The following is a 144,179-nucleotide window of genomic DNA, read 5'->3' on the forward strand; positions in this document are numbered from 1 at the left end:
GCTACCCTTTACCATCCTATTTAATTCTGAAACTTGTCACCCTCCACTTCCAGCATTTTGGATCGCCCAAACCCTGCTTAACTTCTAAAATTTCCCAAAGCATTTCTCACCTTCTCACATATTATGTCATTTAGATGTTCTAACTTAAGAATTTAGGGTCTAAAGAAACGTGGACTCTTAACTGTTTTAAATAGATTACCCTACTTTTATCCCTCCCTGTGTTAGTTGGCTAGGGTGGCCATAGCAAAATAATAGAGACTGTGTGGCTTAAACAACAGAAATTTGTTTTCTGGCAGTTCTGGTGGCTAAAAGTCCAAGATCAAGGTATTGTCAGGGTTGGCTTCTCCTGAGGCCTCTCTCCGTGGCTTGCAGATGGCTGCTTTCTTGCTGTGTCCTCATGTGACTTCCTCTGTGCACATCCAACCCTGGTCTCTATGTGTCCTTTTCTAAGAGCTCATAACACACACTATGTGTATACTTTGTCACATAACTTTGTTGTGTTCTCCCACTCTGTCTCTGGCCTGGGCCATGAGATTTGCTTTGGGCAATGGAATGTTAGCAATTATGACACAAAAAGAGGCTTGAAAAGCACATATATGTTGGAATTAGTCCACCCTTGCTCATCTACCATGGCCATGAGAACATGCCTAAACCTGTTGAAGAATGAGTAAGACATGGAACAGAGCTGTGTTTCCCCAGTTGTACCGAGTCAGCTAAGACCAGTCCCAGCCAACTGAACACCAGCCATGTGACAAAGCCCAACCAAGATGGCTGGAATGACCAAGTGAGACCACAATTGACTGCAGACACATGATTGGCCAAAACTATTCCACACCATCTGAACCCTGCAAACTTGAGGTGCTCTGATATCGTAGTTGTTATGTGTTATTGGGGCAACGAAAAACTGATGCAACTGTTTTGTTCATCGATGTATCCAAAGTAGTAAGAATGACGCCGGTATAAGTGATCAATAAATATTTCTTTTTTTTTTAAAATACTCACCTAAGCACAATTTTTTTTTTCATTGCTTTTAGGTAGAGAGAACATGAGAGAGAAAAACATCAATGTGAGAGAGAAATATCAGTTGGTTGCTTCCCGCACACACCTGGGTATACATGCCAGGACCAGGGATTATGCACATGTGGAGTGGGGATTGAACCCAAAACCTAGGTATGTGCCCCGGCCGGGAGTCAAACACACAACCTTTTAGTTATGGGACAATGCTCCAACTGAGCCACACTTGCCAGGGCTCAATACATACTTCTTAAAGAAATAAATATAAACAAGTCCTTGTCCTCAGAGAGTCTCTCTTTTCAAGATCCATTATCCATCTCTCAGGAGGATGGCTTTCTCAGGCTTAAGATGCTTGCATTTCTAAGTGGTTTCAGGAGCTACCATCTAACACATGGTTCATTACAATCTAGTGGTCTTCTACTCTTTGAGGGGTTCACATTTCTTAAGAAAATTCCCTAAAACAGGAGCAGAAGTGTGCTAAGCCGATAAGGAAAGTGGTGGGGGGACATCTTTGGGGCCTTCCTGAGGTATCTCGTGTTTCGTTAGATACAGGTGACCACCAACCCTCCCATAAGAGGGGCTCGTCCTGTGCTGGCCTCATGACTTGGGCCTACAGCTCTATGAAAACTGAATGGAGGTTATACAGGAGAACCTAACAGGGAGACTGAGAGTAATTTAAGTAAAAGTGAATGTCAGGAGACTACTCTTGGAGCTCATGTGATGCCAAACATCACTTTTCCATGCTGTTCTCTAATTCTGGACAAATCTCCTTCTCCCCACCCAACCTCACCTAGTTCACCTCTATTCTTTCTTCTAGTATAAACATCACCTTCACTGAATGGTGGCTGGGAAGACGAGGGGGAACCTTTTCATGTGCCTCCCAACCTTACTCCAAATCTTCTTATATATACTCATAATAGCTCATGCTTTCCTCTTCAGCATTTTCCACAGGGTGTGGTTACAAATGTGTGTGATTAATGCTGAGGGTATGACTATGTAGATCAGTGTTATAATCTTAGAATCTAGGATAATGCTCCCAGTACACATTAACATACAATAAATATTTGTTAAAATTGGGGTAATGACTTAATTTTGTTCATTGTGCTCCCTTCATTTAGTAATAGATATCACAGATAGAAATCACAAATGAAATTAAATACTGCTGAAATAAAACATCTAAAAATGTCTGGTCATTACCAAAGAATTCCTGAGCTTCCTTACTTAAGAAAAGTTTTCAAGAAACACTTTTTTGTAAATTAAATTGACAAATTGTTTCAAAGAAAACATTCTGAAAATCTATATTTCTGTTCTGAAACACGAAGTTCTAAATTAATGTGCCATTAAGGCTGTGCCAGCTTTCTCGATTGAATAAAATTTCAATAACATCCAATTACCATTATCAATCAGCCCTTGGTAACCCTGTCATGCCATTTATAGCATCAAGCCATGAGCCGAAATCTAGAATAAAAGGATTTAGAAGCAAAGTATATCTATAGATGTCGAGGTCATGCTTAGATTCTGAGAAGGAGAATGAATATATTCCAGCATCTCAAAGCTATCTGCCTTGCTACATTGGATGCAACAATGAACAAAACAGTTGTATCAGTTTTTCATTGCCAGGATAACACATAACAAGTACAAAATTAGAATATCATATTTCTATTCATCAACAGAAGACAAATTATGAAAATGCCATTTCATGAACTTCGAGAGGCCTCCTACACAAGCTTGGCAGGTGTGATTCTGATGGGGAATTCAATGCAGGGGGAACAGCATTTGGGACCACCCTGTCACAGAGCAGTAACTGGAGAAAGTGAGTGTAGCTGGAGGCCACTGAGCCTGAACTGAGGCTGTCTCAGCCTCCATTGAGTGGTCCACAGGGCCCACATCATGCCCAGCTGGGAAGACCACATTAAATGTACAATGAGAAACTAGTACATATTTGCTGAGCTATCACCCTGGCTGTCATATGGAGGATGGACTGGAAGGCAGAGTAAGTGAAGCTCCTGCAATGGTCCAGCAATACCTAACAAAGGTTGGAGGAGAGAGCCTGACCACAGCTATCTGCTGTTCCCTTTTCCCGGGGAAAAAAATGGAAACTCTCTTGAAATTAGCAAAAGCTTAAAGGTAACAACAGACAAGACTTGCGGAGACTTTTGCTTGGAGCTCTAAATGCCTAGCAATGAAGGCCTGTCAAGGAACTGTACCCCATTAAAAGAACTTGTGAACAGAAGCAAAACACTACTGCCTGCCATTACCTTGGCAATATCACTGTTAATAGATACTTGCTGAATGAAGGAATAGCTGAATCAAGGGTTACAATGAGAGACTTTAAGGAACACGTTGGAAGTAGCAGAGGAAGCCATTATCTTTTCTAAACCTCTACTTACATGACTTGCAGAATCCAACAATTTTTTTTTCATTTTTAAGCATTTGTACAGATGCACAATCTATATGCTGAGACATCAATTAAAATAAACTGTAAAAGATGCCTACTCTGCAAAGCATGTTTGCCTCTGGCACATGTTCCATTTCAACACTGGCACAACCAAAATAACTAATGTGGTTGCACAGTTCTAGGATCAGCAACTTATTCTCCCTCCATTTCTAAATCCCAAGGCAAACAGCTTTAAGATGTTACAATGAAGAGAGCTAAAAAGAAATTGCCAGTTCTTTTGTTGTCTCATTCAGTCTGGAGTATTCTATTTAATCATATATTCCTCTAGGAGAAATCAACTATTTGAAGAAAAATACATTTCTGGTATCTGAAAGCTGTCTTTCAATAAGGAGCAAAGATCAAAGAGGATGCATTTTCTAATCTTTGAACATTAACAATGTCCCTTGTACTGCAAAATGGAATTACTGAGGGCTGTTATGGAGACCCCTGTAGTTTTAAGCATATCAATGGACTGTCTTAACACCGCATATGAAATTAATTGTACCATATTTACTATCCCTCAAATAAATTGGAAAGAACAAGGTATTTGGCACTTGAATATTTATTTTAAACATTTCACCAAGTACATGAAGCTTTATAATATGTCTGAAATATTTAACACAGGTAAGCTATCTTACCTGAACTCAGCATTTCCCCCCAATGTTTGTGAATTTTGTTATAAGAAAATTGGACAGTTTTATCACCAAGAAATACTTGTTAACCAGCATCTGGCAAAGGAGACACGATGGATGACTGCTGGATCAGCATGTGGCCGGCCAAGGAAATGAAAGGACACTCACAGTAAGTGGTTGTGATCTGTTGGTCAGTGTCTTGTTCGGGATGTCAGATTTATTTTATAAAAATTCAAAGGAAAAGGTTCATAACACACAAGGGTGAAATATATAACTTCTGTTTTATGATTTGCAAAGAATAGGCAACTCACTGACTGGTGAACTTATTCCCTGTATTTGAAAGAGAGCACTTGGTCACCCAAAGAGAGACTTCTTATTTTTATTATCGCTCTTTCATTCCAAGGGGATTCTGGTGTCTGGTTCATCTTTCCCTGTTTCTAATGTGCCCTATACTTCTGCCTCTAATCACAGGACTCTTTGACCAAAAACACATTTACAGAAGGTTGAGACAGAAGCTTAACATGTTCTGTGTAAGGGAACTGTGTCATCAACATTTTCCACAATTCAGCCATGCCCTTTGTTCTTGGACATGATAGAAAATCTGTTTTCACTCTCAAGTGCAAAGTCAGCATGAGTTAGGCCAGATGGCTGTTGACCTCAGGTGATGGAGAATGGGAAGGATTCCCAACTGTTCTCATTACTCTGGGCAGTGACCTCCTTTGGAGCAAGAGCCTCAAGAAGCTGACACCTAGAAGACTTACTTTCTCCTTGAACACTAGACACTTTACTGATCATGTTTACTGATGGTCATATGTCAATGCCTTGTGCTAGTGTGTGTGAGCATGTGTGAGTGTGTGTATGTGTGTGTGTGGCTCTTTGTTCACTGTGGGCAAGCTGATGGTGTTATAAATGTCTTAATCAGTAAGATATTAGAAAAAATTCCCCACCTTGTTAGCTCTTGCATAACACAAAAAATACATCATAATAGATGTTCTGTGTGTGTACGTGTTTGAATAAATGGATAAATATAAGTGAATGCTAGTCACCACACCTTACATTATCCATAAGCTATTTTCAGAAAAGGTATATACAGAAACATAAAACATTATAAGCACTATCCCAATTTGTTTCCCAATAGTGACAATGAGATAGTTTTTGTTCTTATCTTTTTTTTTCCAGATGAAGAATTTAGTATCATGTAACTAGCAAGTGGGAGAAATAGGACTAGATTAAGCCTATCCATCCAACTCTGATGCTCAAATGTTTAACGGCAATGTTCAACTGCTATTCCTTTGTTACCATGGGGAGATAACTAACAAGGGTGGAAATTATATCCTCAAATACACGGGATATTTTACCTGTAAATTTTCTTTCACAGCCCATGCCTGTTCATTCTTCATTTAGTTATATACTTTAAAACAATAAGTGGCTATATGTGAGATATAATATATCACTATACTTGCCACAAATTTGAGAGCACTGATGAATGCTTGCCAGTGATTGTATACATGTATTTATTTTTCTCTTCTGTTTTTATCAGGCTGCCTTTTAGATCTGATCTGATCTGACATCTCCCCCCAGGACATCTGAGTGTGCAGAGTTATCAGTTCTCTGTCGATTTCCTATTGACTAGCCAAGGAAAAACTGGCATCTTGCTGAGATGGCTCTCTAGCTCTCTGTACTGCATATATTAAATGAACAAGACCAAAATAATTAGGTCACTGGAGCAAGTGTGTCCATTTATTGGGCCACAGCTGAAAGGATATCTAAAATGTGTCCTTCATTATGGAATGTATCTGAATCCAGTGTTACGTCACATATCGGTTGAAATCACAGGCAGAACGGCATTTTTCAGTCTCACAGCCCTACACTTAAAACTTCTTAACAAAAGTGCATTCGCACACAAGATAGCAGTAAGTAGCGTTTTGTCGCTATGTTGATCTTAAAACTAGCCCCTTTCTTTACAACTTATGCCATGATTCTGTCACCTGGCTCAGCACAAGGAACCATCCCTCAGGATGTGGAACAGAGTGAGGTCAACCTCCATTATGAAGACAGAGGAAATCACGAGGCCATGTCTCAGAGGGACTGAGGGACTGGGGGAGTGACCTACGGCTGTTGCTCCTCATCACTCAGAATTGAAGTGCGGTGTGCCTATGGGCACACTTGCACAGCTCTCACAGGAAATGCATAGAAAGCCCCTAGCCGAAATGCATAGAAAGGTCCAGTTTACTCTCGGCCTCATCTTTACCCGCTTTATAGCAGGACTCTGCATAAAGCTAAGAACTCTTCATACTGTGTGTCTCCTTTCCCCCGGCATATCGCTTATCCATTCTAAGTATGTTGGCTATCATGTAACCAGTTTAAAAGAAGGATATATTTTGCTACACATTCAGAAGAGAACCATTATGTATCTTCAAAGCCTTAGATTTTTAATCTTAAGGAATAGTGTAATTGGGCAGAAGGTTATTTACTAGATACTTTTGAAAAGACTAAATAATAGCTTTTTACCATATCCTACATTAAGCAGCATCAAAATGATGCATGAAAATGGTATTTGACATTGACTTAGTAACTATCTGTGTGGTTATAGGATTTTAATGTGTCTGCCTATATTCTAGACTCCATTCACAAAATTGTTTGATCTACTCAGGGATATTTTTACTTGACTATATATTTGCTATTTGGCACAAACCTCATCATTTCATAATCATCATTTTAAACTAACACAATTGATATGAAAGCATGTTAGATTTGAAGGAAATTAGCCAATCAGTAATCTGAGATATTAAAAAAAAAAACCTAACAACAATTTTTCAAGTATTCCTCTTGTGTTAAGAAAACTCACTTCACAATTCACCAATTTCACATTCTTATTCCTAAAAATGTTTAAAGATGGTGCTTTTTCTCTCTGAATTAAAATAGTTGTTTGCAATGAGAGCTTGCTGGAAAGAAAAATGTCCTCTGCCTTCTGGCTTTAGTCCATTAAAAAATAATAGATTCCAAGGGTCAACTCTTATACATTAGTTTTAGCTACTTGGAATGTTAAGAAGTTCGAGGCTCTGCCCAGGCTCCCGGGAAGAAGTGTTGTTACCAATTAGCGATGTCTGCCTTGGGAGCATAAGTCAGGAGTAAGGACCCAGATGCAATATATGTATCGGCTGTGCTTTAAGGCTTTTCTTAAATATCATAAATTTTACTGAATTGAACTATATAAAGATAGTTGCACAAGTAAGATTAAATTATTTGTACTGATTGAATATTGCATTTCGAAGATATTTAAATTTCATTTCTGCTATATGGTACCAAATGTAAGACATGACAGAAATCTCATCAGTTTAATAATAAAAGCCTTTGTATTGCATTTTCCAGGGTCCAAAGCACTTTTTGTAGGCCTGATCTCATATGTGCTCCAACAAACCTGTGGAGTAGGTATTATATTTTCCTTATTTCTTTAATAAGGTTGGACTAAGGCAAAAAGAGTTGCATTAACTTTTCCAAAATTATCCCCGCAATGAAAGTGCTCACCTCACAGAAGTGGCCTAGTGAGGTTGTTGAGAATATCTAAAAATATTCTGAATGAGATATATTCTCTAACCCTGAGGGACCTGAAATCAGCCTGAGAGGGTGCTCTCTGGACCACCCAGGACACAGTCAGTACGTGACTGCTCGCCAGACGGTCCAGCCACATCAAACTACTTGTGGTTCCATAAAAATTACCTCATAATTTTTTCCATCTGTTTCTTAGCTCTGAAATGTCTCCTTGCCCATTTTTATCATCTAGTTAGTTCCTATGTCTCTTTCCAGACATCTCAGGCTCAGGCATTAGTTCCTTCTGAATGCCTTACTTGTTCCTTCCCAGAACTGGAATTAGGTACCATTTTCAATGCATCACTTAGCTAGGAAATATTCTACCACAGCCTCACACAAGAAAGCTTTCACAGAATTCGAAGTGCTCTTCTGGGCCATATGGGATTACCGTGCTTTAAAGCACAGAAAGGGTTACCTGATTCACTCTTTTCTACCTGAAAATTCCCCTTTTCCAGCTCTGTGTGGCAAGTGGAACACAGAAGGATCTAGCTCCTGGGGACCAGCCAGGAAAACTTTCTTCCACTCTATGGAGTGGGCTGGGATTTTAGACACAAACTCTTTTCTCTTTCTTTTCTTCACTCCTTCTCTACTTCCAGAGACTGGCTTCAAAATTCAGAATATTTTTTTTAACAGTCCCCACCTTCTAAGTCAATTTGAATGAAAACTTTGTTAAATTATTAAATACATACAAGCCATGAAAAGTTACATCAATACTTATTCTGCTGCTATTTTTGTAGGGGTGTTTTCTCTAGGAAGAACTGTTGACATGGAAGGAAGTGGGTATTCTGGATTGCTTGGCTATAATAGCATCTAGTAACAATAGATTTCCTCCATTGAAAGACTCCTTACGCAGACTTCTATTATTGTATTTAAAAATTAATTCAAACAAAGTAGGCCTTGCAGCTCAAAACCTACTAAATCTTTTTTCTTCAGTATTATGTTTTTAGTCTTTCAGTTATTCCTTTTGATTCAATCGATTACTTGACTTGATAACTTCCTACATGCTATCATATCAAAGTTCTTGAACCGAAAAGCACCAGGATACTTCCCTGGCGGCTTTGAGGCAGTGAGATGCTAATCACATGTTTATTGGGAGGGTCACTGTGGACAGCTGCTATTAGCTACTGCCACGCATTTTGTTTCACTGCTGTTATCACGATGTGTAATAAAACACGACACTCATATCAGAGCCGAAGGGCCGAGATGCCGAGTCTGTCTCATCACTCCTTCCTGTCTTTCTATTACACTTCCTCAAACTTCATCTGTCTTTGCAAATATAATATATTTATATATACCACCCTAGCTAGGATTCACTACGCCTTTACTTGCTTGTTTGCGTATTATTTTCAAATGACTAGAAAAGCAAGGAAGTTTAATATTATGAGGGTTCCAAGACAGAGAATGTTTAAGTGTCTGTGCTAATACACGGCAAAAGTAGTCTCTATAGGTGACTGAAAAATAATGAACTTTTGAGTAAAGAATATAAAACTGGAAATATCTGCTTAATGGAAAGGTGCTGCAGCATAGTGATGAGAAACACGTTTTGGAAGTTGCTGCAAAATTGTATCCATTTAGGCTTCAGTCCAACATAGAATTGTAGACAGATACCAAGTTAAATTATTAAAAAAAAGTATTGCAAACCAAAGGTAGGATTACTATAATAAAAAGTAAGTATACATTTACCCATAGGGAATACAGAGCATGTGTTACCTTGTTTTTAAATGAAGACATCAAAATACTTGAAATGGGCCGCCTGCTGGGACCGAAATAATTCTGAATTTCAAAACAAGTTCTATGAAACTGAAGATAAAATTCTCTCTAGGAATGGTAAAATATTTACACTAGAACCAAACTGAAAGTACAGAGACTCAATGTTTCAATATTAGAAAAGTAGAAGTGTACATTTTATTTCACAAAATTATATAAATATGAATATGTTTTAAAATAGCTTGCATCAAGATAACCAGTGAAATAAAGGCACAATTAAATACTTCCCAAGTGAAGACTACAGAATCCCAAAGGAAACAAATCAGACCACAGTAGGAAAATCAATAGAACCAAATTAACTATTAGTTTTTCAGTTTTTGAAACAACACTGATATATTTTAAGTTAATTGTATAGAAATGACCTCTGCGGCTAACCTCAAGACGAGCACTTGTATGAATAAGAATTTATTGAGGAAATCCTTAGCCAAACTAAAAATGCATTGCCTCAAGAACAGAGCCTAACATATTACAAATTTTACTTAAGTTGCACCTAAATAATACAAATATAAGAGTTCTATAAAACTTTTGCCTCAAAGAAAAGGGGCTAGCTAGCTGTGCTAGTATGTAATCCGATGTATGAGCAAAGGTGCTTTTTTGATTCACAAAGAGAAATTTTCCTTAGGGAAAGTGTAAGTAGTAAGGTTCCTTTGTTGTGTCTACATAGTTACTTTACTAATTTTTACTTTCATAAAAAGGACAAGTGGCTGAATTCATGTATCCAATGTAAAAAAATCAATAGATTAGGGATTTTTTTAAATTTTCTCAATTAATTTTGTTATTTCCTGAGATGATCTCAGAATTCTCATTCTACCCATTATCCTCTATACCTAGATCAAATTATTTCACACATATTATATCCCTGGAATCTTATCTAAGTACTTAGCTGACTAATTAAACTTCACCTTCCCCCAAACATTTTCACAAGCAGCACAGATTTTCTTTGCTGTGGTCGCTCTTTTTTAGATAAATCTCCATTGCTTGCTATCATTGATCACTACAATACAACGGTGTGGACACTAACAAGCAGCCCCCGAGCACACATCTACCGACAGTGTGAGAAGAGAGCCATGAAAACGTCTGGGTATTGCAGGAAAAATATAGTACTTTAGTTCAATTTTATTTATATTGATTCAATGGTTATTTTTTCCAAGGTCTATTTTGTGCAAGTAACTTTGATTACTTTTTTACTTTAAATAATTTTTTAAATGTGTCCTCGAAAGTACACAAAATGGATAGATAATCTTAACTCTCACTATTAAAAGTCAGAGTTAAGGGGCCGCTCCTGTCCTTTGCTGAGGGGCTTATCATGGCCTCCACGGCCCGACAAACATTTCTTTGCAGGAGCATCAGGGCTCCTTATCTGGCTTATATGTCTGTGAGGTCCAGTGCAGTTGGGGCTCAGGAAATGTCATGGGCTGGAATAACCTACATATATGGGCCATGATATTGCAGATTAGGATGGAAAATAAAGTCCTAGAGCTTGCCCCCGACTTCTTCCATCTGCCCTTTTGAGCCTGTACGTTCAGAACTTGGTCTGGAGAGGAGGGATGGGTGGGTAAATGAGAAGGGGCATTTACAGGACATCTCTCTCTGCCTCTCAGACTGAATCCCGAAGCAGCTGTTCAATGCTCTTTCATGCTGATTATCTCTCTGAACCCCTTAATCCTCCCACCATCTCCATGAGGCAGGCTGTACTATTATCCTCGGTGTACAAATGGGTAAAGGTGGAGAAAATGAATCATCTGTCCCTGAAAAGCTGTGCTTATCTCCTCATGGGCTGCATTAAGGCTACCTGGTATTTGGTGTAATCTCGGGGTGAGCCAACCAGTGTGTCCAGGAGGAAGAAGAAATAGGAAAAGTACATTCATGTTTTCCTGAAATGAAAGACCTGCAGAGTCCACAGTTATCTCTGTCCCTCGTAAGTGTATAACCTTGACTAAGTCTCAAGGCACCTCTCTAACCTTAGACAGAGGGATAGAATGTGAACTCCCACCGATTTTCCTTCTGACATTTTTCTAAATCCTTTCTACAAAGGAAATAGTGTATTCCTTTTCTAAACCTCCAAGTAATTAAGTAGGGATTTGATAAACTCAGCCCGGTCAGTATCAGTCTCTCCAAAGAGCCCATCTCAATGTCTGTGATTGGTTAATGCCATTGCCATCATTCGGTCACTCAGCAAATGTTTCCTACACTGGCACTTCGGACATTTATTTTCTATTAGCTGAAATAACTAATAAATATGATATAATAAGGACTTTCAGATGCTTTGCAGAGTGAGGAAGGGTTGGTAGAGAGAGGAGCATGTGTACAAAGCTGTGGGTAAGTTGCTGGATGCTATCATGACTTGAGGAACATTAATAGAACCCAGAGAGAAAGTGAAAGTAGTGAGGAAGACAGGAGCTCTGATGTAAAATACAAATTTTATCCTAAGGGTAGTGGGGAGCCATTGAGGGATTTAAAAACAGGGATACATTTGCTAACAGTCACTCTGACAGCATTGTGGGTGAGGATGGGTCGGACAGGGGAGGCCCCACCACTAAGAAGCAACTGCCACAACTGTGACAGAATTAGGAACTTACAGACCCCACCATGGCATGTGAAAGTTACTTGTAAAAAGGTAATTTCTCTGTTTCTTTTAGGACCATACAAACCAGTGTGGGTAAATGAGTAATGCATTTGAGTCATATCTGATTCTACTTCACGTCCTATCTTTTCTTCGGTCAATGCTGGTTCAAAGTTAGAATGTGTTCTGGCTTCTCAACCTCCTTGTATCCAATTCTAACAGTATGTATATGTGCTATGAGAAGAAATATATACTTCCTTTAAAAATTATGTATAACTAAAGAAAAATATCACCAATGTATATGAAGACAGAAATCTGATGGGAAGGTCATCATATACCTTGTGCACGCTCATCCAGATATTGCACATTTATTTGCACTACTATTGCACATTGAAAAATATGTAGTGATTAGCTATATTTCCAGCACAGTTTGCTGTGAAAGAAAATGTGTTTTAACCTGTAAGAAAGCCAGGCACTTGGAAAGGTACCTTGTTTCTTATTCTCTAGGTTAAGTTTAGCATTTATAAATAGAAATATAGATTTTATACATGGTCTGATTTTTTTAAACTCAAGTTTATTAAGGCAACAGCTAATCTACATTTTTCATATTAGCAATTAAGATTCAGCGAGATTAAGTAATTTGCTAAGGATAGCACTGTAAGGAAATCTGTGGAAAATCTAACTCTACAGTCCATATACTTTTTTTCACAGCAAACACATTATTTGCAAAAAGCTTTATATTTTACAAAATGCTTCCATTTACATTTTCTTCTTTGAATCATTTTATAGATGTGAAAACTGAGTACAGTAGCCATGAAGCTATTGTATTACTTCTAGGAATAAGACTAAGAAGTGCTCCACACGGCACTTAAACCCCATCTTCAGAAGAGAGATTTTTGCATCTTTTCCTCGATATCTGGTCCTCTGGGATATAGTTCATAGAAAATAGAACTGGAAAATTACATCATAATTGTCTTTCTCTACAAATACCATATGATTTCATTCATATGTGGAATCTAATGAACAAACTGAACTAACAAGCAAAAGAAAGACAGACTTAGAGAGAGAGCAGGCTGACAGCTCTGGGGAGGGTGGGGTTAGGGGTTGGCATGATCAAGCAAGAAGGAAAAATGACTTAGGGACGTGGACGACAATGTGGTGATTGAGAAGACAGGGGAGTGTAAGGGTGATAAATGGTAATGGAAAAAATGTTTTTAAAGTAAAAAAAACAACAACAATGAAAGAAAATTACATGAAAGTGTGCTGAGAGAAAGAGAAGGACAGAGAGCTCAGGCATTCTGACTTTTCTCCCTGTGTGATTCATTCTTGAGATTTGCCCCGTACATGAAATCTTCCTTCTGGAGTAGTCAACAGAGAGCCCTCTCGTATTAAATGCTACAGAAGAATGAGGGTTGAAATATTGAATAACGATAGAAAATTTTAGAAGAGGCACTTGATATTTGTGTTTTATATAAACAACAAGAGCTCCATGAATTTATGAGAATTCCTACACATAGACACAGACACATACATCATGCATATTATATTATTCCTACCAAAAATCCTAAATGGTGAAAAGAACCAAGATGTTGATAAATTCTATAAGTTAACTATTTATATCTGTAAACATAAACTATACAACACTAAGAAACAAAAGTCTTAGTCTTCCTGGGTTTTTTTAATCCTCAATGATAAAATAAATTTAATTATCTGTGTGATGATTTTGAATAGCTAATATTCTAGTGGGCCTTAATGGGAGATGAATACTAAGTTGAAATTATATTGTAAAACAAACACAAAAAATGTAGCAACATTAAATGTATCCCCATAACAAAGTATCTACAATATTAAAAATTTTAAAAAGCTACATGAGTTTTAGTGCTGACTGTGACACTTCTGAATTTTTTGCCTTAGGCTAGCCTTCTCATGCTCCTTTCTGAGGAATGAGAATTCCTCAGAAAACCAAAAATTGAACTGCCTTTTGATCTTGTGATTCCATTGCTGGGATTATACCCTAAGAACTCTGAATCACCAATTCAAAAGAACCTATGCACCCCAATGTTCATAGCAGCACAACTTACACTAGCCAAGTGCTGGAAACAGCCTAAGTGCCCATCAGTAAATGAGAGGATCAAAAACTGTGGTACATTTACACAATGGAATTCTACTCAGCAGAGAGAAAGAAGGAGCTCCTACCTTTCATAACAGCATGGATGGAAGTGGAGAGCATCATGTTAAATGAAATAAGCCAGATGTGAAAGACAGATACTATATGATCAGACCTATAAGTGGAAACTAATCAACAAAACAAACAAGCAAGCAAAATAGAACCAGAGACATGGAAATAAAGAACGAACTGACAGTAACCAGAGTGGGTGGGGGAGGGGATAACTGGGAAAGAAGGGGAAGGGTCATCAAGGAACATGTATAAAGGACCCATGGACAAAGCAATGGAGGGTGGGGAAGGATTGAATGTAGGAGGTGGGTGTAGGGTAGGGGTGAGCAATGGGAGGAAAATGGGGACAACTGTAACTAAACAACAATAAAAAATAAAAAACAAAAAAACAGGAAAAAAGAAAGTAGATGGTAATTTCTCCCCAGTCTACCTCATGAGTTGTTTTAGTAAGTGATATGATTTATCTAAAAAGTGTTTTGAAAATTATGGAATGCCCCAGTATGATATGTTGCTATTATGGCTATCATTTATTTATTTAGAATGAACTATTCTGCACAATATGATCTAACACATAAAAGTTTGATTTTTAAAAAGGATAAAAATTGCCAAGTATTTTTATCCGCTGATAATGGCCATGAGCCAAGGGGTAGGTATATTAATCCAATAGCAGTGATAACCCAGTTGAAAAAAAAAGAACCTCTTGTTTTTGATACTTATATATGGAGATAACATTTATGTCGCAAAGATAGCGCCCCACGATTTATAGTTCCTTAATCTTCTCAGTTCTAAAGACTTTCAACGCTACTCCATTTCAGCAACCTACTGAAATATTATGTTACAAATGCATTGGTTTCTGAGATCTTCATTTCCAAAAGCTCCTTCTTTTACATAACCTCCCTTCATCAAGTCCCCATGTTTTTCATCCCTACCCACCTGCTTTCTTAATCTAACCAAGGCCTCCAGTTCCTTGACCCTTTGTTTTCTAGTCAGTCAGCTTCTTGCTTCACTGTTAAGAAATAAACCCATGATCTATATCTAAAATAACTCACCATGATTTTTATTTTGCTCACTTTTCTCCCTAGCTCAATGATCCAGCAACTTTGCATTGTTGAATGAAAACAGTGATCCTGATCTGTAGCTACAGGTAAACTGCACTACACCTACACAGCGGCTGTACTACACAGGTTGATGTCACAAATAAATTATGTTGACCTAAGTGGTGCCAGAAATCTGAATTTGTATGTGAAATGATCTGGCTTTTACACATTGGCAGAGAATTCACAATTTGTTAAAAACACTTTGAACTACAGAAACATGTCTCCAGCCAGTTTGTAATTCTAATTTTAAAGCAACCAGAACAAGTATAACTAAAATGAATGTACTGAAGAGCCAAGAAACTAGAAAACAAGTACTTGAGGGTCAAGAACTGAAATAGTTCACAAGCAAAGAGAAGAATGAGGAAGAGGTCAAGAGAAGGGAGGGTTACAAATGAGGGCTGGTCAGCAGTGTCATATGGCGTGGACAGGTCAAGCAGGACAAGACTGAAATTAGACAATTGGCAATTAGGGGGTCATTGGTGACTTCGGTGAAAACACTCTCAGAGTGTTAGGGCAGAAGCCAGATCATAATGGGCCAAGAATGAGCAGGATGAAAAGAAAGAGGAGAAAGAAAGAGAGAGAGATCAAGTATAGATTACTTTTTGCAGACATTTAACTATGACGTTATGGAGACAAATAACATTGTACATCAAGAGAGTAAGACAATACAAAGAAAACTGCTTTCATAACATTTTTATTGAAATATAACATACAGGGAAACGTATGCAAAGCATAAATATTATAAATTCTCCCAAAGCAAACACCCCTGTGACCACCAAAGTTTAGGCACAAAACATTAAAACAAAACCAGCTGCACAGAATTCTTCCTCATTCCCCCTCAATCATGCCCTCTTTGTCACCCAAAGTCACCGTATCCTGACCTCCACAACTTCAGATTAGTGCTGTCTTTTATTAATTTTGTGTCATGGAATCAGAGTACATAACCTTAGATGTTCACTCATACATTCAAAAGTAACCTTAATAAAATTCATCCATGTTACTGAATATATCTGGTGTTTATTTATATTCATTGCTGTATAGTGTGGATAAATTACAGTGTGTTTGACACTAATTTCTAGTTTGGACAATTGTAAGTAATGCTACTATAAATACTTTGTATATTAACATTTTGTATATGGTTTTATGCATATGTGCATGTTGAATATACACCTTATTGGAATTATTGGGTCATAAAGTATGCATATGTTCAAATTTAAAAATGTCATTCTATTTTTCAAAGTAATTGTACTATTTATATTTGCATTTTCACCTTTAACACACAATTTCTATTGCTCCCTATTCTTACAAAACTTAGTAGTGTCTTTTTAATGTTGGCTACTTGGTGTTCGGTTGCACCTCATTATGACTAATTCATATTTCCTTGATAAAGAGTGGAGTTTCATCACTTTGGTATGTTTGTTGGCCATTTGGATATCCTCTCCTTTTTGAAATGTCTGCTCAAGTCTGTCCATTTTTTTCTAGTTAGTGATCTGTACTGTTTATTGTTGAATTTAATAATTCTTTATATATTCTATACAAGAACCTCTTTTTAGTTGTATGTTCTCACCCTAAACAATTATTTTCACTCTCTTATTGATGGTTTTTGATGACCAGAAGATCTTGATTTTACACTAAAACCTATGAATATTTTATCTTTAAGTTAGTTCTTTCCTGTAGCTGCATAGTAAGTTTTGATTTCTAGTAGAACGCAGTCTTTTCTTTGTCAATGTGCCTTACCTAGTTTTGGCCTTTGCACTTTGTGAGTTTTAAAACTAGGCTGTCAGCATGTACACTCACGTGCACACAGACACATGCAAGTAACACTTTCTGTCATTTTGGTAAGGATTTAATAGATTTTACAGACCAACTTGAGAAGTCATCTTTCTTTAAGGTTTTCCAATTTATAAACATTATATATATATATATATATATATATATATATATACATATATATACATACATATATATATTCATCTCTTTAAGTGTCCTTTACTTTTGTTCAATGAATTTTTATACTTTCTGTGGGGAACTCTGATATGGTTTGTTAGATTTATTCTTAGGAATTTGATGTATTTTTCTCAGAGAAAAACACACTTAATATATGAAGTTTTTCTTTTTTATTTATTTATCTTTATTATTGTTCAAGTACAGTTGTCTCCATTTTCCACCCACAACACCTCCATGCCCCACGGTCAAACCTACCCCCTTTGGCTTTGTCCATGTGTCCTTTATACATGTTCCTTGACGGCCCTTCCCCTATTTTCCCCCATTATCCCTCTCCCTCCTCCCCTCTGGTTACTGTCAGTTTGTGGAGCAAGACAGTGCGTAGCAGAGGAATTTGATATATTTTGATGCTTCTGTAAATTGTATAATTTTTCAAATAGTATTTTCTAATTATTTTTTAATTAAAACCTTTCTAAAGTCGCATAGTTTAATAATTTTATCTACACATTAAAAAATTTTATATTCAAACAATCAGGTTGTTTCAGAGTAATGAGAGTTTTAGGTCTTTGATTCTAGCCCTTATTCTAGTATGTCTTTTCTGGCTTTTTCAAACTTAAACCTCCATACAATGTTGAAAAAAAGAGTGACTACGGTCATTCTTCCTTTGGTTCTAATCTCACAAGGAAAACTTTGAACATTTCACCTTAATTATGCTTACATTATTTTTTTTCTTTTTAAAGATTTTATTTACTTGTTTTCAGAGAAAGAGAGGGAGAGAAACATCAGTGTGTGGTTGCCTCTCACATACCTCCTACTGGAGACCTGGCCCACAACCCAGGCATGTGCCTTGACTGGGTATCGAACCAGTGACCCTTTGTTTCACAGGCCAGCACTCAGTCTACTGAGCCTCACCAGCCAGGGCTATGTTATTAATTTTTAATCTTTCTTCTTCACAATGAATCAATGTAAGGTTTTGGCTACATCCCATGTGCTTTGATATAAAATAATTCAAAATACTTTTTAAACTTTCACTGTATTTTCTCTTTTAACATATTAGTAATATAGTTTTTAAAATTTCCAAACTTTAGGAATTTTCTGGTTATCTTACTGAGAAATAACTAGAGAGTATATTAAGTATCATCTCAATTATGTAAAACATGTCAATTTCACTTTATGTTGCAACATATAGGTAGTTTTTGTAAAAGTTTTATGCACATTTGGAAAAAGATCGATTCTCCAGTTTTGGGATGGAATATTCTGTATATGTCATTATATCAACTTTTTAAATCATATTATTTAAATCTATACACATACTAACATTTTGTATGACTATCCATCAGTTATAGGACAAAAGTATATTAAAATCTTCCTCCATGATTATAAATGTGTTTCTTTTTTTAGTTCTGTTAATTTTTGGTTTATGTAACTTGAAGCTACAATAACTTGAAGTTACATGTTAATTTAGAATTACTATAAATTTCCAATGAATTAAATATTTTATTATAAAAGTTCATAAGACATTACACTATCAATAGCTAATTATATAGTTCACATAATTATAATTTTATCCTTTATTCCTTCTTGGAATTCCAAATATTCATCTTAGATTATGTTGTTTTTACCTAAAGAACTTTCTTTGGATTGCATATTCTGGTGAAAAATTCTCTAAGGTTTTCTTCATCTGAAAAGGTTTTTACATCACCTCTTTTTTATGCATCACCTGTAGAATTTGATGCTGGCAATCACTGTGTTTCAGTATACTGAGGGTAGCATTACTTTGTCTTTTAGTTTTCATTTTCTGTCTTAAGAAACTGTCGGTCTTATTATGACTCCTTTCAAAGTAGTGCATCTTTTCGTCAATGGATATTTTTAAAATTTATCTTTGTATTTGATTATGAGCAATTGTTTTCTTCTGCACGTAGTTGTGATTATTTTGTGTGTGTTGATCCAGTTAGAGTCAATACTAGAGTTCACAGGGCTTCTCAAAACTCTAGCATATTTCTTTCCTCAGCTTTAGAAAGTTCTCAGTCATTATCTTTTAAATATTGCCTCTCATTTGAAATTCCACTTACACAAATGTAAGTCATTTTCACTCTATGTCTGCATGTTTGCTCTGTATTCCCCATGTTTATCTCTTGCTGTCCTATTGTGGCTATTTTCTTTTGTCCTGTCTTTTAATTCAGTAATTCCCTTTTCAGCTATGTCTCTTCTGCTGTCATTCCTAAGTACTGAATCCTTAATTTTGATTAAGGAATGTTTCAGTTTGAAAATGTCAATTTGTTTTCTATTTATTATTTTCAGTTACATATAAAACTTAGAAACTTGTTTTCATTTGTATGATCACATTAGGTATAATGAGCTTAAAGTCATTGTCTAATAATTCAATCATCAGAATCATCTGTGGGCCTTTTTCTGTTAATTTTTCATTCTAATTTTTTAATCAACTTTGTCTGTTTCTTCCCTTTCTTGATTATTTTTGTTTGAGTGCTGACCACCACATGTAAAAATAATAGAGATGATTTAAAACCTCACCTTATTTTATCATCTGTCAGTGTAGATTTACCTTTATTTCTAGCACATGGTCACATGGACATTAGCAGTCTCAGATCATCTTAATATAATCAGGGTCTGAGATGATCCAGAACTGAGTCTCGGTCACTGTACGAGCAGATCTATGTCTACCTCACCCTCAGTCCTAAGAAATCGACCATGGGCTTTCAGCCTAAAGCCAGGGTGGTACTGCAAGGGTCCAAGTAAAAGAGGATGGTAGTTTTGACATGAGAGGTAACAGGAACTTGTTAATAATTGTCAGATTTGAAATATATTTTGGAGATTGAGATAAAGGATTTTCTGGTAGTTTAGAGATGGGATGAGGTGAAGAATTATTCCTAAGTTTGTGACATGAGCAATTAAATGTCATGTATTGAGATAAATGAGAATAATAAAAGACGTTATTTGGTGGATGAATATCAAGAATTTTACTTTCACATGGAGAGCACAGAGTCTTTTCTTCTCCAAACTACCTCTGGAGCACATGTCTGGAGCACCATTCAGGTGGTGGCTGCAGGCTTGGCAACTGCCCATAGTCATTTGAAGTTTGAAAGTCTGAGAACTCCCCCAGAAGCCACAGAATTGTCTTCTCCCCTTAAAATGTCTGCTAATTCAATTAAGTTTGTTCACAAATAGAAGAAACATGCTATTTTGTATACCTAGTATGTACCAGGTCACAACTCTAAGAAGCATGCCATATGTTATTTTACTATTATTTGCCATGTATTAGTCTCATGATAATTATAATCATTTCATTTTAAGGGGTGGATAAACAACAAAGGCACAGAGAGTTAAAGTATCTCGTCCAAAGTCACACAGAAAATCAATGAGGAAAGCATATTTGCAGCTAGGTCTTTGGGCCTCCTTTCCAGTTCATTACACTAGCTTTAATATTCCATAAGCCAAAGAAAATACAAAAGTAAGCCTGAAAAAGAGGTCAGTAAGGAATATGCAAAACAGTTTATTTTGTATTCAGCAAACTCTAAGAGAGTCTGTTCTTCATATTGCTTTGCATTTTTCTGTTTAGAATCATCTTGGAGATATTAGTGATCTGAACCTAAGCCAATGTGTTTATTTTAAATGACAGATCTCTAGACCTTAGTGCCTTCTTTCTCCCCCGGCCGATGGTGGGCACTCTTAGATTCACTTTAGGACCAAGTACAGTCCTGGGAACAGGATAGCACTAAGAGAATATTTGTGGATGGATATTAAAATCAAAACCAATCTTTAGTGTGGCTTTAAAGGCCTTTCCTTCCCCAGCTGTCATCCATGTCCTTGACCTTCTCAGCTACTCTATCCCAGCCCTTCTCTTACATGGAAGAAAAAGAATTTTATTTTCAACATATTCAGTTATTTACCATGAAATACACTGGGACAACAACATGTCTTTATCCTCACATCCAATACAGAACATAACTTTCCACAATCCAGTCATGAGAGAACCATCTTCATCTTGGATGTGTAGGGCCCTCCTTGCCCTAATGGTCCCTGAGACTGGGGTTGTGCACCACGGACATAACCTGATGCATTTATTGCTCCCTGAGAAGACTATGCACTCCTGTCTTCTCAAAGTGCCTTCTGCTGGATTAGTTGTTACACTATAGCTACTAGAGAAAGGAGAGAAATACAGTCAAGACTAAGAATAAGAAGGAGAAAGACTGTGACATAGATTTTAGCCTATAGATGTTCAAAACAGACAACAGAAGTTGAAGAAGTGCCAAGCTGGAGATCCAAGCACCATCTGCCATGGATTCGTTAAGCCCTGGAAATGAATCCGACTTAGAGGCACCATCTCAAAGAGCATCAAAGCGTGATGAATGACTGCAAATTTGAATTGACAGAACTGTGAGGTCATTTTGTGTTTTTATTTTTTTTTATAAGCAGAAATCCACAGGGTCTTGTCCATTTAAAAAGGTTATATGTACTATCCCATTGTAGAGAATTACCTGAATAGACTTTCCCCTGCCTTTAGGGACTGAGAGAAATGCATTGACCAAGCGTAGGTGTTACATGTTGAGTACATTTCTCACCCACGATTAGTTCAGACAACTGAGGGTTCAAAATACAAAGAGTTTACTTTTCCAAAGAATTTAGAATATTTACACTTTTTAAGAAAAAAATCCTGCTAAAGTCCCACTTTAAGTACTGATTCTAAATGTAAAGATATTTTTTAGTATTTCAGTTTACATCGACAACTTTAATGAAATAAAGGATTTTAAAATAGTAATGACTTTCTTCATTACTATTATGCTCCATTTTTCAAAAAATGTGGAGTAGACATAAGAACGTAACGTATCTATAGGAGAGTATGGTAAAATGGAGACTTAGGAATAATAGAAAAATATTATAATCGCGATGAAGTTAATGAGCAAACTTGCTTGTCAATTCACTCAAATTATAAAATGGCCCTTTTACAACATACAGTCATGTTTTCCATATTCAAATCAGAAAATTTAAAATTACATTGGAAAAAATGTTATACATTAGAATAGTATGCTCTTTGCAACAATACAGGACAACCCCCCAGAGCTGAACTTCCCAGTGCTGCCTCTCCCCTGCCCACTTTTCAGAATAGCAGAACTGAGCTCAGTTTTCATTACACAAGGTCAAATCATGTTTTCCGTTTTGTTGTCTTTTGCTTGTTTGTTGTTATTGTATTGCTTTAAAAATTTGAAGTTATACACTTATTCAATGACTGTATTAAATGAGACTTCATAGGATCATGGAAGAATTGGGATTTTAGGGGCTGGGTAACAAAAAATAAACTAGGCCGCTCTTCAAATTGGATCAAGTTTGGGAAAATCTGAATATCATTGATACTTGATCGCTTACGTGTGACCGGTTTGAATTGTGCATTGAGCCTCTGTAGGCATTCATCTGGGCCATAGAATAACCATTTGATGGTTTCTTTTTTTTTTTTATTGTTATTCAATTACAGTTGTATGCCTTTTCTCCCCATCCCTCCACCCCACCCCAGCTGAACCCACCTCCCTCCCCCCTCTCCACCCTCCCCCTTGGTTTTGTCCATGTGTCCTTTATAGTAGTTCCTGTAATCCCCTCTACCCACTGTCCCCGCCCCCACCCCCCACCCCCGCCCTGGCTATTGTTAGATTGTTCTTAACTTCAATGACTCTGGTTATATTTTGTTTGCTTTTTCCTTCTATTGGATCTCACATTTGATGGTTTCTTGAAAAGCAAATGAAACTCTCCACTTTACCAACCTCTCCAATTTAAGGAGAAAGGCAACAAAGGGTGGCACAGGGACAATAAATATTTTCATAAACAATTTCTATGTGTCCAAAGTAAGAAGAAAAACAATAGATGATGACTTGCTGGGGAAAAAACTCACTGGAGCAGAAAGCAGACAAACAAATATTTGTGCTTTTCATGATAAGTATATGTGAAATATAAATACATAACTAATATTTAAAAAAGAAAATTACATGAGCAATTAGGTCTGGAAATCTTTAACTATCATGACCAATTTGGAAAAAAAAAAGTGTCTGTAAGACAGGAACTTTAATGAATGTGGTTCGGATTATATTTTATTTAAATCTATTACAACCAAATCTATTATTGAAAATCTTAAGTCATGGATGAACAGCTCCTGCTACTTGCATATTTTACGACTGTATCTTTTTAAAAGTTGAATAAAAAAGGGGAAATATTAACAATTAATTTTTCTTTTTAAATAAAATTTATAAAGATCATAGTTATTCCATCCTGAAGATCATATTATTGGAAGGTTATAAGGTAGTTTTTAATTATTTGTTTCATCAGATTCTATATGCTAGTGAGAACATTTTAGAACAAAAGATAATTTGACATAAGGCAATATTATCAATAGAATAAAATGATGACTTTTGCTAAAGACACCTGGAATGAAAGGGTAAAGAAGTTACATGAGATGAAATGAATTTTACCCACGATGTAACCTTCAATCTGAATCTTCTCTGGATGTTTCGATGATAAAGGGTAAAAGTATTAGATTATTATTACATAAATTTAATTAAAAGAGAGAGTAAGATCAAAAGACTAACAATCAAATTTCTATCATATGCTATAGATATTGTATACTTTAACTTCCAGATTTTTAAATGGGCTACTTTCCCCCTGCAATATACTTGGAACAATTGCTTTCTCATTCCATTGGTCGAAAGCCAAAAGAAAATTTTGTTGTACCCTGGCTGGTATGGTTCAGTGGGTTGGAGCATCATCCTGTAAACTGAAAAATCACAGGTTCGATTACTGGTGAGAACACATGACTAGGTTACCAGTTCGGTCCCAGGTCAGTGTGTATAGGAGAGGCAACCCATCAATGTTTCTTTCTCATACTGAAGTTTCTCTCATTCTCTTTCTCCTACCCCTCCCTTCTCTCTAAAATCAATAAGCATGTCCTTGGGTAAGGACAATAAAATATTTTTGCAATAACTTGTTTTCATTTTTCTTAGAATACATGCAAATCTGGGGGACAAAAATCAATATTTTATACCTAAAGTATAAAAAAAGATAGCAGATTTCATGTCTCTGTACACATGTGCACGAAGGCATGCATGCACACACACAGTTATGCACATTCGCACACATTCACCCACCCTTGGCTTGGTGCAAACATGGCCGACAGCCCTAGTCTTTTCACTGCAGGAGCTTCCAAGGCAACACAGAACTTAAACTTCCCTCACAGTGGCACAGAATACACAATTGTTACTCTATAAATTTTATATTGTGTTTACTATGGTTATTCAGTGCACGTTTAGGGTTGTTTACAACACCTAGAATACTTAAAGTAAGTAATAGAAAAAACCAAATAGAAAAAAAAACCTCAACTTTTTCCTGTCAATATACTAGCCTACAGTTTTCCAATAGAAATATAATGCAAACTACACATGCAACTTTACAATTTTTAGTAATTATATTGCAAAAAAAGCCCTAAAACTAAAAAAGAGAAAATGGGGAAAATGCATTATAATATATTTTACTTAATCAAAGATAACAATTTTTTTATTTCAACATACAGTCAATAGAAATATTATTGAGATAATTATGCTTTTTTTTCCTATTGAGTCTTCAAACTTGAGTGTGTGTACTAGCCTTACACGCTAGCTCACTTTGGACCAGTTCCATTTAAAATGCTTAGTAGCCACATGAGATGTGGTTGTATGAGGACTATTGCTGATTCCCAATCTCTCTCCCAACCCTCTGACTCCTACTTCCCAACTATGTTTAATATACCATAACATATGTTACTATTTTTGTCCTCCTCTAAGCTCATAGCTTCACCGCTTAGATTCCTTATTTTTGTCAGTAGTCTTATTATCCTTACTCCTATCATTGTTCAAATTAGAAATATGAAGGGCATGCCCTACGTTTCCTTTCTTTCACTTATCTTCAACTGAGTAAGGTCCAAATCACCCTGAGTTTGCACCCTATGTTAGTTTCCACACTGTCTCAACTTTATTCAAAGGCTTCAACATGTGCCCAGATAATTAAGGACTCCTAACTCATCTCTACCATCCGTCAGTCCCTACGACTTCAAACCTCTCAACACTGAAGGGAAGCTGGTCTCCTGAGCACGTGCAATTAATTAACTTCTAAAAAATTAAAATTAAATTACATTACTCGTTTAAATAAAGATGTCACGCAAATTCTTTGGTTATATTTTTTATTAAAAGAAAACACTTGTTGCATTTTCTCTATGTACTATTTGTGAGAGATCTAGTGGCAAACCAGACACGTCGTCATCCTGTTCTCAAGGAGCTAACAGCGTAGTGCCCTATGAGATGCCCAGTAGGAAAAGAAGAATGCTTTTAAAAATATGAACCCACACCACATGGCCAGTATTCCCTGAGCAAGTAAACACCTGAGTAGGTAAATAGCAATTTTTAAAAAATTATTTTTAGTGATCTAAGGCTTTCAAAAATAGTTTCATCAGAATCATTGGAAGGCTAGTCAAGCTTTTTCCCCCCTTTATACAACTAATGAACGTTCTAATTTAATCACTGTATAAAGTGATGTTTTCTATATAAACCTTTCAAGGGAAGAGAAATGGTTCTCACTGTAAACAAGAGTGTCAATACCATTTTCTGATTGTATTTTATCTATGAATTATAATAGTATTGATCTGTAGTCTCTGTCACTTTATTTGTTTCAGTTTCCTCATTTCTGCTTAATTCTAATTCCCATACATTATATTGTTTGTGGCTTGTTTTCATTCCTGTAGAAACCTACCAAAAATTACCTTTGGGTTATGAGAAATAAGACAACTTTTAAGGGACATATTCTTCTCTATAAAATCCATATGAATCATACTACAAAGTTGGATTATTGTTAAGACCCTGAGTTGTGAAGTTTTGAGTTTCTACATTGGATCTGTGGGATCTGGCTGTAGTGCAGGAAAGAAAGAGTGTGGAGGATTGTGCAGAAAGTTTTATGAGCCAGGCCAGAAAACAAGGAACATCACTTCTGCCAAATACTTCATTGGCCTGAATGCAGTCACGTGGTCTGGGAAATATAGTCTTCCTGGGATGCCAAGAATGGGTTTTTGCATTAAAAGAAAACTACATTACTCCTGTGTATGCAAGTGAATATTTTTATTCTCAATTTATATATGAATATAGGACATACTAAGTAGCTCATCCAAGGTCTCATAGCCAACAAAAGAGAGACAATTCAAATTTAAGCAGTCTGGTTCTAACCCGTTTCATCTTCCTACACATTGTTTCAGGTTAATTTTTTCTTTCTTGGACCTTACCAAAATAAGAGGTTGTCCTATCTTACATCCTTGCCCTTTGAAGTAATTTATTTGATTGATGAATTTGAAAGACACACCCAAGCGTGCTTGAGTCAGTCCTGATCTACTTAGAGCAGCCCATCTTCAGAATGTTTTTCTTTATCTTCCTGCTGTACATGGCATGCCCGCCTCACCGGGGATGCTTACAGTTCCTCCGGAGGCTAGCGTTGAGAACTGGAGGTTTGTTAGGGTGTGAAGACTAGAAGGACTTGGCCAGGGACCCAAACCACTTTTCCAAGAAATTTTTGCTAATACAGCTGATGTCTTTATATCTCTTCATAGCAATCCTTTCTCTCTAGTGGTTCCAAACTTCAGAAGAAAAAGAATGGAATATAGCTGGTTTTATAGTAATTTACTATTTTATTTATTTTTCTAGAATAGTAGTTTATTAGTATGCAAAAGAAAAAATTCAATGTATGCTTAAGTTGAATAACTTCCTCCCAGAAGGAAATGCAGCCTTTGGAAAGTTTAAAACAATCAAAAATAACTCTCTCTCTGTATATATATATATATACACACACACACACACATATACACATATACACACACATCCTATATGTACATATACATATGTATACCCTATATATGTGTGTATAGAGAGAGAGATTCTATGTAGATAGATAGATTTTATAGGTCTATATAGATCTCTCTCTGTATATAGATTTTATATATATATAAAATATAATACTTGACAATTATATTTTTAACCATGCTATGTAATTTTGATTATAACCAGTAATAGAGCAGTACCTTGAAATGGGTGGTTAGAATCATAAATGATCCCAAGAATAGCTTTGTCTTTCTTCCGAACACACAGAATCTTAACACCTTAGGACACCCTGGTGACTAATGCAGACACACACAGAGAGGAAGAAACTGAAACTCAGAGAGACCAGACTAGGCAAAATGTTTGTGATGAAAGGAGAATGAGGACAATAGCCTCCTGGGACTTGGTCCAGTTTTTATTTAATCTTTGAGAGCAAATGCTTTCTTTATTATGACTAATTTAATTCACTGTAGTAAAGGAAAATATCCCAATATATCCTCAATAGCAAAGGGTTAATATTTCACTTCAGTTAATCCATGAAGTGAAAATAAGTACATTAATGAGGACTGGATTTTAAATTATTTTTTAATGAATATTTTTCCACAGTGGAAAGCAAATATGAAGACAGCTCAAGTGACATGCTCTAAGTCATAATTTAAATGCAAAGCCAAGCTAGAAAATAAGCTAAAAGTCTCTCTTTACCACTTGTAAGTACAACATAATAAAATGTATTATAATAGTATTCTAGTTGTGTATCACAAAACCATAACACACCATAGTTATTACATGAAAAATAGAGTAACTAATATTTTGCCTAGTAAAACTATAGTAAATTAGTTCCAGTAATAACAACACCATAATAATCATACTGAAAAATAGCTGAAAGTTATAAACTGAATATTTACTATGCTATTATAATAATTATAGTTCTACCATAGATTTCTTTTATATGAAAGCTAAATTTACTCTAGTAATTGCATTCTCTTTTCTTTTCCGCATAATTATAAAAATATAAAAGTGTAAATTTCTATTTGAAGTATGAATGCTTTCAATTTGGTATTTTTTGCCATTATTAAATGACTGGGAAGAGTATTTGGAGAAGAAAAACATAAAATTTTGACAAGAGCAGATATATCTACCTGTGTAAGACCGGTGGCTAGTTTGTAAGATGTCAAAATCAAAAGGTGAGTTATTGTCAAAATTTTAGCATAAATGTAGAAAACAGAATAATCTGAAATAGCTGATCTTAATTGAAAGGAAGCTCTTTAACCTATTTTATGTCATCTCCAAGAAAAGTCTCCCCATCTTTTCTCAAGTGGTAACATAGACCAAGTCACCTGGACTCAGCCTGCTGTTCCAGTCCTCAGACAAGGTAAAGGCTCATCAGGAATTTTAACAAAAAATGACCTAATAGGACTTATTGATGTGCATCAGGGAACTCAATCCACCCTTGACTGGCAAGGAGCCTAGGAAGAAGTCAAAACAGTTTTTGGCCATGGCTGATCTAAATCATTTGATATGAACATTTATGATGAATATTCGGGTCAAAAAAATTTAACAAAAGAAACTTCAGCTTCCATAGAAAGTAAAACACCTCCTCCTCTGTCATTGACTTCTATCTGTGCTTCACCTGGAGTTAGGGTGCTGTGACAGAGACTGGGTAGGTGTTCACCAAATTTGTTTTCGTTTCCCAGACACGGAGTTCGACTATCTTTCCCAGCCTCTTTTTAATTAGGTGGGGGCCACATGAATCTGCTCCAGTCAAGGGAGCATTTGCCATTTCCAGGGTCGCCCTCCCGGGAGCCATCCCATGTGCCGTCCCCCGTGTGCCGTCCCTCCCACAGTTAGTAAAGATGGTAGCACCACAAGATGAAAAGAGCCCAAGTTCCTGTGTCTGCTGCTCATCAGAGGACTTCCGGATCATTTGGGCTGTAACATAGGCAAGGAGTTTATCTGCATTGTCTTAAGCCATTGATAATTGGGTTTTTGTCTTCATTGTTGCTACAACACTTAATCTTCCCTGACATAGGAATCTCAAGTTCCAGTGGCCTCTCTACATATTCTGCTTTAACACTATTTGTAGAAGCAGTAAAAGAAAGCAACTTGATGGTAGTTCTATTCTTGTTTTTTTTGTTTTGTTTTGTTTTGGTTTTTTGAGAATCTCTCTGCTCTTTTCCATAGTGGCTGTACCAATTTCTAATCCTACCAATGGTGTATGAGGGGCCCTTTATCTCCACATTTCTTGTCTTTTTTTTTTTTTGATGATAGCCATTCTAGAAGGTATGAGGTGATATTTCATTGTGGTTTTGATTTGCATCTCTCTAATAATATGTAATGTTGACTATCTTTTCATGTGTCTGTTGGCTATCTGCCATCTGCATGTCTTCTTTGGAAAAACCTCTATTCATCTCCTCTGCACATTTGTAAATTGCATTGTTTTGTTGTTGCATTCTTTATATATTTTGGATATTAATCCCTTATCAGATGTATGTTTGGCAAATATCTTTTTTCATTTGGTCTGTTGCCTTTTCATTAGATGACGATTTTCTTTGCTGTGCAGAAGCTTTTTAGTTTGATATAGTCCCATTTATTTATTTTGGGTTTTGTTTCCCTTTGTTGGAGTCAAATCCACAAAAACATCACTAAGACCTATGTCCAGGAGCTTCGCACCTATGTTTTCCTGTATGCATTGTATGGTTTTAGGTCTTACATTCAAATCTTTAATCCCTTTTATTTTTTGTGTGTATGGTATAAGATAGTCCAGCTTCATCCTTTTGCATGTGACTGTCCAATTTTTGCAATAGTATTTATTGAAGGGACTTTCTATTCTCTATGGTATGTTGTTGGCTCCTGTGTCATAAATTAGTTGTCCATATATGTGTGGACTTATTTCGAGATATTCAGTCATGTTCCCCTGGTCTGTGTGTCTGTCTTTCTGACAAAAATTATACTATTTAATTATTATAATCAAATCAGGGGGTAGGATACCTCCAGTTTCATTCTCTTTTCTCGGGATTGCTTTGACTAATTAGAGCCTTTGGTGGTTCCATACAAATTTTAGGATTTCTTTGTTCTATTTAAATAAAAAATGCCATTGATATTTTGATCCAGTTATTCCATTTCTGGACATTTATCTGAAGAATACCAGACCACTAATTTGAAATGATAATGTTCATAGCAGCATTATTTACAATAGCCAGGACATGGAAACAACCTAAGTGTCCCATGACAGATGAAGGGACAAAGAAAATGTGACATGTATGTAATGGGATACTACTCAGCCATAAAAAGATGAAATCTTGCCATTTGCACCAACATGAATAGGACATTGAAGGTATTAAGTGAAATAAATCAGATAGAGAAAGACAAATACTGTGAAATACTATGAGTGAAAATCATTTCATTCATATATGGAATATAAAGATAAAAAACAAAACAAGAACAAAAACAAACTCATAGATGCAGACAACCGATGGGTGATTATCAGAGTGAAGGGGGGGGAAGGGCAAAGTGGATAAAGAGTAAATGGTATAGCAATTCATGGAAACTAGAGTTTCGGTGGTGAGCACACTAGTATATACAGATGTTAACTTACAATGTTGTACAACTGTAACTTATATAATGTTATAAACCAATGAAAACTCAATTTAAAAAATGAAATATGCGTAAAGTATGGACAATAAAAAAGAAAGCAATTTTATGTTACTTCTTACTCTTTTCTTCAATCTGTTCCTCTCTTCCTTCTTCCCTCCCTTGCCTCCTTCCTTCTTAGCCTCCTTCTTTTCTTTCTTCTTCTCTTCTAAGAAAGATGGGTAGGTAGAGTGCTGTAATTCTCTCTTACCCCTTATTTCCTTGTTTTTCTTTTCTTTCACCTCTCAGTACCATCATTACTTGTGTTCTGAATTATATTTAGAATAACACTGTGAACTCCAAAGTGTAATGTTTTGACTGTAACCTCCTAAGAACCTCTGCTGAATATCTATACAAATCTAGCAACAGAGATTTAAGCAATAAAAGGTTTGCGTGAAAACTGTCTAAATAGCTTAAGGATGTATTGCAACAATGAAATTCCTGTTACTTAACATTACTTAAAGTAAGGCAGAAAAACACCAGTGATTTTCATTTTGAGCTCTGCAATTCCTAAGGCAGAAGAAGAGTTATGTTTCATTATGTTTATAGTTTTCTTCCATGATTTCCTGCCTATTGCTTGTTCTCGGAACGTGCACTGTACTATCTTCTTCAACCCAGGTTTTGTTTTGGGGTTTCTTTTGCACACACTTGTGTTTTTGCACCATCTTGTTCACTTCTTGTGAGAGAATTCACACATCTAGCTACTGAACTCCAAAATAACTAGCTATTTTGTATGAATTGTTTCAGCATATTCCCCAAATTGAAATGGGTCAGCTCACAGTCTTCACATTGGCTTTGCTTTCCTAAGTGGAATTCACCTTCCTATACCCCATACAGCCTATTACAGGGTATTATCCAGAAGATGCAAATACCTATCAGGGTCTTTCTGTCTTTGGTAAATTTCCCTCTCAGCTGAAGATTTGAGAGTAGGAAAAGCAGTAAATCCTCAAGTGCAATATGTTTATGTATGAGACAGGGCTTATTCTTCTTTAATTGCCTGGAAGGGAACATATCTTTTAATAGAATTTGTCAAAAGCAAGTTTGCTTTAAATAAACTTTGGATTTTATTTTTTTCCACATTGCTAACATGAGAGGACCTGGTTGATCTGTTTGTCAGGTAGCATGGGGGCCCTTTGCCGCTGTTGTTCTGCTGGTTTGAGTTGGAGAGGTGGGAGCAGCACTGCTGAGATGGGGTGTCTGCCCTGGTTCTATGTTCTCCCCTCTTGAGCCTATGGCAAACATTCAGAGTGATCCTGGAATGGCCCCGGAAAGTGATACCTCGACGCAGGGTTAAATGCTGTTGCTATCAACTGATCAGATTAAATCTTGAATGAAAACCTGCTTCCTTATTATGGCATTGTTGAACCTGGGTTTTAAGATCAGAAAGGCTGATGTTCAAATCTCTGCCACTAACTTGTGGTTAAATAAGAGGACATGTTGGGTCTGCTCCTTACCGTTGGAAGGGTAACAATGGGCGTCTAGAAGTGAGCCTAGAACACAGTCTGCGACTGGTATCTTTCTCCTTGTTTTTCACAGCCCCCTTGCAGGGAGGAATGTGACAGCAGAGGGTAAGGTCGTGCCTGGGCCAGGCACCTGCCATCTCATGAATCCAGAGCCCTGACGACTTCCCCTTTATCAAAATATGCCTGGATTTGCTTACTTCTTTAATAGGCAGTAATGTAGAAGAGTTTTTCCATTGAAATGCTGACTTTCACCACCCCTTAAAGAGAGAAACTGTCGGCACCATCGGTTGAAGGCTGGTTACATTGATATCCACGGAGATTATACCTGTCTTTCCAACAATAGCAGCCACTTCCCTTACGGGCACTTCTCTTGACACAGCGAAAGCACGAACACGCACAACTTCAGCTATGGGCACGCTATGGGTGTCAATTACCAAAAACAATGCCTTACACATGGTCAGGTATGACATACATGTTAGTTCACTTGTCTTTCTAGGTGCATCTATTGTTTATTGATGATTGCTCTCTCTGGGTATTTCTATTGCTTATTGCTCTTCCAACAATTTCATACTTTATCAAAGGGGCTGGGGTGTGAGGGGTGGGTGTTTCATCCAAACAGAATTCAAATGAACTCCAGGTAAGGTGGAGAATTAAAATGTTAGGTACTGTTACATTTAAGAATGGAGATCTAGGATCACCAGGAATGGGTATATTAGGGAGCTCTTTTCTCAATATTTTTTCTTAATTGTGTAAATGTAAGGGGTAAATAGATACCCCTGGTATTGAGGGAATAAAGAAACAAGAATGTTCAAGAATTTTGTTTTTAGATTTCTATACCAAAAAACCACCCGCCCCATCCCCAGGTCCCTAATAGAGAGCTGGGGTCTATGACCAATTTGCAACAGATACTCAGGAGTCTTCAGAAAGAAGATCCACTGGGGCGAACGCAGATCCAATAGTGAGAAAGAGCAATATTGCTCCTAAAATTAAATTATCTGGAGGAAAGGAAGAATCTGGGCTAATGTCCTGCTCTATCTATAAGGGATTAAGCATTGATTAGAGAGAGTTTTGCATGTTTCTCTGTCACTGTACATGCCAGATTCTGGAAGCTTCTACTGACCCAGCCTCGCTGACATGGTTGTTGGAGCCCGGGAGTGTGAGGTGGAGAGAGCTGGAATGTGGGCAGGCAGTAACGTGGCAGAGCAGACCAGGGGCTTTCAGATGTTGTAGTCTGTAAGAGTGACCTGGTGGCAGCTGCAGGCAATGGCAGTGCTGAGATTCCAGGTCCTCCTTGGACCAGGGTTCAAAGCAGGACTAGTTCTGCTTCAGAAGGTGTGAGCCCACAGAGGCTCTTGAGCCACTGATGAGAGGGGACTTCAAGGCAAACATCTACACATTCATTGCTTATGTGATAATTTCTTTGATCAAGTGATCCATTTAACAAATTATCATAGACGTTTATCAACTAAACTTGTGAAGCAAGACACTGGATACACTTACACATACAATGTCATCTATTTCCCTCCATTTTCTGCTCTATAACACAGAAAACAGAAGAAGTTAATACATGCTTCCATAAATAATGAACATCTCGTTTACCATAGTCACTAAAAAAAGAAGTTAAAGAAACCACTCTAAACTCAAATGTGTAAATGAGAATTCAGAACTATGTACATAAGGACCTCCAAAATTTATCACTACAGGTAGCGAGGATTCTATATTCATAATACTACAAATAATTAGATCCAACCCAAAGTTGTTAGCACTAACTCTATACAAGGCACTGCATATGAGACCTTAACTTTGAGAGGTGGTAAAGAATTAGGAAAAACATTGATTCAGGAGCCCAACCGCCTGGTTCCAATGGCGGCTCTACCCCTTTCTCACTTTGTGCCCTGGCTTCTCTGGTCCTTGATGTCCTCAGTAGGAAGTTAGGGTGATAACAGTACCCATCTTAAAGATATGATATAAACATTGAATGACTATATATTGTAATTTAAAGCTCTTAAAATGGTGCCTAACACACCATAATAATAATGATTATTGTCATAGTTACTAGTAATAAGGGCAGTAGTATTATGTTCACTTGACTTGAATAAGAAAGTAACACTAGCCATTTCACAGATAAAACGAATTATAAACTGAAAAGAGTATTAAAAAAGAGAGGAAAAACATCAAAATGGGATATATAACTGAAATTACAAAAATACTAATTTGAGGCAATTGGGAGGAGAAATTTATCAAGCAGTGTGTTACACATTTACTCAGCATGCAAAATAAATTCTTGGATCAATACACCAAGGAATAACTTTGTAAAGCAGAAGCCTAGGATTCATGATGTTTCTCTTGGAGTCCCCTCCCAGTGTGATTATGCCTTTTTTGGTGTTCAGCTATGAAATATCCACCGACTAACACATTCTTTCCTCCTCTGTAGCCACAGGGGTGGGGGATGCAGGAAGTTAGCTTACAGCCACCAGTTGTTAATTACTGAGCAAGATGATAATTAGCAATAACTACCTCACTTCACAGAAATTAAATATAGTACGGTTTGCTATTTCGATTGTATTAAAGAAGCGTGGCCTCTGGTCTGAGCGCAAGCAGGAACTCGTCACAAACATCGTGGAAAAGCTGGAAGGAGTGGTGATTTCTCTGCGGCTTTTGGCATTAACATCCTCTTTGGTCTCATCCTCCTCCATACAATGACTTCAGTCAAAAGTTACAATGAAAAAGAAGGAGAAATGTAAAGATACAATTTTTGTCATATCGTATAAGGGGAAAGCAAAGAGGACAATTACATTTTTATAAGATAGAGAGGCACGTTTTTTAGGACAAAGATTATGTTTATGCTGTGTCGGCACTAAGGGTGCAGTCTGTAAGGGTGTTACTGTACTGTTCAGTTGTTGTTGTTTTTATAAGTATTGTCAAACAACAACTTTGGCAATTGTTTTCTCTCTAGTGCTCTATTTATTTTATTTTATTTTTTGGTTTATGAGAAAAGGAATTCAACTGTCTGAACAATTGCTGGCTCAAAATCTAGATTCCTCACCTGATTTTTTTTTTTACTTTTGTTTTTTGATACCATCTCAAAAGCAAATAGTCAGCATGGCCCAATTGAGAAGAAGCCAAACTGTGACGTATGATCCTACCGCATTCCGATTACTGGGATTAGTTAATAAATCATTCTTTTCTGGCTTGCTCGGACTCCCTAAAATTGGGCCCGTTTTTCTTTCCTTATTTTTCAATTGGCTGTTCATTTTAAATTTTTACTTTGTGCGGGGAGGGTAGGTAGTGGTTTTCAGATAAACTTTCAATGACACAAAGGAGAAGCTGCAGTTTGCAGTCTGGAAAAGCTAGTGCTTCAAATTAGCAACCGCATCCACCATCAGCAGCTATGATCGGAAACACACTCCTGCCAAGACCAATGGCACCACGAAGGGAGGGGAGAAGCAAAGGCGCGCATGAAGGAAACCGAACCCTCCCGCGGCAGGGAAAGGAGGGTCCTGATGGTGTGGAGGAAAATGAACTTAGTACATCATTATTTGTCAAAATGGGAAATGATGCTTCTTCATAGAAACGCAAGTGCCAACAGGATTGGGGGACTTTACAGAATCATTCTGTGACTTCGTGATTTTATACAGGGTCTTCTACTGGGAACTCATTGTAGGGAGTCATCGTATTCTGGGATGTATACCGGGACAAATGACTTAAAGCTACTGTTCGAAAATATGCCACTTTTCTTTTGCCCGTTAAACAATGTTTTAGTTCAGATTAGGACATGCATTGAAGAAAATGTAGAGCTTACAGAATAAAATAAAGAAACCAAACAATTTCCCAATCCAGAGTTAACCTTTCATCTTGCCATGTATATGTGTGTGCATAATAATACAATAATGCAGAAAAACATGCTGATTGCTTTTAAAACTATATTTTAATATAGAAGTAATAGATGCTTATTACAGGAAATTCAGAAAATGTGGGGGAAATTTCAAAAAAGAAAAATCACTCAGAATTCTACTACCCATACATTTGGATAACTTAGTCCCAATTATTTGTTTTCTTTATACATATAAATGTGCTCACATTCTACATCCTATTTTAACCTACTCTTTCTATTCAACAACATATTGTTTAGCTAATATATTATAGGATAGTTGAGTTACACAAATGGCTATTTGCCACCACTTTTTAAATAATAAATTTCTTTTTCGATTGGGAATGTGTGTGATTGGGAGTGCTGTGTGATGGGATTGCTAGTCTGCCACAGAGAACCCTGAGAACCAGTACGGTGTTTGCATCCAGCTCAGCATCAACAACATCAGCCTGTCTTGCTGCCACTGACTGAACTGTTGACAATCAAATTTACTGAAAGAATCCTGACAAAATAGCAGCAGCTTTCAGCTGGACTAGCCAACTTTGGCCCAAACAGGAAGGACTGTATTAGGCCCTCTCTCCTCTCCAGCAGTACTTCTGTTTAAGAAATTACTGAAGAGAATAACACAGGGACACTTGGCATTTTATAATCAAACACTATATTACAAATGTCCCCATGCAAGCTTACACTATTGTTTGGAATTAATTGCGACTTACAGTAACTGTAAAAATAGCTTTCTGCTCCCAAGTTCTGTTAATGGAAAAAAATAAATAGATATAAGACAGTGTGACTTTTATAAGACAGCAGAGGAAATCACAAGCAAAAAATAAATAAATAAAAAGCAGAAATCCTTAATTTTCCTTTTTCATCTCCATTTGTGAAAGAGTAAGACTAACAGCAGGAAACTATGTTAAGAATGTTTTCCTAAATAAGACACTGCAATCCTCACATATATCAGAAGTTGGCCACTCTTGCAGAAAAACTGACTTTTCTAAAGCATCTAGATGGTCAGGGTATCAAACTTAACTGCTTATTTAATCAAGTTTATCAAAACAATTTTAATTTTAACTGTATCATTCAACTGGTCATTTGCGATGATTAGATACAGCCTGAAAGAAAGAGGATGTGTGCATGATCATGTAAGTGTATAGAGCATAATTTGTACATTTTCTTGCATTTTTTCATTATATCAGACAATATTTTTAATCAAGTAAACCAAACATATTAACTATATCTGACAATATTATCAAATGGTCATAGGTGGTTGATTCGGTAAATTCCCAGGGGTAAGGATTACTGTGTGCAAAGGTGGGTATGTGCTGTACATGGATGGTATTATTGCTTTTCCATTTTAAGTGCACATACATCTTCATGTTTGAAAAAATGCTGATCCATCTATAATGCTGCAAAGTGTCATCTCTCCTTTCCAAAACCTGATGAACAGACACAGCCTGGGCTCTTCTCCATAGAAGTCCTGCTGAACAATATCGCTACTAGTGACCATTCGACTAAACCAAACAGCCAGTCAATAAGTTTAGGGAAAAAATCAGACGCCTTTTCTTTGATCAAAATCACTGGTAAATTCAGTCAAAATAATTGAACTAGGATCCTCAAATAGACAACACTCGAAAAGTCTTCAGAGGCTTTACAGGACAGAGACATTTTTATTTTAAAGTCATGATATGCAGTGTAAGAGAAAATGTAAAAGTATCCTCACAGAAATAGTCCTCAACTAAAAATACACAGCAGAGATGTAGCCATGTGGAAGTGTTTCTCTCTTTCCAACCCCCAAGGGTTTGGAGAAGAAAGCTCAGAATAATCGGTGTGCACGCTGCAGTGTGGGAGAGCAGCCCTTCGGGAGAACTGCGTGGCTAAGTCAGGATATGTCCGGCTCAGTGATTGCTCCCTTCTTCTCTCAGAGAAATAGAATTCTTGAGCTAGAAAGAGAATAAAGAAAGCTAGATATATTTCTGTGTGGGGCTCAAATGCTAATTATGCTTTGTTCTTTTTAAATTTTTAAATGATTTTTGGTTTTCCATACAGTTGACATATACTATCATATTAGTTTCAGGTGTACACCCCAGTGATTAGACATCATGTAACTTACTAGGGATCATCCTGATAAATCTCGCACCCTTCTGACTCCATACACAGTTATGGCAACATTGCTGACTGTATTCCCTAGGCTGTACTTTACATTCCCATGACTACTCTGTAACCACCGATTTGTGCTTCTTAATCCCTCCACCATTTTCACCCATCCTCCCAACCCCTCTCCCACCTGGAAATCGTCAAAATGCTCTCTGTATCTATGAGTGTTTCTTTTCTGCTTGTTCATTTTTATTGTTTTTTAGATCTAATTCTTAACAGACATGTATTTGTTGCCATTTTACTGTTCATAATTTTTATGGTTTTTTTTCTTCTTCTTAAAGAAGACCCTTCACACTACTGTAAATGGAGCATGGGCTTTGTAATGACATAAGCTGGGTTTTAAGTCCCGCATATCAGCTGTGTGACCTTGGATTAGCAAATGCATTTCCCCTTTCGTCTTTGTAAAACAGAGATAGCAATACCTGCCTACCTCTTAGGGCAGATAAAAGCGGTTAGTGACCCACTGAAGGGGAATAAAGAATAGTACCAAGCACCTGCTAGACAGTCAACAAATGCTGGGTTTGCCCCTTTCTTTTTAAATACTCTTCTGTATGTACTGACACCTGGGTGTCTGCAAATAATATGCATATAATATAGTTTAGGATTTGGGCATTCTTAATTTTTAGTTTTATCAGAGAAGTTCAAAATGTTCGCCTAGCTTATTTCTGTTTTCCTTATAATTTTCCCTGTGATTATTTTACTTCATAGCATTTATCACTACTTGATACATACTTGGTTGTTTGCTTTCTACTTTCTCACATGAGTATTTCCACCTACAAGATGGCAGGAGCTTTGCTCAAGGCTGAATGTCTAGCAACAAAAAACATTCCTATTACAAAATGGACACTATATATTTGTTGAAATAAAGAATCTGTTTTATTTAAAGCTTTTTTCTAGCATTTCCTTTCTTAAACAGTAGGCAACAACACACCCAGCTCTTTGTAAATAAATATGTACATGAATAGATAGAATCATAATATATACTTCTACAGCTCCATATAAGATTAATAGTGCCCTGAATATAATCATCATTTAATCACTATGTGTTAAATACATTAAAGAGCTTCTTATTCAACCAACATGTATGCATGAGTACATCTTCCAATGACAGAAATAAACTTTCTTACATTTTTATAGAAAAATCTGTGCTTATTGTAGAGATAAAATACCAGAATCATATTTTGCCTAGTAACATAGATTCATAATTTACTATAACAAGTACTGTAGGAGTCTTGTAAAAAACAATAACCTGAGATTAATTTGTCATTCATACATGTACAAGTCCACAAATATAATGTCATAAATGTTTAGGTGTGTTATGTGTGCATATGTGAATGTGCCTGTCAAGTACATCTTGGCTGTCTATTTGTTGAATAATTCATTAATATATTCACATATGTGTATATAAAACAAGGTATAAAAATGTTTAGACATTGTGGAATGATACCATAAATGTTGGGATAAATGGTATATGCCAAATGTCATTGAACTGAATTATGAAGAAAAAAGAACACTGAAATTTGATTAAAATCAAAGATAAAATATGTGAAATGAACTTAAAAGACGAAAGGCTATATATCATGTTTACCACCCCACCAATACATTTTTTTTTCATAGATGAGAGAGAGAAATGAGAAAGTTTTATGTGGAATAGTAGACAAGGAATAGTGGAAATCCGGTGGAAAGGAATGCTTGTAGAGAGAACATGGCCGCCCTCCCTCCCCCACACCCTCAGCACTTCCGCTCTGCCAGGCTGGGGCTGGAATCTTTTGTAGAGACCACTACAGTATTAGAAAGTAACACAATCACAAAGGACAGAAGAAAGGCTTGCTCTACACTGCGAGACTCTGAAAGGGCCCCCTGGGAGGAATACTGCGGCAGCACTAAGTCAGAAGAAAAGACCTACCCAGCTAAACTGTCATGTCTAAGAGAAGCTCTGAAGCTGGCTGGGAAAAACATTTCTCCCCCCAAAGGCTTTCATTTACTTCATTTTTTAAAGTTCGTACAAGAGATAATGCGGCACATTTGTGTAATTTCATCCTGAGGCTCGACTCTTGACTACAGACTCTCAGATCTCACACGTGCATTCTCATCCCATCGGCTCTGGGGAAAGAGGTTTCTCGTGTGAAATGCGTTTCAGAGGTTATCCTGAGCATTGGTGGAGGAGGCAATATTGATAGATAATCCAGACCTATGTCGGCCTGAGTGTGCACGCACATACACACACACGCTGGGAGCCTTCTCTCCTCCTTCATTTCGTGGGTTACGGTATTCTCATATAGCTCCAGTCCCATATCACCTTATTCTAGCCCCTTCATTCCCCCCAAGAATAGTCTGGGATCTTCCAAATTGGTGCCATACTTTCTCAGTAAGGAAACAAGAAAAATCCAATAAGATAATAGTTAACATCCTGTAACACGGCCTCTCCCATGGTCCCCTCATACTCTCTCTCTCTCTCTCTCTCTCTCTCTCTCTCTCTCTCTGTCTCACACACACACCCACACACACCCACACACACATTGGATACACAATTATATGCCCCAACTTACAGTGGAACTCTGGCTGTGTCATGGGCCTTTGTTGGTGAGAAGGCCCAGTATATGTGAAATCTAGAAGCTGAAAGAAAAGAAAAAGAAAAGGTAGGTATTCAAAAGAGCTTGAAGGAATTATTGCCTTTTCCTGGATCAGAGGTAAGGAGAGCATTCACTTACGTGGCTCCCTACCCCCATAACAGGGCTGTGAAAAGTATCCTTAAAATGGGGAGATAGGAGAGGGGAAAGAAACGGTTAAAGAAAAATGGACAGCCATGAAAAGATTTACAATTTACTTTGGAAATAAATCAGAAAAGGGAGGCTGCATCCGCCCTTTGCTCTGAAGGCTCTGGGATCCCACACTGAATAACGTGCCTCAGCCCATTTCGATCTGCACCAAAATTAACAACCAGTCAGCCACTTTTTGAAATATTATCTTTGTTAGCTTTACCACTAACAAAAATACACTTCCAATTTTTCACATGCACACACTACATCTATTAAAGCAATCTGGGAAATTAGTTTGAGATAAACTGTACAGCAATTTTATTCATAGCTTCCCTGTATCTCACACTGTTAATCTGCATCACAGCTCACTAAATAGTGCCTAATGTTTATTGCATTTAACTGAATGTATACGATTCTGAGGGTACGCCAGGGACCGATTATCATAATTATACATGTTTCTATGGAAACCCACAAGTCTATCAGTTTTGATTCATTATATTGTTATACCTTCTAGCACTTTCTAATTATTAGGTGCCCATAAAAAGTCTCAGTCTTGCTGTTACTATAGAAATGAGCTATAGACAGGCCTCAATTGTTAACCCTTAAAGGACCAAAACATATAGACTCAGACAGCTGGTAGACACTCATGTAACTGAAATAGGTAATAATTTCATCTATTACTTAAATTCATAATTAAATTGTGGTTATTAATTTTTGAAAATCTTTTAGTTGAGAAGCTCATGAATGATTATCTCAGATTTTATAACATTGTCCTGACTTTGAGGTTCCCTCTCCCTGATGTATCCCCTCAGGTACGATAAAAAATTCACAAACACCAACACAACCCTGACTCGGGAGCACCAAGTGAAAACTAGAAGTCTTTCAGGACCGATGCCTTAGTTTATAGATAAAGACACCTTTGCTGGTGTAAACATAGAATTGTATGTTAAGTGATAAAACAGATTAAATCAGAATATCATAGTGAAAACAGAAATGCACTGAGAGTCTTTAAATCAAGCATCTAAAATTGCTTCTCAGCAATATGGCCATTTAGGTATAATTTAATATTGTTACTTAGATTGCAATTTGTAATTTAATATTTTCATTTTACTTTTTCTCCAATGTTCACTAACAGAATCCTGTGAAAATTGAAAGGGACTGAGCAGTTTCATTGTCTCTCTAACCCTCCTGCTATTATAGTTTTCAATTAGAAGTGCCTTTTAATTTAGATCAGGAAAGCTCTCCTGAAGTGACAGCTCGCCCTTCACACTGCATATCTATTTATTTCGGAAGTCAACACACCATTCAATAACCTGAGAACAGCCCTGATTGCTATGCTAATAATATTCAGAAATATGTCTACACCGATGGAAACAAGTAAACTAAAGCTAATTCATAAAGTGAATAATAAAAGGCAGAGGGAAGCCTTTCATACCTTCCACTACTTCAGCTGGAATCTTAAGCTTACAAATTTAATTTTTTCCCTCCCTTAGGGAAATGAACACTATATGATAACCAAACTGAAATTAGATTTTACCTAATATTACAGCCTTGCCTATTTGACGCCGCTTGTTTTATTACATAAAGCTGCTGTGGGAAGCAGCCTAGACAATGACCGTGTATGTTAATGCGTGTGTGATCTAGGAGATGCTTGCTCCAGCCAGCCGCAGTTTTCTCCAGCTCTGAGCTAAGTGCATTTGGCTTTTTGAGGTGGGGGGAGGAGAGGGAAAGCAATAAGCATTTTAAGTGTACGCCCACATTAAAAAAAACAACCACACATGTTAGGGGACCACTTTTTTCATAGTGCAAGTCCAAACCACCAATGCCCATAGCAGCTCTTGCCAGTTAGGAATAAATCAGAATGTAAGCGACAAAAGATATGGACATTCGCATGTTGAAGTTCAAACTCTTTTAAAAACAGACAATCGATCAAAGCCTTTTGTTTCTAACTCTTACATCAGCATTAACATCAGAGCAAAGTAGATTTACCACTAAATAAAAAATTAAAAGTAGATTAGGAGTAAATCAAATCAGATAGTTTTAATACTCCATTCATCAGTACATGCATATATTACTGCGTGTGTGTGTGTAGCCTGAAATTGATTACATTTAATTCACATTAAGATTCGTCTTCTTCTCATATCCAGGTATGGGTTACCCACAATAATTAAACTATATCTGAATATTTTTACCTCCCCATAAAAATTAAACTAATCTTGAATAATAAACATCTTATTTTGCATCTTGTTTATACTTCCATCCTTATGATTATCAATTAGTTACTCCACCCAAATCACTGGCACCCTCCAAAACTCTATAAAGCTTTTCCATACATTTTAACCTAACCAAATATATATACATGTAAACACACACACATATAACCTAACAAAACATATAACTGAAAAAATATGTTAATATTTCTGAGCCAAAGAACTATATAAGAACAATTACGCCAGGGTCACGATTTCATATGTTCAATTAATAAAGCTTAAAAGTGACAATAAAAGCTTCTGAAAGCAAGCACCACCTGGTGTGTGCTTTTTGAGGATACCTAAAGATCATTGTTGAGTCAGTGAATCCTGGAGGGGGCGGTGAGATGGGGGTCAGTCGTAGAGGTCACGAAGGTGATTCGGCAAAGAAAGCAGAGAAAGTGAGTCATTCAAGCAGCAAACACATTACCACCTGGGATGTCATTTATTTCCTAGAGAGAGAGCCTAGTGAGGTCCCTGCATGGTGAAACTATGAATTAATTATATTCCGTTCCTCCCCCCTCCCACAGTAAGCATAAAGTGCTCAAATTTTCTTTTTGGGTGATAGAAGGGAAGATGGCTTATCATTCACAGTTGGTTGTTAAAATCCCAGAGGAGATAGCTAATATAAGATGGAAAAACCCTGCTTCACGAAGGCAACCTTAATATAATCATCTTAGCATTAAACAGGGAGACTCCAAGCAAGCAGAAGCATGTTTACTAGATTCTAACTGTGTCCCATTGTTCCTGAGTCACCTAGCAGGGCTTTGCCTGCCTGCGTGTTCTGCTCCTCCTCAGCGACCTGCAAATTGCTTACTCTTACTTTTGAAATCTAAGACTCTGTCCCCTCCCCACGCACACACACTTTTTCTCCTTTGTCCAAAATGTCATATATACCTAGGGTTGGCTCACTGTCTTTGGGATTTTCATGTTTATGCAAATTCCCCATGAACACGTATTAAAAATTTGATTTTCTCCTGTTGAAAAAAAAAGCTCCTGGTGACAAAAACCCATGAACTATATACCATCACTATCCATCAAACTGAAATGTTTCAGGATTCATATTTATTTGCTCCACTTTGCCACTGAGAAAAATGTATAGTCAACTAGAGAATGTATAAATTCCTGGGTTTTGATGCTTAGTGAGTTGCGGTTTCCTTGAGCACAGAACGGTTGTTTTGAGAAGGGCCCAGTGGGGAAGACAGGCTCACAGACCCACACAGGGGGCCTCAGGCATTGTCCCCAGATGCTTGTGTTTCTTCCCCAGGACAGCAAAGTAAGGCCCTTGATAGAGGGGTCAGCTAGCCTCATCTCCTAGGAGTGTCAAGGGTGAAGTGAGAAGATAACATTGTTTCTGTGGGGTTTTATTCAGGGGCCCTTGGGCAGTGGCTCTTTTTCCAGTTTAATTATGAGAAATCAGAAAAGGAAATAGATGGCTTGCTCCCAGATTAGGAAATAGCCAGTAAGTGTAACAGAGTGGGGCCAGATAAGAGAAAATAGATTCTGATCCAACTGAAAGAAGACGTTCTGGGGAGGAAAGTGTAGGAAGAGAAGGAAGACAGGAAACGCTCACCTAAGCAGCTGCTGCAAGTAAAAATATACTCATCTACGCTATTCCTTCTAACACCTTTCTTGGCTAATTTTCTTCCATGTACAATTAACATAGGCAAATGTGTGCCTTTTAACTGTCAATTGCCAGATCTAGACAAGCTCTAAGGTGCTGGGCAGCACTTACTACAGAAATAAAGGAATAAAGGAGTCACTCTTGCACTAGATAAAATGTAATCACTATATAAGAGGTATCAAAATATCTTAATGTGTTTATTTTTCTCAGTCCCTGTGTGTTATTTCAGTAAAATCCTATGTTGCTTATGATTGAGGAACACCAAGAATTAAAATACTTTAGTTTCTCTGTTTGAGCATATAAAGAAAAAAATATAGTTCTCTCTCTCTTTCACTTTTTTTTTTACTTTATCAATACATCAGCAAAACATTATTATCATTCACTCTGGAAAACAGTCATCTCAAGAGGCTAATCAGCAATTCTCACAATTTATGTTTCATTTTTATGCCACTTGGAGTTAAAAAATGAAAAATCACCAGTATCACCAAATGTCTGTTTGGGTGTCACAGTCTGCTTGATAGAAGGAAGTCCTTGAAGGTTCCACCTACTGCATATATTCACGGGCAGACGTGTGCTCCCCACCAGCAAGCGGTTTGAATTCTGTTCCAGAAGCAGTGCACATATACCAAACCATTAAACACACACGGTGATTAGTGACAATCGGTGTGTCAACCAGTAAGTGCTCTGTAACTCAAGGAAGAGTGGGGTGTTTAGTGAGGGCTTAGGAGTCCCAGGGACTTGAACCTACACTATTACAAAGGTGAGGTGTAGCTCCTGGGAGGGAGAGGCAGAAATATATTTGAGAAATCTGAAAATTATAATTACTTGAAGTGGATAGTTTATGTAGATGGACATAAAGCAGGGAGACTGTTTGTGTTGACAGGTTGGTTAAGGAGTTTGAATATTATTGTATTGCAATAGAAAGACATTAATGACACATTTGAATAAAAGATGTAGCTTGTGTTTTGAGGAAGAATAAGTTAGAAATCATATGCCAGAAGACTGACATGAGGAAAGGCTGGCTAAAAAAGCCAACTGGAGATGCAATATTGCTACAGACAGGAGTGTTCATGGGGAGAGGACAAAGAAAGAAGCGTGATGAGAGAGAAATGAGATGAATGCATTATGTGAGGAGAGAAAGGGATAAAGGGTGAGCCCAAGCACCAAGGCAAAATCACCAAGGGAATGATGACGCATTGGGAGAAATGTATTTGCGGGTTGGGTAAGAGAACTACCTTGATTGTTGACATATGGTTGGAAGCTGTGATAGAGTCCAGCAGGCGGCAGGACTAAAGATCAGAAAATTATCTTAAGAGAGAGGTCATTAATTTTTTTCTCATGGTCATGCACATGGATATTATTTTGTGTTTCAAAAGAACAAGCAAGTAAATGAGTACAAACAAATCAGAAGAATTGGACCGTACGTCTGATATGATATTTGACATAGAAGAATGAATAAAACTTAGAAGAAGATGTGGAAAGAGAAAAGTAAATAAATAATAATTAAATCTTGTGATTTTCATCCATCTATAGACAAAGGAAGAAGTAAAATAAGGAAAAAAATAAGAGTCATAAAAGTGAAATGAGAACAAAGACAATGGGATGTCAAGAAGAGAGAAAAATAAAACAATAGCCCAAGGTTAGGTATCAAGACTGAAAGAAGGTTTAGTGGTGTTGAATGTATGTGTGTATATGTAAAATAAGAAAATGGAGCACACCTGAGGTCTCAGGAGATGACAACAAGGAGAAAGAAGGGATAAATATTCCGCTGTGAGAAACACGAGTTGATGCTCCCAGAAGTGAATGCTCAGGGAAGGAAAACTGAGAGTCCCAGGAGAATTTCAGACCTAGGAATGATGGGCCCTCCTCTTCTGAAAAGAAAAGAAGAGAAAATAGGTGGCAATCCCAGAAATATTTTGAGGTTTAAAGATAATATACATAGAACAATATAGGTAGGGATGAAGGAATACATTCCAGATGGGCTCAGACTAGGAGCAACATGGATGGACAAACCAAGCTTTAAAGGAACAATGGAATCAGGCCAAAAAGTTAAATTAATATAGAAGAGTGAAGGGTCGGACACCTAGTATTGCCAACATGATCACTAGTCACCTGGAACTTTACTGCCAAGTAAAGCTTTTATCTGCAAATTTTGGATGCATACCAAGTGGAAATAGTAAGGCAAACAAAACAGAAAAAAAAAAAAGACCATCTTAAAACTCAATTCAATTAAAAGTATATTTCTTGAGCATTGATTACATGCTTGGCACTATATTAGCTACGAGCAGGAAAATTTTAATGGAATTCTAGGACCTGGAGCTTACAAAAAATGAAAATAAAATTTGTGCCAGTTTCTTAAGACTCTAAAACTGAGCATCCTTTAACCAGGTGACTCAAGGTGACAATGCAACTGGCCTCAGATGACCCCTCCATTCTTTTCCATATTCAAATATTGAGAGAACCTTTCCATATTCAAGTATTTCTAGCAAGGAAAATGAAAAAAAGTAGACATTGAGGGTTACATAAACTAAGGAGCTACTACTAATAATGCTATTGTGCCACCAAATGCCAGAGAGGGACCGTATGGGCCCATTCCTCGATGCCTCCCCTCTCTCATCAGTCACAATGGCTGGAGTTCTCCTTCTGACCTGCAACAAAGCACCAGCGGGAGCACACTGACGGTTCTACAACAGTGAACACATATTAAATGACCACCGTTTTCGGAATGGTAGCTACGTCATCTCATTTAATCTTCACATATTTACGAGCCAGGTGTTATCCTCATCTTACAGGCAAGGAAGCTGAAGCTAAGAGAAAGGAAATAACGGCCCAAGGTGACCAAGTCAGTCAGTGAACAATCACTTACCAAATATAGCTGCATCTTTTCCCAAAGTCTGTGTTTTTTGCTCCCTATGCTAGAGACAATCCTGGTTGCGAATCAGAATGATGTGGGGAAGTTTCAAAACATAGCAGTGTCTGGGCCTCATCACAGACCCATTAAATCAGAGAGTCTGTGCGTGTGGAACCGGCATCTGTGTGTTAAACCATCTTCCTGGTGATTCTAACGAGCAGTCACCATGGTGCACAGTCCTCTACGTGGAGCTGCCATAAGCCAGCGCCACCCACCCCTCTGTTTTCCCTGGACTTCCGCAAAGGCAGTCTACTTTTGTATTCGAGTTTACACTGGACAATGAGAGCAAAAACTATGTCTTAGGGTTCTTATATTTTTCAACTCCCTGTGTTTTTTTTAAATCTGCAATTGTCCTTTCTAGCTGAGTTTATAATTCTGTGATTACTATGCATAACATGTCTTTTCTTTTAAATCTAAATTGAATTTAATATATATTAAACATACATATTTATTATTCTTGGAAAAATTATAAAGTATCCACTATTTTTCAAGCATTATTTTAGGGGCTGGGGATATGGTAAAGAAAAGGTAACACAGGCTAGTAAGAAGAGTCAGGATTTGAATCCAGCCTTTTACCTCTAGATTCAGCCCTCTTTCTACTTCCTCATACTCATATAGAGTATAGTTATTAGCTCAAATTATTAGGGGAAAGTCTATTATAATTGTACGGTTGTCTATGCAAACATAAAGTATATCACATTATATATTCTGTATATGACTCCATCTGCTCCAAAACATTTTTCTACTATTCTGTCTATTCTAATTCTCTTTCTAACACAAAACCTAAAATTCTTACCAATCTTTTGAAATAGACATTAAATACAAAAAGATGACTCGTGAGTGAGGATTATTATTACCTGTCAGTCACAAAAATACCTGATTAACAGCAGCTGAAGCAAATCAGTTATTTTTCTACCCAGAAGTCTGAAGACAGGTGGCTATTAACATGGGTTCCGTGGTTCACAGGTGTCAGAGTCAGTATCTCTGTAACTCTCATGAGCAGAGTGACAAGGTGGATGCTGCAGTACCATCACTCACGTCTACATTCAAGGCAAGATTCAAAAACAAAGGGCTGTCCAGGCCAGCTGTGTGTGCCCCTTCGGTCCAGAAAGCAAAAACATACCATGAGTCCCCAGCTCCCTGCAGTTTGCATTGCACATAAACAGTGTTACATGGTCATCCCTGGCTGCAAGGAAGATGTTGAAAGTGTCTTTTTTTAACTTTTATTGTCTCTTTAGATAGGCACAGGAGAAAATGCCTAGGCTCTAGTCACACAGCCTTGAGCAGTGCTGTTTAAAATGTGTTACATTGTAAGGGGATGTGAACCATAAAAAGCTTTAGCCTTTCTCATCTGTTCATTCAGATTAGTTTATTAAATAAACTGAATGTTTTCGTGGAAAGTTCAGAGCTTCAAGCCAAGGAAACCTGGAGTTTTTAGACAAGAAGAGGTCAAATGCCAACAATAACTCTCTGCATCCGGAAACATCAAAAAGGATTAAGGATTTCAGCCCCTGTGATGGGTGATACGAGAGGCAGCTGCTCCTGAACACAGGAGCTCCAAGAAGAGGTCTGTGGAAAAGCGGCAAAGCCCTGACCCGTGTGGCTCAGTTGGTTGGGAACTGATCCATGTTTCCCTCTCACATCAATGTTTCTCGCCCTCTCTCTCTCCCTTCCTTCCTCTCTCTCTAAAAATAAATAAATAAATAAAATCTTTAACAAAAAAATTTTTTAAAAGGTGGTGGAAACATGAAGACACAGTTTGGATGAGAGTTTGTCTTCTCCCCATGTAAACTGATTCTAATATTGTAAAAGTCACTTCATTTTTTAAGTTTTATTAAGATATAATTTAAATATCATATAATTTACACATTTAAAATGTACATTTTAATGGTTTTTGAATATTCAATGATATGTGCAAATATCATCACAGACAATTTTAGAACATTTTGATCATCTCAGAAAAAACTGTAATATTACCTGTCAATCCTCCATCCCCTCCAACCCTAAGAAACCGCTAATCTTCTTCGTGTCTCCATAGAGTTGCTTATTCTAAACATTTCATTTAAATGGAATCATATTATGTGTAGCTTTTTTTGACTGGCTTCTTTCACTTAGCACTATGTCTTCAAGGTTTCTTTGTGCTGTGGAATGTATCAACACCGTGTCTTTTTTATGGCTGAATAATGTTCCACGGTATGGATATATTCCATTTGGTTTATCCATTCATTAGTTGATGGACATTTGGGTTTCTACCTTTAGCTGTTCTAAACATGTTTCCATAAACATTCGTGTATGAGTCTTGTGCAGGCACACATTTTCGTTTTCCTGGGAATACGAAGGAGTGGGGACTCTATATTAACCACTTAGAAGGAATCACCACAGTGACTGCATCTTTTTACATTTCCACAAGTAGTGCATGAGGGTTCTGATTTTTATACATGCTCAAAAACACTTACTTGACTATTTTTTTCTCCTAGCCATCCTAGTCAGTAAGAAGTGATACCTCAATGGGGCATCGATGTGCATTTCCTTGATTTTAATGCTGTCCAGCATCTTCTCGTGTGCTTAGCGACCATTTTTATATCTCCACTGGAGAAACGTCTAGTCAGGTCCTTTGCCCATATTAATTGAGTTATTTCTCTTTTTATTATTGAGTTGTGAGAGTCTTTATATATTCTTGTACAAGTCTAATATTAGATATATGATTCATAATTATTTTTTCCTATTTTGGGGATTGTCTTTTCACTTTGTTGATTGTGTCCTTTGAAGCACAAAAATGTTTTTAATTTGGGTGTTGTCTAATTTATCTTCTTTGTTTCTTGTTGCTCATGTAATATCTAAGAGTTTGCTGCCAAGTCCAAGATCATGAATTTCACTCCTATATTTTATGCTAAGAGTTTTATAGTTTTAGCTCTGACATTTGAGTGTTTGATTTATTGTGAAATGATTTTTGTGTGTGGTGTGAGTTAAGGGTTCAACTTTATTCTTTTTCATGGGGTTCTCCATTTGTTCAAACACCATTACTTGTCCATTCAATGGTTTTGGCACCATTGTTGAAAATCAGCTGACCATGGACACACGGGTTTATTTCTGAGCTCTTGATTCTAATCCATCCATCTATATGAATGTCTTTGTACTGTCTTCATTACATTGCTTTGCAGATAAGTTTTGAAATCAGGAAGTGTGAGTTTTCCAATTTTGTTCTTCCTTTTCAAGCTTGTTTGGGCTATTTTCAATCCCTTGAAAATTTATATGAAATTTATATGTAATGAATTTTAGAAATCAGCTTATCAGTTGCTACAAAGAAGCCACATGGGATTCTGATAGCAGTTGCATTGTATCTGTAGACCAATTCAAAGAACACTGCCATCTGCCCCGGCCGGTGTGACTCAATTGGTTAGAGCCTCGTCCAGCAACCGAAAGTTTGTGGGTTTGATTTTAAGTCAGGGCATATACCGAGGTTGCGGTGCGATCCCTGGTCCCGTCGCAGGCAGGTGCAACCCCCAGGCCCAGACACGTACTATTGCGGTCCTGGCGCAGGCCGGTCCGGGTCTGGGTGTGTGCAGCAGGCAACCAATGAATGCTTCTTTCTCATGCAATGACAAAAATGTCCTCCTGTTAGGATTAAAAAAAAAAGAACATTGTCATCTTAACAATATTAACTCTTCTCATGCATAAACTGCTATTATTGTTTAAAAAAACATTTCATACTGCGTCTTTGTTTACCTTTGTTCGGTCTGTTTTCACTTTAGTGGTCACGCGTGAAAACGGACTTTAACAAGGAAATATAGAGTTGAAGTACAGTGGTATAGACAAGGAGCCACAATTAAAGAATAGAACATGCTTCCTGTGAATATATCCAGGTAGAACAGTTCCCTGCAAGATCAATCTTATGTGAGAAGCAAATCCTAGAGGCATTCCATTCAAGCGCCTCATTTGGGGTCATCTCTTTCTTCCACAAGCTGCAGCCCCTGGGCTCCCTTCCTTTTTAATGCTGTGGCTGCCATGGCAACAGTTCAGATGGGCTGGAAGAGAGAAGATGAGGCCTCTCTCTGGAGCCATCATTAGTGCTACTCTGGCCAGCAGGGGGTGCCAAGAAGAGCAGCCACTCCCCCCTTCTGTTTGTAACTATTCACTCCCACCCCCTATAAACGCCCAGGACCTGGAACTAACTGAGAGGTGGCCTGTGTACTACTGCAAAAGGAGATTGTGAACTCGCTAGGGAGACTTTTAAGAATTTGTGAGGATTTCACTAAGATTCATGTCAGAACACAATTTATGAGTGATTAGAGGAAAAATGGAAACTTTCAAATTTTAACAAAAAATATATTTTCAGAAATCTGAGATCATCCTCTTATTTTCTATTGACTTATTTTTATTTTTACTGCACGGATTGAATTTTTACATTTTCTGCACTCAGAAGATTCACACACGTTAGATTTTCTCCCTGCGCACAAAGTATTGAACATCCTAGGGAATTAGTAAGTGTTTCTTACGTTGAATTCAAATGTCCGGCGTCTTGGTGCTGAAGAAAATCCGGATACCCCTCAGTGGATAGCAGTGGTTCGCCTACCAATGCTTTCCCAGCATCACAGCGTAAATTTCAAGAGGACACAGGGTTGTCAGTTTACAATTCCATTTCATGTATGCATCAGAACATTTTACCTCACACCTGAGGAGATGAACACCTATGAAGTTATGTCACACCAGATACACTTTCAATAAAACTGCGAAGAAGAAGGTAACAGCCTCCTATGGCCCTCCCAGAATAGCATCGTGTAGATAGTGATGGATTTATAGTATGTGCAATAATGTGCACGTCTCTGGTTTGTGAGCTCGAAATCTCCAGATCTTCGAGGCCTGTGACTGGCAGTTTTCACCTTCGCAAATTTTTTGGTGTGCAACCAATGCTGCGTGATGCGCATAGCTGGCTAAATATTTATCAATTATTCGTACAGTTACTCAGCAGATTAACGATTGAACAAGCTCCCACAAAACTATCTTTCTTTGCTACAGCTCCATTGACATATGTTCTGGGAAGGCAGGGAAATAGCCAAGTCTGCAAATTTTGTTACTTTCAAGGTTATGCATTTAAGTGTGAGAAAGCAAGACACACGGGAAAGCCGACATCACTGATTTGGCTTCCTTAGAAGATTGTGTAAAGGCATACATGAACTTCCTAATGGTTTTTTCCCTTTTGAATAAATTTAATTTTAAAGTATATCTTAACCTCTTAACTGGCAAAAGATATTCTTTAAGTAGCTAAAAATAATTTCTGTTTTGACTTATTACACAATATGCTCCTGTGCATTATTTCATTGAGTTTTCCACAGTAAACCCAAAGTTGTGTCTTTATTCCCATTTCGCAAAGCAGGCAAGTGAGGTTCTCAGTTACCCACTGATATCCCCAAATTTATACAGCTGATAAGTAGCCAAATTGTCCCTAAAACTTGTGTTTTATCCAGTATATAATAGTTTGCAAATAAAAGGAAAAATGGAAATATTTGCTATTTGGATAAATATTATTTTTTATTTTAGCAATGTTTTCATTAACCCTTGTGTTCTGAATTAGAATACCAGCACATTCTCCCCTTCTTTGTGATAGGCTATACCAAAAAGAGGTTACTGTTACCAAACAACAGGGAAGAAGAAACCGAGGGAGACCTGAGATCTCTGGCCTCTCCTAGGGACGCCGTGCTACCGCACTGGGACAGTCAGAGGCAGGGTGAGAGGGTCTCCGGTGATCAGGTGATCACATCGTCACCACCAGTCATCAAAACTTGGTAACTTTGAAAAGGGTTGTAGAAGTAAGAGGGTTTGGAAAGGAAACAAAGTTTTGTTACTGTGCAGCTGTGGCATAGTTTTAAGTTACAGGAGTTTTGAAACTTTACGTGGGATTTGCAATCTTCAGAAGATTTCCTTTAAGAAGTTGAATTTCTGCTTTCAGTTCGATCTAGGTAATTTATATCTTCTTCACAGAGGAAGAACAGATCTTAAGCTACCATGTATCCTGCATCTCAGCATTTCTATTTTCAAGTCCAATGCAGCGTTCTCATTTCCACTCCTTTCAATTGGGTCATCGAGTTTGTTCCCTCTAAACATTCTCAACAAAACATGATGGTTTACTTCTAAATGCTCTACCTCTTATTTTTTTTCCGAACAATAGTATCATAATCTACCCATTTGGCAGTCTGCTTAAAATCTTTAAAAATAGGAATTTGAACAATATTCTTGGTATCATAGTAAATAAATATATTGAAACGAAATACTTTAACTTCCTTCCAAATTATCCTTCTGTGAAGAAATGTTTAAAAGCAAACTCTTTTCTATATACATGGCAATTGATATTTATTATAAATAGGTCAGAGTTTCATATGCTTACTGACCAACCATTAATCGCTAATGTATTGTTTCAAATAAGTAATAATACAGGCTACAAGATTATCAGCAGATGTGTTCATGCTGTAAAACACGGATGGTATATTTAATTAGTTGTAAGTAATACAAATGCTTGACACAAACTCTTGAGGTTCAGATGTGGAGATGTTTTGTGAAAAGCTTTGAAATCTACTGGCATAGGCCATTCTTTCGTCCAAGACAAATATGCGGGCAAATCAGCAGGAGTGCATTCTGGCTTCCAGAGAGTGCCCTGGAGCTGTCCACGGGCCGGGCCAGAAAGGCAGCCGCAGATGGTCCAGGTACACAATTATTTCGGCCTGAAACACAGCAGAATAATCAGACCCACGTTAGAGCATTGTGATACCGTGTATGACCCGGAAACTGCTTCCCGACGAGTGCAAGACCACCTTCAATGTCCTTTGAAAATTATGAAGAAAAGGCATTTTCTACACAAAACAGGGAGATGATTCAAACAAGACTAGGAATCATTTATTTAGTCCCGAGATATAAATGACATTCCTAATAGCTACCTGGCTGAATTGCTACATTAGTGGCATTTTACTCTGGAATATTTAAGCTCTTTATCAAAGAATGTAGGTTCAGACTTTATGGGTTTTCCTAGGATTTACAATTCCATACTGGAAAAGCCAACATCATTTAAAAATCAGCTATTTACCCCCGATAGAATTGCCCTCCTGGTAAACTGAATGGAAAGAGGACAAAATCATCTGTAGGTTTAGCAACATACAAGGACTGACTTTCAGGTCTGTCATAAAGGTCAGGTGTAATATTCAAAAACAAATTAAAAGGCAGCCCCTCCATTGGACTCAGAAGATTCCAGCGAGCACTGGACACCCATGGGCATTGGTTCAAAATGTGTTTATTGTGATCACAGCCCAGATGATGCTGCAAGCGCTATTAAGGACCCTATTCACTACCATCCTTCTTGCATTATGTATGCAGTTATTGTTTTGCATTATGTACTATCTAAAATGATACAAAAACATTTTGCTGAAAAATAAACCACTGGTTTTATGCTTAACACCAGGATTACAAAATGTGATGTCATGAATTATTCATATCATTCGATTTAATGTAATCATTTTCTCCTCAGCACTAAGCCTCTCTGAATAGTGTCCTATACAGCCACTGTTTTGAAGAACTTAATACTAGGGGGAGAAACACCTGGCATGAACTGACAGCGAATTAGGCTCATTGTCACTTTGGGGGGGAAAAACTGCAATTTAATCTTTGATCTTCTGTACATCCTAATTCCAAGGAGCATTTGTCAGCACTACAAAATGAATGAACCTTAGAAAGTTATAGAAATATTGACCTCGTCATTTAGACATAGACATATATACAAGTAAACACATATTCATTAAAAATTTGAACTACAGAATGGGATTCATCCTTGTTTCTGTCAAAGCAATAATGTCGTATAGTGATATAATTTGGATGTGTTTACACTAATAGCAAATAGATTTTTATACACATTTATACCTTATTTAGATCAAATCTTTCAGAGAAGTACTGACCTTAGGACAAAGTATGTTGAAAAAGATAACTACATCAATGCAACTTAGGCTACAGATTAAAGTAATTTATCTTCAAGACAGTCCCCCAAAAATCAAAAGCAGGAAAAAAATAGTTCTTCTGAATGTTTGATACTTTGTAGAGAAAAGAAGAACATTGGCTTAAGACTGGTAGAAGCAAATTTTTAAAGTCAGAAACTCTGTTTGCCTATCTTTGACCTTTTTTCCTTGTTTTAACATTATTAAGTTTAACCAGAATGTTTCTATTACTCTTAAGTTAGAAGATGTATCAATTATGGGATGGAATATATGGCCATGTTATAGTGAGAAGAGCGGATCCCAGCAAATCTGATCCCTCATCTCAGCTCCTGAGCTGCTGCAATGATATTATCACCTACCCAGCCACCCTCAGGATGGTACAGGGAGATGCAAATGACATTGTAATGTGATGTAGAATATGTCAAAAACTCAGAAGGGATCCACAAAATGAGGAGCTATTATTTAAAACCAAAAAAAAAGTCTATGATCCATACACAGTCATAAACTACAGAATCCGTAGAATGGGTAAGTAAAGATACTTATAGTTAAGAAAGGTTAAAAAGGAGAATTCAATTACTAAGAAAAACAAAGCAATTTAAGAATCAAGTTGTATCTAAATCTGTATGGAATAACTCATCCATATAGTTTTCTTCCATAAAGGAAGAAAATTTTGGACTTAGTGTCAGGAAAGATCACAATTTCATTCCAGAACAATTTTTATCTCTCACAACACCCAGAATAACATCTTGCGCACAGTTGGGACTCAGTCACTGTCGCCTGATTGATAATGAAGAAAGACGGTTACCCTGGTCAACCTAGCAATAATTGAGCATTCATTTTTTATAAGGTCAATGTAAGATCTGTCAACTGCTCCTCTATGATAACAAATGCCTGGAAAACATGAAACTCAGTCTTTACCAAATAATAACAAATTGACAATGTTCACCACTTTCCAAAAGGGCAATGAGGAATTTTAAGGACTGGGTGGAAGCAGTAACGGAGGCAGAGTGGTGGATGGCAACTATTCCTTTAGTTAATGACTTAATCAATTGACTTCCCTACCACTCTCTTTCCTACTAAACAGCCTACATAAAGGAACATTTCTCTTTCCCTGAATAAAAATTATTAGGCATTCTGTCTATTAATCTTAGGAACATATTTCAACTAGTCTCATTAACATTGTGAACTGGGCCGGAAGAAACCCTGTCATGTTATAAGAGCCGACTTCCTTTCACTTCAGGAGCACCTTGACCTTCTCCAGCAGTCACATCTTGTGCTCCCATCATGGCTCTCACTGCTTCCGTGGTGGCCACCGGGTCTGCCAAGGGCTGGTGGGCCCGGGGTGGGCCCCAGAGACATTGAACGGGAAGTCTCTGGAGCTGGTTTTTCATTTGCTCACTCACACTCTCACAGTTTCAAACAATTTTCATGTATTCAAATCCAAAAAATGTTTGTCCTTTAAACAAAAAAAGATTCTAGAGAATGGAGAACCAGAGCCAGTGCGTTAAGCCTCTCGGTGAAGCTACAGCCTAATTACTGCCTGCTGCGTGGTGCAGTTAAACACAATCAGTCAGAAAGCCTTAAAGATACAATATCCCTTTTCACGAACTGTCTGCTTGTCAATTCCAAGTCACCCCCCTGCTTTAAATCAACCAACCACAGAGCTGTTATGAACAGCAACTGATTTTCCATGCAGTGCTGCAAAACAAAATCACACCGTATCCTATTTTTAATGGCCACAGTTTTTCAACTGCATAACAAGAGTTAGCTGGCACTGCTGAGCTGAACGGTATCAAAAAAATGGGTTCAAGTAGAAATAGCATGGAACCCTTGAAGTGAACAAGTACAGACCCAATTACAAGTGCATTGTGATGCTCAGTACCAATTACATCCAAATAACAGTGAAGCAAATTTCCCCTTAATAGTTATATTGTAGACATCAACTTCTTTTATTTTTGTTCCTCCAGGATACAGCTTGATACTTAAAAGAAAAAAAAGGGCTGAATCATAAATAGTATTTTATTAACACAGAGTTTATCTATGCACAAAGTCTTTCCTATTGTGTGAGCTTAGAGACATGGTACCCCGTCGCCACAGAGAGAAGACTTCTGTTTCTTTCCAGAGAGTTCCTTGGGTTGTCAGAAATTTCAGTTGGGAAAAGTCAGATTTTCTTCTTTGTGTATTACTCATTAGAAACAACCTTTCCATAAACAATAGGCTTTTAAATTATTTGAGCCATAAGGATATAAACAGGCAGTACAGCGATTTTTTTTCTTTTTTAAGAAAACCTCTCTGCATCTCCAAAGTAGGGGGTGAAATCAAGCATTCCATGAATTGAAGAAGCTGCCACTTAGGCCTGTAGGGGTTGACATATGACAAGTACCTTAATATCTAGAAGAAAAGAAAAAATAGAAATGGGAAAACAAATGAAGAAACATAAAAGAAGATGCATATAACAAATTGATCCTTCAAACCCAGAGTCAAGATATAGGACAAGAAGAGGCCAGAAAGACCAGATTAAAGAAAGCAAACAAAAAAATGAGGTTATAAAACATGTGTTGTGTTTTGTTGACTATCGGAGACTCAGAGAAAACAATGGCTTTTCAATGGCGTCCTGTCTAACCCTGGAATGCACATTGTCCTAGTGGTCACCTGTGCTCTGTTGGAACATTCTGCCACACACAGCCAGCTTCATCTCTTCCTTGGGTATTAACTTCACTTCCAGTTTCTTCCAGGCCAATATGGGCACTATGGTAGTAGGACAGTGCCACATCTTCCCAGGTTTGGCCATTCAGGTTTAAGGAATATAGCAAGAGAAATTGCATGATGTCTCCAGGGGGTTATCAACATGCTGCAGGGGATGGGAACAGGTGAGTGAATAGACCTCACTTCCTTTGCTTCTTCTCTCTTCTTTTTCTCTGTATCTGGAATCGTGCATGTGTTCCAAAGTTTGTATCATTTGCTCTTCCTTCTCTTCCAATTTAGTGCTGAGCTTCATCCAGATACATAGTAAAACAAAATATTTCCTTTGAAGTGTAAGATAAAATTTAAGTTCTTTATAAGTTTTCACTTGGAATAAAAGATCAAGAGATATGTCACTAATTACAAATAAATGTTAGAAAACTATGAACCCAGCTAACCCTCTCATTTTATAGATGAAGAAACCGAGGCCTCAGAAGAATGTGAATTCCACGATACATTTATGGTCAGAAGGTAGCAGCATCAACTACCGTGACAATTGGCACTAATCCCCAGACTTATGGTAGCAGTGGGAATGCTGTTTCTTGTACATACTGACTCAGCAATTTAGGGTATGTGAACTACAAAAAGCCTGACTTGCAATTCCAGAGAGTAAGGAGCTAATACTACTTGAAATATAGGCTGAGATTGCAGTATGAGGATGTTTGTACATTATTTTTCAAGGCAGAATTATCCAAGCAGCATTGGATACAATTATGCATCCACTAATAAATACATGTCTGGAACTTCATAACTTTAACCAGCATAGCCTTTCATGACAGTCAGCATACATACTCCTGGGCACCGTGGGTGAGAGGGAGGAAGAATCCGGGGTATGGCTGAGGTGGAGGAGGTATGGGAGTGAAGGAGAAAACTCATGCAAGGAAATGAAGACAGGCCCTATGAAGGGTGTGGACCTGGGGGAGACCAGTAAGAATGGAGGGAACCAAGCCCCCTAGACCCACCAGCAACCCAGGACCAAGTCTTCATCAGTCTTTGCAGACTGTTTCTTTGTCCCCCTGGAAGGTAGAGGAGAACATTCTGAACCTTCCCTCTGCCCAATTTCAATATGACCCAAAAATGTAAAATCAAGCCTACCTCCAGGACCCAGAAATAATTTCTGTCCATCCTGCCTTGCCTCAAATTCCCACAGCCTCTGTCAATAGCTGATGTTCCTTTAGACACTGCGTGCTAAAATGACCTCAAATGCAAATGCCTGGATGAGGTAATGGTTCATCAGTAAAGTAAAAAATAGAATCAACCCATCAGATGGAAAAGACGGATGCGTGATCTTTTCCTGTTTTGACTGAAAACTGGAGGAGGATGGTACTGGCCACCTCATGCAGGGGGAAGAAGAAATAAGTTTTTAAAAGAGGGAGATAAAGACACAGGGAGAAAAATTTCAGGACCTCACAACTCAGCAGGGGTGTGGAAGGAAGCTTAGCATCAAGCACATTTTAATCTGCAGCTACAAAATGGAGTTATATTCTCAAATGATTTAGGGAGATTTGTTGGTGGGGTGGGGGTGGTTGTAGATGTTAGAGGGATTTCTATTGTTTTCTGCTTCTGTTGTTTTTAACATCACTTGCTCCCTGTAAATAAATTTCCCTCCAGGGAATTCTGCCCTATAACTATATTGACTTAATTCTGAAGCGCCAGTGCAATTAAAAGATGGTTCTAATTAATAGGCAATAGAATGGTTGTATGTGAAAGATTTCAGCAGTTTATGCTTGGTGCACTAAACGAATCTAAACAATGTCACAAAAGGCATCAGCGCTCCATTAGAATTTATCAGCTGAGATGCTGAGCATATTTTTCACACACAGTGCTTCCTGCATTTGGGACCGGACTGAGAAAGAAAAAAGCTCAGCATATTTTTCTGTACTGGTGACAGTAAAATGGCTCCTGATTTCAGCTGAAAAACACCAACCACCGGAGCAAAGGCATGTTTATTGCAGGAATGGTACTCCTGACCCACCATGGAGAGCCCTCGGAGAGTCACTGTGTTTGATTTTCTAACAGGCAGCCGGGCTGAGTGGGTCAGCGCCTGGCTTCCATCTGGCTCCGGCCACGTGTGAGATACGGAAGCCTGGGTGGATAACTTAACTCTGCTTCAATGTCCTCATATGCAAAACAGGATAAAAACAGTCTTTCCTTCTAGGATGGTTGTCAATGTTGCATAACTGAAGGCACACAAAGCACTCAGGATGTCTTACGACACAGAGAGAGCGCAATGAATTTCGTATTATGATTATTGTCTAGGTCCATCATTACCAATCCATGATGGTTTCATACAGAAGCCACATGACTAAACATACCCCACATTTCATACGATTTTATTTTGTCCTGTGGATGGAAGAATGCATGGTCAGGGGCTGAGGGGAGGAAGTCCTCATCTCTCATCTCCCAGATAAAGTTCTGCAGTGTAATGCTCTACAAGCCACGACAATTCCACATTCTCCCCTGTGAATGCCAGTGATTTCTGAGCACTTAGAAAAAAAGATGACCTCTGGTTACCCACAGAAGCTAACCACAGTAAGTCTTAAATACTGTGTTGTCATTTCACTTATTTATTTTTAAAAACAATGTTCCTGATCGTCTTACTCCTGTATTCAGTCTGTAAGGAAACCAACAAAAATAAGGTATTATTTTGAAGCTGAAACATTAAATTCCTCACCTACCACAGGACTATCTTAGAAAAGTCACAGATTTAGAGGGAGTTTTGGTCTTTGCATGAGTCTGAGTGAGAAAGTAGAAGGAGGTAAGGGGGCGCTGAAGGTCCTGTTGGCTGCCCAGCTTCTGAACCCCCTGCTTCGGTGTAGAGAATCCACCTTTTATTCAGCACAGTGGGCCATACTTGCACCCATGGCAGGTACAGGAGTCCTAGCCACACCCAGCGCTTCAATGAGAAGCATTGGGCAGGCGTTCTGCAGCATCCAGGCAGCTCTGGCTGTGATTCTAGGGCTAGCGCCCGCGGCTTCATGTTCCGTTTTGTGCGTAGCAAAGCTATAGGGTACAATGTTCAGTGGCCATGGTCTCTCCACCAGGAACCACTCTGAAAAGTAACTTGAGCTCCATTTTTGACTACATTAACTCTGAACCTAGTTCTCTAGCCATGGGGCAGATTTTGTAAGCTATCCAATATCCTTTTTATAAATTTCTTTTTTCTATACATCAGTCACAGTAAGATTTTGTTGCTTAAGTTAAGAACTCTGATCAGCTGAGAGAGTGGCCACCATGGTTTTTTTTTTTTTTAATTACACATCTTCACAAGTCTTGGAAAGTATGAAATGAAGTGAAGTAACCTAAGCAGCATTCCCGGGACTCTTTCTATCAGGACACATTTGCAAATTGAATTAATTTCTGAACGCTGGGTATTAGAAAAGATATTGCCAAACTAGAACTTGAGCCCAGAAGAGCTAAGCTAGGACAACAGTGCTGGAAAACCTAAGGTCCTGAGGGCTGTTTCTCCAGACAGCTGCTTCCAGACTAAAATAACAGAGTCACTGCCAACTTTCCTTCCATCATCCAATAGGATCTTTTCAAGGGTTACTTTTCTGAGAGTAAATGTCTTTGTGATTTCAACATGGGATAGAAGGGTAGATTACGTGATATCTAAGATCCCTTCCCATATAAAATCCATTCATGCACTCGAAAGCCTAAGTTGCAAAACACTGTCTAGTGTCCACTAGCAACCAATTTAATCATCACTACCGTTATCTAAGTTACAAGGGTGGGCAAAAGTAGGTTTACAATTGTTCATATGCAAAATAATAAAATAACTAATAAATAAAAATACAATAAACTCTGTTTTCCCTGTAAAGAAGAGAGAATATTTGACATCACAGGTAAAATATCACACATGTTGACCACTTTTTCTTACTTAAGTTTTCAAAATCATGGGTGACTACATTCAACACCTAGTAAGAACTCAATCGATACTGTACTGACTTGAATTGAATTATGTCCATGGCTTCATTCAGCCAAAGACATTTTTTCCAATTTCTCAACTAATTACTCTCACTGGTTCCCTGACTATGTTCACCTTCTTCCTAACCCTGAGTTCATTGGCATCACTTTAATCACTCAGTCTTCTCGGGCAGTAGCCTGTAGACAAGCTCATCTCAGCTTCCTCCTGGCCCTGGATCACAAGCTTTCTTTGCCAATTTTGTTTTCTTTCCTATCCAGCCCAACAACCCACTAGTCTCCTACAGTTGCTCGGGTATCTTTCTCAGGGTAGACACTCAGGAAATATTTGTTGAATAAATGAATAATTTACTATCTCATAATGACTTTTGTAACACCCATTCGCAAAAAGGGTTATCATTTTTCTGATAGTTCCTGTATGTTAATGAGCACATATTCTAAACTCTTCTTGAAAAAGGAAAGAAAATTATTAGATTTCAGGGCTTTCAAACATCACTTACATTTGTGCTTACTTTCAGTCTGGGTCAAAGAACATGCTTAGAAATAAGAACTAAAAGGCTCTCTGTGGTAAACATTCTATAAACTTTGAAAATGATAGCTCATTTTCAATGCTATTACTCATAGCTTATCATATTTCTAAAATTATGTGATAGAATAGTGATAATTAGCATCGCTGTGGACAAAGCTCACAAATAAAGGCCTCTTTTCATAAAACTAAATAAATGTAGAGGACTCTGCCGTTTATTTAAGAAACCAGGGCCACTTTAACCTTATACAAAAAGAAACTGATATTAAGTGATTAAGTACGGGAATCTCCCAATTTGCACTTGAACATTGGATGTACTAGTTTAGTTATGTATGAGTCTTTCATTTTAAACATTCCATCACAACCTCTGGGAAAATAATGCTACTTCCACTTTTTTTTACAACTTCCCTATTGTTTGATAAGATGCAAAGAGCTAGATTCATCAAAGGGATAGCAGCGAGTATCTTTCAAAAATTTTAGCCACTGAAAAGCATTTCTATTAATTTTTATGTTCCTTCAAATATTAATCAATAGTTCCAGTGATAATTAGCAATTTCCTCTAATTAGAGAAAATTGGCACTCCACAAATAACAAACTCTGATATTATTTAGCATTGTGCCAGCTTTCCTATTAATTTGGAAATTCAGCAATTATCACCAGACCTATGTAGGTTAAAGTATGTCAGGTTCCAGATAAACAACTTAAAATACCCACCAACATGAGGTTCGGGGTCAAGAAAAGTTTAATGTTAGCATTTAAAGAAATAAAATATTAGTGACCATCCCTTGCTATTGTAGCACTGTGGGAAGGTGTTCCAAATTCATTTTATTTTAGCCTGGCCCCTGCCGATGCCATGGCGTGCAGAATTTGGACAGAAAATTAATGTCAATATCTACTTAAGACCTGATAAGAGCACTTTTAAACATGCTATTTTCCAATTTGAAGATTTATATTTTTGTTATTTACTTCTAAAAGCCCATCAAAAGTTAGAAAGACAAAAATTTTCCAGTACCTTTGTTGGGCAAGAAATGACTGAAATATTCATGTGCTTATCAATTCCTACTGAATGCAAACCCTTCTATATATGAACTGTGTCCTTGAGTTTCACCTTGATGTTAAGAAGGCAGGAGTTGGAGAAATGCCTTATATCTTGTTCGTTTTGGCACAGCCTGTTTAATGTTGACCAATCAAAAGCCCCTAACTCTGGTTCTCACCAGGAATCATAAAATTGACCATTATTTTGTCATCTTAATATGTGTCAGAACTACTCCCAGCACACCGACACGTAGTTTTATCTGGAACAAATCCTCGTGAGTTCAACAGCTAAAAGCAGACGCTTGACTAGGCCTCCCAGCTTTCTGAAGTCTTTCCTGATCTCAGCAGTTCTGAGACCGAAATTCAGACTGCATTTGCATGTCACCAAAATAACTGGCTTTCTGAAATGTATGAAATTCAGTAAACTGAAAAAATCCACAGAAAGCCAAGTCAGTCTGACATGTTTTTTCATTAAATTGGTATGTGGAATATGTTACTCAACCCTCTCTCAAAAAGAAAAAATGCAGTAAGGTGATGAGGGTGATCAGATGTCTATTACCCAGTAAATACTACTACAGTTTCCCATAATGCCATTTAGAAATTAAGAACGGATTAAAAATCAAACGATGACTATATTGAAAAACATCGCATTGAGTTTCCACCTTCACAGAGGAAAGACAAGAGAGGAAATGGACTTAAATGCCAATAAAAGAGATTACTGAAGTCAAGCCAAAACAAAATCTTCCTGTCTTTGGGGATTAGGAAACAATGGAATGTATTAGAGAGGGGGAGATAGTAGAATGTGTTCTCTCCTACGATGTTGTTTCCAATCCAGTAGAATTTAGAAGTGACTGGGATTGTTTTCCGTATCCTTTCCCTATGAACAAAAGAAATGGCCCTCCATTTTCCCTCAGACCAAGTACAAGACCTTGACATCAGCTAACCCACTGAAACCTGCCTCCCCCAGCTCTCAGCACCCCTTCCACTCCTATTTCCCCACCACAGACTCCATAGCTGTGCCTACTCGTTGCACCCTTAACCAAGTTGACCCTCTCCTCTTTTCCCTATTAAAGCAAATCCTGCCTCACTTTCAGTCTACCTGCTTAAGTTATATAAGATACATAAATCAATGCTTCATTCAGTTGAACTGTCCAGCTGAACGTATGCCTTCTGTTTATCTGATCCTATTGGTATTTATAGTTCCATTTCAAATCTCACTTTTCTTGGAATTTTTCCTAATAATTGCAGTTAATAATAACCTCTCCTTGTGACAATCTCTTATTGTACCATATAAATCTCATGTTAGAATTTTATTATTTCACTCACTGGTACCATTTTCTAATTATTTAGCACATGAGACATGTATCCCTAATGAGATTACAAGGTCACAGGCAGCAAGAACAAATCTCCCCTCTCCTACGTGTCATCCACAGAGCCCAGCAAGCATTTTTGACAGAGCAGGGCTCTGAGGCTGGACCAGAGGCAATTCTAGTTCTTTATCCCTGACCAGCTAGGTTATGTTGTACAAGTTGCTAACTACAAACTGAGTATCTATAAAAAGAATAATTATTTCTACTCACTTACATGCTAAAACAATTGAGTAAAACAATCTCTAGAAATTTCTAAAATAATAGAATACAGGGTATAACAGGAAGCCATTATTGTTTCATTACAGTCTATGTCTTGTTATTTACATTTGTACTATAAATATTTGTAGTCTTATCTGAGAGATAACTCAACCTGAAGACTATTTTATTTATTTTTACAATAAAATACTAGAACTCCATGTTATTTTATTTTTTAAAAAGAAACACTTGACTCTGGCTTTTTGCTGTGAGCTACCCTCTGCCACCACTCATCCTATTTTCCCTTCATCTAATTGCCCTTCTTTGTCTGGAATAAAATTCCAACATTATTAACCACCTTGATTTAACTGTATTCAACAAGCAGGAAATTTACATTTTCTTGAGGAAATTGACACATTTACAAAAATTGATTAAGACAAAAAAGCAATATTCAGAAAAATTCAAAGAATTGGTAATATTCTAATTATATAGTCTGATCATGATTCTATTAAGTCAATAACAAAGAGATAAAAAATTTTGAGACCTCATACATTTAAAATTTTTTAATACAATTAAATAATTCATGGGTCTCAAAAGAAATGATCAAAATATATGAAATTAATTGAACTGTAATTAGATTTTATAACTGAAGGATAATAACATATAATAAAAACAGTTACTACAGGAAAATTCAGTTTTAAAGTTCTTATACTACAAAAAAAGGAAAGGATAAAAACTAATAGGCATGCAGTTTTAAGTTTTAAAGTATAACAAAATAAGAGATAAAATAAAAAGAAAGAAGTTAAATGTATCAATCAGCATATAGAAGAGAACAAAGATTCAATATGATTAACCAAAATATTTTACAGACGAATAATAAAAAAGTATAAAAATCTTTAGCTAAGTTGTTCAAGAAAAAAAAATAAATAGACTAAATTAAAATTGAGGTAGTCTAGATACAAGAGTTGCAAATATACTAATGCATAAGAGAAAATTATGTGATTTTTTTGCCAATAAATTTGAAACTTTTGATGAAATGAACAAAGTCCTACATATATAATATACAACTAATTTAGGAAAAATGACAAAACCTGAAAAGTCCTATAACCATTAAAGAAGTTGAAATAGATGTTTAAAAGTCTTTGTGCAAAAAAATAAATACAATTTTATAGATTAATTCCACCAAAGTTTAAAAGTGAATATCTTTTATACTGCATTTGCTCTCCCAAAAGATAAAAATGGGGAATGCTTCCCAACCCATTAACGAGTTTCTTGTAACCTTACTATTACTATGAGAAATGCAAATTACCTGCCAATCTCACTTAACTGTATAGCTTATCTTTTTGTTTTCTTTTTTAATTAAATATTTTATATTTGTTCTATTACAGTTGTCCCAATTCCCCCCCCCCTTTGTTCTTCTCTGCCTAGCCCACCCCTTGCTCCCACAGTCAATCCCCACACTGTTGTCCATGTTTATGGGTCATTCATACATGTTCCTTAACTAGTCCCTTCCCCTTCTTTCTACGCTTATCCTCCTCCCCTCTGATCACTGTCAGCCTGTTCCCTCTTTCCGTGCTTCAGGTTCTATTTTGCTCATTTGTTTGTTTTGTTCTTTAGGTTCCTCTTATAAGAGGGTATCATGTGGTATTTGTTTTTCATTGTCCGACTTGTTTCACTTAGCACAATGCTCTCCAGATCCATCCATGCCATGGCAAAGGGTAGGAGCTCCTTCTTTCTTTCTGATGCATAGTATTCCATTGTATAAATGTACCAGTGTTTTTTGTTCCACTCATTTACTGATGGGCACTGAGGCTGTTTCCAGCACTTAGCTATTGTAAATAATGCTGCTATGGAGATAAAGGTGTATAGATTGTTTTGATTTGGTGTTTCAAGATTCTTAGGGTATAATACCAGCAGTGGAATTGCTGGGTCAAAAGGCAGTTCCACTTTTAATTTTTGAGGAAACCATACTGTTCTCAACAGTGGCTACACCAGTCTGCATTCCCACCAACAGTGTACTAGGGTTCCCTTTCCTCTACAATCTCGCCAGTACTTGTTGGTTGTTTTGTTAATGATGGCCATTCTGACTGGTGTGAGGTGATATCATATTGTGTTTTTAATTTGCTTCTCTCTGATTGCTAGTGATACGGAGCATTTTTTCTTCTGTGGGCCCTCTATATGTCCTCCTTGGAAAAATGTCTGTTCAGGTTGTTTGCCCATTTTTTAATTGGATTGTTTGTCTTCCTGGTGTTGAATCATATTAATTTTTTATATATTGTGGAGATCAAGCCCCTGTCCAAGGTATCATTGACAAATATGTTTTCCCATATAGTTGGATCCCTTTTCATTTTTGTGATGATTTCTTTAGCCATGCAGAAGCTTTTTAATTTGATGTAGTCCCATTTACTTATTTTTTTCCTTTATTTCTCTTGTCCTAGGAGATATATCGGCAAAAATATTCTTTGTGGGATATCTGAAATTTTACAGCCTATGTTTTCCTCTAGGACTTGTATGGTGTCACAACTTATATTTAAGTCTTTTATTCATTTTGAGTTTATTCTGGTATAAGTTGGTGGTCTAGTTTTATTTTTTTGCTTGTATCTGTCCAAATCTCCCAACACCATTTATTGGGGAGGGTACTTTTGCACAATTTTATGCTCCTGTCCCCTTTGTCAAATATTAATTGTCCACAGAGATAAGAATTTATGTATGGGCTCTCTATTCTGTTCCTCTGATCTATGTGTCCTTATGCTAGTATCAGACTGTTTTGATTACAGTGGGCTTGTAGTAGTTTGATATCAGGTATTGAGATCCTTCCAACTTTGTTCTTCTTTCTCAAGATTGCTGAGGCTATTTGAGGTCATTTTTGGTTCCAAATAAATTTTTTAAATATTTGTTCTAGATCTCTGAAATATGACATTGGTGTTTTAATAGAGATTACATTGAATCTATAGATTGCTTGGGGTAGTATGGACATTTTAATGATGTTAATTCTTCTAATCCATAAACAGTACATACTTCCATTTATTTGTGTCTTCCTTAGTTTCATTCTTCAGTGTTCTGTAGTTTTCCAAGTATAGGCCTTTACCTCCTTGGTTAAGTTTAAACCTAGGCAATTTACTTTTCTTGTTGCTATAGTAAGTGGGATTTTTTTTCCTACTTTCTGTTTCTGATATTTCATTGTTGATGTACAAAAATGCCTGCAATTTTTGAATATTGACTTTGTATCCCACTATCTTGCCAAATTCACTCATTAGTTTGAGTAGTTTTTTGGTGGCCTATAGGGTTTCTATGTACACTATAATATTATCTTCAAATAATGACAGTTTTACTTCCTCGTTTCCAGTTTGGATGTCTTGTATTTCTTTTTCTTACCTAATTACTGTGGCTAGAACTTCCAATACTATATTGAATAGAAATGGTAAAAGTGGACACCCTTGTTTGCTCCTGATCTTAGAGGAAAAGCTTTTAGGTTTTTTTCCCATTGAGTGTGATGTTGGTTGTAGGTTTCTCGTATATAGCCTTTATTATGTTGAGGTATGCAACCTCTATTCTCAACTTCATGAGTGTTTTTATCATTAATGGATGCTGTACTTTATCAAATGCTTTTTTCAGCATCTATTGATATCATGTGATTTTTGTCCATCTTGTTTATGTGGTGTATTACATTTACTGATTTGCAAACATTGTACCATCCTTAAATCCCTGGGATGAATCCCACTTGATTATGGTGTAAAATCTTTTTAACATATTGCTGAATCCAGTTTGCCAATGTTTTATTAAGGATGTTAGCATCTATGTTCACCAGAGATATAGGCCTATAGTTTTCTTTCTTTGTTGTGTCTTTACCTGGTTTTGGAATTAGGATAATACTGGTCTAGTAAAAAGACTTTGAGCGTCTTCCATCTTCTTGAATGTCTTGGAATATTTTGAGAAGGTTAGGATTTAGTTCTTCTTTAAATGTTTGGTAGAATTCACCTGTGAAGCCCTCTAGTCCAGGGCTTTTGTGTGCCAGGAGGTTTTTGATTACTGCTTCAATTTTACTAGTTGTTATTGATCTATTCAGGCTTTCTGCTTGTCCTCAATTCAGTTTTAGAGATTGTATGTTTTTGGAAATTAGTCCATTTCACCCAGATTGTCCAATTTCTTGGCATATAGTTGGTCATAGTAATTTCTTACAATCCTTTGTATTTCTGTGGTATCAATTATAACTTCTCTTTTGTTTCTGATTTATTTGGGTCCTTTTCTTTTTTTCTTGATTAGTCTGGTTAAAGAATTGTCAATTTTGTTTATCTTTTCAAAGAACCAGTTGCTGGATTTATTGATCCTTTGAATTTATTTGTTTATTTTTTGACCATTTGAATTGGATTTATTGTTTTTTTAGTCTCTATGTCATTTAATTCTGCTCTAATCTGGATTACTTCCTTCTACTCGCTCTGGGTTTTATTTGTTGTTGTTCCTCTAGTCCTTGTACATAGAGGGTTATGTTGTTTATTTGAGATTTTTCTACCTTTTTTAGGTAGGCTTGTATTGCTATGTACTTCCCTCTCAGGACTGTCTCCACTGTGTCACATAGGTCTTGGGCTGTTGCGTGTTCATTTTGACTTATTTCCAGAAACTTTTTGATTTCTTCCTTGATCTCACTGTCAACCCATTCATTATTTAATAGCATGTTATTCAGTTTCCATATATTTGAATGTTTTTTAGTTTTTTCGTTAAGATTAATTTCTAGTTTCAAGTCATTGTGATCCAAGAAGATGCTAGATATAATTTCAATTTTCTTGAATTTATTGAGGCTTGTTTTGTATCCTACCATGCAGTCTATCTGTGAAACTGTTCCATGTGCATTTGAAAAGAATGTATATTTTGCTTCTTTTGGGTGACAGGATCTGCATATGTCAATTTAGTCCTTTTGATCTAGAGCAGGGGTGTCCCACCCATGGCCCAGGGTGGCTATGAATGTAGCCCAACAAAAAATCATAAATTTACTTAAAACATTATGAGATTTTTTTTTTTTTTTGGTAATTACGTGTCACAATGAATTTAGTGCATGGCCCAAGACAACTATTCTTTTTCCACGGTAGTCTAGAGATGCCAAATGTTTGAACACCCCTGATCTAGAGTGTCATTCGATGCCACAATATCTGTTTTAATTCTTTACTTGGAAGACCTACCCATTGTTTACAGTGGGGAGCTCCAATACCCTACAATGAGTGTGTTGCTGTCAATATCTTTCTTGAAGTCCTCCAAGATTTTCCTTATACAATTAGGCATTCCTATGTTGGATGCATATATATGTTTACAAGGATTATATCTTCTTGATGGATTACTCTTTTAAGTATTATGTAGTGTCCTTCTTTGTCTATCTTTATGGCCATTGTTTTGAAATCTATTTTGACAGATATAAGTATTGCTACCCCAGCTCTTTTCTCATGTCCATTTGCTAGGAATATTATTTCCCATACTTTCACTTTCAGTCTGTGTAGATCTTTTCTTCTAAGATGGATCTCTTGTAGGCAACATCTGTTCAGGTCATGTTTTCTTATCCATTCAGCTACCCTATGTTGTTTGATTGGAGCATCGAATCCATTTACATTTAAGGTTATTATTGATAGGTACTTATTCATTGCCACTTGTTTCTTTTGTACCCATGTTCTTCTCTCTCCCTCTCTCTCTCTTTCTCTTTCTTCATCTTCTTAAAGCAGACCCTTTAGCAACTCTTGCAGTGCTAGTTTGGTGGAGGTGTGTCCTTTTAGCCTTCTTTTGTCTGGGAATCTCCTTATTTGGCCTTCCATTTTAATTGAGAACCTTGCTGGATAAAGTAGACTCAGTTGCAGGCCTTTGCTTTTCATTACTTGGAGTATTTCTTGCCATTCTCTTCTGTCTTGTAGTATTTCTCTTGAAAAATCAGCTGCTAGTCTTATCTGGGCTCCCTTGTATGATACTTCCTGTTTCTCCCTTGCTGCCTTTAAAATTCTCTCTTTGTCTTTAAATTTTGCCAGTTTAGTTATGATTTGTCGTGGGGTGAACATCTTTGGATTCATCTTGTTTAGGATCCTCTGTGCTTCCTGGACTTATGTGACTTTTCCCCTCAACAAGTTAGGGAAGTTTTCTGTCATTACTCTTTTAAACAGGTATTCTATCCTTTGCTCCTCCTCTCCTCCTTCTGGTATCTCTGATAGAAATATTACTACATTTCTTGTTGTCTTCCTGCACTCCCTTAAATACTCTTCATTCTCTTTGAGTCTTTTTTCATTTTTTTGCTCTGTCTAGGAACTTTTTTTCTACCTTGTCCTCCAGCTTGCTGATTTTATCTTCTGCCTCATCTAGACTGATTTTAATTCTTTCTAATATACTCTTCATTTTCAATATTGTATTCTTGATATCCTCCTGGCTGTTATTGATAGCTTCTCTGTCCTTTTTAATGCTGCTATAGTTCCCAGTTAATTTCCTTGTACCTTCCATGGAGTTCCTTGTAGTTCTCACTGAGTTCCTTGACCATCCTTATAACCATTGTTTTGAACTCAATGTCTGACAGTTTGCTTGCCTCATTTTCAATTAGCACTCTTTCTAGGGATTCCTCCTTTCCTTTCAATTAAGGGTTGTTTCCTTGTCTCCCCATTTAAGGTGACTATTCTTGTTTGTCTGCATATTTGATTGATCTGCTTTGACTCCCTGTCTTCATGGTGTTACCTTCTATGGTAAGATATCTGTGGGACTTAGTTGCAATCTCCTTGATCTCCTGAGCTGGATGCTCTTTTGATGCCATTTATGTCATTTTTGTGGGCTCTCTGGTTGTATTGGATTGTTCTTTGGTGGGTCCTTCCCTCCAGCTGGCTGACTGAACACCACAATTCCCACCATGTCTTCTATGATGTTGTACAGGTGCTGCCAAACAAAACCAAACAACCAAGAAAACACACCCAAATCTTCAAAAATAACCCCACCCCCAACCACACTATCAACAGCAAATGAGCAAATATTAATAAAGGTATAAAGAGATTAAGAATATTATAAGAAAAGAAAAATGGATATGAGATGACTAACAAAGAAAAATGATTTTGAGAGGTTGAGGGAGAAGAAATAATAAGAGTAGGGAATAGAAACAAGGCAATGAAATAAAGAAAATAAAATTTACATCGTAAATAAAAAAGGGAGGGAAGAAGGAAGAATGGAGTAAGAAAAAGGAATAGTATAGTATTAGGTTTAAACAAAACTTTTGAAAATATATAGTGCAAAAATAGGAACCAAATTGGAGAAAATGACCCTCCACAGCAATATCAAATGAATAAAGATGAATATAGGTGGAATGGGAATAAGGAAAAAAAAAAGAGCTCTGGCTGATGTGGCTCAGTGGATTCAGAGCTGGCCTGTGAACCGAAGGGTCACTTGTTTGATTCCCAATTAGGGCACAAGCCTGGGTTGAGGGTTAGGTCCCCAGTAGGGGGTGCTTGAGAGGCAACCACAAATCGATGTTTCTCTCCCTTATTTTCTCCCTCCCTTCCCCTCTCTAAAAATAAATAAAATCTTTTTTAAAAAAGAAAGAATAGAAAACTTATTTATTGCTAGAGGAAAGGAAAGTGATTTTGGGAGGATAGAGAGAGAAAGAATGCTGAGTGAGGAATGAAAACCAGGCTAAGACAGGGAAAATTAAAATTTAAAACAACAACAAAAAGAAAGAACAGGAGGAAGGCAAAATGAAGTATGAGAGGGGAATGGTAAAATTTTACTTTTGAAATATAAAAATAGTGAAGATCTAGAAATAAAATTGAAGAATACAACAATAAGCACCATGTCAAGAAGGACCATTTATTCTCTTGGTAGCAGGGTGATCTGAATTTCCTTTAGTTTGCTTGAAAAAAATTTAAAAGTACCCAAGTAAAGGCTCAGTCAAGAAAGAAAAATATGAAACCAAATTTTGGAGCCAATACCCTTTAGGTCAGATGAATGAGAACAGAAGATCAAGAGCGATATTTTCCTTTCTTGCAGAAAATTAACTATTACAGAAGGTTTGGAGGTGAGATATTAAATTAGTTGCTGTATTTTATGGCTGCTGCATAGCATTATGTAGCCTCATCTGTGAAGAAAGCTCATAAAAATGAAATATGGAGACAAAGGAGGAAATGTGGAAGCCCTTTATCTGTTTGTTTAGACTACTAGCCGGCAAAGAGTTTTCACACTATGTAGCTTACTGCAGCCTTGTGATACAATTAATAAAGACATAAAGACAAGAATCCATATGTCTTTAATTATGAAGTACTAGCAGCTGAATTTTTCTCATTTCTTCAGGATTTCTGGAATCATGCAGATGTTGAAATAACCACTTTGAGTCAAATTTATTTTACTCTCTGGTAAGTGATGAGTTAGCATCTGCTTAAGAAGTTTACTTGAAAGAAATCTGATGAAATATTTTTCTTGATCATCTCCTATCTCTTTCAGACTATACATGTTTTGCAATAGATAGTGAAGTAGGGTCTTCACAGAACATGAGTCAAGTATCCGCAGTATTTTTTACTCCCACCTAAAATTGGAGCCCTTTGAAAAAGAAGGGTTTAAATTCATTTTTTAAAAAGCTGACCTCATTAGACCATACTCTAAAAGGTATTGTGCTATAGAGAAATAATAATAACTCTGAGAAATAAAAAGAAAGAAAAAAACACACTCCCCAGGTATATTGGCATTACACCTGGTTTCCTTCAGTGTCATAGTTTATAAAGGTGGATTTCTCTGTTTACACAGAGCTATTTCAATAAAGTTGTTGAAATTCAAATTGTGAACCTCACGAGTCACTACCTTGTAGAATTTTTATATTTGTAAAGTCCCAAATGTGTCTTCTTGTGCCAAAGTCTGTTATGCTACCATTACAATTCTATGTCTTTGAGTCCTGAAAACTTATTCAGAAGTTCCCTATTATACTTGTATGCACAGTTCCTCAAGCTTGTGTTTCTAAAATTGCAGTAGATGTACCACCTGGCACATGCAGAGGAATTGTGTCAAGGGAATGAAATATATAATAAATATGACATCTCCTCCTGGAAAACAAATTTTACTTGAAAATTTTGAGGCAAAAAACTAAGTAATTTAAATAGAAATTTAAACACGATTTACAATTTTAGGATATAGGGTTTGTGTTAGAGATTCAGTAAGGATTTTTATTTGTTTGTTTCAAATGGCAGAAAGTGCCCAGGTGGCTTAAACACAAAAGGGACGTATTTGCTTGTACCTCCATGAATGAGGAGTCCAAGGATGAGACGTGGTCTTGGGTATAGCTTGACCAGAAGTTCAAAATGTATCTCCTAGATACTGTTTTTCTTCATGCAATCTCACAATCTTCTCTATATTGACTTCATTCTTATAACCAAACAAAACATTAGTGCCAGGACTTCAGGTTTTATATCTTCTCTGTTTTCAATCTGAGGGAAAAATGAAAGTCTCTTTTCCATAATTTCCAGGAAAAGAACAAGTCTTCACTGGTTTGAGAATGTTCTGATTGCCCAAACCTCATGCCCACACTGGAGCTTCAACAGAAATCCACACATTTAAAGAAGAAACATCCCCTCTCAACTAGGTCAACTGTGGTATGTTAATTCCAGAATAAAAATGAATAATGCCAGATGGCATGCTTTATACACACACACACACATACAGACATAACTGTTCACACACCTCACCCCATGCACACACACCCCTTCTGATGTTTAGTTTAGTGGAAAAATTTTGAGAAACACTCCATTAGAATTTTACTTGGGATCAAAAACTGGTAGAACCTAGCAATGTTCACTGGCAATAAAAACAGAAATACCTCCTGGATAAGAAGATTCACAGATGGGCAGACACACTGATAGCAGGCATACCACTGTATTTCCTCTCGTTCCTGATTCCATTTGGTACCTGCCTCACCCAATGAGTTACTGATTGGAGGTAAACCTAGCTGAGTTAGCACAGTCAGTGCTGGAGAAGGGTGTGTAGGATAAGAGGCTTTTTTCAACCCATCTTCAAGGTTGGCCAAGACAGTCACAAACAGTACAATGAACCATGACAATGACCCCACAGAGACTTGTAAAATGCAAGATGATCAGTGCTGAGCTCAGAAAGCATCTGATCCTCTGGGCCAACCACACAACTGGGAATTTCTTGCCAATGGGATGAGTATTGTTTTTCTTAAAACTTCAAGAGCAGTGGGGTTATTTCCATATGCTATAGTGGTGCACCATTTCTTCCCATACTCCTTTTCCCTGAGAAGCAGAAATCCTGCTCTGTCTCAGAGATTATGTTGAGAATATATTTATGCAATTACTTGTTAATGTCTACTTGATAAATACAGACCAGTAGTGGATATTACTAGTTGTTCTATCCATCATTCATTCACCTCTTCTCTAAGGAGAGAATCTGAATTTTGTTTAGGGTGGCAATGTGCCCTGAAAATAAAACTTCAATATCCCAACCTTATCATATATGTGACTTTGGGACACACTTATGGCCATAGAGATATGAGCAGAAGGCTACTATGGATTTTTGGAAACATTTTTTAAAAAGTTTTGATAGTGCCACCACTTCATTTTTCACACTTCTGTGAGTGCTTAACACACAGACAATGGTTGAGCTGAAGCAGCCATTCTGTGATCACGTGGTAACAGCATGATGGTAAAAATACACATTATGGATGGTACAGGGGAGGAAAGAGCCTGGAACAATAACATAATATGCTGTTCCATGCTGGGTCCAGGCTTAATTGTCTTAGGAAAACATTAAACATCATACATTGTGTTAAGCTACTACATTTGAGTTCCCTTCTTTTGCAGGCAGCCAAAAGAATTCTGCAAAGTCTATTGATTTTTTTCATAACAATAGCAGAAAATTAGTTCAAAATAACTCATTCCACCAGAAGTTCAGCCTTTAAAATTCTATCCAGTTCCCAAGGCCATGTTAACAGCAACATCTCGGGCAAGTTCTTAACTTTTCTAAAACACATTTTCTCCATCTCTGAAGTGGGATTAAATCACCTACTTTATAACATTGGTATGAGGATTAACTGAAATAATCTGTAAATATTTCCTGACAAAGAATAAGCACTAAAAAAGTAAATCTATTATTTTTTTAATTGTACAATCTTGACTGGAAAGGAACATCAAAAGGCATATTGTAAACTCCTGATAGACATTAATAAATAAATGGTTAAGAATAGCTGTCTAGTTGTTGAGAGTAAGATAATATTTTCCCTCTTTTTCTGCATTTTCTAAATTTTTTGAAATAAGCATTTTATAGTGAAAAATCACTTTTACAAAAAAATGAGAAATACCTGAGTGAGAACTGGTGCTATATTTTAAATTTAAGAAAAGTCTTTTCGGACTAAAACCCAAACCCTATAATGTGAATCTGCCTAGGTGCCTTCTAACATTTGCTAACTTGTTTGCAAGTACTATTATAAGCATTTCACATGTATTAACTTATTTAACTCACACAGTACCCCTATGATATGGCATTATTATGACCCCCTTATATAGTTAAGTATACTGAGGCACTAAAAGGTAAGACAATCTGTGCAGGGTTTCAGTTACGTCTGGGATCTGACCTGGACAGTCTGCTCTGGGCTCCAGACTCTTAGCCTTTATGCTCTCCGACTATTCCTTTCCCCTGTGACAATTCTACAAGAAAAACAACTATGTGTTTTTGACACTGTGAGCAGAAGGAAAGCTGTGAAGTCAACTGAGTTGCTGCTGTGGTCGTTACAGCTCTTTTGTTCTGCCCTCAGTTAGCACCCCCTCAACTTTCTTCCTTCTTCGCTGCTGCCTTCTCTTCACTTCCTTTCTTCACTGCTTGGCATAATGGGTGGCAGCTTATGTGGTAAAATTTCAAAGAGGCTGAAGATCAATTCTCTTTCTGAAGCATGAGTTAAATGCATGAGTCAGAATCCATCTTCCCTCTGTAGTAGCTACAACTATGAAAATTCTTTAACTCTGATGTTTTAGATTCTTCTTATGTAAATTGTAAGTAATAATAGTACCTACCTCATAGAGCCATTGAAGGAATCAAATAAGTTGAACTGCACATAGTACCAATTAAACAATGTATTACTCTTATCTGCCTTGACATTCTGCTTAAAATTTCACACACTTCCTAAGCTTTACTTACTTTAAAATGGATTAAGAAACATTTATCTTTAAGCTGTTGGTAGTACTTGGCCAGCAGCTCATTGAGAGTATAATGGATATTAGAGAAAATGTCAACTAGTAGGGCTTCAGTGGAGGAGCAGGGTCCCCACAAAAATCTGACCACTAGAAATATCGACTTTCTCTGTTACCTACTTTCCCTACTCAAGTTACATATATTTCTTCTTCAATTGCTAGTTCATTGTAGAGAAATTGAGCATCCCTTGTTTCTTTCCATCTCCTATGAATTGAGAGTGGTATTTCTAGTAATATATTTATTTCATTGCACAGTTATTTTTCTTATGCATATGAATGGCCATTAATCTAATCATTAGTATAGGCATTCATTTTAAAACTCAGTTGAACTCTTAACTGTGACTTTTAAAATTTTCAGGAACAACTATAAAGCACACGTGGACAAAACTAAGGGGAGGTGGGATCAGGGGAGGGAGGTGGGGGTGGCTGGGGTGGGGAGGAGTGGTGAGGGGAAAATGCAGACAACAGTAAAATAAAATAAAAATTCTTGTAGTTCTTATTCAAAGAACCTCTTATTCAAAACATTTTAGTTTTTCTAAAAAAATCAAAGTCAATAATAATTTGGATCATGAAGCATAAGGACATTTGTTCACCTCTCCTTTTACCTCCAAACCCTAATAACTTTATTATATTATATTATATTCACACTATATGCAATATGCATACTATATAATATGTAATTATATATATTTAAAGCACAAATTTTTGACAGACCTGGGCCTCTATTTAAAGGGCCAAGAGTGTTAGAATGGGGGGAACGCAGTGATGCCTATGTGGGTACAAACACGTGTGCGCGCGTACACACACAGACACACATTTTAACAATAAGCTTTTTGAGACAGGCATACCGAAACTACGCCACCACAAGTTTAAAAATGAATAGGTATTCTATAAATAAAGAAAAGGGGTATAACAATAGCATTACCTGACATGGAAAATCCAAGGTGACAAGCCCTCAACAGGACCGAGATAAATATTTCATATTGCCAAATTGTGTCATCCATCATAAAGAGATGAGAGTTTTGAACTTTTATGAGCCTCATAGCACAGCTTTGACATATATAATAGAAAAAGTATATAAAGTATAATGGGAAAATCTACATAGTTAAAGATTTATTACACCTCTTTCAAAAATTAGCAAATAAAATAAGGATGCAGGAACTTGAATGATATAATTAACCCATATTTATACAGTACAATAGAGCATATGTATAATTATGTTGCTATGTTAGTAATTAAGAATTTTAGTGTGTGAAAATAAGGTACAAAATAAAATGGAACATCAAAAACTTGTAATATTGCATTTCAATTGGAAATAGTGTTGTGTCATGATCTTTTCCTAAAAAAAGTATTATTTCCTAGGTCTGTTTACCTAAAAGGCCCCAAATCAATGGCCATCCAGTAGCAATCAGTGGTCCTATACACAAAGGTTCTCTGGAGAAGGGGCTGATTACAAGTCTGAAGCATCAAGTACAGTTGTCTGAGACACCTTGCTCCGGAACTCAAGAATACCATCACGAACGAATGGAGTTGTGTTCACATGACACAAGAATCAACGTTAAAGAAGATGAACATGTGAACACTAAAGAGAAAAATCTACAACTTTTTGAAATCTGTTGAATAGAAGAACCCATGAGTGTAAAAAGGAAACAGGAACTTAAAATGATACTTAATAAAGAGAAACCTCTTTATTAAGAAAATAAAACAAACTCAAATCATGAATATCACGGACAGTAGTTATTACAAGAAAAGACATCTAGCTAATATATGTGGAAGAGAAGATAGAAATTAAAACCTAAGTGGACTTCCCAGTTTCCAGTTCCATGTGTGAGGAGTCTCGGAGTCACCACTCCATCCTAACAACAAGTAAAATGCTGAACAAACAAAGAATCAACCATTCTTTCTCGATCCATAAGAGAGGTGAGGACACAGAACAAATCAGTGGCCCAGACATTAGAGAGACAGAAGGGCAAATACAGGGAGTCCCAAATTACCTGGATCAGTGTCAAAGGCAGAAACTGCCCCAGGAACCAGTGCCGGGGTAGGAAAACCTGAACTGTAACTGGCAATTTTCTGGAAGTTCAGTGTGGACAAGTATGAGAGTTAAAACTCCAGGAGGGCCTAATCATAGAAGGTTTCCACACTGTTGTGAGTTTTACTCTTAGGAGCTAAACCAAGTTCTCACAGTAAATATCTGAGAAAAATCTCCTCATGCTTCCAGCATGGGGAGGGGAAAAGGAACCAACTGAAAATAAACCACAGCACTCTGTCTTTCCTTTTTCCAATTGCTGACACTATTACAGATATCCCCCACTTCCCCCCTCCCTTGCCCCTCTCCATCCAGCCCCTGACACTCCCTCTGGCCTTCACTACATTGTTGTCTGTGCCCATGGGCTATGCATATACCCATATATGTTCCTCAGCAAATCTCTTCCAGTCCCCCCCAGCTCCCTCCCCTCTGAGATCTGTCAGTCCCACAGATACGATTGTTCTATGCAGTTATGCCTCTGGTCCTATTTTGTTTGTCAGTGTATTTTGTTCATTAGATTCCACAATGGGTGAGATCATATAGTATTTGTCTTTCTCTGACTGTCTTATTTCGCTTAACACAACGTTCTCTAGGTCCATCTACACAGCAGCAAAAGGTAAGGATTCCTTCCTTTTTACAACCACATTCCATCGAGTAAAAGTACCACACATTTTTTATCTACTCATCTACCAATGGACACTTGGTTCTTCTTTACAAAGCCTGCCCTCAGGAGAAATGACTTAACCAAAGCCTAACCTGCTGAGGTACTACCAGAGCCTAACTGGCCCAGGAGAGAAAAAAAATCACCTGCAGTCATCCCAGATTTTCACAGGAGAGAAGGAAAATGCCCCACTCCAGCCCAGTCTAGCCATCTTGTTCTACCTATGGGGAGAGAAAAAACTGAGAAACACTTGCGAAGTTCACAGTCTAGAGGCATAGAACCCTAATCATAGCACTATAGAATTATTCCCCTTCCCCCATACTTTCCACCACATTACTAAAGGCATCTTTATAGCAGTTCCTTTAAACCAGTACATCATGTCTAGCTATCAATAAAAAATTACTAGGCATACTAGAAGGCAAAAAGCAAAATTTGCAGAAAAAGAGCCTGCATTGTCATATGTGCAAATATCCTTAACAAAAATTACAACCAGCAATATAAATATTTAGAGGATAAAATATTCAGAACTATTTGGATTTATCCAAGGTGTCAAAGTTGGTTTTACATCCAAAAGTTAATCGACATAACTAACTATATAAATATACTAAACTAAAACATACCATATAATTATGTCAATAAATACTTAAAAATCATTAGACAAAATGCAGCAGCCATTCATGGTAAAAACCAGGATTAAAAGAGAATTGATAAAGGGCATTTATGAAAAACCTATGGCCAATAGCTAATGGTGAAAAACTGAAAGATTTCCCTCTAAAATTGAGAGCAAGGTAAGAATGTTCACTCTGATTATATGTAATAACTATTGTACTGGAGGTCTTTGACAGTATAATGAAGCAAAACAAATAAATGAAAAGCATAGAGACTAGGTAGGAAGAAGTATAAGTGTCTTTATTTGCACATGACCTGACCATCTATGCAGGAAATCCTAAGGAATCTACAAACAAGTCTTGTAGAACAAATAAGTGAGTTCAGAAAATGGATAAATATCACCACACAAAAATTGTTTCTATTTCTATGAGCTAGCACAAACACCCCAAAACCTAAATATGAATATCATGTATTATAGCATTCAGAGATATGAAATATCTAAGGCCAAAGTTAGCAGATTTTGTGCACAACTTGTATTGAAGCTACAAATTATTGCAGGGAAAAAATGAAGACAAAAATGAATGGGGAGAAGTGACATAGCCATGGATTGGAAAAATCAATGTTGTCAAAATTCCCAAATTTATGATATATTTCAATAACATCTCAATAAAATGTCGGCAGACTTTTGGAATAGAAATTAATAGAGCAATTCTAAATTTTATGGAATAGCAAAGGACTAGACTTTTAAGAAGAATTTTGAAGAACAATGTTGAGTGACTTACACTTCCTCATTTCAAAATTTACAATAAAGCTAGTATAATTAAAGCAGGGAGATATTGGCAAAAAGAGGGGCAAATAAATCGATGAAACAGAATAGAGAATCTAGAATTGAACCCACACATAACCAATTGTTTTTTTACAATGTGCCTAGGTAATTCAAGGTAATCCAATGTGGATAAAATAATCATTTAAATAAACAGTTTAGAACAATTTTATATGCACATGGAAAAAATTGACCTGGGCTATTACTGAACATCAAACCCAGAAATTAACTCAAATACGTTATAAACCTCAATATGAAAGGCACAGAGGAAATCTCGGTGAGATTGGGGCACAAAGCACCAAAAGCACAACCCATTAAAAATTGATAAATTTTATCAAATTTGAAATGTTCACTCTTCAAAATAAATGTTAAAATATTAAAAGGCAAGCCACAGAATGGAAGAAAATATTTGTAACGACATGTATCTGACAAAGAAGTTGTAACCAGAATACATAAAATATGTGAGAATATATAATTAATATTGAAAGAGACAAATAAATTAATTGTGAAACATGAGCAAAATGGTTGAACAAATACTTCACCAAAGAAGATATATGAATAGCAAAGAAGGACATGGCAAAGACATTTAACATAACTAGTAATTAGGGAATTGTAAATTAAACCCATAACAAGATACTCCTGCACATTCATTACAATAGCTAAAATTTGTAAGACTGACAATACCGAATGTTGGAAATGGTGAAGAATGTATAAGAGTCTTTAGAGAAACAGAACCAACAGGAATGTATTAGAGTTTTCTAGAGAAATAGAATCAGTTATGAGGGATTTGCTGTCAAGATTATTGAGTATAAATCCCACAAGGCGCCATCTGCAAACTGGGAGCCCAGGAAAGCTGGTGGTATAATTCTAGTTCAAATCTGAAAGCCTAAGGACCAGGGGAGCCAATGGTGTAAGTCCAAGTCCAAATCCAAAGGCCTAAGAACGAGGGGCATCCATGTCCTAGAGCAGGAGAAGATGGAGGTCCCAGCTCAAACACAGAGGAAACTTGACCTACCTCTGCATTTTTGTTCTATCCAGGCCCTCAATGGATTGGATGATGCCTATCTGAGTTAGACAGGGTAATTTTCTTTGCTCAGTCTACTGATTCAAATGTTAATCTCTTCCAGAAACACCTTCACAAACATACCCAGAAATACTCAGTCAAGTTGACACATAAAATTAACTATCACCTGGAACAAGTAGAAGTCTCATACATTGCTGATGGGAATGAAAAATGCTACAGTCACTTTAGAATTTGGTTGGCAATTTTTTATAGTTAATCCTACATTAACATTCAACCCAGACACTCCACTGGTAGATATTTAAAGACATCCATCCACAAAAGACTTGCCGAATGTTCATAAACTAGCAGATTAATATGCAACTGTGGTATATCCATACAATGAGATAGACTTCACCTACTAAAAAATGAATTCATGATACATGCACTATTATGGATAAATGTCAAAAACATTATTCCAAATGAAAATTCAAGACAAAAAAAGACTATAAATTTTATAACATTTATATGACATTCTGTAATGGTCACACTTGTTCCCCAGGTACATTTCCATGTATTTACATGAAATGTACTTTTTGTCTTCACCTGGAAAATTTTACTCTTTATTCAGTATACAAGCATCCACCAAAATATATCAGTCATTTGTTTCCTATGCAACTTTTGGAATCTTCAGTTATAGAAATTATTTTTAAGAGAGTTTTTTTCTCTCTGTTTCTCTAGTAAATGTGAATTCCTCAGTAATCAGGACCCTGTCTCCTTTGTTTCCCTAGTGTTTGAAACTAATGGATGATGTGGTAGGAACTCAATATACGTTGAAAAATATGCTTAGTTTTCTACATTCCAGATCCCCTTCTACCCATCATTTCCATAATGAAAAACAATTCAACTACAATTAAGTTGCTTCTATTTTATTTTGTGTGTGTGTTATCTAATTATATGGAGTAACCAATAAACCAGAGACTGTCTTATCTTAAGGATGTACACCAGAGTTTTATTATAACCAATGTTATTTTCATATAAAAATATAGTTTTTAGTAGATTTTTCTCTTGATCATACATTTGCAGATACTAACAGACTTTTCTTCTTTTTCCATTCTTCTTATTTTTTCCTGTCAGTATTTCCAGCTAAGGAAGTAAAATGAGGTCATATTAAAATAGAGATAGGAGAATTATAGAAGTCTATTTAGTGGACACTGAGAGGATTCCAAGAGCTAGTGTGTAATGAGGCTGGTGATAATTATATTTTCATAGACACATTTCCACTGATATTCAAGCAAAATACATTGAGCAGAAATGCTTATAGAAACATGGTGTTTCATTTTCATTTCCAAGCAAGTTCCAAAATCCAAAAAGTCTTTTAGAAAAGACAGACATGAATTTTCGTTCACTGGTTAAGTTTGATTGCTCCTGAGGAAATAGTTAATGGTTTTTGATTTTTAAGATATAAACATGTGTCTACCTATACAGACATAATTAAGAGAAGTGTGCATAGTTAAAATGACTTTTATAGCTTAATAAAAGACACTTTTATTTAAGGGCCTTAATGTAGAAGAAGTATAAATCACAGAGCTAATGAAAACATTTCAGATTACCAAGAGCAACAAGAAGAAAATAGCAAACTAAGATCAAACAAACACAACAGCATGTATACATACACGCACACTCAGGGGAAATCTATTTTAAAGGATAATTTTAATATTGAATAGCACACATTTAACAAAATAAAATTTTCACTATGAGAAAAGTTAAAAAATCCAAAAATATGGATATCCACAAAGTTTGCTGTGCTAAAACTAGGCTTCAAACCATTCATGGGCAGACAGGCTTGGACTGCATCACCATGGGATGAATGGTAAGACCACTGAGGGGAGGCAGAGAGACTGAGTAATATGACCTAACACTCATGGCCCAAAGCACCTGACATCCCCTTCCCTCATCCCATTGGCCCATATCACATGGACACTGTCTGCCTGCCTCCCGTGACATCTGGGAACCTTTGCTGGAAGTGCCTCCAGGATCCACCAACTCCAGCTTCTCAGGTGAACCTTGTCATCCCTTGGCCTAGGCTCTCCCTGCTTCCGATTGTTCCTTCTTTCCTGCCCCACACACATCTAAAATATCATTAAATACTCACTCTATGTTCTATAATGGGTCAATGTAGCCCATTTCCTACAACTCAGCTCACATTTTTGGAGTCCCAGAGTTAGACAACCCTGAAGGGAAGGAAGGTCATACATGAAGCCTGGTACACCTAACAGCAAGAGTGAAACTTTCCATTCCTTTTGGAAGTAAAAAGGCCTGTCACCTACTTTGTTCACCCCAGAATCCTCAGGGAAGAATCCCAGGGAACCTCAAGAATCAGCACTTTGGTGTTCTACATGAAGGCTACAGAGGGTAAGACAAATGCCAAGCGTAACTGAGAGGAAAAATCCAAATGCAGTACAAATACCAGCAGAAACAGTCATAGCTGTGCCTCTGGAACATTCTCTTTCTCCACCTTAACTTCCTGCAAATTAAAAATATTGTAAATATCAAGAAATTTTAAAGTAGCCTGGTGCAGCCATTTGAGACATTTGGGTTCTTGAGATTTTTAACTCCAAAGGCTTGTGGAAAGAATTTCAACTCCTGAGATTCCTGGATCTCCTGAGACCACTGGGTTGTGGGATAAGGGGGGGCATGGCAGGCATTTCTATGGTACAAAGTCCAAGGAACATAGTACATCCCAGAAAATGAGAGGCTGTGGCTAACTACTTAGGAGTTACTCCATTAACGGCGTAGAAGATGAGTTCCTTTTTGTGTTGCCTCTGCTTATGGGAGGCAGAATTTCAAGGCAGAAGTCATGTCTATAATTAAGAAGGTGATTTTTGGTGGGAGCATTTACCATGCTACACCTCTTGGGGTCTAACTCTGTGAAAGCAACACTGCTCAGGGGCACTAAGGCACTTCAATAGTTTCCATGAAAATACTTGACAGGAAGTTAAGAGAGGGAAATTATCTCCACCACGAATAATGAAAATGCTTCTTTTCAATTTCAATGTTTGCCCAGGAAAGACATAGAATGGCAAACTTACAATTCATCACAGTCCCTCAAAATGGCATGAAATGCGAGTCTAAATAAGTTTATAGTATAAACAAAGTCATCTCAATAAAAATATAATATAGAATATTAGTTAGTGGCCATTAACCTGATAACTCTTTGAACTCTCAAACAAACCAGCTTCCCAAATATAACACTTGGAATTAGAATCCTCATAAAAAAGGATGGTGATGATGACTTGAAAATGTTGTTATAAATATTAACTGAGAAAATACAGTGCCTGGCGTATAGAAAAAACTCAATAAATGCTTTTTGCTTTTCTATTAACATCTATTTCCTATCATCTTGACTTATCCTTTTTTTCTGTGGTGCCTTAAAGTCCCCAAAACCCCTGATCCCATCACAAACCAATGTTAGAAAGAGCCATCACTGAATAACTAGAGATAGAGGCTGCTATGGTGCCCTTAACATTGTGGATATGGGGTACAGATCAGCTGCAGTTACACTTGAATAAAAGCAGAGATTCAGAGCACAGATTTAATAGCAAGTTAAGGAACGTCTAAAAAAGCAGCTTGTTAATTACATGTACCAAACGCTATAATAGCACAGCATCTATCCATCCAGGAAACATTCCTTTACTTGCTATTTGAAAGCAACCATTTCCATAGTTGACTTGTGTACAATTATTCCTTCAGTGACTGAATGTCTGCTTAAAGTAGCTCAAGAGCTCAGAAAATTCCTTCTGATGTGACTATAAGCAGGCATAGTACTGAGGATATTATAAAATTGCCTTTAAAATTAAGATTAGAAAACATTTAACACGTGCCCTATGCAGTAAGGTACTACTGGTTGCTAGGAAAATAAAGACAAATAGGACGGGGTGGAGTATGCCTTCAAGGTGCTCAGAGAGATAGACAAACAAGCAGCTGACTTCAGTGCCATGTGAAATCACGTGTTGTGATGGAGAAGGGGCACCAGATCTACCCATCCTGGGAGGGAGAGGCTGGAGAGGTGACTGCCTGAAAGAGGTGATGCATGAGGAGAGATTAGACAGTGAATGACAAAAGCCAAGCAAAACAGTCTGGAGCAAAACAGAGTGTCTGTGGCAGGAGTGGGGCAGACAGTAGAGATTCATGGAGATCATCATTGGAGGTCAGAGTGTGGAGAACCTTGCTTATGTGGTATATAAGAATTAAGAACTCAAACTAAGATAAACAGGGAGCTGTTGAGCAGCTTATTCAGAGGAATGTCATGGTTGAAGTTGTCCTTTACAAAGATGACTAGTAATCCATCTAACCAGATGTGGTGTTGCAGTTTGGAGATTATCACAGCGGCCCAAACAAAGGATAATAAAGGGTAAATCTCAGATAGGAGATATAGGCTTGCAGAAGAGAATAAAAATGGGAAACATAGAAAGTAAAAATCATGGTACTTGGTCACTCAATGTATGGAAGACAAGGTAAAGAATGAGTTCCAGGTTCTTCACTTGAGTGAAATAGTGAAACAAACAAATATGACAGGAATACAAGATAATTATCCAAACTAATAAGCTGCCATATAATGCCCAGAGCACTACAATGTATTGATAAACAGCAGGATCCTTGAGCCAGAGCTGCTGGGTTCAAATTCCATCTCCATTGTTCAGAACCTAGGTTAACTTGGGCAATGACCTCAATCTTTCCATGTCAATTTCCTCATCTATAGAAAGGAGGTGATAACATTAGTGCCTGTCTTATAAGATCATTATGAGGAATATGCAAGTAAATACATTTAGTATTCTTAGAATAGTTTCTGGGACACAGAAAACAATAAACAACATGTGTACACTCAAGGCGACAAGATGTGTGGTACAAAACCTGAACTTCAGGGAACATCAAAATTCGAGGACAGAATTAATGGAGGAAGAGATAGATTGAGAAAGAGAGAAGGAAGATACACAGTGTGGTATTAGAAAACCCAAAGGAATAGACTTTTAAGGACGAGTAGTGATACAGGTGAGACATCCAGCAAACTGAAGGTTATAGAGGATTTTAAGATGGCAGGGTTTTAAGGTGGCATATACAATGAAATATAACTTCTCATATTCTTCAGATGAAGTACAATTGTGTTTTGAAAGCATTAACTGTGACTATTGCTCTCTCACATATTGTCAGTTCTATTTCACCGAACCAATAAAGACATAAGAGCAAATGTTGAGACAACTGGCTAGCTATTTAGGAAAAATAAAACACAACCAAACTGGATCTGTACATTACTCCTCATATCAAAATAAATCCAAGTTATGTCAAAGATTGATATATAAAATATGAGGTCAAAATACATGAGAATAAAGTCATGAAAAATATTTAATCTGGGGGTAAAAAAGTACTATTTTTAAACATGACAGAATATGCGGACATTATAAAGAAAATGATTTATAACTTTTCTATAAAATAAAAAAAAGAAAACCACAATATATGTACCTGTTAAGACTTATTTGAGTAAGTATAAGGCCAAGATCTATAATATATATAAAAACGTAACAAACTTTTTAAAAAATCCAATATCCCAGTTTTAAAAATGGACAAAGGACATAGTTACTCACAAGAAATAAAAAATGAATAATATCTCTTTGAAAATATTCTTAATGTAAATGTAAATTAAATCCATGAAGCAACTTTATTTATCACCATCTAGGAAGGCAAAATTAACAAGAGATATAAATTTCCAATGTCAAGGTTATTAGAAAATATTAGTCACTAATATTCACTAGTATTTGGAACATAGATTAAAACATTTGGGGATCATTTAGTAATAACTATTAAATTTTAAGTGCAAATGTTAATCAATTCATCCTACAACATACTCGGCCTGTAGTCTTTGGAACTGTCAAGGTCACAGGAAATAGTGAAAAATTGTGAAAACTAGTCCCAGATCAGAAGGAATAGGCAAATGATGATGAAATGCAATTGTTTTCCTCAATTGGATTCTAGAACAATAACAAAATACATTAGTATTAATATTAGTAATAATGTACAAATATTTTTTTAATGTTGACAACTAAATGTAGTTTATACTACCATGATAATAGAAGATGTTAATTTTAGAGGAATCTGTGTAAGGGGTGTATTATCTTTGCAATTCTTCTGTAAATCTAAAATAATTTCAAAATTAAAAGGTTGTTAAAAATTCAATTAACCAGTGATTTCATTTCTGAGAATTGTATCCTATAGAAATATTGCAACCAGTATAAAAAATATGTATATAAGGAACTTCTGGCCAAGATGGAGGCATAGGTAGATACACTTTGCTTCTTCATACAACCAAAAGAAAGACAACAGCAAATTTAAAAGCAAAAAATAACCAGAACTGCCAGAAAATCATACTGTATGAAGTCTGACAACTAAGGAGTTAAAGAAGAAACATTCATCCAAGACCAGTAGGAGGGGCGGAGAGGACTTGTGGCAAGGTGGTGCCTGGAGGACCGTGGGGAGTGAGGTGACAACTGGCACACCAAGCAGTCCCACATTTGTGTGTGGATAAACCGAGAGGAACAGCTGGGGAGCTACACAGACTACGCAACCCAGAGATCCAGTGTGGGGAAATAAAGCCTCAAAACCTTTGGGGGTTGAGGCAGCAGGAGAAACTCCCAGCCTCACAGGAGAGTTCACTGGAGAGACCCACGGGGTCCTAGAACATACACAAACCCACCCACCCGGGAATCAACAACAGAAGGGCCCAATTTTCTTGTAACAGAGGAAGGGCTTGAAAGCCGGGAAAGAGCCAAACAAGCTGCATTGTTCTCTCTAGGACCCCTCCCCTACATACAGCACCACAATGCAGGAATGTGGGTTGCCCCGCCCTGACAAATACCTAAGGCTCTGCTCCTTACAATGTAACAGGAGCACTCAGACAAAAAAATATGTCCCAAATTAAAGAATAAATCAAAGTTCCAAAAATAGAACTAAGAGATGAAGAGATAGCCAACATATCAGATGCAGAGTTGAAAACACTGGTAATCAGGATGCTCACACAAATGGCTGAGTATGGTCAAAAAACAGAGGAAAAAGTGAAGGCTATGAAAAGTGAAATAAAGGAAAATGTACAGGAAACCAGCAGTGAAGGGAAGGAAAGCAGGACTCAAATCAACAATTTGGGGCAGAAGGAAGAAATAAACATTAAACTGGAACAGAATGAAGAAACAAGAATTCAAAACAATGAGGAGGGGCTTAGGAACCTTCAGGACAACTTTAAACTTTCCAACATCTGAATCACAGGGGTGCCAGAGGAGAAGAGGAAGAGCAAGAAATTAAAAACTTATTTGAAAAAATAATGAAGGAGAAGTTCCCTAATCTGAGAAAGGAAATAGACTTCCAGGAAGTCCAGGAAGCTCAGAGAGTCCCAAAGAAATTGGACTCAAGGAAGCACACACCAAGGCACATCATAGTTACATTACCCAAGATGAAAGATAAGGAAAGAATCTTAAAAGCAGCAAGAGAAAAGGAGACAGTTACCTACAAAGGAGTTCCCATAAGACTATCAGCTGATTTCTCAAAATAAACCTTACAGGCAAGAAGAGACTGGAATGAAGTATTCCAAGTCATGAAAGGCAAGGACTTACAACCTATATTACTCTACCCAACAAAGCTATCATTTAGAATGGATGGGCAGATGAAGTGCTTCCCAGACAAGGTCAAGTTAAAGAAGTTCATCATCACAAAGCCCTTATTATATGAAACATTAAAGGGACTCATCTATGTAAAAGAAGATCAAAATTATGAACAGTAAAATGACAACAAACTCACAACTATCAACAACTGAACCTAAAAACAAAACAAACAAACAAACAAAAAACCCTAAGCAAACAACTAAAACAGGAACAGAATCACAGAAATGGAGATCACATGGAGGTTTATCAGCAGGGAGGGGGTGGAGGGAGAATGGGGGAAAAGGTACAGGGAATAAGAAGCATAAATGGTAGATAAAAAATAGACAGGAGGACATTAAGAATAGTATGGGAAATGCAGAAGCCAAAGAACTTATATGTATGACCCATGAACATGAACTAAGGTGGGGAATGCTGGTGGGTGGGTGGGGTACAGGGTGGAGGGGAACAAAAGGGGGAAAAATGGGACAACTTAATAGCATAATCAATAAAATATATTAAAGAGAAAAAATATGTATATAAGGATATCCATTGCACACTGATCGTAATTGGGGAAAAAAACACATGTTGTAGGAAAGGAGATTAAATAATTGGGTGAGGCTATAACTATAAAGTGGAATGTTATGTATCCATTGGAAAGGATGTGTTGTAGACGTAGCTACCGGCAAAAGTTGTTATGGTATATTATTAAAAGAAAAATGTACGTTGGATATACAGATAGAGACAGAAATAGATATTTGTGGCTACAGCATACATGTATGTGTGTGCATATATATATGAAACCTGAAAAATGTACATGTTATTGGTTTTTGAGGGATAGGAAAGTAGACTTTCACTTTCCAAGTTTTTCAAATTTTTCCCTCAAATATTATTTCTTTAGTTTCAGAATTGTATGATGGATATGTTTTCTTTTCAAATATTATATTGTAATGGGAAGAATAATGGGCAGGGAAGAGAAAATTAGGAAAGCTGCAGCTTTGTCATTAGCTATATAATCTTGTGCATGTGTTCTAATTTATCTGGAGCCTTCATTTTCCCAGATAACAGGAGGAAGTTGTTTAGGGGCCGTCAAATCCCACTCTAAACATCTTTCTCAGAACTAACTTTCTATTGTACAGTGATTTTCAACTGGTGTGCTACAGGAATTTTTAAAACATACAATACCTGACTACTTAGTCAGGGACACTGACTTCTTTTCCCTTAGATTGTCAAGTAAAAAAATGACAACAGCCAACACAATAGCCGTCCAGTGTGAATGAATCAAAATTATACCTCTTTTGTCAGATCTTCAAAAAATATATTTTGGGGTGTGCAGCAGAATTTTGATAATTAGTTCACGTGTGCCATGAGGTGAAAAAGGTTGAAAATCTCTGTATTTGTCTATTGTCTTGAAGGTTGAATAATGTCCCCATTCTAACATCTGCAGAAATTTGTGTATTTGGTCTCACAATATTTCTGTTAAGAGGTAATAAATACTATCTTTTAGCTAACGGAGGAGAAGGTGTGAGGTAAAAATGGGATATATTAACTCATTCACTCAAGGTTTATGAAAACATTTGGGGCTCTTCTGTCCAATTCATAATGAACAAGCTGGCTTGTAGAAAACGCATTAGGTTTTTGGGAACATTCTTCTTTTAGAAAACGGTTTTGACCAAATTACTGGACAGCATCGCCCTGTAGACTACACATACTGTACTTGCAGAGGAGAGTGGACATTTCAAAGGCACCACGATTCAAACTTTCTTTAAACTCTTTTATGCACTTCAATGAGTTGCTCCTAGTCAACCTTGGACACATTCATTACTAAGGAGAATTCAAACACATACTTTCAATTCCTAACCATTATATATTTTTCTAAAATCTATTCAGTTATTGTAAGCAGTGTAAGTTTATCAATTACCTCTCCAAGCTGTCCATTATCTATTCTGAGAGTATAATTTGTTTCCCGCCTAGAGTGTGTGTTAACAGCATGATGCGTTTTACATTTGTAATTAATTTTGAACTGACAGTGAAGGTAGGAAAAATTCTCCCATAAATAAAAGTAATGAATGCAAGTATTTAAACAAAAGATCCTAGTAATTTCCAGCAACTTAGAAAGAGAAAAAAACTCAATCTGCTCTCTTTTTTAAACTAAAAATACCAAGATATCCTTTGTTCCTTCTTCATGTTTTGAAAGTCTGATGCTGGAAAGGATAATAAATGACAGGTAGGCACACTATATTGAATCTGTGAATGAGAAAATGTTTATTTTTCAATAAAATTAATAATACCGTTTTGCTGTACGTGGCTAATTGGCTAGTCCACATAAAGTTTTATCAGAAAACCATTTTTTAGACATAAATTCCAACTCAAGATGAAACTAAATATTTATCTACATGTAGCACTTTTAAAATGATAGAGAGCTTGAAATTAAATTACACTAAATGCCTTTATATTATTCCGCATTAAACCTTATTTTCCTTACTGTCATTCTGCCAGCGTGATACTGCCGGTGTTGAAGAGGGATGCTAATGCTGTTTCTATTACACTGCACTGTCCTATAATTGACCTTGTTTGTGCGATGGAATGGCTGCTTTTCTTAAGCTGCCAGCCCTTTATTGCAGCATTTTGACCATGCACTAGTGGCTCTTTGTGCTGCTGCTGAGTTCAAGAATCAATACTGCATTCCCCACAGCCAATAAAGGCAGCTGACAGCATGAATTAACTGAGTGTGGCCAGTTGCATGGAGGGCCATTGTCTTTAAGGAAAAGCTGGACGTGATTACCAACCTCCATCTCTGAGTGAAGGTTTTAATGCAAAGTGCGAGGTTGCTGTAATTTAATTTTGGCCTGCTGCTCTGACACACTCCCCTTTGCCCCTGCCTCATGGAATCCAGGCTATTAATGGCTGCAAACCAAAACACGTATGGAGACAAAGGCAAATACTCACAGTCATACCATAGCAAAGGTTTCACCTGACTTGGCCATTCTTTTCAGATACTATTCTTATAACGTATCTAATTTCTTTAAGCCAGTCTTCCTGACACAGTAATAAGTCAAGCCAAACTAAAAAATTAGACTTGTTATGACCTCTATTCCTAAATGAAGTTTTCACTTACAGTGCAGTTGAAAATTCTGCATAAATAACAAAAGGCTTTCAAATACACTGCCAAATTATAGAGAAAAATTTTGTCTATATTTCTTTATTTCCCACCTTACCAGGACAATTTTTGTCTGCCCTGCTCCACTCAACCTATTTTTTCTAGAATCAAATTCAAATTGATTCTTTTCAGCCCCTACCTTGCCAGCCATATTCCGCATGGAACACTTCAACTTTCATACAACAGTGTCGTCTCCGGGACTCTGATCCCCTTCGCTCTGTGTCCTGGGCGTTGGTATCCCTCTCTTCTTGTCCCAGGCTGTCTTCTCTTCTCATCTATGGCCCTTCCGTGGAAGAGCTCATCTTCTTTCATACTTGTAATTATTTTTTATTTCCAAGTATTGACTTCCAAATCTTTATCTCCACCCCAGGCCTCTTAATAAATTTGATTGCCCCATTGGTATGTTGAGTTCCATATATTCAAACTGAATGATTCATATCCTGTTGGGTTTTCCAGTTCAGTAAATGCCCATCTGTTAATTACTCAAGACCAGGGACTTTTTTTTAATCCTTTCTTTCCTTCACTTTCCACACCCAATTAGTTATCAAGCCCTCCTAATCTACTCCTTAATTCCAGTCTAGCCATTCCTAACCACCGCCATTTCCTCTGCCAGTATAGGATTTAGGTACTTCTTCAAGGCCTTCCCAACCCCTCTCCCTGACACCAGGCCTGTCCCTGCCCCCACAGTGAACATCTCTATAACCAATCTGGTCTTTTTGTTCACACTGCTTCTCTTGAAAACATTTCAGCATCTTCACACTGACACTTCATTTACCTCTCTAGCTTCAAGTTTTACAGTCTTTTGCCTTTTGCCCTTCCGTCATGGCATATGTGCTGGTTCTACTGGAATAACTCAAAAATTTAAATATAAAAGCCTGGACCATGGCTGAGACTCAGTTTGTAACCAGAACAAAGGGAAACACCTATTGGGCACTCGACTGCAATCATTATGCTCCATGGCTGCAGCTACTGCCTAAGCTTCCACAAGTATCTTAGACAAAGAGAAAACCCACAGAATAACAAAGTGGGATTTATGTAAGCCTTTAAAAGAGGAAATGACATGTCATTTCTGGCTTTATCAAAAGACCTGTATTTCTGAGAGAGGTTTGGTATTGAAAACATCAGTTCTGTTTATAACAGCAATGCTCTTGGTTGAAATTAATTCAAGCAGAGTTATTCAAGGGACAGTGTATTATATACAAACCATTTAACTTGAGCTTTAAAACGATTTTTCATGTCTGAGAATTATCAAGAAGATACCAGTTTGGATCAACACTTGCCATAAACTGGGAAAAAACCTGTGATTTTAAAGGCTTTTATTTTATTTTTTATTTATTTTTCTTTTCTTTTTATTAAATGTACTGGGGTAACATTGGTTAGTAAAATTATACAGGTTTCACATTTGCAATTCTACAATACATCACCTGTATATTGTATATTTAAATGCAAGCACTTGTGAGACTCTTAAAAGCACTGTATCTGATCTATTCCTACTCAAAAATTTTGTTGCCATCAATTTTTTTCAGGAAAGTTTTACCTCCATTGTCCCCAAACATCATACCATTAAAAAACAAATTACAGTGTATGCTTCTTACATTTTCAGCTCCAGAAAGGCTGAAATGAAAATGGTAATGCTACACCTATCTGAGTTGCCTCTTTCTCTCCAGGACATATAATCATAAGCTAAGGAATAGGTGTGTTCAACTGAAATCAGAAGGTGATGCTTCTCCCAGGGCACCTGAAGAAAAGATGTTTGTTCCTTTTCTACCCTTTCTCCCACCAGCTCTTCAATATTTCACAAGCTGCACTTTCCTGGCCAGAGAAACTTGAAGAGTTAATGGTTTGGTAGCTCAACAACCTTTGATGCTGAGTCCAAGAGGCAGTTGAAAGGATAGCATGTACAATTCTCCATCCTGCCCCCTATCTGTCAGGGTTATACCATGGAAGGAGACTCAGGCTTCTCCACAAAGATGAGGTTACTGCTCTTTGTAATATATGATGAGATATTGCACAAATGTGGGAGGGATGTTTTGTGTTAGATAGATACACTCATTCTGCCATTAGGAGAAGAGGAAACCCAGTCCAAGGAAGCCCAAGATGGAATTACCAAACACACATCTCCAGTTCACTCTCCTTTATTCGATCAGGAGCCTCCTGGCATTGAAACATGGTTCGTAGCTTCTTCAAAGACATGAAGAAGGAAAAAATGTATCATTTCCTTGATACTTGGAAAGGTACATTTTTGTAGCTGCTTCCCACACTTCAGAGTGACTAATTAAACTCATTAAGTATCTTTGCTCTTGATTTATTTTACCTAAAATGATTCTTTGGGGTAGCAAGGTGATTTCTACTAAGTTCCCTTAATCAAAGGCAACACTCTCCAGACTAGGTCTGCCTAAAAATATACTTCATAGGATTTAGCACACTTTACACCTTCCTGAAATAAAGCTATGTTTTTAACAACAATGGTGGTTGTCCAGCCTCTCAACCCGATAGAAGAGCCATAGCAGTCCAGCTCTTTGGCACTCTGCAAGTCTGGATGGAGGCTGGGGGAGTGGAGAGCCGCCAGTCAAAGTCCTCACTATGGACACGTCCACAAGAATCCCTGTATATCAAAGCCTACAAATATACAGTTTCTTTTCTCTCTCTCTTTGGTCATGTGAAATACCATGTTTATTTGTTAATATGTTTTTTACTTCACTCCCACTGCCATGCCCCCCAAAAAAGATGTCTCCACTAATAAGAAAATTTGCCTGCTTTTTGATTTTCAATATAATCCTCTGAGTGAGTTATCTGGCCAAAGCAAAAGGCCAGGGGCCTTCTGAATGCTCTTGATGATATATGAGAAGCTGTATGGCATCAGCTGGGAAAACCGCAGCCAACATTGAAATAATCAAAAGTGACCTACATGCAATAATAGCCTGTGTGACAGTGAAGAGGGGACACCAGGAAGCAGGTGGTCTATATGACAGAGGATCAATACTCCCGGAGAGGGGCTACAATAGATTCCAAATGGAAAACAAACTCGTGGAGACTATATACAGGAAGACGGGGGGAAGGGAAATAAGGCAAACCTGCAGGAAACCACACAACAAAGAGAATGTGAGCACGTGTGGGGGGCCCACTGATGGCACCAGAGTGCGGGAGAAGACAGTCCATGCGAATTTGCCTCCGCAGCAAAGACAGGGGGCAACACAAGCACGCAGAAGCGTGAGCTCCCCACACCAGCCAGGATCTTCTCTATTCTAATTTACCATGGTTTAAAAATGTCATCATTTGTAAGAAGTGTTGACAGCCTCAAAAACTTGGTTCTATTTCGTGAGGCCTAGTTTGTAGTAAGAAAACAAGGGCAACCCATATTTCATTTCTTTTGAAAATATATTTCAATGAAATGGGAGATGGGGAGAGGTAAACCTAATTTGCATTATTTAGTTCAAAAGAAATGTTGCTTTGATGCCACTGTGTGCATCCGCAGCACTTCCTCGCTCTCCTGGGAGCTGGTGTGTATTAACATTCCGTTCCCCTTTTTCATTATTGCTATCACACACATTAAAATAGGCGCACACACGCGCACACGCACAGCATTAGCTGATAAAACTATAACAGCGACCTCCAATATGAGAACTTCTCCAGAATTCAACGCCAAACAGAAATAAACCCAAAACTCTGACAAATGTCGGTAAGATTTTATTACATTAAGGAAATCAACAACAACAACGGCATTTCATGACACTTTGTACCTATCATGACTGTGGGAATCTGTGCTGTAGTCAGATCTGAGGAATACTTCCTATCACGTTCAAACAATGCAAGGGTGCATTATGGACGGCATCATCCGGATTTCTTCCCTTTTATTTTTTATCACGGAAATTCGCCATGTCTTGTTGCTCCAATGCTAGGGGAGTAGTGAGGCATCCCATTTCCCAACTGCTTGCTCATTCTCAGGGAGCATTTTCTCCCAAACACTAAAGCCAATGTGGAAATCAGAAGTCAGGACTGTGATCTTCCCAAGGAAACAGCCTTAGAAACCTCTAGCTATTCCTGCAATGCAGCAGATGTGTGAGCTGCTGCCAAGCTCCGGCTAGCTCTCAAAAAATGCTGACATGAAGTCTGAGTCTCTGCAAGGACCAAAGTAACGTTCACGCAGAGCCGTCAGGTCCAGGCGCTGCCTTCCTAGGCATGCCCTCCAGCACAGCTTCCCACGCCTGCACCTCCTCATAGTTTCAAAAGGTCTGGCTTTCCATGTCTCTCTGCTGACTCTGTCTCAACTCTAAGCTCCATGGGGGCAGGCCTGTGTGTTCCTCTCACAGTGAGCCCAGAGTCTGGCACAGAGTAGGAACTCTACAATGACTTGCTGGATGGGTAAAGAAAATGAATAACCTTGAAGGAGCCTCCTAAAAGCTGAATCACTTCCTGAACCTGGCAGACAGGGCTCTGTCCCTAAAAGAAGATGGATAATTGAGAATTACCTACTTAGCTTCTGCCTAGAAGGAGAGAAAAGCCAAACGTGCCTCCAGGCGAGGATGTGCTCCTTCTTTCCCTTCCTCTGAGCTGCTCAGAACCTCATCCTGCTTCTCAGCACAGCCCTCAGTCAGATATGCTGCCCTGTTCTGGTCTTTGTTTTCTGACTGGGAGTCCTTTGTCCTGAGGATGAATTTCAGCCACGGTCTGAGCCTCTCTCATGGCTCATACTCAGCCAGTGAATGTGATGTTGGTTACCTGTTTCAATTCAGGGACTTTTCTCTCTCGAGACTGTTATTTGAATTGTAACTGAGTAATAAAAATCAGACATGTACCTGGATTATTGGGGCTCCCCCTCAGCTCCAGCTCCAAGTTTAGTGCAGAGCTGACCCCCGTACCTATCATGAGAGGCCTGGTGAGACTGTGGCTTCTCCTGCTACCGCCTGCTTCCTGACCTCCCAGCTCCGCCGGCCAAGCCGCCCCACTTGCCGAAGGTGACAATGTGTGATTCATGGCTGTCTGCGTGGGAGCGAGCAGGGCTTTTGCTGTAGTCTGCACATCTGCTGTATCCCAGGAACAGCCCACATTTTATCAAGTCTCTCCCTTAGGAAGATCACAAACCACTTTATGCACAATTGTCTCTTCATCTGGCCCCATCACTTGGGAAGTGAACACTATAGGGAGCCTCAGATAAAGAGTCTGTAATAACTCGAACTAAAATTTGACTGGTACGTGGAGGGTTACTCTGTCCTCCTACAGAACATGCCATATGCTGTTCTGTAAGCACAAGTGACTGAATCCTTGAATTTATTCTTTATCTGAAAGATAGTTAAAATGAGTTGGCAAACACTTTCAGTTCCGTACCATATTCAAGACGTTTTTTTTTTTCAAATGGCTTTTTGGGTAATTAAGACATTTTTAAATATATAAAAAAAGATCTTTAGTCTGTTTACTTATGAACCAATCAAGGTAGATCTATACTACAGGAAGGACTTTTATAATTATTAAACAATGTGTTTAATCTCCAGCACAGATAGATAAAAATTTAGGCAGGGGCAGGTGCATGATGCTAGCAGCCCTTCCCACAATGCACAGACATGCCTGCAAATATATACACACATATGAACATATATGCACGCACACACACATTCATCTTTCTGAGAACTGCTGTAAGCTATCTTTTATGCTACAGCCTACAGGATATATAAAAGTAAGAATTAAAGTCCTTTCTAGTTTAATAATGAGTTAAAAGAAAAGAATCAGAGTGTTGCTATTGCTCAAACCCCAGCCTCCATTTGTTCATCTTCCATGGGTTTTAAAAGGCCCCGCTTCCCAAAGACTTAGTCATGTAATCTCATTCTCTGTGAGCCACCTGCGAGAACCTCACCATGGGGACTCAAAGACTTGTGAGAAGTGTCAAATGTGTTTTACAAGGAAAACTGTTTTTTACTCTTTTGAGGCTATCAAAGATAGAAAGCAGTGCTTTTCTGTGTCATTTTAATGTATGAACCTAGGGATAAATCCCTTAGCCAAATAAGGGAGTTTGTCTGACATGATTTCTGTGCATGCTTATGTTCTCTTGAACCCATCCACCTGCTGACAAATACGAATGGGTAACTTGGGAAATGTTTTTCTGTTCATCAGACTCCAATCTGATTCCTGAAAACAATAAATATTCTAAGGGAAAATTTTGGGAAATGTCTGCAGAACTCTCCTTTTTAAATAGAGAACAAAAGACAGCATGAACAGGGACTTACACGATGAAACTGTGGCTTTATAACAAGTTATTCACAACTAATTAACAAAAGTCATCCCCAGTGAAATCTCTTCTTTAGAAAAGTGGATGATTTCATTGATCCTCTAAACTCAAATTATGTGAAGATATTCAGGTGCCTTGTGTAGCTACCTGTATTAGCTTTTGTATTCTGTAAAACTTATTTTTCTTCACTCCTAAAACTTCACTTATTTGTCTCATTTCCCTCTTTCAAGGGAAGAAGAAACTAACAAAAACAAAAACTACTGAAGATAGAACATAACATAACATCCCGTAAATAGTAATGTTTCACGAAAGCAATATTTCACATCTAACTTTTTTCTCTAAGGGAAAAACAAAGACAAAAAAATTTTGAAGGTATTTTTCCTTGAAATCTGCAAAATAATTTGTATTCTCAGAATTATCCAAATGGTTTTATAGTCTTATAAGTATCAAACAAGTCAGGAAAAGCTAGAACCACTAGCCTATTAGTAATGGTGTGTTAAACAGTAAAGGAGAGAAAACTGAGGAGAGAATTCTTCTACAAATGTCAGTGTAAGAGAAGTGAAAACCCCAAAATGAGCTGTCAATCTTAGAGCAAGCTTTCTGAAATAATAATTTAGCAACCCTGATCTCTAGAGCTTTGCCTTTTTATGCTAAGTGTATTATATCTATTTTTATTTAATCTTCCTTGTTCATAGTTTTAAGATAATTTTTTTGATATAACTACTGAATTAGACAAATGACACTTGTTTGATTAATGTCTCTTATAAGCAAGGGATCCATAACCTCTGCATGTTTCTGCATGTTTCTGGCACATGTCATTTAGGATGCATTGAAATTTGAGCTAGGATCAAGGAGAGACTAAACAAAGGCTTGACTTCATCATGGTGATGTGCCTTCCCTATTTACAGATAACTAGTGTTAGATACTTTTTCAAATATATGGGCACCACAATAAAAAGAGGGGAGAAGGCGCAGGGTCAACTCAGAGCATATTTTATTTCAAAAATAAGATAAATTTGAAATAAGTTCCCCAAGACTTGTAAATAGCTATCACTTACCTCTATGGCAATTTTTTTTGCATTTATTTACCATATTTTTATTACTATGTGACCCATATTTAACCAATTGGGATTGTCGTTGGGAAAGGTTGACCTAGTAATTTAGATTGCCACAAATATAATCTCCCTAATGTAACACAGCTGACCCTCGAACAACACAGGCTTGAACTACTCAGGTCCACTTATACACATGTTTTTTTCAATAAATATACAGTTGGCCCGTGGTATTCCTGAGTTTTACAGACTCAACCAACCACAGATCGAAACAATATTTTTGATCTGCAGTTGGGAATTCATAAGTGTGGAAGACTGACTTTATGTATTGTTCTATGCCATTTTATAAAAGGGACCTTAGCACCCATGGATTTTGGTTTCCACTGGAAGTTTTAGAACCAATACCCCTTGAATACTGAGGTGATGACTAAGATTTGGGGGGAATCAAAAGTTATACATGGATTTTCAACTGTATAGGCATGTGGTTCCCCTAGGCCCAATTTTGTTTAAGGGTCAACTGTATTTTTGGTCACTAGCTAATTTGAATGGTTATTGTTAAGTCTGTAGTTATAATTAATCTCTTCTTTACATGTTATCAATGTATTTAGCTGCAAGTAACAAAGTACTAAACTATAGTATCTTAATAAAATTAGGTGTTGATTTTCACACACAGACACACACACACAAATAAAAGTGGAAAGGCAGCTCTGACCAGTGTGGCTCAGTTGGTTGGGCATTGTTCTGCAAGGCGAGAGGTCACTGGTTTGATCTGGTCAGGTACACTGCCCTTGCCCTGGGTTGTGGGTTTGGTCCCCGGTCACATACTAGAGGCAATTGATGTTTCTCTCTCACATCAGTGTTTCTCTCCCTCTCTTTCTCCTTCTCTCTCCCTCTCTCTAAAATTAATTCAATAAAATCTTTTTTAAAAAGTGAAAAGGTACACCCTGGCTGGTGTAACTCAGTAGATTGAGTGCAGGCCTGTGAACCAAAGGGTCCCCAGTTCGATTCCCAGTCAGGGCACATGCCTGGGTTGCAGGCCAAGTTCCCAATAGGGGGCGCTCAAGAGGCAACCACACATTGATGTTTCTCCTTCCCTTCCCCCTCTCTAAAAAACAAATAAATAAATAAAATATATATTTTTTAAAGTGAAAAGGCAGCCTGTTTCTGGTATGTGCTCAACAGCTCCTCAATGTCAGGCCAGACATTTCCATCTTTCCTCTTATAGTCACAAGATGGCTGCACAGCTCCAGGCACTACATCTGCATTCAAAACATCTGCAAGGAAAAGAGGTAAAAAGTGGTGCCAACCAGATCTGTTCTTTTTTAAAAGAAAGGGAAAATCCTTTCCAGAAACAATCTTAACAGACTTCTTCTTAAATTCCTTTGGCAGAACTGAGTCTCTTGGCCACCCTTTATGCTGTGGAGACTAGGAAAGCAGGGAAATTCATGTCGTGATTGGCCTTGGCTGATTACAACATTTATCACATCCAGGGTGGCAAAACACACTGCCATTCTGAACAAATACAATGCCGTTCGGTTAGGAAGGAAGGAGAGTGGATGTTAAGTGGGCGTTAACACTCTCTGTCCTACATCCAGAAATACAGATCGATGGTTCTCTTGCTTACTGCCAAAATATGCAACCTGGTATGTGGGCTTCCACCTTCAGACCCAAAGTGCTTGTCACATGGACAGTAGTCAAGCATGTCATCTTGGAATGGAAAGAAACATACTTCTTACTCATTTCCATAACGCCTATCATCAGAACTGATGTCACACAACAGCAGAACTTAACTGAAGAACAAATAAAATCTTTTTATTTTGCTACCATCATTTGAAAAGGGCCTCACGTGGACCTCTCTTTATCTTCAGGCTCCAGCTTCTCCACATTTGCTGTCTCAGGCGATGAGGAGCAGTTTGTTTGGGGTGACCTAAGGTACCCAAAGGTTATTAATTGAGTTGATAGAGCTTAATGAAATGTTCACAGACGTTGGCATAAGACAGACCTAGGCTTGCATCCAAGCTTCTTCTCTGACTTGCTGCTTGATCTTTGATAGGTTTCTTACCCTCTTTGTACTTCATTTCCTTCATCTGTACATGAGCACCGGCATTTCTAACTCACGAGCAGCCTTCAGGATGGAAAAAGTTACGTGGACGAATGCTGGACACATCTTGGCGTGCCATTCTTGTTCTTTCTTAAAACTGTAGCCTCTCGTGCCATCCAACCAGTACTAAGAAGCCCACTTAGGGTTTCAGTATTGGTCTTAAATCTTGCCTTTAAGTATGCAAAGGAAATCTTTTATTGCCTACATTACAAAAGCTCTTTTATTTTACAGAGACAAAGAACTGATTCAAAACCTTCCAAGTTTTAATGCACAATCCTAGAAATTAGGAAAGAGACTTGACAGTTGGTAGAAGTTGGTCTGGAGGGCTGTGAAAACAGATACCCAAGTTGCTGGGGGTGAGGGGGAGAACAGAACTGAGTTACTGTCAGGGAGCAGGTGGGCAGGTCCTGATGTTGTAGTCATCTTTCAAGGCTTGCTTAAGATCTCTTTGCTGGTATCTTCAATTTTCATTAAAGTGGCTGATCTCTCCCTTTTACAACCTCTTTGTTTCTCTGAGTTTATTGTATATCCATCTAACTGATCAGATTTATAGTTATTTCATGTATGTTGCCTGTTTTCTCAACTATAACGGTAGAATACTAGTATTTTTCAGTAAATGTATGTGGGGATTAAATGAGCTAATGAAAGGAAAAGTGCCCGGCACAATACTGGACCCATTTTCGGTCACTCGAACACACCAATACGCATGGTGCACGTGTGTTTTCTCACGACCTACGCATCAGAACTTCACAAAGTAATTTTCATCGTTGCTTGGATAATTTGGTGATTTCTATACATTTCTGTTTCTCTATTATATTAATTACAATGTTTTGGAAATCTTCCTGTGGGGTATAAGGGCACTAACGGATGCTCTACCTTTACTGAAAAACCAATTCCAAACCATTACACTTATTTAAAAAATCTGTTTTCATTTATTTGTAAAATGTACCTACGATAAAAACTGCTAAAGTTAAATCAACGGGAAATAGATTTGACGTGACTTTAGTCTAGAAACATTCCCTGGAAGCAGTAAGAGCCCCTTCTCTACAAGAAAGTTTTGGCAAAGAGCCTTGCTGGGCAGAACTGATGATCATATTTAAAAACTAATACCCGGCATGCACCAGTAATTCCTCCCCAAACATTTATTTTATGATGGGTACTCACAGCCTTAATGGCAAGTTAAAACTGTATTTGAGAGATTGTTTTTGAAAATTGGAGACACATTAGGTATGAATCTCATTTATGTAGAACCAGAAAGAGCAGCTATACCACTTACATAGCATAGAACAAAATCCTTATCATAAATAAAATAAAAAGTCAGACATTGAGTTTTAGAGCTAAATTGATTATGTGGATTTGGATATCTTTTCTTGCTTGTTCCAAAAAAGTAATAAAGTTTTAATTGCTATCTGTACAAATTAAGAGTCCTTGGGAGAATGTTGGCAAGCAAATAATAAATGACTCAAACCCACGTATAAAATGAAAGCATGCTAAAATAGTATGATAAACGGTACATACAGATAAGCGAGCACACGGGGACCTTCCCTGCAGAAGAATGGGGGGAAAAAACCATTCCTTTTAACATTGCCATTTTTTCCATAGCAAGGGAAAAGGCAGTGAGTGTTAGCAAACAAAAATTGCTTTTCACTTTGCCAGCGAGATAAATAAAATGAAATTTCAATGAAAATAACGGGAAGATGTACATGATTGATGCTAGATTTATAAAAATTTCAAAAATATGGGTACAGTTTGTCATAAAAATGATGTTGAAATCTTTGTGGTGTTGTCAGGAAAAAAATTATGCAAAGAAAAAAATTGCCAATTTCCTCCTCCAGCTCTTGTCCTTGCCTGTTCTAGAATCTGTTTGCTTTTTGCAGAAAAGAGGGAGGAGTATTTATACTTCTAAATCTTTTATTTTGTTAATCACTAGCCTATGTGGCAGCCATGTTTAGGTGGGAGTTCTCATGAAAAGAATGGAACTATGTCTGTCCCTCCCGGCGTCAGAAGAGGACCGCAGGAGAAGCTGTACGTGGAAGTCCTTTGTAAACTTCAAAATGCCCCCTAAGAGTTCATTTTTCCGATTGGCTAAATGCTAAGTTAGATACATTTAAATACTGTGTGTTGGAAAAGAAATGAGATTCTAAACTTTGACTCAAAGGGAAATTAGATATCCTTAAAAGTGAGGATGGAAGATAAGAAAAAACAGAATGCACTATTACTAAAATTTATAGATCAGACCTACACTCAGTCCTTATCTTTTATAACAGCAAGTAACTTCTTTTCCCCCACAGATCTGAAGAGCACAGACTTTGTCTGAATCTTCTCCTAATGTCCAGCCCTTAACACGTAGGAGGTCTACAATAGGAGATACTAACACATACCCAGTGAATGAATGAATATTCACTAATGAACCAGATCTGTGCGGGGCTCGGTTTTTGTTTCTGGTTTTTGTTTTTGTTTTTTACTTTCTATAGATTATTTAATCCTTGCACTTAGCACATGGAATAGGCTTGACCCTCAGTTTTCAATAAGAAAACTGAAACTTGCAAGTGGCAGGAACTATGATAAGCATTTCACATAATTATATCATTTAACCTTCGCTGCAGTCCCATTGGGTGAGCTCTGTAACTCCGATTTAAAGATAAGAAAACTGACACAGAAAGAAGTAAAATTACTTACCAACAAAGGGCTCCCACTAAGCAGGATTCTAATCCTGGAAGTCTGACCCCAGAGACCTTGCCCTCAATGTTAGTATTATTCTGCCTTCCCTGCTGAGAAAACAGTAACAACGTGATACAGACTAGATTTTGTATCCGACTCTGCTTGATGCCAAGGCCAGACCTCTTTCCATTCCTTCTTTCAAAAAGTTGTCGAAACAGAGAATTGAAGCCTAGAAATATTGGGGAAGTCTTGGTAGGAAAACCCAAAGCTGAAAAACTCTTTTGGGGTCAGTTCTGCCAAAGGTGGTAAGGAACCAAAGCAGAAGAGACTGCACTGACCTGAAGGAAGCTTAGCAGACTGGGAAACAGCCTGAATTTCATCACACTGAACTCTCTAATGCAACTGACCTAAGACTCAGTTACTTGAATGAGAGTCAAGTGAAAGGGTGAAACAAATGCTATTCAACGTGAGGTTTATATCAATGTTAAGGCAGATGTATGAGGTTAGAAAACACTGCTGTCAGACAGAGTGGAAGTACGGTATTCGGAAAGTGCACTGACCATGTCTGGTTTGGTGGGAAGGAGCGCGTGATGTTCAATCCCGTTTCACATGAAGGCTCTTCTGAAAATCAACTGTAATCTTCAACTGGACCATAGTGTCAGCTTCTCATACTTTTTAAATCAATACAGACTGCTCTAGAGTAAAGATCATTAAAAATTCATTTTGTTTTCAAATCAGATATCAGATACGGGGTCCTTTTTAAAGAACCAAACAATTGTGACAATGCAGGTGACTTCAAAAACACATTTAATCCAAATCTGTATCTTGAAGCCCTATTTCCTCTCAACGTCTTTGAACTGGTTCAACCATGAGCCCCTTCAGTCAACTAGCATCTACGGGATACATACTGTACAACAATAACATTTATCAAACTGTGCTATGTTCAGTGCTTAATTTAACTTGGATTATCTCATTTAAGCCACACAATCGCCCTTTGGAAGGGTGCTCTTATTATTACTATTTCACAGATAAAGAGACGGGAACACAAAGAGGTTAAGAGACTATCCAAGAGCACAGAGGTCATAAGTAGTCAGAACTGCGCACCTGGAACTCCAGAGCCCACAAAGCTAATCCCCAAGCCATAGAGGATCTGGACCTGGTGCTACGTTAATTTGTAAAATTCTATTATTTGGAAGCAATATTAAATTTATAGAAAAGTTGAAAGAATAAAAATAGTAAAAGAAAACAAAGAATAATACAAAGAACACCATTACATCCTTTACATGATTCATCTATTAAAATTTTACCCAATTACTTTGTTGTCTGCATGATAGATAGACGATAGATAGATGATAGAATAGACAGGAAGGTGGGTAAGTAGGTAGGGAGATTAGGTAAGTAGATAAATAAATAGATGGGGATGGAAAGGTGGATGGATATAAATTTATAGATATAGAGACACAGATTTTATATATATATATATAAAATTTTCTCTGAATTCTTGGAGAGTGAGCAATATATCTCAGGGCCCAGGATCTCTATGTACATCAGTATCTAATTCTAAAGCATAAGATATTTTCTATCATAAACTATAGTAATCAACCTCACTAAAATTAACGTTGATGTGCTACTTTTTTCTAATCCACTGTCTGTACTACCATTTTGTCAACCAGCCCAATAATGTCCTTCATGACACTTTTTTTCTCCAGTGCAACATCCAGTCGAGTCAGGTAATGCATTTTATTATTATATCTCTTTAGTTTATTTTAATTTAAAGTATTTGTACACCCTTTCTTTGTGGTTTAAAACATTGATAAATTGGAAGAAAATAGTCTTTTTTTCCCATTAGGATAGTGTTCATTTGGGGTTTCTTTGGTATTTCCTCATAATTAAATTCAGCTTATGACTTCAGGCTGGAATAAAACATAAGTGATACTGTGTCCCCCTTAATCTAGAGGCACACAATATCCATGTGCCCCTCGCTGGTGATGTTAATCTGGATCACTCAAAGCTTGTCTGCTTTCACCATTATATAGTTACAGTGATACAGTCACTATCATATAGAAACTAAATTGTATATAACTATACATATATGACTCTATGAGGGGGGATCTCCAAAATATGGAATTATCTTATTGAGGTGTGCCCTTGTAGTACAGGCTTCCCCTACTAGGTGAAGCTCATCGGTAGGAGTGTACCATCTGGCGTTGTTGTGAGAGGCTGTGTCCGGCTTCAGTGAAATTTTTTTGAAGACTCTTTCAATGTGTTTGCCCATTTCATGATGGCACCTCCCCACACCGTGTTGAGTGTTCAGCAGTTTTTGACCCAAAACAACATGATCCCAAATGCTCCACCTTCCCTATTCACCCAATCTCACCCAGACTGACTTTTTTTATTTCCCCAGATGAAAAAAGTCCTCAAAGGGAGATGGTTTGCTGATGTGGAAGAGGTGAACCAAAAAACGGAAACAGAAGCACTACAAGGCATCAAAACTGATGAGTTCAAAAACTGTTTTGAGCAGTGGCAAAACATCTCAATAGGCATATTGTATCCAATGGAGAGTACTTTGAAGGTGACTGAAGTTTAAGCATGTAAAAATAAATACACAATTTTTTATACATAAAGTCTGTTTTGGGGGGATCCCCCCCATATAATATTTACATCATATATGTGTATACCATATTTAACATATAGCTTTAATATAGTTACTGTTGTATTGGTATTGCTTTTTCCCTTACAACTATAAACAATCTGTAGGGAGACCCTCTAAGAGCATGCAAATAACTTGCTCTTCAGCAAAATTTTCCTGTGGATCAATGAGTTTTGACTGATACAATTTTTAGATAATGGTTCCAAAATGTTGATTTTTGAACTTTGACACTTTCTCCATATTTACCAATAGGCATTTGGGGTTTACTGTAAGCAAGAGTCCTCCCTCCCTGCCCCCCATTTATTTATTTGTCTCTATTTTTGACATGATTTATTATTTTTTTAATATTTCATTACTGTACTTAATTATGTTGGTGCTCAGATTGTCTTAGATGTGGCCAACAGAGGCCCTGAGAGCTGTTCCTGTGTCCTTCTATTATTCATGGAGGACTCAAAGGCTGGAACATTTTAGTTTCAAGTCATAGCTAATAAGCTTAGCAATCAATGTACGTAAGAAGCTATTGTTTCAGGAACTGAAGGTATGACCCACCTGGACTCCAGGAGACCATAAGCAGTTCCACCTTCGTGCCTTAGGAGGACTGCAGACAGCCAAGATGGTCTCTGAGCCATTGTGGTCCTGGGTGAGATGCCCACCACCCAGGACACCGATAAAGACCACTGCCCGGGACACAGGTGAAAGAATGCTGCAGCTTTTACCTGATTAACTTTTCCCATGAATTCTGAACCCCTTACCTACACTTTTTTACCCCTTATAAAAAGGGTCGGTTTAAAATGGAATTTAAGATGGTCTGTTCAGGTACAAACCTGCTGTCTTAGATCGCTGGCCATCTGAATAAAGCGCCCATAAAGATTCAATCCCGTCTCTGCTTATTGGCTCTGGTAGGTGACAGGCAGCACCAATGCCTGTTTTTCCAGTTTCATTAGGAGTCTCTCTTTGTTTTTGCTTTTGGGGTTTTTTTGCACATGCGCTTTCTTGTTTTGTGGCATAATAAAATGTCCTTAGCTCATCTTGTAGTTACTCTGCCTCAACTCTGAAATCAGCCATTTCCTCCAGGAATCCTAATTCCTTTTCATAGGAAATAGTATTAGAGACCAATATGCTAGTGTGATAAGCTTTAATTTTAATCTTTTACCATTCCTTAATGTATAATTTCTTTAAAAGTTTTAGAGCTGTCAAGAGTCCTATTAGTCCATGAACTCTGTCTTGGGGGTGTGGAATTTTAGCGGGGTCTGTAGGAGCCTGAGGAGGGTAACGGAAGGGGAAGTGTGGAAAGGGGAAAGTAATAAAGAGTTTTCTAGATCCCATTCCTAACATTTTCAACTTGGAAATCCTCACAGTGAACATCAAGAAATTGGTTTTTAGAACTCTTAAGCTCTATGCATTACAAAGAAATTTCATTTCATCTGCTTTTGTTCTATAATTTGTATTCTCATTCTCAAAGTGTGATTAGTAGAAAATAGTTCTATAAGAACTTTTTTTTTAAAAAAGGCACTGTGGTCAAGTAAGTTTAGGCAATGACTCTTAAAAACCCTCTACATAAATTAACAGCACGCATTAGCAAGTAAAAAATTCTGTTCAGCCCTGTATGAGAGACAGCGGGTTAACTTTAACCCAGTAATGCCACATTTCCTTGAACCCTCCAGGAACACCCATTATCTTGATTCATATAACACCTGTTATCTTGATCCAGAGCATTATTTGAAATGCAAATTTGTATATTTGAAGTGGATATTAAGTTGCCTTCAGGACTTGTCCTCTTCTGTCCCTTTCTCCTCCTAGCCCTCTGAGCTTCCTTCTATTACAGCTCTTAGGAAATTACTTTTCAACCAGTTATTTGCTTATCAAACAGTTCCATTTGAAAGAAAGGTCCTAAAGGACAGAAATATGTTGTTCTCAAAATTCACGTTTCTGCTGCAGTATCTGGCACTTATCAGGATTTCAGAAAATCTTGTTTAATTGAAAGCACAAAATTGCCTGAGTATCAAATTCACTTGAATTTTTATTTTAGCTCAGAAGTTGCTCTTCCCTCATCTCTATCACCATCCAATGAATTGTGTTTAAATTAATTTTATCTTGAACTGTAACAACTACTCTCCTTCACCCTTTAAGAATAGTTGCCCAGTTGAAAAAGAAGGCAAGAAGCACCAGTGACTATTGAGAGCTCGTTTAACCACTTGGAGCAATGAAGTCTTAAGTGATGGGTGTGGCCTCCACCTCCGTGAAGCTGGTTACTAAACTGAATCTAGTCTGCAGAGCAGTGTGTACAGTACTTGCAAGTTCTTTCACACTCTTCAGGGTGCTGACATTTCAATGGTGAATTAGACAGACAAAATCCCTTCTCTCGTGGAGCTAATATTCTAGTGGATGAAAACAAATGAAAAACAGGTAATCAAATAAATAACCAAGAAAATTCCCTAAAACCCTAAGCATTTGAAGACAATTAAACAATGTAATATGATAGAGGGTAAAGCAAGTAAGGCTAAAATTTCAAAGATGAGAAGTATCTAAACTTAGGACACTTTGGAGCCTGAGAATCTTAGAAGAAGGAAGAGCAAGTGCAAAGGCCTTGATGCGGAAAGCAGCTAGGAGGACTGAGCACCAGAAGTGGCCCCACGACAATGAAGCATAGGCGTCTTATGACATTCTATTGCTGCAGCACGAGGCTACTCTTAGCACCATCTTCGGAGGGAGGAGAAGGGGGATGGAGTAAATGATGAAGAAAGGTCTGAGAGTATGAACAACAATAAAAAAAGGAGGCAAGTTTTTAAAGTGAAATGATTGATGATAACATACAAAACCTAAGTGAGTAGCACAGTGGGAAGATTGTGTCACTGCTTTTTCCTTAGGTCTCCTTGCATCCTCTCACTTTCTTTGTCTTCTGCTATCCGTGCCTTGCCTTCCGTACTTGTCTCCCCAGCCCATCAGCTGATCCCTCTTTCCTATTTTTGCTCTCCCTCTTCTGCCTCTTCTCCCTTTGCCTTTGCTTATTCTCCCTATGTATTATAGCTTCCCCTTCAGATTGCCTTTCTCATTTATATTCACTTATTTGACAAAACTTCACCAAATCACTTCTATAGCCAGTCACTCCTCTGAGTACCTGAAGAAGACGCTAAGACGAATTAGCTTTAGTGTTCCATGACCGCAAGGAACTTGTGGGCTTCTATGGGAGACCAATGAGCACATTATTAAATGCAGCTTGTGCTATATAATATGTACATTTATATATAATATATATTATAAAATATATATTTATATTTATAAAATCATATATATAAATACATGTAGAGAGAGTTCTTCACTGTCATACCCCTTCCTCTCTGCCTTAAGCAATTATAATATAGCAAGAGTCTCATGACATTCTTGCTTTTGGCTCTCTGCCCTAAAATATTTTACATGCTGCCTTAAAATAATCTCCCTGAAACACTGTTTTGTGAATTTTAGACAGAAATGGATTCAAGGTGTGTCCCCCAAAACAAAAATGAAATGCAATGTGGAATCCTGAATAAGATCCTGGAACAGAAAAAGGATATCAGTGAAGAAACTCATAAAAGTCAAAGAAGTCCACAAATCAGTTAATAATTCTGTACCACTGTTACTTTCTTAGTGCATCGCTGTATTATGGTAATATAAAATGTTCACGTTACAAGGAGCAACATGAGGGGTCTGTGGAAACTCTCCGTATGATAGTTGCAACTTTCTTATCAGTCCAATATTTATTTAAAATGCTCATTATTATCACTTAGCTAACACTAGTTAATATTAGGGTTTTGTTTTGTTTTTTAAAGAATAATACACATTGTTCAAAATGTTCAGGGACAGGAAAAGAAATACAGTACTTCTGGAAGCATGGTTCTTAATAGCAAAAAAAAAAAAAAAAAAGCCCCATAAAACAAGCCAAATGTCAAACAGAAAAATGTCAACCAAAAAATATCCATGCAATTGAATTCAGTCTGATGGGAGAACTGCAACTATCCCCATCAGCGTAGATGGATCTTGTAGATATATGCGTAACAAAAGCAGCAAACCACAGCAAAATATAAGGGATTTGAGACCATTTGTCTAAAGTCTGAGAGCCCACCAAAGTAAGTAAAATATCGCTCACAGACGCGTGCTTGGGTGGGTGGCCTGCACACAGGGAACAGCAGGGGGAGGATGGTCACAAAAGTCAGGGCAGGCTACCTGGGGGGCAGAAAGGCAGGATGGCAATCAGGGAGGGGCCCTGCTCTTCCCCTGGTGGTGCACACATGCCTTTGTCTCATTGTAATTCTTAACTCGTACATATGCATTTTACTATCCTTCTGAATGAACATTTGCCTAAGAGTGTTAAGTAAATACATAAGTTATATATCATTCAAAACTAAATGTATATGATAACACTAGCAAGCTGTGCTACACTGGGCAAGTTCCTTTTCTTGCTTATTTGTTACCCCATTGATTGTCAAGGAGATTAAATGAAATGATGTGTAAAATATTTAACGTGAGCTTGGACAATAGCAAACACTCAGTAACTTAGTTTACAAATAAAAAATGTGCATAACTGTATGTGTTTTTAATACATAACAAACTAACAACAAAAATAATAATATAGAAAGGAGCATGGTCTCCTCAAGCCAGATATAAATCATTTTATTATCATTATTCTCACTATTATTGTTATTATGGCATTAAAATAGTAACAGATAACACTTACTGGGCTCATACTATGTTTCAGGATCTGTGCTACTAATTCCAAGGGGACCCAAGACCCTGGGTATTTAATTTGTTAGGTGCTTCTACCCCAGGTGATTGCTGGATTGCATTTGGAGAAACAGAATTCTAGCAGCACCGTCCCATAAAAAATATGAAGCAAGTGTTTTAAAATGTCATTTTTATTATTATTCAAGTGTGGCAAAGCCAACAGATCAGGAAATGACTGCCATTGTACATGCAATTTGTTATATTCGCAGACCCCAAGAAGAGGCGGCCCATCATTCCATGGGGGAGGGGCAACATGGGGACATATCAAGGTCACTCAGGAGGAAGGAGACAAGTGTGGGGGGTGGGGACAAGTAGTCAAGAGCCTTTACTGGAGTTTCCACGGGAAGAAATGAGTGAGGCAGGGCAAGCAGGCTTAGAACTGGCTACCGTAAATACTTTCAGCAGGCTCCGGCGCATGGGGTCTGTCCCTCCTTGTCTGGCCCTGGGATGACTAGAGCAGGTCGACGGTGGCCCCAAGTGTAAGAACCCACTAAAGCAGGTAGCTGGGGATATGAACTCTATGTTGGTTGTTTTGCATATAAAACGTGCTCTCATATGTGTAAGTCCTTCACTATATCTAGAAATTGGCTGCTCCTGAAAGAGGTAGTCCCTACAGCAAGGCCCCAAATACAGAAACCAGAAAATGTGGCTAATGAAGCAAGCCACAGATGTGGTTTTACATTTGCTAGTAGCCTTTTTTTTAAGTAAAAAATAAAATAACATAAAAATATAGAATGAATTCTGAAAATCTTAAATAGACCAATTTCAACATGTAATTGATATAAAATTATTGAGATAGTTAGTTTTTAATATACTTTAATACTAAATCTTTAAAATCCAGTATATATTTTACACTTAAAGTATGTGTCAATTTTAACTAGCCACATTTCAATGCTCAATAGCCATAGCTAGTGGCTACTCTGTTGGACAGCACAGAACTAGGCAGCCATAAAAAAATTCATTGAGGCTGATGAAGACTTGAGAGAAATCTCTGAGCATCTGTTTGGTGGTGGCAGCCATGTGGCTCATTAAAGTAATCTCTATCCTCTCACCCACCCACCCCCGGACCCCGCCTCAGCATATTATCAACACTGGCTTGTCTTTGGCTAGCCCATCCTCCTGTCCTCCCCCTCATCACCATGTCTCCATCATTGCTGTCATCTCCTCATTGCCTGTCTCTCCCTATTAGTGGTCACTCCTGGGTTAGACAAAGGAAAGATGCTACTATGGCGTTTCTCAGGTTACTATCATAGAAATCACTGCTCCTGGGAAGAGACTGGGAGCGATCTTGAGGGAGAGAGGGATGCCAGAGAAACTACCTGAACAGGATTAGGGTCCCCACCCCTCAAAAAATAATGAGAACACTAAATGAACTGCTAAAGCACAGACAATAGTTATCCAACGGTAGAACTTCTTGGTGATTTGTATATAAAGAAATAAAACATATTTTTGTTGCTTTTGTTATTGCAATCGATATGTCAGCTAAGGGTCACAATAGAACAATTAAAAATAACAAGTTATATTAAAGAGTAAACATTTTAAAGAGCAAGCAAATACTTTGCAAGTCTTAAAGAATAACTTCATATCACGTCTGCTTTTTCTTTGGGTGAGGTACTTTTACATCTGATTATTTGGAAGTTTTACCAGCTCTCTTCATGAAATTTTATACCAATCCAGTAATTTTAATGCCCAAATCAGCAACGTTCATGTAGCACTTCCCAAGCTAACACCACATGACAAGCTAAGTTCCCCCAGACAGTGTTCCCCTGGTTCCGAGCTCACTCATCCTTGATCTCTATTTTTAAGGTGTTAATCTGGCACCCAGGAGAGTGAGAAATATGTAGCTTTGTCCTGAGCCAGGAATCCTGGGAATATGTCTCAGGCAAACAATCCGCAGAGCTCAGCACATGCCCTGCGACCTGATAGATGTTCCTTTCTTCGCTGTGTTTCCTATAAATAGTGGTTGACGACTGAACTGTACAGGAAATGTCAGCTCCATCGACATTTGCCAGGACTAAGAATTTAGCTCTGCTTTAATATCTTCTGGAAGTTTCCTAAAAGATTAATAAAAATATGGCTGTATATGTAATGAACACTGTAACTTTGGCTAGCATGTTGAAACAAATTCTTGTTTACATTGTTATTTTCAGTTGTTACATTTTACAGTACCTCCCGTAAAATTTCCTGAACAGAAAGAATGTAGTTGAACTTTAAATGGTCCTGAAAAATATGGGGTTTTTTTGTTATAAAGTATTACTTAAAGCACACATGGGTTATATGAAATGCAATGCAACCATTATGGCTTAGTTCTCACAATTATTCAAGGGATAGAGAAGAACAGGATGCTTCCAAAGATTTCTCAGAAATGTTCCACATCCATGATTCCAAGTGAAATCACTGGTTTGTCTTCAAAACACTAGTTTGCACCGGTGGAATATCTGCCTGATAAAAGGCCACAACCCAGTACAAAGTAATCATTAGGGAGACATTATTATTATTTTGCTAATTAGTCAAAAATCATTGGATTTCCTGTGGCTTCTTCCTGCTGAGCAATCATTTGATCTTGCTTATGTTGACAAACACACACGTCACCAATTCTGCCTCATTTATCATTTGACAGGGACAATGTTTGCTTCTTCATGTGTGAAGAAAGGAAAACTAAGTGTAAGCAAACAGACAAGAGGAACCAGGCGATAACTCAAACTCATTTCCGTGCTTAAAAATAAACAAACAAACAAACAAATAAAATAATGCAACGCCTGGTTTCCGCACACACTGGTTCTTGTGTGCTCTGGCAAGTGCTAAGGCAGATTTCACATCCTGTAGGAGTGAGCCGGATCAGAAAGCGAGGGAGGTCGGTGTACCACTTCACACCGAGGGAACAACTGATGACCTAACAAAAGACGAAACGTCTGATTAAACAGTCAGAGATGAGTTGTTCTTTTTTCTGTTTGAATTAATAATATACATACATTTGCCTAGAAAAAGATAAAAAGGACCTTCTCCTTTCCTCTGCTTGGTTATAACATAAGAAAATGTTACATTCTGTGTAAGACAGACTTTCAAATTCAGTGTGACGATCATTTGAAATTCCAATCAGGCTGCTTAGATTCTGTTGCTAAAAAAAAAAAGAAAGAGAGAGAGAGAGTCAGGAATTAAAATAAAGTATCTAATAACTACTTTGGGGAAAATATGTTGCTTCCATGTAGAATGCATCATATCGAGCCTGGCAATATCGTGTGGTGTGAGCGGCTCTGACCAGGTAACAGGATCAAATGCTTGGTTCGTGGGTGATTGTTAACGCAGAAATCATCGTCATCACAAAAAAAGGCAACAAGGGTTTCAAGGAAGAGGGCATCTGAACGTGGTTAAGGGGGCAGGTCAAGACAAGAGTGTGGGGAGGGGGGAGCTGCTTCCATTTCAGGTTGGAATAAATTGGGCAGATTACCCACATTTTTACAGGAAAGAGATCATTTGGGAGCCTGTTCCCAAACAGCACCCTAGTTCTATGTTGTCTGTAATCTCAGGTGGATTAAACGTTATTTTCTTTAACTGCGAAATGAAATAACATTGCTATTTCACTCAGATATTAAGATTTAGCTTTAGGCAGACTCCCAACTTCTTTAAAATGCCAGTGCAGTAGCCCCTATAAGAACACTGGGTGGGGGGAACGTAGATAAGAGATTAATATTGAGATGTGGAAAATACGAATCAAATAAAATTCCCTTTATGTTTGTATGTTTATTTTTAAAGCATATGTTCAGTGACATCGATGCAATAAATGTATTAAAGCGTCCAGTATCTTTTATTTACCATTGCAACTCCACTTACATAATTTTTTTCAATTTTCACTAAATTTTGTTATGATTTTAGTTAATGAATATAATTTGTATCAGAGAAACAATAAAATTATGTATCAAAATACCTTTTCTCCTATTTAAAATTATTTTACAGCTTATCCTTTGTGTTTATTAAGTAAGAGGCATTCCAAATTTAATAGCATAGCTCCTTTCTTGACTAGCATGCCAACAAATATTAGACTTTTCATCAAACAAGAAAAAATGATAAAATAAAAAAGAATTCTAGTCCACAGATAATTTTCTTGGCAACTTTCAAGAGGTTAAATAGGCTAGTGCCCTTTAATAGGAATTTATACAGAAATTTTTAAAGGTGAGACCACTTTCTAATTCATGTGATATTGACATATAAGGATTCAAGGTGGCCTGGATGTCATGCTTTAAATTTGCGAACAGTTATCAGCTCAACAGAAAAACAGTTAAATTATGGTGCTGTATAAACTTTATTTAAAGTGCTTTCCTAAGCCATTTCAATAAACAAAAGTAATTTACCATGATAAAATATTAAGCGAAAGAAAAAAAGTGTTCTTTTTTTTCAGACAGTGATAACTCTAGGAGACACTAACTTATTCAGGCACCATTTAATGCTATCTCAAATATTTTTGCTTTTTATTAAATGATAGAAGTGGGTTTACCACACAATATTTGTATGTATTTATTTCCACCCAAAAATTTGTCAAGAAAAACCAAGTGCCAGGACCCACATCTCCCCAGCTAGTTCTCCAGGACACATTTTTGTCTCTTTTTTTAACCCATGCTTTTAGAGATTAAAGTGCTCCCTTAAGAATAAGATGCCTTCTTCCAAATGTTTGACGACTTTACAAAGAAAAAAGTCTATATTTTATTCACTATTTACAAATAAAATATAATAAAATATTTGTTCTCATTTTAAATGAATGCAAGATATTAGCAAACAGAATATTCAAGGCTTAACTCAAATGATTAAAACTGTAGCTGTCTCATTAATATAGGATTTTAAGGTAATGGCACAACGGCTCATTGGCTCTTTGTGTGAATAATGCGATCAGACGAAGGGGGAGAGGAAGGAGAGGCTAAGAGGCTATGGACTCACAAGAGCTTATTTTCATTGCCCACAAGGAAAATACATAGCATAATATACCAGCCCTGTTTCTCCTCCTGCCAATGATTTTGAGATGTTGAAATATCCACTTTTGGGCTAGGGTTTGCCAACAATGATGGCTACAATGTACCTGAAGGAAAAAAACAATGTCTTTATTAACTTGGATCATTAATAATTGGTTGACTGAATTTCTTTTCCACTTGAAATTATAAGGGTTATATTTTTATGTTGAATAGAAGTGTTGTATGAGTCTTTAGGTATGATGAGGAAAGGGACGCACGCCCCCCGTAACCTTCAGTCAATCTATTAACTGTTATTCAGTTAGTCTTCAGTTTATCTATTTTCAGCTGATCATCTCACATTTGCCCATTAGAACAGCATCTCACAAACTATACCAATTACATCACATCACAACATTTTTTATAAGAAAGCATCCCATTTTCCAGATTGAAAACTGAAATTACAGTGGAAAATGAGCATTTCAAACAAGAACTAAAAATGATTTTAAAAATCTAACTCCTGACTCATTTTTTCTCAAGTTTTGAGACCATTTTATTCTGTCTCAAGAGTGTTGAAAATCTACATACATGCAATAAAGCCTTTAAACCATGTTATATAAACATTCACCTACTGCGTAAAAAAAATCTTACCCTGTTCATTTATAGTAATAATTTCATGCTTTGTCAGCATGTCATTTATTATCAAAATTGGGGACAAATATCCAGATTAATTTGTTCAACAACAGGCTATCACTGCATTGCAATATAAGGCTTTTCTTTTCTTCTTTGTATTCCAAATCCTATAAAGTAGAGCAAAAATAGACAAAAGAAATATACATGATATGCACACACAGCATAATCTATGTATTTAAAGAGGCAGAGTTTGTCACATAAAGGTAACCAGTGTTTTTCTAGAAAAACTGACTCAAAGAAAACCCAAATCAATTTTCAGAAGACAATGGGATAAAAAGAGCCATTACTGAATATTTCTCTGGAACTGCAGCTCGGGATATGTGCTTAGGCTTAAGTAGTCAGCAGCCGAGCCTCCTGTAATCTGTGCATTCTGGGAAGCAGTGGCCTCCAAGGCTCTTCCTCCCCAGCTTAGGCTCTGCCACTGCTTTGCCCTGCCTCCCTGTGTCCAACGTCAAAATCACACACAGGCAATAGAAAGAAAGCCCTCTGCTTCAGCAGTCATTGTGAGTAATGGCAACACACCAGAACGAAGGCAAAAGTGCCGGAGAAAGAGTGCTACCTCCAATCACTGGCAATTATGGGAGAGGCCCTCTGAATTCCACACTCAGTCCCGGGCTCCGGGGGGGAGCTGCAGTGGGCAACAGAGGCATTCTCAGGAAACCATTCTGTCTTAAGATTCCTATAGCATGCATTTTTAGCCTCTTTTTCATGAGGACTGGAAAAATACTACTCACATTTGTTCCCTGTGAATGTCACAAATCTGTTCTCAGACTAAAGGATATCATCCTTTTCAAGAGAGGCTGCTAAAATCCCAAAACTGACAGTGCAATGTTTTTATTCCATTTAATTAAAAGCCTAAAACCCTAAAGGCATCCACGGTATTCAGTCTAAGAGTTATTTATCTAGATAAACTGTATATTAATGTAGGTGCGAGATGATCATTTTATCACATTTTATCAATTACACATGGCTACATGCCTGCATACCACAGTCTCTGCTTCCGGCAGATACTGTATTTGTTCAAAAACCAAAGGCAGCATTTTAATTTTTAGACCATGCTTTTCAGAAACATGCACTATCACACCATATTTACACTACAGGTTATGCACCTAATTCTGCTGTGTAGAGGTATCGCTGGATAATAATGAGATATCAAATCCACCTAAACAGGCTTAAAATTGCAAAAAGATGGATCTGTACTTAAAGTTCTTGATAAGGAACTAAATGTTTTTCGCAGTCTGTGCACATTCCTGAAGGCAGAGAGTGCTTTGGCCTCCTCCGGCAGCGATGCAGCAGGTGTCCCAATCTGCATACGATGCTGCAGTGCGCCGGAGTGCTTGAATCAGTTCCAGAACCAGGGAGCATTTGTGATTGGTCCAACTGATCACTGCAGTCACTTGATATTACATAAAAGGTTGGTGTTGAAGCATATGGATTGGATAATAATCAGAGTTGTCCTGACATGGTCTATTTAATAATTCAAAAAGGAAAATTCGAAAATGAGTCTGCACAAAGCTGCAGCACCCGGTGGACACTTTATTTATATCAAATGCTCTTTGTGTCGTTCGTGAGCTGTGCAGATTGCCTGTTCAATGCAGTTCTTTCTCTAAGGCATCAATATTCCAAATCACCATCAGCAAACGATCAGGCACGTCACCTGTCACTATGGAAGGGTGAAATGTTCAACTTCTCACTACACTGATATAGCAGAAAGCAACTACTAGAGAAATTTCCGTTTACGAAGGTATCCAAAATGCAAAATAGGGCAGGTAAAAGGCTCTGCAGACTTACTTAGTCAACCTGGAAAAAAAAAATACTTATTGATAACATTCAGATATGGTCAGAGTGTTTCTATATTTTATATATCCTTTATGCCAATTCACTTGAAAAATACAAGGGGAGAAGGCATCTGGGTTAGTGATGCTCACCTCCTCTCAGGTGAGCATGGAGTGGAACTGTTGTAATAGTTTGGAAATAAGAGCCAGAAGTTCCTGGTTCCACAGGCTAAGCCCAAACCCATAAAAAGGCTCTGAGCATCATGGGAGAAGGGTACGCAGGTTTCCACACTCCCACCTGGTAGCTTCTACTACCATTTGAGACCCCCATTGGCAGGTGCCCTCACTGGTCACCTTTTTGGCCCCCAAAGCATAACTGCTGTCTCTCCATCTGTGGACCACATTTCCCACACCTGTGACATGGAAATAGTACTGCAATATATCACGGGCCTTCCTCCTGACTACGCTAACCAAAGAGATTATACTGATGGCCCTGTGGAATATTTTAAATACAGTTTGTTAAAAACTAAATGATAATAATTTAAGTTATCAAAAGCAGCCTATTATTACTGCAAGTACAGGAAATATATTTTTGTTTTATGTTATGTTTGTATACTTATATTTTTACTCTCCAAACTTAATCACAATATATAATCCCTACACATACATATAAATTTACAATGCATAAGAGCAACTCTGGCAAATAAGGTTTCGACACTGTAAATAAGTGCAAGTCCTGTGTTGCTATAGCCATATGCTGTTTTAAATGCTAAATTTGCCTCCTAATGTTTTTCTCATTAAAAAATATCTGAAATATTTTAATCTTGGAGAAAAGCTTTAATCTTTAGTGTGCTTCCTAATCTTTTATATTTCTCCCTAATAAGAATCAATGTGTGAAATGTTGACATATAACCAGCCTCAGGATGAACTAATTTCAATAGACATGGCCCATATTTCTCTGCAGCAACATCAAAAATGTACTCATCAGACACCTGGTTATCAAAGGTAATGTTTTTCAAGGTGAAAAATCATTTTACGAACATTTTATCTTTCTTGTGGATGAATCTAGGAAAGACAGATGAAATCAACATGTAAGGGAGTTCCACAGTGAAAATAAAACAAGTTAGCTGTTACAAAAGGACAGTAAAGGAAGATGATGAACACTCACAAAGGTCCATCTTTCTTGGCCTAAATGTCATTGCCCTAAACTACTTACAACCTATCACTGTTGTTATCTGCTGCAATCAGCATTCAAGGTGACCAATCCGAGGTGGAATGCCGTTAAACATTTCCCAAAGTTATCATCATTAGAAATAATGAACGTGTATATCTGGTTTACACATAGCATGAGTAGCTTCAAAGCATCCTAAAAAGCTTCTAGATGAGGAATTGAGATCTGTGCTCCTGAATAAAACCCCACATTTTCCTTGCAAGTATTTCCTACCATGATGAAGCAGTTAGATTATGCTATCCTCTTACTTTCAAAGTTGCACTCACAGACTTTGATTTCCCTGAAGAACACTGGGAGAATTTAATGAACAAGAAGGTTAGGGACCCATGGCATTAAATAAATTATGAAGATCTGGGGCCTGAAATCATAGATTCTACCTTTCATTTCTAATCAAAACTTTTAACTCCTGCAAAAGAGGATGCAACCAAGTGGCACCATGAAAGCTCAAAGACAAGGAGAAGACTACAACATCCGTATGCAGATGACCTTCATCCTGGGATCGGGGTTTAAATATCTCAGTGCTCATGGGAGACACAAATGGCATCATTTCTTCATGTATCTAATCCATACAGCACCACTAATTTGGTCTGCATGTCTCCCAAATGAATAAAACAAAGAGAATAAAAGCCATGCATTAGTTTACTTACTATTTGAAATCTAATTTCATCCTGAAAAGAATTTTGGAAGTTAAGTATCATTAACCTCATTTTATTGATGATGAACTTGGAGTCTAGAAAGGTTAAATAACTTACCTGGGGTCAGACCTCTGATAAAGTGGTGAAGCTGGGTTTTAAACTTTGAGCTTTAGAACCCAAGTTCAGTGACTTGTCCCCTTACTAAATTACAGATAATGAATGATAAATGAGCAATGAACATGTCAAAAATTTGGCTAATCAGTATCCTGACTTATATAAAGGACAGTCCACTCGATTATCTGTTATCTAATAAATTGATTTAAATAATGATTAATAAGTACACTCATGTTGTCGATTGTGATTCATAGAACAGAGCCCATGCCATAAAATATGAATCACAGGAATACGATGGAAGAGACAGGGGATTAGTCAAAGCTTACTAAACCACTCTCCCCCAAGACAAAAGTCAACAACATGGAGATTATTTAAGGACACTGTAGAAGCTTATCTCAGGGACAGGTCTATTGTCACACCCCCCTCCCCCAAAGCAGGCTTCTAAAGGTAGGAATTTAAAGGTCCTCCCATGGCCCTAACAAAGACCCATCCCATTTCTTGCTGTTTCCAGGTCAATGAGAAGCGTACTGGGCAGCCCATCTGAAACCCCTTTCAATCCTCTAGAAGCCACAAGTGCAGCATCTTTAGAAGTAAGTAAACTTCAATGGATTCAATACATCCATGCCGAGAAATTTGAATAAAATGTTCTTTTGTTAAAAGAAAAAAATCGAGTGCTATTTTTTTATTTATTGCAATAGATAGCTAGTTAAAAAAAAAACCACTGGTGAATGCTTTAAAACAATGTCAAATACTGTAGTACAAAGCTAATGGCAAGAGCACAGAGTTTTCAGGGGAAAGACCTGGATTCGAGTTCTGCCTTTGCCACTTGCTGTCGGTTAGCCTTCAGCAAGTGACTGTCTGAATTCCGATGGTCTTATCCTTAACATTTCAGAAGATTGCTTTAAGGATTTATTAGCACAATTTGCATTAAAGCACAATATAAACTATAAATTTAGTATGCAATCTAAATTATAGTTAGTAGTTCCTAATTTAACATTTTTATAAACACATATTTTGGCAATTATTTTCTTCTTTAGAAATGAAATCGAGTATCCTGAAGGTCTGGAAGAACAAAGATGTCTTGTCTGAAGCCTCTTCCACCCCAGTCTGAGCTAGAACCACTGTTACACTTTTGGTACACTCAGTAAGTTACAGCACTCGCTGAATTTTTATTTTTCAAAAAAGGAAATAAGAAAGAAAATCATAGACTATTGGCCTAAGCTGCCAAATTCCTAGCCTGTAAGAATCCAGAGTATTCCCATATTTTTCTGCTAATCCCAGAGCCCTTCCGCCTCACTGTGCAACCTTAATTTAAATTCTCACTCACCTGGGCACAAAAGGCAGCTCTTTCATAGTTTTTTCACAGATAATATACTGTGTCAAGTTTTTCATAAATTTGAAGGATCCCAGGGTGTCTCCCAGTTCCCTTCCCATTATTTGGTTCTACCTCCACTAAGTGTCTTCTCTCTCCCCCTATCTTGGACAACCAGTAAATCCAGCCCCCCACCCCACCCCAGGTACTCAGTGAATGGCTCCCATCAGACTCAATGCCTTCGGTATCTTCACTCTCCCACAACTAAGCTCATTTCAGTATTTTTTTCAAATAATTATGATTCCATTTGTAGAATAATTTCTACTGTCAGCTCTTAATATAAACTTTTCCTTCTTTATTCCACATATATTTAATCATATGATTATTTGTTGCTTTTATCCCCATTTGGATCAGCTATTCTATGAGGGACAATATCTGTTCTTTTTGTCACTGAATTTCTAGAGCTCGTACATAAATTCTCAGTATTTATTGATTGAAATTAATAAATGAGAAAGAATAGGATCTAAAAAATATAGGAAAGCAGAATACAATGCAAGTAACTAGACTTACACTGAGTTCCAGGGACATTCTCTTTAGGTGTTTATGCTTCAGAAGTGGATTTCTCCCCATTTTCCACACTACTTACAGGAGGAAGGAGGAGAGGGGGAAGAAGGGGGGGAGGGGAGGAGAAACCAAATACTTTAATGGTCAATATTCAGATTGCTTTGGATTTTTTAATGAAATGCCTATTATTTTCCTTAGAGAATTCTTAAATGGTATTTCTATTTAGTATATTTAGGGAGATAGTCAATGAATAGAGACTTCATGACAGGTATACATTAGTGAGAAGTCACTGAAAAAAATTTTGTAAAATGCTAGAATTTCTGAAACTATATTCAGAGACTTTTATTAAGCTTGAACAAATAGGGACAGTATTTATTGGCCTGAATGTGGAAATCAATAAAATCCATTTTGGTCCCTGTTAAGTTTCAAAGAATGTTCCAATTTCTGGCTGGAATGAAATCAAAATATGGACCAGGTGGTGTATGCTTTTTCTCTCTAGATGATAAGGAAACCTACCAAATGTCACAATAGACTTTAATATTATGGGAAGCACATCTGCCACTTGGTCTACTTTCATTCTGATGAAATGGTTTGGGGTCAGCGCACAGTTGCAGCTCCTAAATGCAAATCACTGCGTGATCCTAGCACATGGGATTACATCAGTGCTTTTGATGAGAGGACAGAATCAATACAGAGGTCAAAAGTGCACCATTGGGAGGAGAGCCGCAATCAGGCACAGGGATTCCCCAAGCTTGCAATTCCCCTGACAGCGCGTGGCAGGAGCATCCTTAATGCGCGGGGTGACCTACCAACCATACAAAGCACTGGCTCCTGAGGGTTTATCTCGACCCACACTCATCTCTGCACCGACTTGATTGGATTATGTTGTGAAGTTTGCCAACAAAATGCTGACATGTAAAACCAAACTTTCAGAAAATCAATACCAAATAATTGCCCAGGCCTTGCTGGGAGATAAACTGATCCTATACATTATGTCCCTTCAATTCTAGAGTGTAGGAAGCCAGGGAGTGAAGGGAGCTAAGCTGTTCTTATTGTGCATAATATACCTTTATGTATCAGCAGGCAGCCCAAATCATTTCCTTCCCTGCTGCTCAATGCCCAGTGATTCCATCTCTTCTATATTCATTTTTTGTGCCAGACTGATGCCCTTAAATGCTATGTGCTGTCAGTTCTTGAATATCCCTTACCTGGCAGCCAAAGGGAGTGCTTAGGAATGAATCTCTTGTCCCCACAGTAAATGTCTCCCGGTGGTGATATAGTTTGATAAGTTTAAGAAATAGACCACAGTATCAACCACACTGTATTTTCCATAAAATTATGCCCTACAGAATGCACTTTTCAATTTATTTTTATACTGAATGGGTAAGTGATGAGGTGAAACAGATACCAAAGGCTCTTTGTTATTGCCATCTTTCGGTAAAATGGTTTCCTTACCAAACAGTATTAAAAGTCAAGATATCAAGCCAATTATAAGCAGAGCATATGTGTTTGTTTATACTTCAGTGGCCAGATCTGTTCTGTTACAGAAATTGTAGCAAGAACCATATAATCCTTCACATTCTTAAACTTAATTTCCCCTCCCCCATTAAAAAAAAAGATTTATCTTTTGGGTCATAGCTGTGTGTCTTCTATATTATTGGTTCCAAAATGTGATTTCAAGCTTAGACAACAAAGCAATGACCTAGGAAAAGGCAGTTCAGTTGCCAAATGTAGGAACTCATAATTCCTACTCCATACTGTCTTTTTTATTATTGTGTTAAGAAACATAGGTAGCTGAAAATATTTCAATAAAAATAACAGGCATGCCTATTCAAAACTCTTTGGATGCTAAATTCCCACCAACCTTGTTCATCTCAAAGTTATTGTATTCCCATTTATAGAAAAATCTACCAGATAATATAATTTAGAGGTGCAGACAGAATAGAGAGGAAAGCAAGAAATAAAAAGAAATGATGTCAAGGTACTTTAGCATGAAATTGGCTTGAACAGGAGAAAAAAAGAGGAGAGATTTTATAATAACTGATGCTGGAATGCATATTCACCTCCTTAGAAATATATTAATTTTACATGATTGCTCCTTTGCACTTTATGACAGAAAGAAAGACCCTGTTAACATTATTCCAGCTTCATAGTCCACCTTCATCTTTAATCACATTAATTCAGTAACATGTTGTAATTGGAAGATGAAAGAATAGTGCTTATTTACATAAATATAAACGATAAATGAGCAATTCCTGAATGGAACCAAATCGATACACACTGAATTGTCATGCTGACCTCACTAGTATTGAGGTCAATAAATGTGTGAATCCTGAGAATAATATCCCATCAAAACCAGAGGCAAATCTCCAAGTCTCCAGGGGTGTTTCCATCACTCCTTTATCCGCTAGTCTGAGGCGAGCTGATGAACATGTGACAGTGTTAGATGGATGGAATGCAATATTTGGAACAGAGAAGAAAAGACCTGCCATAGGGATCCGCTAGCTGATATCTCGCATACACTGTTGGCTGCAGCTGGGAAGGGTTAGTTAGTGTGCTCTTACTCACCAAGTAAGTGAACCACAGAATGGTGTGTTCACACTGACGTTCCAGCTGAACATCCTGACGTGAAGATCAAGAATATAATTTATCAACAATTGGAAATCTGGCACAGCCGTGCCAGGTTTACAGCAACCCACTAGAATTTCCTGTTTTGCCACCCATTTGTGCCAGGTTATTGCAGCTTGTGAAGACTGTGTTTCTTGTTCTTATTAACAACTTGCGATGAATGCAATTACTTAACATTATCTAGAACCCCCTTAAAAAATGGGCCCAGCTTAAGATTATAGAAAAGGAAAATAACACCCTGCAGCTTATTGAAAAAGGAAAGGCAAGATTGCTCTTGTATAACTAAATTAAGATTACCCTTACACAGCAACTCCTATATTACTATCAAAATTATGCTATCCCCCAATATCCAAATATCAGAATAAAATAAAATCAATAAATACTTATTGACTATGTACAAATTCAGGCTATTCACTAGAATGGAGTTTCAGGACCATTTACTCTTTGAAGGCAATTTATCATCTGATGGAAGGTTAACAAAACGAGAAGACTGAGAGAGATTTTAAAAATGGGAAAACACACCAAAAAAGAAAAAGATAATGTATAAGACAAGACTGTTTGTCCATCTTATCCCTTAAGCAACTTGAAAAGGAGTTCACTTTTGAAAGCTAAAATATTATCCAAGTTAAGAAAAAGAGTAGCCTCTATTTCTAACTATGTGGAAACTAAGACTTAAAGGTCAATTTAAAAAGAAGATGGGATGTGAAAGAGTTTGCAGAATAAGTATTTTAGGTTAAATTTTTTAAATATACACTTTGAAAACACTATATACTTAACATAATGGAGAATTATTATTAATACTAGGTGCAATATTGAAATTATGGCTGGTTTATTTTGATTACACATTAACATTTCAGAAAGAAATAGTATGTCTGGAATTTGCTTTAAAACAATCCAGACAGAGGAGAAGTGAGGGGTGCTGCCTGTGAAACAAGATCAACCATGAGTTGATAACAGTTCAAAGTGTTGACAGAGCCATGGAGAAGATGTATTATATTCCTCCCTCCTTTCATATATGCTTGAAATGTTGTATGATATTTATATGTGTATAAATAAATATATTTACACATACTTTAAACATATACAAATTATAAGTAGATGAGTGCCTGTATACATAGCTAAGTTTCTGTGTCTATCTACATATATATAAATTCAATGTATATAACACACATTCATATTAGGTAGACTACCAAGTTTATCTCCACCCAGCACGGAACACTGGTTCTCCAGGTTGTTTGCTTTTTTGATGAAAATTTCAATTCCTTCTATTCTTGCTTGTAGAGTTAATTCACTCTACATTCCCTCTATGTCAGGCCTGCGCTAGGCTTTGAAGATAGAGTGACCACTGACAAGCTTTCTGCCTTCATGAAGTTTACATTCTGGAGAAGACATTCATTTCTCAAGCACACAAATAATAAGCAGGAGAACTACAGATTGTGATCAATATTCTGAGGAAAATAAACAGAGATAGAAACTTGAGAAAGCCACTTGAAAGAAGGTGGCCAGAGAGTCCCTCTTCATGAAGGTGACATTGGAGCCAAATCCTAAATGATGAGAATGGGCCAGCCACGTAGAAAATGTTTCCAACAGAGGGATTAGCTCAAGCACTGATCTCAGGATGGGAATAAGCACGGCATATCTGCACAACCACCGAAGGCCCGTTTGCTTGCACCACAGGACTGACAGCACAGGTGGGGAACGAGAAAAATAGAAGCTTTGTCTTTACAAGCAGGTATCTTTGTATAATGTACATCCTTTCTATAAATGGATATATATTGATTCCTAAAAATATATGTATATCTTTTATTTCTTACATACTGAATGTAAACAACTTTAAATTTCAAACGCATTTGTATTATGACAAAGGCAATACAAATTCACTAAGGAAAAATTAGGAAGTAAGTCAAAAGAAGAAAGTTAAAATGAAAGACCCAGAAACTCCTCACTCAGAGAGAGAGCAACAATTACCATATTATTCTTTCTATCCTTTCCTTCCACATTTTTGGATAACATAATGCAAAAAGTAATAATATATATACAAATTTTAATCTCATTTATTTCACTTAACAATACATAGTGTGTATAGTTCTCTGTCTCAACTATTTATTATACATTGCATTGTGTCGGTAATATATTTAGTCCATTTTTCAACCCTTGGCATGTAGATTACATCTGGGTTTTTTTTTCACTATTATCCATAACACGAGATGAATACTTTTAGAAAGTTCTAAATCTTTGTAAGAGATTTAGAAAAGTGTAAATCTTTAAGGATACAATTCTTAAACCAGAATGCCCTGGCCAAAGATCACGCATGCTGTTCAAGGCAAGGTGCTTACTTTTCCTGGAAGAGATAGACATCAAAAGAAAGGTAATTGTTCCCACATTCCAGAAAACTACTTCCTGTTTTATTTCAATTCTAGATCTTCAAGCATCTGTCTGCTGCTTGCATAGTAATAATTCCCCCCAGGATGGCACTGAGGTACAAACTCACGTGGACGGATCTTAATAAAATGTACTGATTTCATCCTTCACATACAAAAAGAAAAGCAAAGGAGAGGAGGGGTAGAGAACAAGGTGTTTGTTTTTCTCTTTTTTACTTGGGGACCATATTTAACTTATGTGATAAAGCCTAAATTAACTTAGAGTCCAACAAAGTTGGAAGAAAACTTAAGAGTTTCCTTATTTTGATTCTTCTCTATTCAATGGAATTTGTCGTTGTCCGAGTTAAGTACAGTACTGTGAAATGAACACAATTTTATTTCCCAGGATCTGAACATTGTGTATCAGTTAGCGCTGCCTACAATTGGAAACTTCTCCTTCATCTTGTCCTCAAAAAGTGAAAAATTAATTTGTTATTATTATTATTACTATTTTACTGGTTTGCCTTCACTTTTCTCCTAATAATTTCACTTTCTCAAGTTTTGTATCCCTGGGTCTACAGACCTCACACCAGAACCTTAGTGTCTCAACTATTTTAGAATTCTTTCTAAAGTTAGTCCTTTGTTCCCCTCTCCTTTTTTGTTTCTTTGTTTTGTTTTGTTTTACCCTTTTTTGCAGCTACTCTCTTGTTTTTCTTGCATTAAATGGATATTTTCCCGGCCCCGCTCTTCTGGAGGGGTAGAGTAAGTATGAAACTGGGCAGGAAGAGAGTGCTCCATTTATCCTCAAGATGTGTTCTTGACTCTGGAACTGGCTCAGAGAAACTTGCCTTTGCTCACTATGGGAGAAGCAGCCCTAGTATCCACTTAAAAGCCAGGAACACATTGACTCTTAAAACAAAAATTAGCATTTTGTTAGAACCAAACCTTATCTTAATGTTTGTCCTTTGAAACAAAGTTAATTGAACTTCTCAGGCAGGGACTAAGGATTTAGTCATGTATTTACAAAGCCCTAAATAGAATGTGAGCGGGGGGCAGCGAGGGGGGGCAGCCTTAGGGTGGCAGTTGCTCCGCGGCCAGGCCTCCAGATGGAAGAGGCACAGGATCTGGGGCCGGGTGGGTCTCTGCCGCAAACCTATGGGAGGGCTGGATGTGAGTCACCCCTTCGTGCACCACATCCAAAGGAATCAGCTCGCCCAGGACGACTACAACACAACAGAGAGGTGAAGCAGGTGGCCAAGGAGAAGGCGAGGAGGCGGTACACGCCCGCAACGACAAAGCCCCTGCAAGCCTGACCTGCAAGTGTACCTGCTGCGGAGTGGAGACGGCTCGACCCACCCAAGCAAACCTGACTGTGACGAGTCCATTGAAAGCAGCAGTAGAGGTGGCTAGGAGCCAGAGCCTTCTCGCCATCAGCTCTTCTGTATAGAATGGGAGGCAGACAGCAGAGAGGTCACATCAGTCACCGTGTATCAGGACAAGGATCCAAGAAGGGTGAGTGAGGAGGTGTCGGCAGACAGGCCTCTGGATCCATCCATGCAGAGGTCCTCAAGGTCCTCACTTCAAGGAGGAGATTGGAAAATGCCACCGCTGACATGGACCAGACTGAAGGCATTCCCTCCTGACCAGAGTCACAGCCCAGGGAGCTCACCCCTAGACTGGGGATACCAGGACCAGTGTGGGCTGATCCTGAGACGCATGCGCACAAACACACACATGGCGCAGAGCTGCTAGAAAAGGGTGTTGCAGGGACTATGCCTGACCACCTCCCTTAAAGCCAGTCTTTCTTGAATATTAGCCTATTTGGCCAGCCTTATTTGGACTTTTTGAGAATTTTGTTTGGCTAACATGGTGTTCCAGAAGCAGGGACTCCCAGGAGAGCAAAGGTTTATGAGAAGTTATGCCAACAGCGTGCTGCCTTCCTACGCCCTGGGACGCCTGGCCACTGCTACTCCGCTCCGCTCCATCAGCCATGTCTGTTCCTTTCCACTGTGCTTCTGCTCACTTTATTTCACGTTTTCCTGGGTCTTTTCTTCTTTCACCTCTCTTCCTTTGTTCCTTCCTTCCTCTTTTTGTCCCAGAGTCCATCAGTTCCACCCTGCCCCCCACTGTGGCTGTGCACCTCCAGCTGCTCAGGACTTAGGAGGTGTGGGGTCTTAGGGGTCTAACCTTCTGACAAGCTCTCCCGATAATCCTGATATCGATACAGTGAGAGACGTTCATTTCGAGGCTGGCTTGCTAGTATGTCTCCCTCCCCTTCCATGGCTTTTCGATTTTCTGTCAGGCCCCACTGCTTCACACTGTCTAGATATGGAGACTTAGGAAGATGATGCCAAAACTAAATTTCAAGGATTTCTTATGGCAAAACTTGCCTTGGTTAAGGCTATAGAATTCTAGCTTTCAACCTCATCCTTAAAGGGGAATTATCAAAACAAGCTTGAAAGTGCCCCTCCAAATGCGATTTAACAGTCTTAAACTGTTAAAGAGAAATTCAACAACAATAATTGCCTCTTTGAAACCCTAGTTGCAAAGGAAAAAAGGCACAACACCGCAGAGGAGGTGAAATGAACCTCTCTTGCCACTTTTCCCCTGTCCCATTCTTTCTCCTTTCCTGTCTCCCAAGAGTATTATAATCTCCTAACAGATCCTTGGAATAAAGATCCCAGGAATGTCAGTATTTTTAACTAAGTGAACATTTTTCCTATTGCAAGGTTAGGCTAAGGTCTGAGAAACCCACAAGGCTCCCTGTTCCAAGCCACTTCAGTTTTCCAGCACATTAACCTAACCTCAGTGACTTGAAATTTGGGGGTTCCATGAGCCCATGAGCACTGAAACTTCTTGAAATCAAAATCTCCTTGTCCCGGGGGTTTCTCCCCATCAGGGTCTTAAGATTGGTCTAGCTGGTCCACCTCAGCAGCTCTTCCTGAAAGCACTCTTAAGAGTACATTATTAAAATGCAGCTAGCCACCACGTACAATGACAGAGGAATGCTGGGAAAGTGAGTGAGGTGGATAAGTTAGAAGGACCTGCTTGGGAAGGAACCAGAGTGCTCCTGACCCACAGAGATGGATGAAGGTTAAAGGAAGCCTTTACCTTGACAGTCGTGGGCTCAGTTCTTCTTTAAAGGAGAAAGTCTGCCCGCTATTTATGCAGCTGGACTCCCAAGTGCCTTTTGACCTATAATGTTAACTACCCTCCAGAGCTTCCTGGGTCAAAGAGGCTGTGCCATCATCCCAATCTCCCTGCAGCTCAGAGGACCAGTTATTTTAGACTTCCAACTCTTCATCCAATTTTTCCCCTTGGACATAGACTCACTGGAATCTCGGGCTTCCCAGTCTGGAAATGCCTTTGGGGTCCATCCTCTCACAGTTGGATGGCCTGCTTCCTGGATTTATTATAGAATGTAGAAACAAGACCAGATGAGGAGGTAAGAGACAGATTTTAGCCTCCATTGCTGGTTCGTGAGAAGGGAAGCGTGTACCTAGTGTCTTTATGTGTTTGTCATGTAGTCCTTACACTTAGCCCTTGGTGCCCACCCCAAATTTCCCCAGTGACTGGAGTGATGCTAGAAGTGAAAACCTGAGTAAACGCCTCCTCTGCCTTCTCAGAGCCACCAGAATGACAGACTGGCTGCACTGGATGTGTTGTGACATTAAATGTATAAAAGCCATATAGTCTTCTGTCTTCTCATTTCAGCGTTTCTGCTGTGTGGGTGAAAATAAAGTGAAGTATGCAAAGTACTTGAAAATACTGGAAGGAGGTTGCTTTTCAAAGACAGTATTCTTCCTAACCAATAAATATTGTTTTCACAGCAATAAACAAACAAAAGCAAACAGTGAGTTCCTTGATGCAGGGGCTGTCTTTTATTGGTTCTTCTTTCCCCAGCCCACTGAAAAGGACCTGGCACAAACGTATACTAGAAATACTTGTTGAATAGGGGATTAAAAAAATAAATGAATGAGTAGAATTTGTGGCACTATTTATAGTATTTATAAGGTATAAAGATTGATTTTCAAATTTGTGATTTCCGATTAAATCATTGTATGTAAAAACTGCCTGCCTCTGTTTCTGTCCCAGTGAACCATGACTCGCTGACCCGGAAAGGCTCCCCAGTTATCTTTATTTAGAACTGTTTAAATGCAAAGGCTTGTGCTTACTTTTTAGTGACTATCTAAATTTCTCTCTAAAAATATGAATCATTCTTACACAAAATTAACACATTCACAATTGCTGCCTTACTGCTTCAATAATCTACTTTGAAATCCAAAAACATTTCGAAATATAATACACCATAAACCATTTGACCTCTTAAGCATTAAATAATTCAGCTTTCTTATATATTTCAAGTTGAAATTTTTAACTAAATTAGATAGAAGCATTCTATACTATTTTTTCTCAAAATGTTAGGCCATATGCTAGATGAGAATGAAAATGAATAATCCAGTTTGCTTTTGGAATTATTTTTACATACTTTTAAGAACAGTCTAACAATTCTACCTTTTGTTAGGTAGAAATTTTTATTTGACTCGAAGCGATGCCGTCTGCCCATTAAAAAGGTTTAGTTTGGTTTATTTTGGTAGGTCCTTCTTTCCACCGAGTATTCTTTCATATGCAGGGACATAGTCTCTTGTCTATTTACAGCCACCTACTCATCTCTCTACCTCCACCCCGCTCACTTTCTGAGAAATGCCCGCCTCACACCTCCGATAAGTCTTTGCTCAGAGTGGAGTGTGGTATTCCCTTCTCTCAGAAATCTTTGTTTTGGACACAAATCTCTATTTCCCAACTATGAAAGCTTACCTTCATTTGCCATTCCAAAAGGAGCATGTCTCCATGCCCCCATTTTTAAAATTAGCCCAAGAAATGCCATCTCATCTTTAATTCACATTTTAGAATTTCAAAGCCCAAAGATGAAGGGATGCAACAGGGTATATAAGAGTATATTATCACTCTTTGTAGTTACAGGAACAACTTTATCATGTTTATAAATGTGGCTAAAATTTGAAGCTTGGCTTTCTATTTTTTCCAAGTTAGCAAAAGATAATAGGTTTAAAGTTCAATTATACCACTCTCACCAGGAATGCTCACAATTCTAAATATTCCATATGATCTTAGTGAAATCTTATTCAACCTGTGCAGTCCAGCTCACCATGAGAGATGTGTTAGTCACTGATTGCGTGTACTGTCAAGGAGCTCATCTGTCAGTTTAGCCATCTTGATACCCCTGCTTCTTTCTCAGGGTGACTGCAACCTGTATGAGCATCCTCCTCCCCCTCCTTGCCATCCATGTGGTTCTGCTGGAACCCATCACACTCCTTCGGCAGTTCGTGACACAGGCCCAAGTGATCAGTGTGTTCCACTCCTGGGCCTCTGTGGTTGGTTCAGGAAGGGACACCAGATCTAAACCAGGCCAACATGAATCATTTCAGGAACTTTTATTGGAACTCTTGGGAAGGATGTGTGCTTTCCAATAGGATTGCTAAATTGAGGATGATAACCTTCTGGAGCTCATGAGAGTGACGAAGAGAGCCAGCTGGATAAAGAAGCCAAGACAAAGGAAAAACAAACTGAGACAGAGACAGACAAAGACCAGAAACTGACTTGCTTAGCAGCCCCGATACTGTGGCATTTACCGGCAATCATCATTAATGTTACTTGTTGGCAGGTCCCTGTTATGCGCGCTGCACTGTGAGTTCCCGGAGAGTATCACTGATGCTCATCAGGTGTTTAAATTTGGTTTTCTTTTCACACTTTTCTCAACTATCAACCATAAACACACACATGAAATGATTTGATGTCTATTTTTTTCAATTCACCCAAGGACGGTGTGATGCTTAATTTTATGTCTTAACTTGACTGGATTATGGGATGTCCAGATATTTGGCTAAACATTATTTCTGGGTGTATCTGTGAGAATGTCTTGGAATGAAATTAGCGCTCGAATCAGTAGATGCACTAAGCAGTTTTCCCTCCCCAGTGCTGGTGGGCATCATCCAGTCTGTTTGGGCCCAAATAGAACAAAAAGGCAGAAGAAAGAAGAATCCATGCCTTCCTGCCTGTTGGCTTGAACTGGCGAATCGATCTTCTCTTGCTTGACACTATTGGTTCTCAGGCCTTTGGGCACAGAATGAGTTACACCACTGGCTTTCCTGGGCCTCCAGCTTGTAGGTGGCACATCATGGGATTTCTCAGCCTCCATCATAAAGTGAGCCAATTCCTTAAAATAAATTGATATATATAGATCTCTACATATAGATCTATAGATATCTATAGGTATCTATAGATAAACATGTGTGTGTGTATGTATGTGTGTGTGTGTGTATATATATATATATCTTGCTGGTTCTGTTTCTCTGGAGAACCCTAATACAGGTTTTACATTACTAATGCCATTCTGGAAGCAGAGAAATGAAATTGACTCCTTATATACAACGGATGCCTAAGGGAATTCAGGATTAATTTTCTTACAGACCCTCCCCCCAAAAAAGGTCTTAATGTTTTTGCTGCGATTTCTAATGACTTCTATATCTTCACACATAAAAATTTTTCAGTTCTTCCTACATCACCCAGATCTTGTTTCTACACTCTGAACCCCAAGAAATTGGCCTTCAAGTGCTATATGTGCAGATGTGAGGTCACCACATGTTTCCCCAAAAGCACTCCTCTCTCTGGTTTTCCCTGCAGTCAATGTCACCAGAAAATGGCAGTCACTGTAGCCTACCTCCTCATCCCATAAGCCTCAGCAGTACTCACTCTTATAGATTCTAATCCCCAAATGTTCCTCTAATCTATACTTCCAACTCAATCTCTGTTGCCAAGGCCTGAATTGGGCTCATTCTTTCATATCCAGACTATTTCAAAATGTCCTACATTTCTCCCTGCTGCCAGCCTCCATTCCTTCACACCCATACTTCACAGCCGCACCAAGACCTTTTACCTAAAATACAACTCTTGGTATGTTTCTCTTGCCTCCCCCTACTCTGTCAAAGCCAGAGTTAGGATTCAAACCAGGTTTGCCTGTTCCAAAGCCTATCTTCCTCTATATGCCATACTATATTTCCTGAGTTCATCTAGAGTAAGAGTTTTCAAACATTTTTTTTTTTTAGCTATGCAGTCCTTCTTTAAAAAAAATAGGTAAGTTCAAAATGGAAAACGACAGCTGGAGTTATTCTGGTTAAAAGTGGAGAAAAATACCTAGGAACCATGCAAACAGCATCTTCGTTGCACCCTCAACTCCCCACAGTATTTTTACAAATCACAGTTCCATGTTACAGATGAACAAACAAGGCCTGTCGTGATTTAGTGCTCTTCTTTGTAACCCTCATTCCCACCTGGGATTCAGCTCTCTTCCCATTCTGCCCTGTTGAAAGATGACATGTATACTATTATTTTGAAAATCTTATATCATATATATGTTCATGAACAGGGTGAACTAATTATTTTGAAATTGAAACTGCTGAAAACCTTTCAATAAAGCATATAATTCTTTGGTGATGTCAAATAGTCATCCTTTTGATCCACCCTTTTTGGAAGTTTTGTTAGCACTTATTAAATTTTCTTGTGGCCTAGATTTCATTATCACTTGGTCCACCTAGAGCTTGCCCTACGTTGCAGTCCTCTGTGACAGCCTGCTTATTTGAGATGAGCTCATTTGGCCTCTGGCTATATTACTTCTTATGGATAAGTATCCTGGAAAAAGGAAAACTGATTAATGGTCTTTACCTTTAAATCTCCTTTGGATATTTATGATTTTTATTGAGAAAAATTGACATGTAAAATTATGTTAGTCTCAGGTATATCACATAAGTATTTGATATTTATGTATACTGTGAAATGGTCACCAGAGTAAGTCTGTAATTGTGATAATTTCAATGGTTTCCCAGACCTTTTTCTAAATTCAACTAATTTTTTTAACTTTTACTGAACTTATTGGGATGGCATCAGTTAATAAAGTTGTATAGGTTTCAGGTACACAATTCTATCATATAATATATCGTCTGCACATTAGATAGTGTGTTCACCACCTCAAGACTACTTCCATCACTATTTATCCTTCCTATAGCCTCTTCTACCTCCCCCTGCCCCCTTTCTCTCTGGTAATCACCACTCTCGTCTATGTCTATGAGGGCTTTTTTCCTTCACTTAATCCCTTTACCACTTTTTACTCAGCTCCCCAACCCCCCATCCCTGATAGCAGTCAACTTATTCTCTGTCTCTATGAGTCTGTTTTTATTTTGTTTATTAGTTTCTTTTATTCATTAGATGCCACATATGAGTAAATCATATGGTACTTGTCTTTCTCCAACTGGCTTATTTCACTTAGCGTAAAGTTCTCCAGGTCTTGATATGGACTATGTGTATGTAGCCGGACAGATATATCCCCCACTTTTTCTCCCCAATTCCCCAAATTCAGTTTATATGCATATTTTTCTGTTTAAAATAAGATCCCTGTTCAATAAAGGATGATGGCGTAGTTTGAGATATATAACATGAATGCCAGACAGCTATGGTTTGTGTGGAAGACCAAGGAAAGGAAGACAAGCTCCCAGGACACAGGAGCCAGGAGAAAAAAGAAGGAAATGAGGACTCTAGACCAGAAAAATTAGGGAGAGGCTGCTTAGGGGGGCAGGGATGGTGTCAAGGAACTTCGAATCCAAGATCAGAGAGCAAATGAGAAAGAATCCAGAGTGTAAGGCTAGATTAGGATAAATAGGTGAGAAGACAAGCTTGGCAATGAGGATGTGATTGAAACATGTCTCTGATGTGTAGCATTCCTGCATCACCAGCACAGGTCTGGGTCAGTAGAAATGGCTACACATCTGTCTCATCTTCCTTATACCTCCAGTTCCATCCTGCTGACTCTGTGGGCTGAGTCAGATAGGACCGACCACTCACTCAAACTTGGCTTTGACTGCAAAGTCACAACATTCTTAGGTAAAATAATCATTTCAGCTAGAAATGTAATCTCATGTCTAGATGTGACTCTAAAGCAGTCTTTAATTAAAATGATGTTTCATGCCAATTCTGGGTTCTGAAGAAATTTTAATGGCTTTTTCTCACAAAAAGAACAACTGGACAAATATTTTTTTCAGTTCCTACCAAAAACATTACATATAACAGTATTTTTCTAAAATATAAAATATCCATCTTACGTTTTATACAGTGAAGTAGAAGACATTTGTTATACATTTTCCCCAATACCAATATCAGCCACGATACCCCTGGAGTTAACATATAGGAGGTGCTGTGATAAACAATTCAAACACTTTTTTGGTCTGTGCCTTTGGTGTAAGTACCAAGGCACAATCCCTGAGAGCCAGTCGTCACACCAATTCCAAGCATTTTGTGATTACACTTAATAACATACTGTCCCATATTTCCTATACAATGCTCTCAGACCCAGAATTAAACTAAAAACCCATTGAAGGAAAGACAACCCTTGAGTGTTTGCACAGCCCAGGAAGTCAATATATACTTCTTGAATCAAAATTTAAATTAATTTGCCTTTTTTTCCAGACCTACCAAAAGCAAATGAGAGAGAAATCCAAGCTATAATTTAATCCAAGAGGAAATCGTAAGCTTTTTAAACCAACAAAAAGAGCATTTCATAAAGAGGCTTGGTACTAATTATATTTTGCTGACATATGCCAATTATATTCAGCAATATTGTTCTCCCAGCCGGTTGGGTCACGTAACAGCCTGAGAGAACAATGATGCTGAATTAACAATTGCAGTGAAAGCTTTCAAGAATCTCTTACTCAATTAGATGCTGACAAATTTACCTGTAAGTCATAAAAATTTTATGAAATTTAAATAGTTTCATAAAGTGCATGTACTTCACACAGTTAACACAATAGCTCTGAGATATGGAGTCCATTTTTATATATTTTTAATGTTCCTTCCTTATATTTAAGTGACTTAGGAATCATGTTGTTTTTAGCCATTTCATCGTGTAATGTATGTATTAAGTTGTCTCCGCCAGACATTCTAAACTAATATAGAAAATGTAATTCAACAATTCAATAGCCTCCCAGTGATGCCCAGTTGTTTTACGATTACGAACAAATCATTAACCTTCAGAAGACTAGTCATGCTATATGCGGACACAAAGATTAACCACAAATACCAAAATTAAGCAAAAAGATAAATGTTTTTAAGCATTCATGACTCATAGCAATATTAAAATTCCTGTTGAGATACCAGGACTGAGCCCTACCATATGCATTATAGTTTCATTAGGAATGCAGTGCTTAAATTTATAAAACAATTGCTTTTTATTAAATGATTATTTTTTTAAAAAATAAGAGAATGTTTCCATAGCCATTGTATAGACAGAAAAGTTGAGGCACAGAGCTGGGATTGCATAACAGAAGGATCGCTTAGAAAGTCCCACACAACCTGAAATGGACTCTAAGAGCTTCTTTGGTCTCAATACTGATCACTCCCCTTCAGTAGGGAGTTCAAAGTTTATTCAAACACTGAGAACACAGAGACAAAAATCTTAAAGGAATATAAGATCAGAATCTCATACACCTATATCTTACTCCTTTGATTGACTGATTTAATAATATTTCTCTCCCTGTCTGTGTGTGTGTGTGTGTGTGTAAGTAGTTATATAATACATATATAGATGACAAACTTCTTGAAAACAAGAATTGCTCGATAGTAAGTCCTTAACATTGTCAATAGGTTCTTGAAAACTATGACTTTAAGTGGAAAGTCATATAACTAAAGCAAATTTTGCCATACACGAAGTGACAAGCGTTAATAAAAGTTTCTATAGCATATTTCTAGCCATAAAAACATCACCAAATTTCCAAATAAAGACCCAAAATACTTCTAACATTAAACATCGATAAAATATGAGCTATATATACATTTAATAAATATGAACAAAAATAAGTAAGATAATTTTCCAACCACTTTTCCATCACAGGGCCACTCACACGCACCCATGCTCACTCAGACGGGGACAATGGAGACACACTAATGCACCTCCCATGCACACCTTTGGGATGCAGGAGGAAACCAGAGGACCCAGAGGAAACCCACACAGATGTGGGAGAATGTGCACACTCCACACGGACAGTGGTCCTGGCCTGGAAACAATTTTTTTTTTCTCATCAAAGTTATAATGGAACAATGTTGAATGAAATGACCTTATTCAAGAACCTGCTGTATGTAGCTTGCTGAAATTACAAACAGTAAAAATATTATCATCTCTAATTGAAGCAAACTTTGCTAATTCCATGTGAAGATGACTGTGGAAAATTTCTGGTATTTAGCCTACAGGCTGACTTGACTTAGCATAAAAATCACGTTGAGCAAGACAGATTCTGACCTTCCTTAAAATGTTATCTCTCAATTATTTTTCTTTTAATATTATCAAAGCCAACCACCTTTCCGATAATTTTTATGCATTATAAAATATATTTCAAGCAAGAATCATTAGAGCAACATTATGTATAAAGTCTTCAGAATGTCACAGGATTCCTTTCTAAAGCACTCCTGGGCTGCACCAGGAGGAACTGAATAATTTAACAGGAAGTTTGGGGAAATCCAAGCTAGTGATGTCGTTTCCCTTTAAAATAAGCATATCTATATATTTCCTCATCTTATAAGCCCTTGTAAGTTTCCCTTGATATTTTCTATTTTTAAAAATAGGTCAAGTCAAGATCAACAGAGATTTCCTGTCTATAACCATTTCTCAAAACACAGATTCTGGCTACTGGTTCAGAAGTCAATGAGAACATTTATGTGGGTTGTGGGTACCCTTGACTCAGTCTCATTTACACAGTCTCTTTGCATTCTGGTAGATGAAAATGGCTTTGGAGCCTTTACTTGATTTTGCATCTTGACCTTGACCACTGAGGTTTTAGAAAAGCCCTTCTTCCTTGTGCAAAGCAGCCACTGTTCTGGCAGGTCTTTTTGGCTTGAGAAGACTTAGGTCATGAGATATGACCCCTTTTCTGACCTAGTATCTTTGTTTGGCTTTTTCTCTTGAAATTACCTTATGCTGACTTCTATATTTGCACTATCATTCTTTTTTTTTCACTCTCACCCCCCTTTCCCTTACTTGCACATACACACACGCATGCATACGCACACAGAGGAAAATCTATATGTGTCAGACATTCAGCAAGGGAAAGACAAAGGCACTGAGTTAATTACCCATCATTTACTGCTGCTGAGAAGAGCAGATGGCAGCAGACGATATGTAAATGGCAAGGGGCAGTGAATTATTCGATTTTTTTAGATTAATCGTCGATGACAAAGGAAGTGATTACAGGCTGTGACATTTATACAAATGTATACAGTACATCACACTAAAAAATAGAGCTTAATATTATTATAAGGATGTCAGGCATATGAACACTATTGTCACAATACAAAGAAACAAATTTTATAATAACCCAAGAATATGCTCTCCCTTTGCCTTAAAATTTGAGGGACCCCTAAAAAATAAGATGAACTCAAGTCTAAATATCATGAAGTAGTCCCCCAAAACCCAAACAAATTAAAGAAGGTACAAAATATAGAGAATGTTTATTGGAACATGAAACAAAACTGTATTGTTTGCTCACAACAGATCTGGTGCCATATTAGTAAGTAGACTGTAAAACAGAAAAGGCACTAATAAAATACAGGCTAGAAATAAAAATTAAAGTTAAACATGTTGTTTATCTGTGAGGCCCATGTATGTGGTGGGGAGGAGGAACGCACTAACAGGGAAAAGAAAAAGGATTGTGTTTCTATTGCATTGAAATTCTACCCTATCTGACATACACAGAGAAAATCTCCCAATAATTTTCAAGGTCAAAATGAAGAAATCTGTGTCCAAGTTTTTCACCTAAGTGATATACACATAGGTATAAACATGAGCCCAAGAGCACAGACAACGGGCCACACACACACACACGCACACACACACACTGCCTCCTCTTTGCAGGAGGGAAGCACAGTAGCCTGTATTTTCTGTTGCTTAAATAATTAATTGGTACATGAACAAATCAGATGCGTTCTTTTGCAGATCAGAGAAACTGCCCCATCATCGAAATGTTTTCCATCACCCTGTTATTAAATCGATATGGTACTAATATTATTGAAAAGACAGAAAGCCATTGAGCCACATATTTGTTCCCCGAAAGCATTACAGGCACTGTGCTTCAGCCCCTCTGGAGGAGAAGTTAGCCCCAAATATCAGCGTAGAGAAAGGTGGGGCAGGGAGAGCTTAGGGCACATTTATTTATACTCTTTAGAAATACTTTCAAAACATGCAAAGCAAAACATCACCAAAATTACTGCTGAGTATGTCACCATTATGCATTCTGTGTGGACAATAGGGTCACTTGTGCCTGTGAGAGTGAGTGTGTGTGTGTGAGAGAGAGAGAGAGAGAGAGAGGGAACCATCGTCCCAGTAGGGAAGGGTGGGAGTGGGTGGGGGAGGGGCACTATTAGTCAGCAGCAGCAGCACTGGAGAGAGCATTTAAGTCTGCCAATCCATTCTGAATGAACGTGAGTTCAGGAATAAAGTGCAGGCAGAACCAATCTGCCTGAAGAAAAGAAAAGCATAAAATATTGCACAAAGAAAGGAGCATTTCCAGGGTGGCTTTAATAGCAACCCAAACTGGCAGGTGCACAAAGCAAGACATTAGCTTTGTGTGCTAGTTTTAGAAAATATTATTGTTTTTTTCTTGTTTTTTGCTCATGTAGCCATGCAAAGCAACACTCACAGATGCAAATAACGCTGATCTCTGCCTTGCTGAAACATGGTGGGGTACACCACTCTACAACTTCCTTTTGAAAATTTACTTATATATACGTATTGCTGCCATTACATAAAAGCATGCTTGGATTAAGTGATTGTCATCTTTAGTCAAAATGGAGCCTAAAATGTAACCACATGATCCTTACTCAGCATTTCACATTTGTTAATGTAATAACCATTTAAATAAAAACTTTGAAGTATTAGTAAAGGTTGACCACTACCTGGAAAAGGTACGTAGATACCTAGACCCATGACAAAACAGGGCAATTATTTTAGCAAAGGATGCTGTGGAGATGTGCTCCACAGGCCCTCTGCCCTCTGCACATTAGGGCAGAGTGCCTACGAACTGAGGTTCATCATGGACAAATAAAAATAAGCCAAACACAGTAAGTTTCCCTGTATGTGAAAGGGGAAATAAGCTAGAGGATTTTACATGTAAGAAAGAATTTTGAGAATACAGGTAAAATTTTGCAATTTTAAAATCATAGCCCTATGAAGTCAAAGTTGTTAGCTGTGGAATCTTCAGTAGGAAATCCCTGAAAAGTCATCGTGTTCCAGATAGTTTCGTTTTATACAAAACAACACAAAACTTAGAAAACATATTTACCCACTAGGAAAACTATATCAAAAAGAACCTTTATTTAAAAAATACCTGAAAAGTCTGTAAGTAATTTTGTTTGACTTTTCTTTGGATTTTATTAGAAGTCTCTCTTCCCCAATTTATACAAAAAGAAAACAAAACACAAGTGGAAATATAAGTGGTAATCAAACTCCTCTATAGGGACACCCAGGTTATCACTGTGTTTAAAGTACTGTTTTAGCAAAATGTTTTGTAAACAACAAACATTGAAAGTGCTTTTATAGATAATCAAACCAACTTTTACTTGCTTGGTACCAGATCATAGTAAGGACACATGTCACGAACATGTTATTCAAAATAAACAACAATTTGTTTATTAATATTATCAAATCAAAGCAAAATCTTAGCAGATAAAAACCATTACAGTAAAAACAATTATATGT

Source organism: Desmodus rotundus, chromosome 8 (assembly GCF_022682495.2).
Source record: "Desmodus rotundus isolate HL8 chromosome 8, HLdesRot8A.1, whole genome shotgun sequence".
Lineage (NCBI taxonomy): Eukaryota > Metazoa > Chordata > Mammalia > Chiroptera > Phyllostomidae > Desmodus > Desmodus rotundus.